The sequence below is a fragment of the Stegastes partitus genome, unplaced genomic scaffold (genome assembly GCF_000690725.1).
Source record: "Stegastes partitus isolate 25-593 unplaced genomic scaffold, Stegastes_partitus-1.0.2 Scaffold208, whole genome shotgun sequence".
In the NCBI taxonomy this organism is placed as follows: Eukaryota; Metazoa; Chordata; class Actinopteri; family Pomacentridae; genus Stegastes; species Stegastes partitus.
In genome coordinates, this window is record NW_007577939.1 from 405,095 (window position 1) to 530,814 (window position 125,720).

The 125,720-nt window shown below is 39.6% G+C and overlaps 8 protein-coding genes across 13 annotated transcripts; 5 read left to right on the forward strand and 3 right to left on the reverse strand.

The window, feature by feature from the left end:
- The first annotated feature begins 24,392 nt into the window (after positions 1–24,392).
- Positions 24,393–27,671, forward strand: sp7 (Sp7 transcription factor). The gene is made up of 2 exons (XM_008280740.1): positions 24,393–24,415; positions 26,114–27,671. The coding sequence occupies exons 1-2, from the start codon at positions 24,395–24,397 to the stop codon at positions 27,461–27,463; spliced, it is 1,371 nt and encodes a 456-aa protein (XP_008278962.1). The 5' UTR covers positions 24,393–24,394; the 3' UTR covers positions 27,464–27,671.
- Positions 27,672–36,918: 9,247 nt separating this feature from the next.
- On the forward strand, positions 36,919–44,351 carry tarbp2 (TAR (HIV) RNA binding protein 2). Its single transcript, XM_008280742.1, has 7 exons — positions 36,919–37,127; positions 38,217–38,531; positions 38,762–38,831; positions 38,971–39,088; positions 39,766–39,893; positions 41,213–41,408; positions 42,624–44,351. Exons 1-7 carry the CDS (start codon positions 37,075–37,077, stop codon positions 42,779–42,781), a joined length of 1,038 nt encoding a protein of 345 aa, XP_008278964.1. The 5' UTR covers positions 36,919–37,074; the 3' UTR covers positions 42,782–44,351.
- Positions 44,352–44,486: 135 nt separating this feature from the next.
- Positions 44,487–54,612, reverse strand: tespa1 (thymocyte expressed, positive selection associated 1). Its single transcript, XM_008280746.1, has 12 exons — positions 54,357–54,612; positions 53,184–53,365; positions 52,763–52,805; positions 51,739–51,779; positions 51,044–51,097; positions 49,453–49,492; positions 48,367–48,414; positions 48,078–48,173; positions 47,553–47,761; positions 46,210–47,417; positions 45,269–45,356; positions 44,487–44,803 (listed from the first exon to the last, which is right to left on the reverse strand). Exons 2-12 carry the CDS (start codon positions 53,320–53,322, stop codon positions 44,712–44,714), a joined length of 2,058 nt encoding a protein of 685 aa, XP_008278968.1. The 5' UTR covers positions 53,323–53,365; positions 54,357–54,612; the 3' UTR covers positions 44,487–44,711.
- sp1 (sp1 transcription factor) lies at positions 50,549–66,710 on the forward strand. Of its 3 annotated transcripts, XM_008280744.1 has the most exons (7): positions 50,549–50,559; positions 58,478–58,541; positions 59,176–59,249; positions 60,305–61,715; positions 63,265–63,406; positions 64,109–64,302; positions 64,712–66,710. In XM_008280744.1, the coding sequence occupies exons 2-7, from the start codon at positions 58,535–58,537 to the stop codon at positions 65,017–65,019; spliced, it is 2,136 nt and encodes a 711-aa protein (XP_008278966.1). In that variant the 5' UTR covers positions 50,549–50,559; positions 58,478–58,534; the 3' UTR covers positions 65,020–66,710. The 3 variants fall into 3 exon arrangements, with proteins under 3 accessions (XP_008278966.1, XP_008278965.1, XP_008278967.1); XM_008280743.1 differs by lacking the exon at positions 50,549–50,559 and having other exon boundaries at positions 58,463–58,541; XM_008280745.1 differs by lacking the exon at positions 50,549–50,559 and having other exon boundaries at positions 58,463–58,541; positions 64,112–64,302.
- Positions 66,711–66,883: 173 nt separating this feature from the next.
- On the reverse strand, positions 66,884–75,294 carry LOC103356562 (cell division cycle-associated protein 7-like). The gene is made up of 9 exons (XM_008280758.1): positions 75,289–75,294; positions 71,646–71,759; positions 70,238–70,609; positions 69,575–69,670; positions 69,291–69,443; positions 68,792–68,935; positions 67,992–68,141; positions 67,234–67,370; positions 66,884–66,929 (listed from the first exon to the last, which is right to left on the reverse strand). Exons 1-9 carry the CDS (start codon positions 75,292–75,294, stop codon positions 66,884–66,886), a joined length of 1,218 nt encoding a protein of 405 aa, XP_008278980.1.
- Positions 74,242–79,237, forward strand: prr13 (proline rich 13). Its single transcript, XM_008280747.1, has 4 exons — positions 74,242–74,347; positions 76,177–76,275; positions 76,395–76,867; positions 78,563–79,237. Exons 2-4 carry the CDS (start codon positions 76,260–76,262, stop codon positions 78,611–78,613), a joined length of 540 nt encoding a protein of 179 aa, XP_008278969.1. The 5' UTR covers positions 74,242–74,347; positions 76,177–76,259; the 3' UTR covers positions 78,614–79,237.
- Positions 79,238–79,600: 363 nt separating this feature from the next.
- Positions 79,601–91,838, forward strand: LOC103356558 (poly(rC)-binding protein 2). 4 transcript variants are annotated; one of them, XM_008280751.1, is made up of 13 exons: positions 79,601–79,832; positions 81,213–81,341; positions 81,975–81,998; positions 82,097–82,129; positions 82,276–82,392; positions 82,489–82,620; positions 82,805–82,933; positions 83,232–83,306; positions 84,088–84,129; positions 86,002–86,074; positions 86,937–86,989; positions 87,731–87,900; positions 90,514–91,838. In XM_008280751.1, exons 2-13 carry the CDS (start codon positions 81,273–81,275, stop codon positions 90,548–90,550), a joined length of 954 nt encoding a protein of 317 aa, XP_008278973.1. In that variant the 5' UTR covers positions 79,601–79,832; positions 81,213–81,272; the 3' UTR covers positions 90,551–91,838. The 4 variants fall into 4 exon arrangements, with proteins under 4 accessions (XP_008278973.1, XP_008278974.1, XP_008278971.1 ...); XM_008280749.1 differs by having other exon boundaries at positions 79,602–79,832; positions 85,975–86,074; XM_008280752.1 differs by lacking the exon at positions 90,514–91,838 and having other exon boundaries at positions 85,975–86,074; positions 87,731–87,904.
- On the reverse strand, positions 91,118–110,918 carry LOC103356557 (mitogen-activated protein kinase kinase kinase 12-like). Its single transcript, XM_008280748.1, has 14 exons — positions 110,870–110,918; positions 108,498–109,036; positions 105,799–105,982; positions 105,240–105,431; positions 104,344–104,502; positions 102,271–102,429; positions 101,979–102,087; positions 99,531–99,640; positions 99,038–99,154; positions 98,519–98,656; positions 96,784–97,495; positions 96,249–96,316; positions 94,341–94,641; positions 91,118–94,134 (listed from the first exon to the last, which is right to left on the reverse strand). Exons 2-14 carry the CDS (start codon positions 108,994–108,996, stop codon positions 94,048–94,050), a joined length of 2,835 nt encoding a protein of 944 aa, XP_008278970.1. The 5' UTR covers positions 108,997–109,036; positions 110,870–110,918; the 3' UTR covers positions 91,118–94,047.
- Positions 110,919–125,720: the final 14,802 nt, after the last annotated feature.

Here is a 125,720-nt window from a genome sequence, read left to right on the forward strand (position 1 = left end):
TTACCAATTAAAATTAGTATAGAATTATTTTCATTTGGTTGGAACATGCAAATAAGAAGACACTGCATCATGTTTTGCATTATAAGTGCCATGTTTGTCTATAATAAGGGAGTCTGGGCGTCTTGGAGTGAGCTACAAGCTACACTTTCAGATTTTTTTGTCTTTTTTTTTTTGGGGCCCATTTGTTCACTACTAATAACTACCACACAGAAACATGACGGATAAAATACAAACTGTCAGTCATCTCTTTTTACTGGGCTCTAGGTATAATTGCTGGTACATTTCTGTTTCTGACCTGAAACCAAAATGGCAGGTCTTGGTGTCAGCAGCGCTCATCGGGCTTATTATTGAAATCAATAACAGGCTTGTAAATTACAGAAGACTGCTGGGAACGAGAGAAGTAGTCGTACCACCTACACAGAATGTTTTTTTTACAGCTGTACACTATGTTCCCTCCAGTACAGACTGTAAGGGTGTTGAACTTCTGCTTATTATAACCTTTCCGCTTATCTGCATCAATACACCTTAAACATGTGATGCATCCATGTGACACCAGCGTTTTAGTTCTGCAATGTACATGCTCACATGCACAGATGTGGCCAAACGTGTTGGTGCACCCTACACCTTACTGAAACAATGCTGAGTTCCTCCTGAAAAGTGTTGAAAGCTCTTTTGTGGGGCATCCTTGCATAAATTTGGTTTGCCACTGAATGAAACAACCTGTGAAAAAAGCTGAATTATTCTACAGAGATCCTCTGAAATGGCACCGACAAAAATAATGACCGTGGATTGTAGTGATTTAGAGTTCAAGCACACTATTGTCTTCAGTTAGTCTCACAGGGGGCTTTGATCTTAGATTCACTAATTCAGCTGATTTAAATGGGTTCTCACTGAGCTGTTTGGTATCAGTGTGTGCATCACACAAGAGAAAGAAAAGTAGAGAGATTTCTAAACAGATAAGGTAGAAACAATTTGACAGGCATGTTCAGGATAAAGGGTACAGGACCATCACCAAGCAGCTAGATGTTCTAAAAACACAGTTGCTAATAACATGAGAAAATCAAAGGTCTGTGGTACCATCATCAACCTCCTTATCTCCATGGAAACAACTGCAAATATTGAGTCAGGATTCAACAGAAGTATAGTTCAACGACTGACGTTTGCAAAAATGCAAGTCACAATTCCTATGAAAGAATGTTCTTTGGACAGATAAAACAAAATTAGAGTCTTACTCACAGGTTGTGGCTCCTCCAACAGGATAACGACCCAAATCATACTTCTAAAAGCTCCAAGTATGTGTTCTGAAGTGGCCTGCAATGATCTTAATCCAAATTGAACATCTGCAGAAAAGAGCTGCAACTCACACTTAGGAGGCGCCCATCAAACTCTCAAGAAAATTGAGACTAACAACTAGTTGAGAAGTCTCAGAAAAGGTTGCTGTGATTGTCTCCAAAGAGAGTGCTACAAAATAATAGGTTAAAGGCCACAATATTTTTTTGTGGATTATTGAAAAAGACTTTGCTTAAAAAATCTAAGGCAGACTGTCTGTTCCACACACACACACACACAAAAAAAGGAATAAAACATAGTGGATGCCAGTTACTTCTGTCAGTGCGAACTACTTTCAGAGACACTTGTGGCCTTTTTAAAAAAATTTTAATAGGAAACGATCTTTTGATTTTGTGATCTCATCTTAGACGTCGCTTGTAAGGTTTTTGTTTACATTTAACTGGGATTTGAAAAAACTTCCCCTCCTGGATCTGCTTCTTTGTATGGCATTATAGTGTGTATGTTTGTGTGCAAATATGTATGTTACTGTGCATGTGAGTCTTTGTGTATTGCTTTTTGTGTTTTTTATATGGCTTTGACTGTGTATTTGTATAGTTGCTCATATTTGTGTGTCGCACATGAAGCCCAGTATTGCATTTGGGACAGTTTTATTCAACCACAAGATGGCGACATCCAGTTGCCATATTGAAAGCTTCAGGCCTCCACATCATGAAGATGGACTGTAAGGGCAGCAGACTTCGTAATAACGAAAACAAGAACAGAATTTTTACTGATAATGTCTCATATTAATTAACAGATTAACAGGCATGCTGTTTGTCACTATTGTGTTGTATTGTTGTATTTGGCAGATCACATACAATGATACATAATGTGCACAACTATTTGTGAAACAGAACAGTTCTTGTATTAATATACAATTTCCATGACTTTGAGTTCTAAGATCTGAAAAACAGAATCATCTATATGTACGTTTTTTGCAGCAACAATGTGACAGTGATGTAAAACAGCGATTAAACCCAGCTTACATTTCTGTGGCCTGCAAAAGCAGAGCCGCTACATTCCCGCCTTCTCTGACTCTTTTTTTTTTTCCCCTCATATTTCCCTCAAAGGCGCAGCATTAAATGAGTCTCATCAGTTATTACAACTTTTACAGAAAAATGGAGAAACATCATAGCTGCGTGGGGCAGGATATGGTCCTATAGCCTATGTGGTTATGAATGTAATGTATATGGGAAGTTCATTAGTGAAAGAGCCACTCAGAACAAGGATTAATGACATCAGAGCACACATTATTAAGGTTACAAGCTGTACTCCATCTTGTCCAGTTTCCTTTCCTTTCCTTTTCTTTCCTTTCCTTTCCTTTCCTTTCCTTTCCTTTCCTCACTTTAGGCTACATGGAAACATGGATGACTTCACAGTGTGGCTCGGCAGCGAGAGAGGGGAAGTCATTAGGGTATTCTGGGTTAACAAGGCGGCAAGCAGGATATGCAGACTTCAGCAGGAGCCTGCACCAGCACTGAGGGATGGCACTCATGCAGAGTAAACTTCCTCAGTCTTATGGCTTCCAATGTATCGCAGCTTTAACCACGTTGGACAGTTAGAGCATGATGTAGTGAGATCCACTTCCAGGGAAATAAACCTCTAAAAACTCCACTGATCCGCACTGTTTGTTGCACATGTGTCCATGTATTACTTATGACAGGCAATACTAAAAGCTCTAAGTCTTTGCTATAAAAGTTTTTATTCTCAAGTTGTCAAACTTGGCTTTAACAAGTTCCAATGCTTATCAAAATGCTGAGTATCAGGTTAATGCTTTCAGACAGTCAGTACTGGGTGTGTGTGCTGTTTTGAAGTGCTCGTACTTTACTTTCCATTTTAACCTGATTTATACTTCTACTCCAGAGACGTGTGCTTCACTCCACTACTTTTATTTGACAGCTATGGTCACTAATTACTTAACAGATGAACATTTCAAAACCCTATAAAGAACACATAAAATGAAATGTACTGTTATACAGCACATAGTTTGGTCAAAATTAGCTCACTTCAGCCACCTATGACATCAAAAGGTTAAGGTGCTGATTACACATGCATTGGGGTAGTTGTGGAACATACAATGCATCAGTAAGAATAATCAAATCATATTTCTTTGTTTTATGCACAGTACTATTGTTATTATGAACACTGACTAGAGCAGCTTTAAGTACCATTTTGAATGCACCACTTGGTGGTATTGCTAGTTTTACTTAGAGAAGCAAAACCAGCTACAACATAACATCTGACATCAGCTTATAAAGTTACTGTGTAAACTTAAAGTTCTTGTTGCTGTAACTTTATTATAAAATGAAGTGAGATTAGCATTTGCTTTGAGATGTCACCTGAAAAACCAAGTTTTCATTCTCCTATTAGCTCTGTTTTTGTTACCAAAAACTCCTGACGATCACATTTGTCTTTGCTGGTTTTTGATGCTGCTTTGTCTGCTGGTTGGTGGTGAGCAGATTGCATCAGTTTACCAAATGTTTTCTAAAAAAAATGCTGCTTGCTGCAAATCTACTCATGAGAGTTTATTTGAAGGCCCCAATAACAGTCTGTTAGAGCTCTTAAAGAGCTGTGGAGAGCTCCAGAGTCATGTAACATTTCTCTGTAGGATCATCAATATGATACCTTTACCATTAGCGACAGTAATCCATTGTTAAAGCAAACAGTATTGATAAATGCAGCTTTGTGAAAAGGTATAAATACTTCTTCCACCACAGAACACAAGTCTCCTAAAGGATTGGGGATCTGTATTACATCTTCTTTCCACTTGTCATACACCTCCTCCTTCTTCTCACCTTCTTCTTTGTGCACTCACTCCCACTCTGTCTCTTTTAAGGCCACTATAGACTAAACTGTGACCCAGCAGAGACTGCCTCTAATTACTTTGTACTACAGTCACTACACCCCTGTCATCGCAGAGACCTCACCATGACTGCGGAGAGAATCCTTTCACTGTGTGTGGCATCACTTCATACCGTAGATATATACATAGATTGTCACATTTTGTTCATAAATTTTGTTCATCTTGTCCAACAATTATTTTCATTGGCAAACACGGTCAACGTTTCTGCCTCTCTATGTTTGTTTCTTTCTCCACATTTCCATCCTTTCACCATTTCTCGTGTCAACCACAGTTTTTGAGTATGACTCTAAATGCCTCTTTTGGTTTATTTCTCTCACCTTCATATACAGCACATACACAAACATGTCCACCTACTGACTATAGATCATCCTTCCATAAGTCCAGCACATGTACATATGTACTATATATATATATATATGTCCTCCATTTTTTTTCCTCCATTCCTGTCAGCAGTTTTTCACCATGCTGTCTGTGTCTGACCGCTACAGGGGACACACACTCAGCGAGCAGTGGTGGTGGAAGGACCACTGCTAGACAAAACAAAGGAGCAAGGACATGTACACATACAGTTAATTTACTGCTGACAGGATATTAATAACTTTGCCTCAGAGGGCCTTTGGGTTTCTAGGTTTCCTTTCTTTATTACAGAATGCAACAGCAATGTTTAGCTAAGCATTTGACCACATCGTTTGACTTCTTCTGGTCACTGTCTTGGACTGGAAATGTGTGAAGCTGATCAGTCAGTTTTCCTTGGAACAGATGACTTGTCGGTTTTTCAAACATCCTTTAAAAGAGATGAAAAAAAAAACAACCTTGTGAACATATATAATATGTATGTGAGACTCCATGAGGGCAAAACCAGATGTTGTGTCGTACCCTCATGAACTATGTTTTTACAGTTTTATGTTCAGCTGCATGATGAACATATAAAACAAAAAATAAGAGTGAGGACAAGCTTTGTTGTGCACAAAGTAAACCTCTTTTTGCAAATTAGCTGAAGCTATTTACAATGATTACTCAAACACAACACAAAAAGGTAGTATTTATTCACCAGACAGGGTGTTTTCTTCTTTTTTTGGATGTTGCAGTAATACAGCGAAACATATACATGCAGGCTATGTTGAATTATGCCAATAAATAGTGTTTTTTAAGTGCATGTGTGTGTAGAAAGAAGACCTAGTTGGCTTCTGGCAGCCATGTAGTATAAAATGTTAGAAGTGGTCTCCCATGGTGTAATTGGCACGGACTGGGGGATAGCTTTAGCTGGCTGCCACGCCACAGACAAGCAGGCCTGCAGATAGACAAACAGAAAGTCTAATGGGCAATTTGGTGGACATGAAGAGAAAGAAAGACGGAGCGGTGAGGAGAGCATAAGAGAAGACAGGGGAGAAGAAAAGAAGAGAGGAGGAATAGGAGGGCAGGAGAAGGCCAGAAGAGGAGAGGGGAGGTCTGAGAGGGGGAATTGAAAACATATGCAGTGGTCTGACTGCTGGTCTTCCCCCCTCTGCCTCATCCAGACAACCACACAACAAAGACGGGAGATGGGCCAGAAAGGGTGTGAGGCGGAGTGCGAAGGTGATGATACATGGGCAGTGACTGGTAGTATTTTATGGAAGAAAGATGGCAGCTTGCAACAGCTAAACAAGTGCAGATGACACAGTGGGTCATTTTAGTAGTTGTGTTTTTACATTGTGTATATTTTTTTAAGTAAGCTACGTATGTGTTTGTTTATGACGGCGTAAAACCAAACCAAATCAGTAGTTCAGTAACAGCTGTGCATGTTTGGGTCTATCCTTACTGTTCAACAGGAAGACAAAACAACACTGTTTTATAACTTTGTATATATGTGCAAACTTGTCACTTTTTGGATTTTGGATTCTTGAGCTGAACCTAATTAATTTCATGAGTTGGCCAACTTACAAAATGAAGGTCTTGGCTGTTGTTTGTTGTTTTGCACACTGATGTCAGTTTCAGTGTTGTCTAAAGAAAGACATACTAGGCTGGACTGAGTTTACTGCCCCAAAAAAACAACCAGCAGTGGTGAGTCAAATGTATTTCTCTACAACAACAATATAACCGCAGCCAAGCGTGAAAATGACACATCAGATTGTGATTAGGTTTGATCACGACTCATCATTTCAGGCACACAATATGGTAAACATGCCTCTGACAGCCAGCTTTCAAGTTGCCAAATGTTAGACAACCAAGAGAACAGGGAGTGTCCCTGTTAAACTTTCAACAGAATCATATCAATATTTTAAGCTCATCCCAGCTCAGGATGGAAGTCTCTAAGCATTGAGGAGGTGAAGCAGCTCATCCTGTCACTCTACAGTATGCTATCTCATGCATTAAACTAGACAGCAGCTAATAATGTCATTTAGCTTTAAGATCAAAATCACTGCTGATTTAAAGAATGCTTAAATATTGATAAGAAATCTTAAGCCACACATTTTGACCGTAGCTAATTTATTAGTTATTTGAAATTCAAGTTCATTATAATGAATGCATTATTTTCTTAAGATCGTATAGATTGTGGTTTGAAGCACAAAAAATTAGACTGATTCCCAAAAAGCAACCTTTTGTTTTTATGTCATACAAACTTTTCTCCATGAGGCTTTTTTCTGACACGGTGACTTGGTTTACACCTACTTGAAGAACTGCTTTCATTTTGAAATGATGTTGCAGTGAACTGTGAATATTACAAATATGTATACTGTTATAAAAAAATGGGTTCTACAAATAGAGAAGGTGGTCGTTTTATAAGACCTGATCTGCTCACTTACATAGCTGCATAAATTATGTAAATCTGATTGTGTGAGAATTGAGTGGCCGTTGTAAAATGAGGATGCTTATTTGTTAAAACGCATGCATAAAAAATAACATCAATGTACCACAACTAAATTAAACTTATCATTTTTGTGAACAAGCTCCTTGGACTCACTCACAGTGTTTATTTCTTTCACCACAACCAGCAATGGTTTAGTTGCAGTAATTTAAAGGCATGTTGGACCAAACAAACCTTTAACTAACTCATATAATAATCTGTACCCCAAAATATTTGCCCCATCAGCAAATTCCAAATTTACAACAACACATCGGAACACAGTTGTGACAGTGAATTACATTTTGATGAACATATCATTAATGAACATTTTGAAATCTTGGAAAAAGTCTGTTATTGCTGATCCTTCATGGTAAACTGTGCTAGAAATTTGAATGATATGTATTCGCAAGTAAGTTTGTACCATTTTTTCAGTGGTTTTCTGTAAAGTTTACAAGTGATTGTTGAATTTTAATGACCAAACATAGTCACCATCTGGAACAGGATCAAAAAATGCTCCTTTGTACCTCTGACTTTCTGAATTCATGCAAATTATTGTGGTATTTTTTTCATGCGTCTCCACAGTCAAACACATCCCAAAAGCGGAAATTATAAATTATTCATGTATGCTTAAGTAAAATTATGCCAATGTGTGCATGTAAGCACATATGCATAAATGTGGCAGCTTGGAAGTTGCCCACCTGTGTAAAGCTTACATTTATGTGTGTTTGTGCACTTGCACAAACATGGCCAGCGTGTGTTTGAGCGCTCGCAGTGATTAAAGACGGGGTCCGCAGCAAAGAGAGTGAGAGAGTGTATGTATGAACAGCACGATGATGGTGGTGGTTAGAAAAGGAGGAGGGGGAGACAGAGGGGGAAGAGGGGGTCGGATACAGAGAGACAGACGCCAGCCTCGGTTTGGAGCTGAGCCTGAGGAGGGACTGTGGCTGACGGAGAGTGGAGGGACTGGGGAACGAGGGAGAGAGGGAGATGAGGAAAGAAGGAGAAAATTTGTGGATTGAAACGCTAAAATATAGATGAATGATAGAGGCGAGGAGGAAGCTGTGTTGGGAATGAATGGGCTGAAGGAGCAGAAAGAGGCAGCAGTGGAGGAGATGAGTTATATGAGACTACTGATGTGTAGAGAGGCTGGGGGTAGGAGGAAGGAAGTAAGGAAGGAAGGAAGGAAGGAGAAAAGGGGGATACGAGAAGGAAGGGGGTTGTATTAGCTTGCTGCTGGAGGGATGCCGGGGCTGGGGAGTGAGGAAGACGAGGAGGAGGAGGAGGAGGAGGAGGAAGAAAAGAGGGAGAGGGGGGGCTCATTAACCAGTGCGAGATTGGAGCCTCAGTGGCTTGCTCGCATTCAACCACACTCCGCCTTTGATGAGGGCTGGATCCTCAAGCTCAATCAGTCCCACATGAGTCCAACTGAGAGGGAGAAGGAGACAGAGAGGCCAGAGAGACTCTGAAAGGGAGACAGAGGGGGTGGTAGAGATGGAGAGAGAGAACCGAGGGAGGGAGAGAGGACAGGAAAAGAGAACAGGAAATAGTAGATGGTATAAAACAGGAGGAACGAGGGAGAAGTGACAGCCCAGGGGGAGAGTAAAGAGCAGTAAAGGAAGCAAACGTCAGGATATGGGTAACGGTCCACAAAGAGCCACAGAGAGCTGGTTTCCTTTTGAAAAACAAACTACTGTCCAGAATAAAATTGTTTTTATAATACAAAATTATTTGACTGGATACATGAGTCATTGTGAGGGAGGATTCATAAAAAAGAAAACATGCAGAGATGTTTGTGACTGTGCATATATTTGCATCACCTAGAACAGCACTACTGTGGACCTGATGTTTGCACATCTCTGTGTCAGATATTTTGTGTGTGTAAACTATATGCAATACAAGTTTAACTCAATGGAGTGACACTTTGGAAAACAAAATGGGCATAACAGAAGTAAATGCTGAGGGTAAACTAAATTCACAAACTGACAACACGTGGCACAGTGTAATGCACAATGTAGCCGACCACTCAGCAGAAAAGAACGGTCTGGCTGCACGTCATTATCGTTTTGCAATAAGTGGAAAAAATGCTCTGGCTCATTTGTATTTCTTTAAACCAAACACAATCATATTGGGAGAAGTGAAGCAAAGGATGCAGCGGCAGTGTTCCTGCAAAATAATAAATAGTTTTGATGGAACATTTGTATCCAGTGAAGTGAGCACTGACATTAAAATGGCTAATTTCTTGAAAAAAATAGCAAGGTTGTCTTACTACTCAAATTCTTGGTAAAACTAAAACTTTTCAGTGTGATAGGTTGCTAACCCGGAGGTTGGGATTTTAAACATAGCGTCAAACAGTTAGCGGAAAGGGAGGAGTGAAGCTGCATTAAATCTGCAGCCAGTGGTAGGCTAAAGCTGAAGTCTACATCTGTTGGGTCAGACTATGCACAATGCAACACAATGCATGACACAAATACAAAAATACTATATTCATACACAAAAAGAGGAACATGGCTGGTGTATTAAAACCTTTAGTAAAAAATTCACCCTATCATTAAGCATTAAAGCTAATTTATGTTTTGTTTTGTGTTTTTGTTTTTTTTACCTTGCTTTTTTATCTGTTAGAGACCAAATATCAATTGCAAGCTAAGCAGTCAAATCTATGACTGAGCATTTCCACTTTAAAACTGTGGTGTACAGATAACAGTCCCAAAATAATGAATTTCTACTTCTGGGATTCGTATGTATTAAACCTAAGGAGCCAAACCTGTTGACTGCAGTGAGATTTTCTGTATCATTTCTGGTTCAAACGTTTATGACTGAATTACTCCAATATTACAACTTGCCATAGTGTAGCGTAGAGTAGTTTTGTAGTGTTTGAGTGGAGAAGTAGGTGAGCTGGTGTACTTGAGTTGCTGTGTTTGGAAAGGAGGGAAGGGACAAAGTTGATTTGCACATTATAGAGGAAGCAACTGTGCAGAGGTGCATGTACACTATTTAAATGGCAAAAGGGTATTATTTTCATGGAAGAAACTTTTAAATGTGCAATTTATATAGAGATGCGTTTTTAGGCCTTAAATCAACAACTAGAGAGAGACTTTTACCTTTAAAAATAGTACATTGAGAAGGGCCACTTTTTTGTGAGCTTTCTGTTGTATCTCACAGTGTTTATCAGTGGACAAAATTTGCTCAGTTGTCATGGAGTCAGATCCGTCAGAACTCAGCTCTTAAGATAGATTATAATTTTTTTTTTTTTTGGGAGGGGCCTTTTTGCCTTTATTACATAGGACAGTCAAAAGAAAGAAAGAAAAGTGGGGGAAAGGGTTGCAGCAAAGGGCCACAAGTGGGATTTGAACCCATGGCCGCTGCATTGGAGAGTATAGCTTCTGTACATGGATCGTCAGTTCAACCAGGTGAGCTAAAGCGACGGCCCAATAAATTAGAAATTAAACACAAAAGTCTGTTCTTGACCTTCATAAGAGGTTTGATGACAAAGAGTGTTAAAAATTGTATATAAAACAAACCCAAAGTCCATCTGCTGACCACAGTGTAATATGGTAGAAAAGCTAATTGTAGTTCAGTTGGGATTGCAGGTCATGGGCCATGTATGTTTTCTCAAATTTGTCACTGTGTTTCTGAACTTGATAACGTTTTATTTTCTGTGTCAAAATGGTAAAGGGGTTTTCTTTAGAGCCACCGTCTGTGTGGTTGCTGTTGTAGGCCACTGTACCTAATGTATGTGTGTTTGCACTCCTGCAAGAAGGACGAGGAAAAGGGAGATGGAAGATATGTGTGTGCGTGCTGATCGTGTGACTGGCGTGTGGCATGACATCGCTGCTGTGGATGAATGTGGCAGCATTTAGTGGTTCTCCTGAAGCTCAGGTCTCTCTTTCTCTGTCTGTCTGTCTCTCTCTCTCTCTCTCTTTCTCTTTCCTTTCTCCTTTTCTCTCTCTCAACACCACATCAGCACCAGAGGGCCACAGGATCATTACCCCATTACTGTGTCTCTACCAGAGGCAAGATTAAACCTACCGCCCCATCTGCCCCTTTCCTTCTCCTTCCTTATATACAGCATTCTGCAGGAACCAATTAATCGCAGCAGCCATGAGGGTTGCAATTAGTAAGTGTTTAACTAAATCAAAACATGTCCCTTGTACTGCTCCACTGTTAGTTGTGCTGCCAGTGGATGTAAACATTGACTTACCTAATGAAAGGCTACGAAGCTGGTTGAATCAGTTTGTCTTGTAGAGAAAAACTGTGAAATGTGAGATAAATTAGCAAGTTAATCCCAAGTGATTTAAAATCTGTTTTATATGATGTCCTGCTTCTGTCAAGGCAACAGAGACGTAATTGCATCCATCGTCAAAAAAAACCCTGCATGATGTTATCTGGATGATAACCTAAAGGCTAAATGTAACTCTATACTCACCAGTTGAATCCCCTCTACCACTTGGCATACATATAGAACTGAGGTTACTTTATTGGTTTCCCTAATTGGTGCCAGTTTCCATTTTCATTTCCAAAAATTACAGTGGCGTAGCGTTCTGTTCGCTCCGCGTGCATCCATATCGTGCACGTGTTGGAGGGAGAAGTGGCGAGAGAGAAGTAAAAGAATGAGAGAAGACGTGGGGGAGGGTGAAAAAGAAAAACACAGATAGAGGGAAGCTGAGAGACACTGCTGCGCTCCATGTGTAAACGTATGCAGTAACTCTGTGATGACTGTTTGTGCTTTGTTCTGTTTATGTGTGTATAATGAGTCATCAGTGATTGGCCAAGTTGATGTGGTCAGCAATGGAGGCAGAGGGAACACTTTACAGTAAGTGCATCAATGGAAAAGAAACCTCTCTGGGAGGGGAAGGGGAGTTGGGGGAGAGAGACAGAGGGGAGGAGGGGTGGGGGTGAGTGCAGCAGAGGAGCACATCGTTCCTCCAATTGTAGGAGTAAATTACACAAAAATACACAAAACTCACCACAGTTGAGCACAAAAGCCACCGTGACGGAGGAGCAGGAAAAAAAACAAGAAGAATACTTTAGATTTGGATAAACACACGTGCAGGGGATGCAGGAAAAGTAAACAAGGCAAAGAAATTTTTGGCTGGGTTTAAGCTGTGGAGTTGAAATAGAGGATGGTAAAACTACGGGAAGATTCATCAAAATCAGAATGTAATGGCATCTGATTGTTGCTGGTTATTCAAACAGTAAGTCATCAGGTGATTAAGTACACTCTTAATCAAAGTTTTTCAAGTTTCTTATCTCACACACACTTACATGTACACACACATACACACACTGTGGGAGGGGCGAATAAAGGATACGCTGCCCCACTGCTACACCCACCATGACCCATTATTCAGCAGCTCTTCCCTGTAAATGTGATAATTATATGCTTCCCCATTCATAGAACAGCACAAATATACAAGCCATGCCGTCTCTGTTTATTCTCCCTGTAATTCCTCCTTTATTTCCTCCAACACTTAGTTAATTCATTATAAACCAGCCTTGTTATACCATTAAGCAGTTTCCTATTATACGGTGGCTTGTCAGGGGTAAAATCTGCTGCTTTCAGAAGCCAAAAACTAGGACATTTATGAATATTCAACTATCAGGAAATGTGAATTTTTACCAAAAAAGGTTTCTTGCTTGGATACACATATGTGCATCTGAGCTTCCATGTGCATCTTGAAGTATGTGTAGCATGCTTGTGTAAGTGTGTAGGTGCATGTGTGTGCATCCATGTGTGTCACAATGCTTGTGTATGTGTGCGTGTGCACTGGCAGGCCAATGCGCCATTGTGCAGCGGCAACCACAGGGCCTCCTTCTCCCCCAACCCGCCACAACAAAGAGCAATTAAACGCCGCTGCCTTGCCAGCTGAGGAGCCAACCGCCAGCCACACTTCCACAAACAGGCAGATCTGTTTAAAACCAAAGGGGAGAAGCAATAAAAGCCAACCTACCGAGAGCAAGCCCCTACAATCCCATTCCACTGATTCAAACCAGAGGGGGACTGGCTGGCTTCACCCTATCACTCACTATCACTGTTTAGGCCACATTACCGTCACATGTGCAAGTTTTACATGCAAAACCATGCAATGATGTGTTATGCACGCTTAGCGGACATTGATAGTGGGTGAAGAAATCAACATGATCAGCAACTGTGAAACTATCATCAGATATGCTGAAACATAGTAAAGCCAGCGTGCTAACACTGCATGCCAAAGCTTCATTCAAAGCTCCATTTTTTTCCGTATTAAAAGGCTTCAAATGTGAAAAAGCTCAGATGGACGGGGTTCTTCGGGGTTTGTTGTTGTATGTTTCTTTCAATGACAGACTACTCCTCAACAGGATGCGTATATGGAATTGTACTGTTTGTTTGACCTGCCAAAGATCCTTTTAAGGTTTAAAGCCTTTTCTTCACCACATTAAAACAGTGGAAATGGTAGCACATAGTGTACCAGATCATTTCATTCTCTCATTTTTTGGCGTCAGCCCTTGCCAGGCACCTACTACTGAATACATAATCTGTCTGTGTTTTGCATAGGCGTACTATCACCTTTTTGTTTTAACTTACTTGTTACTTATGTATTCATCTGGAGAAGCAGATCCTTTGTGTTGTGTTCTTCCTTACAATGTTCCCAGCATTCAAAATTGCACTAAAGTATAAAAGTATTATCATCAAAATGTAGAGTTAATAATAAAAATACATTACATTATTATATGTTGGATTTGCCACTCTTTAATGTTGAAGTCAGCCACGTTGGAGCTCTTTTCTATACTGTTCCTATACTGTTGTGTGGTCTAGTCTTCAAAGTAACTCATGACCATTGGTGGCAGACAAATGTGGTCTGACAAAGCGTACATTTCCCTGAAATGTAGTGGCGTAAAGCAGCACAAAGCATAGCTGTACTGTACTTACATACATTCTGCTTCTATGTTGCAACTGTACTTAGCTGTGAACAGATGGCATATTGTTCAACGTAAGCCAAAACGTAAGTGTGGCAAAGCTTTTTTATTTTTTGTCTGTAATATTTTTTATAACGAAACATCCTTTTCTTTCTTTCTTTCTTTCTTTTTTTTTGAACTTATTACAGTAAACACTAATCATGGAGACAGATACATAAATGAAACAAGTGGAATGAAATACATAATAAAAACACAAAATGCTTCCTAACACCTGTCTGTGTTTAGCAGCAAATTGATGCTTTATAGAAATATAAAGCATCAATTTCTCATACAAGATTTTATTGGACGTTTCTCTTTTTTCGCACTTTTTTTTAGTTGTCTTGTTGCTCTGTGACCCCAGCAGAGGGCAGGAGTGCAGGAACCTGCCATGAAGCAGCTGTGCAGCCTGTCCTGGCCCTGGCCTAGCCCAGCCCACTCTAGCCCGGCTCGGCCTGGGTTCAGCGTGGGCCGCATCGCGGTGTCTCTGGTCAGGCAGCCTGGAGCCCTTGGGCGCTGGCAAGGGGTGCGGGCGTCCGGGAGGGGCCCCCTCAAAAGCCATCTACGAGGGGCCACACCCACACGGCCATTACGGTGGAGGCTGTTCTGGGCTTCTCCCGAGGCCGCCCGCCTGCCATTTTTAGAGCAGCAACAGAGTAGACCACATGCTGTGGCTTCAGGCAAGTGGGGGGAAGGAAGGTTTCTTCTTTATTTTCAGTCAAAGCACCATGAGCTTTGGGAGAATTTCTACATTTGCACTCCAGTAGACTCAGTCAGTGTGGAGATATTGTTTATCTCTGTGATGAAACTGAAAAAAAACCATCAGCTTCATGATTAAAGTCTTACCCCCAATTCTTGTTCAGCAACAGTGCACTTTTCATTCAGAAGAACTAAAATTCCGTATCCCAGTACCTTTAATCCATCTGTTTTACTTGTGTGGTTTGGTTATGATTTCTTCCAATCATAAAAGAATAGATGAACTAAAAATATTAAACTTACTTCCAAGATCTTGTGAAATATGTTAAGTTTGGTTTATACAGTCCTGCACGGTCTCAGTGTTTTTCAGGAGAGCGTGTGGGTGAAGCGCTGGGTGGTCTAAAGGAGAGAAGACTTGAGCTTCCTCTTGCACACATATGGTGCGGCTTGGCCTTTTTGTTTTGATTTTAGGGGTTTTAGGTTATAAGTAAGAAAGTCCCCTTTAGGTATGACCTGCTTATTTTACCTACCTATAATGTCATTCTATTTCTGTATTATACACCCTGCCCACTCCTCTCACCGTTTCTGTGAGTACAGTTTTTTTCCAGTTTCAGCTTCTTGTCTTGAACCCCTTTTTAGTGCACAACTCTTGCCTTTCTAGCCCTGCTTTTCCTTATCTTGATCCCCCTCTCCTGTATTGATTAGTATCACCAGGAAGCCCCCACATCAGTCCCCACTCCAAAAGAGGAAACATAAGTCAAGAACACTTCACTTCTGTTCCACACAATCACTCAATAGACAGGGACATCTGATACTCTTGGTCACCCGTCTCAAACATCGAGACAAACGTACTCTTTTGACCCACTTGAAGATATTATCCCTCTCCTGCAGCGCAATATGTCTCTGATAAATAAACGATAATTCCAGTCCTCTAAACCACATCGTTATGGCACTAAGACATCAAATGTAAAGCTTTGAACGATCCTCTGTTAGGAGTAAAGGAGCTGGAGAGATGGAGGCTTTGTCTTGTGAGTGGCAGACCACAGAGCTGAAGTGGGAGAAAAAAAAAATGCTATACAGACAGAAACAATCATAGTTATAGTTACACTACAGGCCCTCACAGTGTAAAGGCTTGCATTTTGTAAGATTCATGAAGTAAAATTTGTCAAAGTACGGATTAATATCATTTTTAAGTATTTAAACATTGCCAGAGTTGTTTATTTAAACTGGAAGTGAGTATTTCAGTGGAAAATAATGACATTTTTATGTCAGAGGGAATTTATGAGCTGAGGAAAATGTAAAATATGAATTAGTAGATATGACTGATAAAAAAATAAATAAATAAAAATCACCAAAAGTGAGAAAACTTTAACAAACACAGAGTAAAATTCTGGCTATTTCAGTGCAATAAGCACATCCAGGAGGAGAGTTCATTAAATAACGGAAGTTATTTGCAGGGTGAGGGGACCAGAGTTGTCTGCTGGTGGCACACACACGACACATGGAACAGATCACACGACGCATGGAGTTGGATTTGCCCGTAGAATATAAAGAAACCCAAAAAAGAAAACCTCAATTTACTCCCTTTAAAAATCCCTTCCTTCTTTTCGGCGGGGCTCCGCCAAAGAGTAATGAGCTCCCACCCAAACCTCAGCACCAGCTGCTGTCAGGGTCTGGGGGCACTGACTAAATTATGTATAAACCAGCAATGGGGACAGAGTAAGGTGGTCGGCTGCTGTGGTGGGTGCAAGTCAGTAGCTTCTGACATGACAGCGTTCAAAGAAATCAATAAGTGTTAACATGTGAGAGAAAGAAACAGCTAATTGATCAGAGCGATCACAGCAAGAAAGAGGTTTAACTGATAACTCAGAGTTATTTCTGCCCCCTGGACTCAACCACACATGGCTTAATTAACTAAAATGAGTCTTCATGTGGTAGTGTTTTCTTATGCATCTTGGTTTGCTCACCATGCTGAATATTCTTTACAGGGGGCTGTGCTGATTTATAAACTTAATTGCTCTACATTGATTATATTTTTAATACAATAAGACATTATATGAGGGCTTTAAAAAAAAAAAGCCAATTCAAGGTTCAAGTAATTCAGAGAAAATCTCAAGTTCCGTCTTAAAGTTTTGGTATCGCTGAAACATAATTCATATATGAATCATATCACATCTGAAAGAAAAAAATCTTAATAGTTGTTTGCAAATGTCAATAAAGGTGTATGTAGGTGCATGTCATCATAAAGACAGGAAAGACACAATGATCATACAAAAGAGAATAATAGTGAGACACCATTTAAAGTTCTGTACTTGGCTGTTTATATTAAAAACTCTGAGACATAGTTGTGTGAATACTGAAAAACGTTTTAGATAGAGAGGTTAAAATCTTGCTTTTTCTTATTTGAGAAGTCAAGTCCCAAGTGCAACCTTTAAATTTTCCAGGGTTTGTTGGTAAATTGTCAGAATTACGCAACATATTTCTTTTTCAAATCTGTGGTACAACTTCAAAATTCAAGTATTGTAGCCATGAGCCAATGGAGAACTGGCTGGATGTTGTATATTCCACTTTTTAATGTTTTTTCAGGTCAAATCTTGAGGTATGAATCTTTTTCTTTCTTTCTGTAAGTCAAACTAAGTGTTAAGGGAGTCCAAGTCAAACTTAAAATTTAAACCTGTCAAATTTGCAATTGAAAAATGGTTTAATCAATTAAGCAAACAATGTGAGATTTTTTTAAATACTTATTTTGTAATTTTTTTAATATTAAATGTCATAGAAAGGCACAATATTGCCACACTATATGTTGATTACCAGACAACGGGTCGAGTTTGTTCAAAAGCGTAGTATCTTAGAAGTCCCTCTCATTTTACAAGTACGTATAAAGAGATATTGAAAGAGGCTGTCATTGCTGTCATTGCTGTCATTGCGCCATCCCGAGCAATTGCATGCATGACGCCTGTTGGGGTCATTAGGTGGCCACAGGTCTCCTCGACAGACGGTGAGATTACAGGCCAGATGTCGGCTTGTATACAGCAAGAAGGCGGTGGACTGGGATTTGTTTGGGAGTAGATGGACTTCTGTGTTTCTAGAGCTGATACTTGCATGTAATATGCTGAATGACAAACAGAATATTCAGCATGTTGCACAACATTCGTGATTCCAAAGTGGGATAATAAGCCAGTAAGAATTCTTCGTAGAGGAAAACAATTAATGTCTCCCCAGTGCCATGTGGGATTATTTCTGCCATGTGTGGTCACTGAGACATCGCAGTAATATGGGAACTAACTAGACGTTGCTGGGGGTGGGGATGTCAGACTGAAATTATGTTGTTCTTTTGGAGACAATATTCAAAGAAATAGGCAGACGGAAACATTTTGCTTCTTTTCAGTTTGCATTTGCAAAAGTTCATTTGAGAATAGGAAAAAAACCTTCATAGGGAAAGGATTACTGCTACTTTGTCCTCATTGCTGTATGAGATTGCCACCATGTCTGGTGACTGAATATGTTCTGTCCACTGCTTGAAACACAGCCTGTTGGTGGTTGAATTACTCAAAACCACCAACATGGCCCAAAGTAGAGACAGACCACTTCAGCCGGGCAGATCATTTTATTAAACGCATGTTGTTGCTTTTAATGTCTGACTCAAAAAGGCATAAGTGACTAACATCTGATGCCATAATCAGTGGCATCAACAGCAGCACAAATGAACATGAGATTCACTGGTGCATTGTATAACTCGCTACCCCGTCTCTCTCCTTCTCCCAGTCTCGCTGTCTATACGTCTCCCTCTTTCTCTCTTCTCCCCCACTTCGCCTCGTTTCCCCATTTTCCGTTGACAAGCTCTCTGAATCTTTGACCACACAGCCTGGAAAAATAGCACGGAGTCATGCTGCAAGGCAAGTCTATCCCTGACCCTGATTCCCTCTCACCACATTTCCATCAGCAGCAAAGTAAAACACATCTAATCATTTCAATTTTCCCCCTCTGTCGCAGTATTATTAACATTGTTAATTTTCTGAGGGTTGCAGCCCATAGCGGAATGTCAAGGGAAATGCATTATAGCGAGATATTCCATTGATCCACCATTATACACACTTAGTTGCTCGCTGTAATGGCCTAATGATACCAAGAGGCCAATTTAAAACCAATGTAGAAAACAGAAGGCCAGTCACCCCTAAAATAAAGATGCATAAAAACCTAATACGGGATGTCAATGTGTAGACATCATCTAACATCTGAAGAGTCCCATATTTCATACATGTTTGTACTTGCTGCTGTGCTTTTGCGTTACCACCAAGACGAATTATCTGGCAGACTCTTCACTGCTATTTCAAGAAGTATGCCTGCTGGATGAACTTGCTAGTACTGAAATGTACACAAGGAGTACTGCATGCCTAAAGTACTTAAAAGACTAATCTTGCAACCAAGTACAGTTACTATGTAGTTATATTCTACTTACTTGGCAAGAATAAAAAGGCTACACATTTATACTATCTAAATGAACTTAACCTACTAGATCTTAAATGTAACTACATTTGCAGAGGTACTTGTTGGAAATGAAGATACTGTGATTTTGAAAGGTAACGACAGAGTTTAAACTGAAATCTATGCAGAACATTCTGAGAATTACAATTTTTTCTTGTTCTCTGGCTGAATAATAAATATAAACGGCCTCAAAGTTTAAGCACTTTCAATTGGATTTTATTTTAACTGCTGTGGAGTTTTTCAGAATTTTTTTTATTAAACACTCTAAAAGCACACAAGCTGAACTTTAGTAGCAAATAAGACAATACACTTGTGTCTTGTTATTAAAATGTTCTGATAACAATGACAATACAAAGCTGAATTTTGGCACATGTTAAAATGCTCCAGTTTTTAATAGCTTAATTTTAAGAAAAAAAGCAATGTTTATTTTACTTTTCTTTTACTTTTAACACACCTTACACAACATTTTGTGAATACATAATCATATAACATTCCCCAATGAACATCAGGCAGTCTGGAAAATAATAAATAACAAGATTATAGTAGAAAGTAGCACTGGTCTCTCACAATAGATTCTAGAGTCTTCTACAGTAATCTCATTCATCTAATGCTTCCTCAGTGTCACCATTTTTGACAAAAGCAGAAACATCTCCCAGAAATCAGAAGCTTTCTTCCTAAAAATCTAGATAACCTTTTGAAGATCCAAACGCAATCTTAAGACTTTCACGTGACCAAGACTGGTTCAACTAACACTCTTCTATTACAGAGAAATGTGTATGCGGCTTGTCGTGGGCGTAGGTCAACCATTTTTCTTTCTCTGTTAGATAAATAGCAGTTGTCTAGATGAATGTACACAGTTTAGGATTCAGAGGTATCGGAGAAGAGGTGATTTGAAAGATAAATTGTACCACTGAGTTCCAAAATTCCTAAACTGTATCTCCTCACATTCCCACAAGCAGTGATATAAAGGGTCTTGATAAATATCATACGTAGAGCTTTGATCTTAAATAGTAGAGTCATATGCAATCCCCTTTTTTTTAATTACCAAAGAAGCCAAATCTGTCAAAAACACTTACTTCTGCTGTGCAAGAACCTGTGTCTAAAATGAGCAAAATTCTAGTTATATCAACAAATGTCAGATCAAATATGAACTAAACAAGAGGAAAAGTCTGTCCAAGATTTTTTTTCCATTAGCTTTTGTTGTTGACAGTTTTTTGCGCACACTTTTTGGCATCCAGAAATCAGGTTTAGTTCCACTGTCCTATTAAGGGGAGTTTATGTGACTAGGTATGCGTGATGCACCACCTCCATCTTTTCATTGGTAACAACAAATACAGAACTATGTTGTCTGAAATAGTCAAATCTATCCCCGCTCAGAACAACAGGATGCAAGCAAACACGCTGCCATCTCTTCGAGCCACTCGTCACTGGGAGGAGATTCTTGGCTTCTATGGAGCTGAGCAACCAGGAGAACCGTCGCCAATGTGAAACGGCTTGACTAGGTTTGCACGGAAAAGTTGACCACTGGTGAACATGATTGAGAGCTTCTTGCCTTTTTTTGTTGTTGTTGTTTTTTTTTTTTTAAACCAAAGTAAAGCATTTTCTGGAAAAAAGGTTATAAATTCTGCCAGCAACAATCAAAATGAAGCAAGAATTAATGCCAAGGCTTTGGAATACATTGGAATTTCTATACAAATGGGGGAAAAAATACAGGAATTAATGCATCATATTGTACTTGCACAATTACAGTATATGCGTAATCAAGTAATCAAGTACTTAATGTCTAGGATTTGCTTATTTGTAAAGCCAAAGCTAAATGAATGCAGCAGAGTCAGGTGTGGACAAGTTTCAAGCAGCCCTGTATTACAGAAAAAAAAATCCTGCCACTGATGAAAACATGAAAACATGAAAAATAATCAATTTATTCCACCATCAAGAATACTGTTTGGTCACAGTATGGTCCTATGAGTCAAACGTTGACATTTAAAATCAAATTGTCACACTTTCTGCAACAAATTTGTAATGTTTTGCATCTGAATAGCTTCTTCTGTCTTTGTCAGTGCATAGACATATTTTTTCAATAGATAAGCTGAATTAAACAAGCCAAGTTCAAAGTTATACATTTAGATCTGTCACTAACTATCACCCACAATCGTGGCTAATTGAAGCCCAAGCACTAAGACACCCTTCGGAACCCTGAGGTTTTTACACTGGGTCAATCTCTGAGGGCAATCTGCCACATTGTGACACAGAAGTACAACAATCTTGCTTGCAATGTCAACTAAAATCAACTAGAACACATAGAGGAATATAAAAATGGTTTTAAGCTGGTAATAGATTGCACTGGTTAAGGAAAAAAAACTGAACTCTGAAATCTGAACAGACCAATGATTGTTTTGTTAATTCAAAAATCTCATGCCATTTGATGCATTCAAACTGCCAGGCTAATGAACCAAAACCCATGTAATACATCTGATAGCTGTCATATGGACAATAACTATCCATATGAAACTTATAATCAACCCTCGGGGAAAACAGTCATGCCCACCCAACACCCCAAGGTTCATCCAGCTCGCAGTGCCTATACCCAAAAATCGAAACCACATAGGGCAGAAAATAGCAAAATGAGCAGAGAAAGCTTTTTGATGAGGCTGTTAAGAGCTTAACGCATTCTTTAATTATAGCTCTCACTTGCTCCCTTTTGAAGAGAACTGTAAATGGGAACACGCCAACGTTTCAGATTACTACAAGTCTTATAAAAATGAGGAAAAGCAGCCCATTGCGGGGCACTTTGCAGCAGTGTAGGAGCGTTTTTACCTCCCCTCTCATTTCACTTAAATGTAAAACATAAAGCATTAATGAACACTAAGAAGAAAAGGAACACTTCACTTAAAGGCTTTAAACCAGTAACAGGCCATGTGTCAAATGAGAGGGGAGGGAAATGCCTCAGAAAGTGTCAAAAGATTGCTACATATACCACATGTAATAATGAGGGTTTGGGCAGGATACAGTGAGACAGACAGACAGATAGATAGATAGATAGATAGATAGATAGANAGTCTGGAGCGATGGTTTCTACCGCCATACTGCCGCAACTGTTGTCCCAAAACCCCCCAACACAGTGCTGTTAAAAAGTCGGGCTACACGATCCCATGATGGATCTTATGATTTTTGTGAATGGCCGCAAGTGCTCATGGGATATGGAGTCCAGAAGAGTTGACTGTCCGAGGAGACAGATAGATAGATAGATAGATAGATAGATAGATAGATAGATAGATAGATAGATAGATAGATAGATAGATAGATAGATAGATAGATAGATAGCAGGTGTTGTCGTCTTCTGCCGTCTGTGACACGTTGTCCTCAGTTCGAGGTGAGGTTTATAGGTTTATATGACTGCGAGCACAGTCCTGTAGGAGTGTGTGACAGTGTAAACTATTGCATGTAGCGGCCTTTGTTCTTCTACTCACACCCCTTCTGGAATAAGAAAATAAAGCGATGAAGGTCAGTTGGAGAGCAGACTGCCAAATATAGCCGCTGTGTTCATGTGAGGGCCAGACTCTCCAGAACGACAAGCCCAGCTCTGACCATGCCCTGTAATTGAGGAGAAAATAAGGACAGAAATTATATGTTTATTTTTGACAACAATTTTAATCTTCTGTGCTCTCCTTCAGAAAATGACACGCCCACAAAAAGGCGCTGAGAATCCGTCTTACTCAAGGCTGAAAGTTGAAGTTTTTGACTTTTTTCAACCAATAAGTGAAACTGTAAAGTGAACACGTAAGAAACTTGAATGAATCATAATAAAAGCCAAACTGCTATTGAGATGTATCTTTATTCCATATACATCACATAGTTTCGTATGTGCATTTTGAATACCATTACTTTAAAACTTGTGAAAGAAAGCTTAACTTCTTCCGTGAATGCAGAGTCAGCTCTTTAGATCATCTAACAAGAGACTGTAAAATAGTTCTTATAATGTTTGTGTTACTCTGTTTCACCATAAAGATACATATTTAATAAATGTCCAGTATTATAAACTGAACTCGTATATACTTTCTGGTTTCTATATTTTTTAAAATGTCAGCTAATTTTTTTTTTAAATGACAGAGCTAAACTGTGGTAGGCTTGTCATATTGTAATGTTGAATGTGATAATTTTGTATTTAGAAGTTAAACAACTCTCTGCATGATGACTCCAAAGTTTAATAAGTTCATATGAATCCATATGAAATCCCTAATTTTTAACTTTTAAAAAATAAAGAAATTACTGGCATTAGCTTACGAACATAACAGCAGTTAGGGGAGGAAAAAAATACTTAAAATATTCAGATATTTTTTCTGACATTTCCCTTTACCAAAAGATAGATAATTGGATATTTGAAATATTACTTCATACTTGTATTTACTTGTCGTAAACGTCTTATTCGAGAAAATACTAAATCTCGCGAGTCTTTCTTAAATGTGCCGTTTGAATTCATTTTATTTGACGTGATAATCCCTTCTTTATTTTATTTAATGACTGGATCCTTTTCGTCTTCGCCTGCCTTTGTACTTCATTCTTTTTAACCATCACAGTTAATGTCTAAAAAGGCAGTTAACTGCATTTAAGAATATTAGAAACAGAGAGAGACGGTTGGAAACCAGAATAATAAAATCTCGGATGGAAACCACAGACTCGGCCAACTTATTTATTTATTTCTTTTAACTTAAATTGCGTGGGCCGAGGCTACATGTTCTTTTGTTATTTTTTCCTCTTAAGGGAACACAGAGCTTTAGTCGGATTTTCACTTCTTAGTTACAGTTTTCTAACTGTGACAACATTAATACACTTTAGAGTAGAAAGCAGAAAAGGCGTGCTGGTAATTCTCTGAGCTGATGTTTAATGTAGTCTTCTCGTCCAGACTCCAGTGGACTAATCCCAGTGGAAAGAAAAAATATGCCAGTGAAATTGAAATAATGTCCTGCTGGTGATTGATGAGTAACCCATTCATGCGTTTCTATTGAAAAATGATTCGACACTCTCGTTTGGGGAGGTGGGATGTCTTCTTTTTAGCCACCAATCTCCGTCCATTTTCCTCCATCTCTGGGTTTTTATTGCTTCTTAGCGAGTCTTCAAAGAGCCCAGAGCCTGTAATTAGGGGGCGGGACCCCAGAGCCTCAAAACACTTCCCCGCGTTAGAGCCCAACTTCTTCCAAAGTGTCCCGGGACTCAGAGCTGCGCTTCTCCCACTCCCCTCAGCTTCCTAAGGATTTTGTTTCTCAGGGATGGCCGCATCTATTCTGGAGGTAGGGAATGTAATTGTAAGTAGATTTTATTTTTTAATTCCTCGTTTTAACACAGCTGATGACGTGAATACTGTTGAAATTCCAGCTGGACTGTATTAAAAGATGCAATTGCAAGTTGAAGTGAAGAAACTTAGTTGAAGGTATTTTGCGCCTGATAGATAATCTGTAAATGAAAAATATTAACAACAATTAGAACGTGCATTAACAGAGAAGATGAATTTTAAAACAACTTAACTTTAACTTTCATATTTTAACTTTCTGTTCATTTTTGTCAAAGCCAGTGATTAACATTTCCTCAAAGTTTCTGTTCTCTCTACATCTGGGAGAAAAGGGAACACTATAAAGCTAATTTGTTTCACTTAAATAATTTCCTGTGGCCTTAAGAAGCTGTCAGTTGTCAGTGGTGGCGGATGCAAGAAATAAAGTATAGCGGAGACTGTAGGAGCAATAAATGAGCTTAAAGGGTGTAATGAAACATTATTACCCTGAAAACAGAGCATAAGCAACAGGATTCCAGTGAGCTTAGTGAAAGACAAGGAGATAAATAATAACTACCTTTAAATGTGGAGTCCGTCGGCATGGAAACATCAGGATTTATGTCGAAAAGTTTAGGAAGTATTTGAGAAGATTTTTGTTCATAAATAGTCAAAGTTGTAGACTCTTTTTTTTTTTTTTTTTTTAAATAGTCAAAGTTGTAGACTCTTTTTTTTTTTTTTTTTTAATGTAGCACAAGTAAGTTGAAAAAACATATTTATTAAAACTCAAGGCTTACAATAGTACCACAAGAGATAGCACTGAAAAGTACAACAAAGGCATTATAAAGTCATTATTGCATATCAAAGAAGTAATGTAAAATTCTGTAGAAACATTTTAGGTTTATAACAGTGATATTTCATTCCTTACACAATGTGTAGTAACGGCACAAAGTTTCTGATATGTTGTGCTGTGGTGTAAGTTAAAAGCCACATGGAAAGGAAAATACTAGAAAAGGAGTGATACATAAAATTGTCCTTATGTAAATTGTATTCCTCGTGGAACAGTGATGTGTTTTAGTCACACAACTTGTTCAAAAGTCTTGTTTTCTAAAAGGGCTGGTGAAGATTCTGGATGTTTACCTGAAATAACATGTCATAATCACGGTCATAAACAGAGCCAATGGTTACATCTAATTTTGTTATGAATAGAACGATGACAAGAGCATTGTGGCACAATGTACAATTAGCTTGTCTAACATCTTCAACGCCATGGTGACCACTAGAGAAAAGAAAAACATGTTTGATGAGATATCTGTGTCTGGTACATCTGGGGTACAGTTACAGTTACTAGTAACTAACGCTGAAAAACACAAACAACACAATGTATGCTTGTGGAAGTATGTAAAAAAAAAAAAAAACAGGTGGGGAAAAAAATGTGAAGCGAATATAAGAATTAAGAATAGCTCGTCGACAGTGGTTTGGGTGAAACAAAAGGGTGAGGGAATTCCTCCTTTGCTGAGCAGAGCAGAACCTTTGCAAGCATAAACATTCGCTGCTTGAAATTGCCCTGACCACTTTGAAAACAGAGAGAGCAGGAAAAGCCAGCAGTGGCAGTCAGACATAAGTTTTTTATTAGAGTTGACACTGACAGAAGCAGCAGCAGCAAGCAGCCATTTCCTGCAGACAGACAGTCTCATTTTCTCCCTCGTCTCCTCCTTCCCAGGAAGACGCACGCTATGGCTCCAGTCCTCTGGCTATGTTAACTGCTACCTGTAACAAGTTTGGCAGCACCAGCCCCGTCAGGGATTCAGCAACACCCGGTAAGACCAGCAGCACCACTCCAGTAAAGAAGCCCTACACCATGACCTCCGACCTTCAGACAGCTAAGAACGGACGGACCACAGACGGTAGTGGCCTGGCGGACTCCTACACTGGCTCCTTCACCACAGCTGGAGGAGGAGGAGGTGGCGGGCTGCTTACTCCCACTGGAAGCCCCCCTCCTTCAGCCGGAGGCTACACTACAGAATATAACCCTTTCTCCCACTCCTTCCAGACCTCTGTCTCCCAGGACCCGTCTCTTTTAGTGTCCAAGGCCCATGCTACAGCCGACTGTCTCACCAGCGTCTATACCTCGCTGGACATGACGCACCCCTATGGCTCCTGGTATAAGGCTGGCATCCATCCTGGCATAACTGCTGCTCCAGCTAATGCCACGTCCTCCTGGTGGGACGTCCACCCCAACTCCAACTGGCTGTCGGCAACGCAACCCCAGGCAGACGGAGGTCTCCAGGCCTCACTGCAGCCTGTAGCACCACAGGCTTCCCTTAGCCCACAGCTGCCCAGTTACAGCACCGACTTTACACCACTCAACCCAGCTCCTTACCCCTCTGTGGGACTGGGCTCCTCCTCTCATCTCCTGCAACCTTCCCAGCACATGCTGCCCCAGGACATGTACAAGCCCAAGCCTGTGCCAAGTGCAGGGCTGATTGAGAGTCCCATGGGCCTAAAGCCTGCAAGGGGATCAGGAGGCTACAGCGGAGGGGCTACACCCACCAGGTCTTCATGTGACTGCCCCAACTGCCAGGAGTTGGAGAGGCTGGGAGCCTCAGCTGCATCCCTGAGGAAGAAACCAGTCCACAGCTGCCACATCCCAGGCTGTGGAAAGGTCTACGGTAAGGCCTCCCACCTAAAAGCCCACCTGCGCTGGCACACCGGGGAGCGACCCTTTGTTTGCAACTGGCTGTTCTGCGGGAAGCGCTTCACCCGCTCAGATGAACTGGAGAGGCATGTGCGCACCCATACGCGGGAAAAGAAGTTCACCTGTCTACTGTGCAACAAGCGCTTCACACGCAGTGACCACCTCTCGAAGCATCAGAAGACCCACGCAGATTCTGCCATGCAGGGTAAAGTTGCAGCTGTGGAGGGAGACACAGACCCTCGAAGTGAAGAGACGGCAGAGCTCAACTCCAGTGCTGTAGCCACCAATCCTGTCGCTGATCAGATCACCAATGGGGATGAGAAGACTGGCACACCTAATGGAGTGGAGAACAGCAGTGGATTGTTGGAGATCTGACTTCATTAAGGCTTCTATCTAGTTCTATTTTGTGAGATGATGGGTTTGTTTTTTTAAATGAAAAAAAAAAATCATATTTCAAATATTTCAAAAAACACTTTGTTTTGTTTCAAGACATACAAAGGATATCAGACAATGTTTGAAACGAATGACATGATAAATGACTGAGCATGTTGCAGGTTGCAATCACTTCATTTTCTCTGGACCACACACACAGATACACAGACACACAAGCAAATATGAGCAAGCCTGTAGACATTTACCATGCAAAATTGTGCATTAATGTATGCAGACTTACACACACAAAATGTGCGCAACCAAGCCAAGATGTATGTGAATTTGCATATTCACATTTAGAAAAATGCAGAAAAATACTATAAGCAAATGTGTACGCACATTTAGTGCACACATGCATGCAAAGGTGCACACAAAAGTATGTCTGCTTAGAGACACATACAAGTAAACATGCTAATGCACATATTTTGTAGCATACACACATTTTCTGCCTTTCAAATGAGACAAACCACTGGGGAAATTTAATCTGCAAAAGCAGAAGGAAAAGAGCTCTGAAGCCACAAAAGGAAAGCAGTTTTAGAATGAGACTTATGGTTAGGATGACGGAGTTGATGGAGCATTGCATGCCTAGAGAAAAATCTGATTTACAGCTGTACTTTGATACTTATTCATTATTCTTGAAACAATCAGTGGGCAGTCTTTCTTAAAGCTTCTTGTTGCCAAAGACATTCTGATGTACAAGGTATTGCATTTCACTATTGTTTGCTGTTTGCTTCTTACTATGTCTAATTTAATTTCATATTTACATAAATAATCTAATTTATGTCTTAAATTATACACATGGAAGATTATCTTGCACCCTGCAGGAAATATAATTCCTGAAAAGGAATGCAAGACGGTTGAAGCAGGCCAAAAAGAAAATAAAATGCATTAAATTAAGATTTTTTTTTCTTATTTATTAGTTATAAGGAGAAGTTTTGGGCTATGTTTTTAAAGTTTTATTTATAGATCTTGAAGTTAAATGTGCGTGTAAACTAATTCTATATAATCTTTTAATTGTGAAGGCTTCCACACCAGGCAAAGTATTGATAAACAAGGGCTTCCTTCCTTGTTTGTACATACTATATATTGACAACAATATATAGATATTGTTAGGTGTGTTATTTTTCTACTTTTTTATGTATTTTCTATATTTTGTGTAACTTTCCACAATGAAAAGATGTCTATGTTGCTTCAGTTAACAGAAACATAAGAACTTAATTTGGTGGTTATAAATTTCCTCATTATTTTAGAAGTGAACTACTAGTAGTTGCAGAGTTGTTGTGAAACGAGTGTAAAAGATACTGTAAATAGTATTAAAGCATTAAACCTCATAAAGGTATACATGTTGTAAGATTTATGGTGTGGAATCGTGACAATTTTGGTGCTTTTAAGAGTAAAGAAATTTAAAAAGCATTCTCTTTTCTGGTGTTATTCCTGTACAACACTTACATGGATGACAGTTTGACTTTAAGATGCAAGAAATGAAAAGCAGTTGAGCATGAACTTCACTCTTACACACCCCATCCCCTTCTCCTTTCACTCACCGTCACGTTCTTTTCATATCTTACTATATTTCCACCTCACCAAGGCCAACCAAATACTTTCATTATCTTTTGCAGCACAAACAAAGCCGTTCACTGAATTGAAGTCTTAACTCCACACAATGACCCCCTTTCAGAGAGCCACTGTAGTTACACTCAGGACAATTACTCCACTCTCCAGCTTGAGAGGGGTAATTACTGAGAGCGATGCTCCAGCAGAGTCAGGAGAAAGGAGAAGAGGGGATTAGGACAGGGGAGCTGTGGTTGTATTGTTTATAGAGGGAGGCGGTCAAACATAGGACCCCAATTAAGGTAGGATGCAGGACCATAGAAGAGATGTGCAGATACAAATGCTGAGAAGACACTGGACTGACTATCAAATATGTTTGACACTCTGTCTCTTTTTCTCAGACTGTGTTGTCACTGTACACAGTATTTTCTTGGGTTTGTGCAAAGAGTTAGAGTCACAACAAGTGGCACTTGTGTGTCTTTCTGTCCACTTGCCTGTCAGGTCATTCAGGCTTTTCCAGACTAATAAAAATACTTTAGGTGGGCGGACTTCCCACTCTGCATTAAAAGAGAGATAGCCTCAGGACAAACCAAATGAGGCCTCAAACAGATGTGCTGTGCACAGTAGCAGCACCACACAAATAATTATTCAAGGAGGTAATCCTTATTTTATGTTAAAAACCATATTGGCAACAGGTGATGTGACAGGATGGCAGCAGTGACAGGCACATGGAACAGATTCAGAGTTGTTTTCAGGTGCTTTCCCATTCTGGTGTGGTACTTAACCAGTCAAAAGAAACAACAATGCTATGGGAAACAAAGCATTTGCTATTATTAGAGTAAGAATTTTCATCACAGAAGTGAAGAGGAGACCTGTACAGCTGGAACCCCCCTGAGGCCTCTGAATCTTCTGTTGTAACATTTACACTTCCCAGGCTGCATGGTTCCAATTTAGGGCTTCTAATGAGCTGTAGTTGAGGTCAATTTATATAAAACGTCCCGGGGCCGACTCTGTCATCAGGGACCAACATGTTTATGGTGGTCTGAAGTGGGCGCACGGTCGAGTCCACAACATAAAAGGCAAACAGGGGGAATGGGGTATGGGTAGGGTGTGTCAGGCCAGTGAGTGAAGGTGGGGGGGTTAAGAAGACGGTCAGTGGCTTTTAAAACCTCCACTGCTACTGGTATTTTCTGCCGTTTTTAAAATACACTGCCTCGGCAGTGGTGGTGGTGGCATACTGTAGCCTTAACTTTATTTTTACTTCTTTTATTTAGGAAGCCAGGAAACATTAAGTGTTGCTTCAAATAAGGTCGTAAAAAGAAAATATACATGCAGTGACACATAGAGGCAAAAGGGGAAGCTGGACAATCTGTTCCATATGGTTTGCCTACCAGTGCCCATTTACAAAATCAAATCACTGCAGACCTAATACAACTTAAAAAGGTTATTCCAGAGGATCCCAGACACACCTGCTTAAGCCATCACACATCCCATTTTCAATCTAACACAAAGAAAAACTTTGAAGACATTCTCTCACGCTGTATTTACTTAAGCTGTGAGACTTGATGAATTACGCAAATTTACTCTTAATGAATTACTCTAGGGAGAGGCTCCAATTCCTGCTCTTTAGAATAAAAGACCTCATCATGATGTGGTGAGCAAAATGTTAATTATCCTCTTTTCCTGCTATTATCTGGTCCTAACTGAGTAGTCGAGTAAGACAATGGACTGTGCTCTGACATAGCCACAGGCATTGGGTCCCTACTTCTCCCTACCAGTGTGTATGTGCAGGGTGGGGGTTTGTGGGAGGCATGAGACAGGACAAAAGCACAGGTGTCTGCAGGTGTGACTGGGTCTCTGTGGCATAGTTGGGGGGAAAAGGGTAAAGAATGCCCAGAGGCTCAGGACTCAGGCCGCAAGTAAAAACAAGATAAAAAAGTAAAGTGACTGGAGTGAACCACAACATGACCTGGGGAGCAGAGGAGGTCAGGCTGAATAAAACAAAGGTTAAAGAGGAAAACACAACAGATAAGAGAGGGCATGAGGTAAAAAGGTCGAGCTATCTCATAGATGTACTTTGTGTAAACTTTGCATATCACTTTTAGCCATCATTTACATGTAAGGAGAGGAAACAGCCACCTGTTAGAGAAAAGTACAAAAGGTGTGCCTCAGTGAGTAGCATATAATAAGGTAACAATGCTTTACCCAGCTGCTTCCTACCTCTCCTCAATGTACAATAGCATTGAATATTAACAATAAGTGGCCTGTATTCCTTATATCCGACTCTAATCATATGATGTTACAGCATTTCCTTCTCTAAGAACTGACTTTAAAGTTTAAAGGGAGTCCTCCCTTACTACCCAATGCACAAAATGCACCACTAAATGAGGCCATTTTGTTTATAGGAACTGTGGGAGGGTTGTGGGTGCCTCTGTGCCCCTTTAAAAAGATAATATGCTTCCCATTTAATGGCCTCCGGATGACAAATTGCTTCCAGGGGAAAATTAGGTTAAGAAAATTGCATGTGTGACACGTAAAGACATATCTTCTCTACTTAAGATGTTTGACATCCATAATTCAATTATGCACAGCAGTAGGTGCAGTTAGGATTCTTTGAAAAACCACATTTGCCCATGAGGCCTCAATAATGTACACGCTTTGGCTGTTTATCAATAATCACGTAATTCCTGTCCCGTAACATTAATGTACTAATCGTGACAAAAGATTAATTTTGCATGCAGATTTCAGATTTAAGATGACTTAACAGAATCTATAGTGAGAGCATACACTAAAGTTGGCATGATTTACTTCATTTTTTCCACAATGGAAAGTTTCTTTCATACACAAGACAAGTAGTTCTATATCTCTTGGAGACGGTTGGAAAACCACTCAGAAAATTGATGGCCCATTATAACCTAATACCCTTACAAATATCGAGAGCACCATTAAAGGGTTCTTTCCTTTCGAAAATGCTTACTATCTTGACAATATTTTGACTGACATACAGCCCAGACCATGCTTGTTTGCCTTTTTTTTATTTTTTTTAAAAGTTCAAGCCACTAAATACTTCCTTGGAGTATTTAAAGTGAGATTTAAGAGAGACTAGCACAAAGAAGGTGTGGTGGAGGTGTAAAAACACCAAACCCTCAGGAGAAAAGGTAGAGAAAACACAGTCAGAGAGACCTGCCACAAAAAGTACAGTGGTAAGTGAGAAAAAGAATGGAGCCAAATAGCAAATGAATCTGGATTTGGATCAACTGGATGAGGAAACTGAAGAAGGAAAAAACAGTCGGGGAGGAAGGAGGGAGACGAGGGAGAGAGACAGTGAGACAGACAGAAAGAGAGAGAGTCGAAATGCAGAAAGAGAACTGAGTGATTTGGGTTGGAAGCGGGAGCAGGGAGCCAGGGTTGGCAGGGTTTTGGTGGAGGAGTGTGGTGGTTCAGAAGTCCTCCAGCGCGAGGCGCCAGTGTGTCCGGCGGGGGCCCTGACCATGAGCTGCCTCACCCCCCCAGAGCCACGGCCACAAACCCCCTCTCCCCCTTCACCACCAGCACCGCCACCCATCCAACCCAAAACCCACTGGCAGGCAGCGCTTCAGTGAAGCTGCTGCTGCTGCTGCATGTTTATTTAATATTCTGAAGAAATTGAAATATCTTTGTGGGCAAACACACATACATACACAATTACATATCACTCACACACTCGCACACTCACATAGATACATGCACGCATGCATTCACACACATTACCACCACAATATATAAATAAATAAAGTCGAGTAATAACGTTCTCTTGATCTGCGGCCAAGAGCAGAGTTGGAGAAAATCTTTTTCGAATGGTGTTTTCAGAAGCGTAGAGGGAGGAGCGTGAATGTCTGACACCGCATGTTGCCTGAGCAGGCGACATGTCTCAGTGTGACTCCCACAGAGGAGAGAGAGCATTGACAAAGTGGTGGACAAACAAGCATGTGGCAGGAACAGAGAAAATGAACTAAGGCCAAATATGTACATTTGCTGGGACATTTTAAATACCAGTGTGTGGATGGTGTGCATTCCATGAAAAAATAGGAAATTCACAGGTTAAGCAATTTAGTGACTCTGAGTGTGTGGTCTGTGAAGGAGAACATGTATATGAGGTGTTTGTGAAGTGTTAAATGAACAAATGTGCATGCCAGCCTCTTTTTGTGTGTGTGTGTGTGTGTGTGTGTGTATGTGTGTGTGTGTGTGTGTGTGTGTGTGTGTGTCTGCACTCATGCATTCACACACACACACCCACACACCCACACACACACACACACACATCCATCCATAATGAGTCTCTGATCATTACAAAGCAATTCCTTCAGACAGAAATCCCTTAAACAGCCTTGGTTTTGGTCTTCATGCTATCCCCCTTCTGTCTCCTCTCTCCTCAACAGCCACCAACCACTGCTGCTGCCAAAAATAACACAGGAGCGCCACTCGAACCCGCGCCTCACCACAGCGCAGCTCAGCCGCAAGAGAGGGATCAAAACACACACAAAAAAGGAAACACATCATATTGTGGAAGGAGGGAAAAAGAGCATTCATACAGCTCCATGCTTGAAGATATCTACTGATGATTTTGGCAAGCAAAGAACCACACATACTAATGCACCAGGCCAAGACAGGGAAAAGGAAAGTGTGTTTGTGGACGTGTGTGTCTGTGTGTGCATACAATTTGGATGAAGTATATTGTAACTGCAAAGACAGCATTCATTTCTGATCTCACTCAGTCAGTGCTTTAACAAATAGCTCAATAAAAACACTTACATTATCACATTATTGATCAATAAATTAGGGCTCTCAGCTGACAAATGAAGGCCAGATGAAAAGGACAAATTAACACTGAAAGTATGAGTAATGAGTAGGAGGGGTTTGCTCTGGTCAAAGATAAATCCTGGTGATTCGATTGTAGGTTTGGGAGTTCAAATGGGAGACAGCTTTACTCATTGTCATGGCCAGTTCACTTTGTGTTGCATTTGGCACATTGCACTTATCCACATTGACACATTGATGCCAGTGGATGAAGCCATTACAATCTAAGCTCTGTTTCAGCGCTGGCCAGCGGGGGTTTACAAGCAAACCATCATGGGATTAATTGTCAAGCCACAGAAATAAAGGAAATTCATGGAAAGGTGGAAAATGTACTGAAGTATTTTATGGAAGTGCTGCTACATTAGTTGGAAAGGAGGCTCTGAGGTTGTGGGTTCAAAAGACTTAAAGTGTCTGCACGATTCATTTGGGTATTTAGCGAAGCAATAAGATCCAAACTAAATAGAAAAACTGGACCTCAATTTGATAGAGCCATCAGTCTGTAATATTATTCTATAATATATAACATATATAGTTTCATTGCCAGTTTCACTGCCATCATCTTCTGCTTGCTGAAGTTATAAATAAGTGCCATTTTCCTATCACACCACACAATAGAATTTCAAAGTTTGGTCAGGCAGAGTGCACTACATACAACTGTTGTCTTGTACGCTATGCTTTTCTTCTCTGCATTATGCTGTGTATTAGTCCCCACCACTTTGACTGCTGTTTAGACCTGGATCTTTCAGTCTTAAATTTTTGTATCTTTAATTTAATGATTATAGTTAATTGTAGCACTGAAATGTTTTCCCTTGAAAAGCAATTTCAAGTTGCCGCACAAGAAAAGTATTCGACTAATAGCCTAATTATCCATCATAGGAAGTTTAACCTCTGTAAGCTTTTTAAATGGACACCCTGCAGTACATCTGACTCCAAACTCTCTTTTTTAGCTTTAGGACACTCAGTCCATGAAACTACTGAAATTTCCCACATGTTTCACAGGTGTCTATCATGGAGATGACAGGTGCTAGACAACCCAAAAACCCAAAGCAGTACCGGCACCGGAACGAGAGGCCTGGCAGCTGGGAGGATCAGTGACCAGCTGTCGCCCTCTTCTGGATCCATTTAAGCATAGCAAATTACTCTACAAAGGGGCACATTGACATAAAACTTGTTAAGTAAAACAAATTCTAGTATAACTAAGTGCAAACAAAATGACTTACAGCTCAGCTACTGCACACAGAAAAAAATATAAATGGTAGGGCATTGAACAAAACCAAAACCTACAAAACAAGGCAGAAACAACTATAATCTACTGAAGTTTAGTAGGTGCATGTGCTTACCTATTATATTATGTCATAAAATATCTTAGCCTTAACATTTAAACTAGTCAAGTTCATATGTATTATATATATAATATTGTAGTCTTAACCTTAATATTTAAATTAGTCATGTAAATTTGCATAAATAATGATATTATAGGGTATAAATGTTTAAACTTGTAAGGTTGATTCATGATTCAAGTCTTATTCTCTCTATTGAAAAGCACTTTTGCTCAACAGCTGTTGCTTTAAGTAAAATTGTATATATATATTTATTATATGTGCTGCAAGGTGGCTTGGTGGTTAGCACCGTCGCCTCGCAGCTAAAAGATCCCCAGTTCATGTCCCAGTTAGGGTGCATGGGATCTTTCTGCATGGGATTTGTATGTTCTCCCTGTTCTCCAGCTTTCTCCCACAGTCCAAAAACTGTTGATTGGTGATTCTAAATTGTCCGGAGGTGTGAATGTGAGTGTGTTTGGTTGTCTGTCTGTAAGTGTAGCCCTGTGATAGACAGGCGACCTGTTCAGGGTGTCCACTGCCTTCGCCCTGAGTCGGCCGGGATACACTCCTTGTGATCATTGTGGTTCTAAGATGTTCACTTTTTATGTAAAAGATCTTGTCCCGTCTGTTTACAATTATAATATACATCTTTATGTTGATGACACAATTTTGTATTATTGCACTCAAGCATAAATTAGTTCTCAATGGAGATAAAATTCAGTACATCAACTTCAAAAAAATAAAATGTTATGACAATCTGGTCATCTCTACCATGAATGGTACAAATAATGAATGAAAGTTACAGTGAACAAATATTTGGGAATTTAAGTGATAAGTTAACTTTGAAATATCAAATTAGTGACTAAACTATAACAAAAATATGTTTCTTTCAAGGGAATAAATCATGTTTCCTGCAGCTTAAAAAATGCTTATTGAGGCAACTTTTGTCAGTTTAGGACCATACAATTTGTACATGCACATTTCAGCAGTGACTCTTAAGCTCTTGAACACTCTTTATCAATATGCATTAAGATTTGTCAGTGGTCATAATATTCATAGTCTATCTCCAACCTGGAGGAACACACAGAACAATCTAACGCTGGACATATTGTTTATCATTAGGACAACTCAGATTTTCAAGTTTAACTTGCTTTTTTCTCAGTTGTTCTTGTTGTAGTGGAATCCTTTGTTTTTAATCATAAATGCTCTAATTCATGTTTTTAAAAAAATCTTATTATTTGTTTGCCTTGTAACATTTTATTGTGATCCAGGTTTCATATTTGTCTGTTTGTTTGGCTCCCATACCTCAATGTACTTCAAGTTTAGATTAAAGTTGAATGAATGAATTCTTAAATTATTTAATAAATAAATGGTGCTTTGTAGTTCTCTACAAAAGTCTCCAGTCTGGTAAATTTTAAACTTTTTTTTTTTGTAGTGATGAAATAATTGTCCATTCCTAGAATGGTGCACTTTTATTTGCTCTATTTATCGCACAGACTGTACATAAAATCATATTTGTTACAGTGTTTGGGTTTGGTCCTTACCATGACTTTAACAAGTGTTGAAACCAGTCTTTATCATAGAATAGTAAATTCGGCCAACCTACAGTGTCTTTGAGCCAATCAGCAACCGAGTTTCTCGGGAAGCCTTTACGTCATATCTGTGCGCCTCATAGAATTCGCTGTAGTCTGTCGGAGCAGAGGAGGCTTCGTCTGCAGCTCTTCATATGTCGCTGCCTCATCATCTGTCTAGGAAAATAATAAATATCAGCTAATGAAAGCAAGTGTCAGTTCTGGTGGGGGGATTTGCCATCCGAAACCTACCGGTTCTGTCTGCGTGAAATAGGGAATGAACGACGAGACAGCATCGGACAGCTGGAAGAGAAACTCCGGGTGCTCCAGGTGAAGCTGCACGAAGGCTAAACTAGCATAGCACCGTGGCTAGCCAATCTGAGAATTATCTCGGTCCTTTTATTAGTTAATTTTCTTGACCACTGCTGTCACTAAGCTGCTAGTTTTAAGTCTGACTAATATCCAGTAAATTTAGTTGGTACAAGCGTGACTCAATGCACGGTGCTAACATCCAGTTGCCTCGTTATAAACTGTGTTTACGCCAAGTTTTCCAGCCACATAAGTTGATTCACCGTAACTGTGGTACCCTCACGTTACCCTGTGTTACATGGATTAATTTTGGATTAAAGGAAATCAGTTTCATTTATTCATCTTCTCCCAGTGTGCGCTAAATAGTTATTGACAGCTGCAAGTTCTCCTGTAGCTCAAATAACAACACTGAGGATAGTGTAGGAGCACTATCGAAGGCAAAACACACTCTTCTTTAAGACGAAGCACAACTTTGCACATTTAGCTTCTTTTGTAGACTGTTTTCTGTACTGATCATATGTGCTACGGTTTAAATCAGAATGCACAGACTTTCACTACATTGCACCTACTTGTCCTGCATTTTTTCTTTGTGTGTAAACTGCTTAAACTTTTTTTGTTTGTTTGAAGCATTAATTTATGAGGGCAGTTAATCAGAAATGACAATAATCCAGTTCCCAGTTATCTCTTGTGATATAGGATAGTTTTGGATGATTTTTGTTTTGGTTGTGAGATTTTCACTGCTGAGATATCTGCTGCATCCAAACAAATTAAGTCAATGGTATTTAGTTTACCTTGAATAACCGTTTACAGTAACCTTGTAGACCCTTGTTGTTGGTCTCAAATTCCATCTTTGATTCAGTTGTGTTCAATGCCCTGTCTTAAAGCGATTTACAAATTTCCTCAGATCTGGATTGCAAAATTGCTTGTTAATTTGGTTAAAGTGACTGATCCAAACAAAAGGGTAATACCATAGTTCTGATCTACAGTTCTATTAAGGTTTATTTAATGTGTCTTGTAAAGTGTAGGAATGACATGTCTCATTAAAACCCTTTGTTAATAAGTCAGCTTGAAAGTGACAGTCAGTCTCATACTTGTTTTACTTTTGTTCAGTATTGAGCAAATGCTGGCTGTGAATCCCGGAAAGACGCCCATCAGTCTGCTGCAGGAGTATGGAACGCGGATAGGCAAGACCCCAGTGTATGACCTGCTCAAGGCCGAGGGACAGGCCCACCAGCCCAACTTCACATTCCGCGTCTCCGTCGGAGAGATCAGCTGCACCGGCCAAGGACCCAGCAAGAAGGCAGCCAAGCACAAAGCAGCTGAGGCTGCTCTGAAGATGCTCAAGGGAGGCCTCGGAGGTCCCGCTGGAGTCAGTGTTGGAGTAGACGGATTTATTGGGGTTGATGTGCCTGCTGATGGAGACGGGTCGGTTTCCTGTTTTAATTTCATGTTTTTTAGAAAACTTGAGGATTCAGCTTTAGTTTTTGTTACCCACATGAATAGCTTACTAGTCTCTACAGATCTAATGGCTTATCATGAGGCAGACCGACCTGACTGTTATGGAGAATGTTTCAGTGTTGAACAAATACAAGCTAGAGGTCTGTGTGGTTTCATTATTTCCTGTTCTGCTTTCTTTTCTTTCAACTTCTGTGTAGCTCCCAGTCAGAGATGAAGACCTCAGGCAGTTCTCAGCAGTCTGAATGTAACCCTGTAGGGGCTCTGCAGGTAAATAAACAAAAATTACTACTGAGGTTTTATTTCACTCTTTGAATGTCCACTAATAAATGTTTTCATTGTTTGTGTAATTACAATATTTGTATAGCTGATTGTTTTATGCTTTTTTTCTTGTTTATTTCTCTTTCAGGAATTAGTGGTGCAGAAAGGATGGCGTTTGCCAGAGTACACAGTCACCCAGGAGTCTGGCCCAGCACATCGCAAAGAGTTTACCATGACCTGCAGAGTCGAGAGATTTGTAGAAATTGGTACACTGCTTGATGTTTCATTTTCTCAGCGCGCTCACGCGTGTGTGTGTGTGTGTGTGTGTGTGTGTGTGTTGCAGGTGGCTGACTATGGTCAAGGTCAAACCTTACATTCTATTAATCATGCTATATGCACCCAGCAGTTAAAAAATGCAGTTAAAACAGTGTCAATAGAATACATCCATCCATCCATCCATTATCTTCCACTTATCCGAGGTCGGGTCGCTGGGGCAGTTGGTGGAATAGAATAGAATACAGCTCAGTGAAAGTGAAGCTAATCGTATGTGCTGTATCTTTTCTGACTCACAACTAAGATAGCACCACAGTGGCTGCCTGAGCTTACTTCTCTCTTGGACTTGTTTCTTTTTTCCTTAATTCATTTTTTTGTCTCTGACATGAGTACATATGTATGTTTGTGTGTGTGTGTATATATATGTGTGTGTGTGTGTGTGTGTGTGTGTGTTTCTCATGTTTTCCTAGCTTTACATATATATTTTATTTCTATTGTACAGTTTAGTTCGAGTCCTATTCTGTTCCTGTTGTATCTAAGTTTGACTAAGTTAAGTGTTAACATCCCAATTTAGGCTTGTTAAATTGAGCAGTCTTTAGGTTGCTTGTGTTGTTATGTCCTACTGAATGACAATCAGTACATCGATCAATAATCTCCTCTTCTACTCCAGGAAGCGGTACATCTAAGAAACTAGCCAAGAGAAACGCTGCAGCTAAGATGTTATCACGTATCCATGATGTCCCAGTAGACCTGAGGACCAGCAATGACGCTGACACAGAAGAAGACACATTTACCATGGTGAGAAACAAACAAGTACACTTACTTTGTGCACCAGTACAATGACAAAGTTTATAAAGAGCCAAGAAAATAGTTTGGCATCATTAGAGGAAAGGATGCATGACTTCAACATCTAGTTAAATACCAGGTAGTAATAGTGATTCCCATGTTTTTGTTCCAGTTGGTTGTCCTTCAGACTGTTCTTCAGGGCTCCAGACTGTGACCAAAAGGGTTGCATATGTGACCATATGTTGAGAGATAAAATTTCATGTGGTCACATTTGTACTAGTGTACGATGATCATCAGGCTGATTTGGAGACACTCCAGCTGTCACTGGCAGCTGCTGTGTTAGCCATTGTGGTTGAAAGTCGTACTTTTTCTTCTTTACTGGCTCAGTAAGTCCCTCCCTGCCTGACATGTGAAACAATCAATTTCAATGTTACTGTGTTCCAAGTATGAAATGATTTATAGTGGATTTTTTTTTTTTTTTTTTTAAATGTGGAGAGAGTGAGAGGTCCGACTCAGACATACCTGATGATAAAGGGTGCAGGTGCAGGCAGAGATCTCAACTAAGTCAGTTAAAAAGAAAAGCATCTCACTACACTCAATCACGATGGTTAATGCAGTGCTAGGCCTGAAGCGCAAAACTAATATGAACAGAGATCACAATTTTGACCTACAATTAAATCAACACGATCAACCACCGTCCTGATGTTTGAAGTGCAGGTTGCTTTGCCAAAACTGACAGTAGGATGTGTTTTTGCAGTCTTTTCCAAAACAATTTTTGGAATCACAGCTGTCTGACGCTACTGCAGCCACCTGGTGAGCACTTACCTTAGTCTGCATGTGAAGCATTTAGGGAACATTTGAAAATAGTAGTGTCTGTCAATAAGCAGATGGTCAGCAAGTGAGGAGTTTAGCCTGACCAGTTTGTAGGACTGATAGCAAAAAAGAATGGTGACAAAATGAATATATCTTTAGATTAAAATATTTAACAATTTTTCAGTCTTGTAGTTTTGCATTGTTGTAAAGTCTGTCTTTATGTCAGTGCAAAGGGTAGGTTTTGCAATGACAACTAGTCAACTATTCATCAGCATGCAAGGTGGATTAACAGTTGTGGTGATGCTGTACCAAAATAAGGATGTGAAGGGTGGAGGGGGCGACAAAACAATGCGCTGGTGCGACCAACTGAGAAATGTGGTCACACCAGTGCTCCCAGTGAAATGTTAGTCTGGAGCCCTGTATTCTGTTCCAACTTTTATGTCTCATGAATATTGCTGTTGGATGATGATAATATCCACTAATTTCTACCAAAACGTATCTTCCCCCTGTACATACAGCACATGGGAAGCAGAGCTGAGTCAGGAAAAAGTAAAGGTTTCAGCTGTACATGGGACTCTCTGCGTAACTCCGCTGGAGAAAAGATCCTCCAGCTCCGCAGTCACCCTCTGGGTATGCCTTCTGATTCTAACTTCTGCTCTTTGCTGAGTGACCTGTCCGTGGAGCAGCGCTTCGATGTCAGTTACCTGGATCTAGGTAAGTTCACAAACAGTAGAACTCAAATCGATCTTATATTCACTTCTATAGAACACCACACTGATGCTACATTGATCAAAAGAAGTATAACATTGACAGGGTAAAGAGAAATGTGGGGTCATGGACATCACGGCCTACATTTCCAAATGTGAGATTACAGACAGTTTAGTTTTAATAGCATGCAAATGTGATAACTCAGGCCAACTTTCACTGTGCATATGATAAACCTTATTAGGGTGTGTAAGCCTCTCATTGCGCTCGGCAGAGTGTCACGGGTACATTTTGATGTCATGCCAGAAAACAAATGGCTTGCTGTGCGGTTACTATTACAGTCATCAGATGAGGAGGAAGTGATCTGCAGCTGCACGATGTCTCAGTTTTGTGGGGAACCATTTTATCTGCGGACGTCGCTTCACAGATGGACGTAATTTAAGATGACAGTTTTACATGTGGCATGTTGGGACTACATTAAAATGACTGGTTGAATTACAGATATTTATCTATTTTATTTTTTCTGTTATGTAGAATTAGAACTTGTGATGCACAACTGTCATTATTTTACATTCTACAAGGAGTATGACTCATGAAATTACAAAAAAGGCGTTATTGTAGTTTTTATATTTTTCTTGTGCTTTTTATAAATACCATATTATGTTACAGGTGCAATATATCTCATATGTGATACTCCTGCGCATATGCTGTCTACTGTTATACCCTGCTTACTTACCACTTCTTACCATGTCATGGAATGGATTGTTCATGTTCATTTTCACATTTATTTCTTTTAGTTTCTATTTACTCACTTATTGTTACAATGTGTGGGATTCTTTTGATCCAATACTTTTATCTTAAACTTAACTAGAGCAATACATTTTAAAACTTTAAAAGGAAAGGATAGGACTTTATCTGAAGTCCAGCTGGTATCTGGCTTTAACGGAATGTGAAGGATCACAGCTATAAAATCTCTAAACAGATTTATAGGAGATAATATCAGCCACTGAAATATACTGTTGTGCTCTTTAAAGGCAAACATATTTAAAGACTGAGACACATTTTTGTTTTCTTCATAGAGACTGATATTTTCAATTCTCCTTTTTATTCTCAGCTCTATAATGATGTTGGAAATATCTATTACTTTGTAAAAGTGCAACTACCAGACAAAATAATTAAGAACGGGTTTATGTTTTGTAATGATTTTGTTCGTTCTTGTTTCAGAGGAGCGCAGTCTCAGCGGCCTGTGTCAGTGTCTCGTGGAGCTGTCCACACAGCCAATCACAGTGTGCCACGGCTTTGCTCCGAATATAGATGCTGCTCGAGCCAACGCGGCCCACAATGCACTGCAGTACCTCAAAATCATGGCGGGAGGGAAATGATAGGCCTCGATGATTTCCTCCTCACAGACTCAAACTCGTCTACACAATGCCATCATAAATTTCCACTATGGACAGCGGAGGCACTTTTGTGATGAGTTTAAATAATGTGAATACCTCAAATTTGGAAATAGAGACTTTGTGTGCCCTCAAATTAACCCTGCGAGTTCCTTTTAGTCCTATTGACATGTAGTTGTTGCCAATGATAATTTAGTTACCAAAAAAACTCATAAGCCCCCCTTCTTGACATTTTGCATATTTGTCACAAGTAATTAAAAAATGTAGTTTCAGTATTTTTGCTTTTTGTCTTCATGTCATTCACTGTATTTTCCTAAATCTAAAGTTTCAAAAGTTCATCTAAATTATAAATGGTGCTTATGCAGTGACTTCCACGTCCCAAGGAACTCCAGACAAATTCAGATGCAGTTAAATAGTACAAAAGGTCAAAGGGGTTTGTAAAATTGGGTGTTGGATTTATTGGTGATTTGTTGAATTACTGTTCTCATGGTTGGATGAAAACAAAAAAACACTCTAGCCATGGTGTTGAAATGCTGAGGAACAGAGACTCTGCCGAATAAATATCAGAGGATAATTATTGTAAAGAAGGACCCTTTTACAGATGAGCAGGAAAATGTGGCTTTTGTTTTTTGTTGTATTTTGATTTGACCCCAGAAACTTAAACTGTTTGTGTCTGTGATGTTCTTACTGTTCGGCCAAGCTATCTTTGTTTAAGGTTGTGACTTCAAATTTGGTGTAAAGTTTTAGAAAGTTTTGCATGAGGCGCTTTGTCGATCAGTTTCTGACACATTTGTGACTGGCCTGATAGAGAAAGAAGTACATTGAGTTTAATGATAAAAGCCTTACTCTTGTTATTGAACATACTAAAACCTTACTTTTAACTTTCTATATCACAGACCATACAAAGCTGCCACATATTCTAATGTGGCGTTTCAATATTATTACCTCAATAATGTTTTTTGTGCTTGTTATGCTCAGTATTGTTGTTGTTTTGTTTTTTTTTGTTTTTTTTTTTTAATCATTTAACCCCCCTTTTTTCTGTTTACTTTTTTTCTCTGCCAACATGAATGTGACTCCAGTTATGACATTTAAAAACTGATGATGATTTTCCAGATTATATTCTTCGACTACCTGTTGTGTCTTGGTGTAAGGTTTCGCCACAACTGACCTCACTGTTGTTCCATATTGGTCATTGCACTCACTTAATATAAGTATTGAAAATAGAATAGAGTTTGCACTATTACAGAAAAGATCTTTTGCACAATGCAGTCTGACCACATTTCTGTACATCTACCAGCACTGGCACCAAGTTCAGAGTGCTTGACGCAACATTGACCTCATTCTCTGAAATGGCAGATCTGCATAATGTTTTTCAGATAATTTAAAAAAGGAAGTTAACCGCTGGGTTTGAATGAATGCTGACACCATTGATGTCAATGCTGACATTAAATTTGACTTTGTGGTTGGAGGAGAAAATGTTGCCCAGTTTAAAAAGATGTAAATGAAAGATAAGCTCCATGGAAAATTGTTTTCAATAAAACATTTTTTGTCAGTTTTGCTGTTGTTGTAATGAATTAAATACAGTCCTTCACATGGTAACATACAATCCACACTGTTTCTTCAAAACCTTTTGAGTTTACTTATTTGCAATATTCTGTGTTTACTAAAAGCACTTGTGAAAAACGCAAAGCTTCGCACTAAAACTTTTAATGTTGGAAAAAAGGCTTCTTTTTGAGTGTAGAGCCACTGACATCTTCGTATGTGAGTCTTAAAATACATTTGACAGTTTCATCTTTTGTAGCTGTTTCACTTAAGTCCTTGCTTCAATTCACTAGTTTTACAATGTTCTTCAGTGCAGAAAAAGGGTTCACAGATGAGAAATGCTGCTGTGCAAATTGTTCAAATGGGTTTTCTGTCATCTACTGTGTCTGTCTGATGAGGGACTGACTTCTTCATCTGCGTAGCCGCTGCTGTCGGACTGCATACTGTCACCCCGGACCACTTCACCTACAAAAGGTACAAACCCAGTCAGAGTTGGTCTACACACACTGTGCACTACTGCTCAAATGCAGCTGCAGTCTGATGTAAAGATAAGCATGAAGGCACATACAGAAACATACCTCAAGCCCTTGTCTAATGATAAATTAATTCTCACTTTATAAATTTAATTCCTCACAGATCCTCAGTACAAGACCTACAATGGCCCCAAACTAAAGTACTGTTTTGTGTGACGAAAAAGAATTCTCACAAAAAAACTTTGTGCTCAAAATCATACACAATTTGTTGTTACCTCACAACATGCTTTTAAATATAACCATTTTAACTAGTTGCATTCAGTTTTTGCTATTAACAAACAAATTTGCTGATCACACAAAATACCTTTCAGCATATTACAAGCAGCTATTTTGAAATTAGGTCCAACAAAAAATGTTCATGCTGAAGTTGTCAGTGAAAACATAAAACATACAGTACCTTTGTGTTGACTTTTCTTAGACAATGGTAAGGTTGACGTTCTTGTTGTGTCTGATTGTCCCAAATCTTCCTCTCCTGCACTATGCACCTACGGAGACAAAAATATGAAATATATATTTTATATACTGAACCTGTTGTAACTCTTTTATGATTAGGAATCAACATCAAGAATAATTATATATCATTAGAGCTGAACAATATATTGTTTTATCATCAAGATCCCCTTGTACACTAATATAATTACAAAGATGCACTATGATCACTTAAAGGGGTCCATCACAGTACACTACTTAAACCTTTTTATCACAGGTTGATTTATAATAGTTGTCCATTTTTTCTTTTCTAATCCATCTGAAAAATAAAATATTGTTATGTAGAATGATTAATTATTTCATAGGTTTTGCAAGCATGCCTACCTGCATGACAAATGACTGACAGCACAAAAATCTTTTAACCATAACTTATGAAATATTAGGAAGGTAAAAATTCTCTGACACTGTAGCAGTTTCATAAAAATGTTATGGTGCCACATCAGGCATTGTGTTGGCGGTGCTTCACTACTATGATGCAACTAGTTTATTTGACAATTACACTTAACACCACACTAAAGAGCTACATATGAGTCAGCAACCAAAACTAAACATCATCCACTGAGGAAAGAGTATTAGGCTGCTTGACTGTATGTAGGAATAGGATGATAAATTCTATCATCATGTTTCTTGACAGACTTTAACTTGGGTTGACGAGTCATTACTGAGTTAGCAAATCAACCTAAATGTTAGTTAAATAACAAACTCATTACAAATGAAGATATAGAGATTAAAATCTGGTGAAATCATGACTTTTTAATCATCATAATGGACGTAATATGTTATTTTTTCAGCATCATCTAGCTTTAGATTTCATACTACATATGCAGAACTGTTTTCAAACTACTGTACCTCTTCCAGCTCGAAGGAGTTAACCTGCTGAAGGTTACAGGAGACGTGGTTCAGGCCCTGATGTGTCACAGGATTCAGGTACTGTCTTTCCCCCTCATTAAATGACTCTGCACATGTCTGGACATGAGAGTGAAATGAAGCATGACAGGAATCTGGTGTGTTCAAAGAACACATAGATTCATCCTCTTCCCAGCCAGTCACAGTGATGCAATAATGAGTGTAGTTGCCATTGGGCTCCAGGACAGGAAGTGATGTGGATGTATCCCGCTGTGTGGCCTCTCCTGAAGAGGCAATGTCTTTGTATGAATCCTCATCAGGCGCACAGACGGTGGTTTGTGTATTTGGTTTGTGTGATCTAGAACATGATCTATCTGTGCTTTCTAAGTCAGAGGAGATATGAAGTACACTGTTTGGACTGTGTGTGTTTTGATGGCGGAAAGGCGCCTGGTGTACACTCTCAACTATCTGCGGACAGATTAGATCATATGTAGTCATGGCAACAGGCTCTAGTTCAGCTGTCCTCGAGTTCCTCTGAATCAAACGTGAGTCCAGCTCTGGCTGACATGAAAGCAACTGATGTTCTGTTTCCAACACAGTTCCTTCTGATTGCCGGGATGCTAGAGATGTCCTCACACTGTGAGTCATCCTGTCCAGATCTGTTTGTTTGACACTGTTGACACTGTTTTCAACAGCATCAACATTATCTGTTTGTTTATGGTCCTGCATTTTTTTGTGACAGATTTTATTTGCATTCTGATTCATGTCTGTATCAGTCTGCTGTGTTTGCGTGTCCTTCCCACTGTAACACGCTGTATCTGTGATCAGCTTAACATCCACAGCTGAATTACTCATATTGTGTTCCCCCAAATCCAGCTTCTTGGTAGCCCCAGTCTTGCCTTTCAGAACTATATCCACGACTTCGGGGAGGCTGTGTCTTTTCCTGGGAGAAGGCTGTGGAGAAGTGGAGTCTGACCCACGGGGGGAGCCTGTGTACAGGCACATCTTGTTTACTGTGTCCTTCAGTCTCTCCACCGGAGACCGCGGCTCGCTGCGAACATTGCTCCTGAATCGTTCAATCCTCTCCACAGGAGAAGAAAAAGTAAACTCTGGTGTGGCCAGTTTCTGGAGAGGAGTGCGGGACACATGGGAGTAGAGGGAATAGAAAGCGTTGGCCATTGCTGTGAGCACTTGCACTTGTCTGAAACGACCTGTGATAAGAATAATGAATGAAAAGATCTCAACCCAGAATTGTTTCACCTTATCACACATTAAGCTACATTATGCACTTTGCAAAGCTATGAAAGATAACCTGCAGCAGAGTGATTTAATAACTCCAGTCTTACTAGCAAGAGAGAGGCTGGGGTCTTCTTCTCTTATCCGCCGCAGCTGTGAGTCCAGGAAGAGGCGGAAATTGATGCCTTGAGCCTGAGAGGGAAACGTGAAGAAGCGAGGAGGGATGCGCACAGTAACCTGTGGCTCTTCACAGCCAAAACCCAGCTCATACAGAGTTTCCTCTGCATCCTCTGAACACAACTGCAGGACCTCTGATACACTAGTATAAGAAAGAGATAGAGTTCAGTATTCAAGACTGTACAGCCCTTTAAAGTTCAAAATGTTTTATAAAATTCTATACCAAGGGACCAATAATGACGAACGCAAACATAACCTAAAAAAGGATATAGGATGAAATACTATTGAATACAATGAAATGGGAACACACTATGTTATCCAGGTTAAACCAAGGCACAAAAAGACTAATATTAGGGGAAAAACAACAAGAAACTGCTGCTATGTAGGTCATTCAAAAGCAAAGAGGTTGGTCACAAGTTTTTGGACCTACTGAAAAATAAAGTCTTTAAAAGCCTGACCTCGATGTACTTCTCCAGGTGGAGGAGGAGAGGCAGCTAGATGCCATGCTGTGACCCAGGTTCAGTGATGGCAGCCATAGTCCCTGACGAGGGGTGCTTCAGACAAGACACATGAAAAATGTTACCTTATGCATATGTATATGAAAAATGCCTCACACTGGTTTTAGTTTGCATTTTAAAACATAGAAAAATAAAACTCTACAGAACAAGTCCAAAGCAGATAATTTGACATCAGAATTATTTTTTGATCTGTTCTCATTATGAGTTGAGGAGGAAGTTGACCACTGACCTGGTGGTGAGTTTGCGTTGTTGGTTGAGGGAAGGATGCCGTGCCAGGCTTCATGGTCAGCACAGAGCAAGAAAAAAAAAGAAGAAAAATAGCAACAGACTGTTAATTACTAGTTTAACTTCATATATTCTTTAAAACTAAAAAATGTCCCCATATAATGGCTAATTAATTTTACATTCAAGTGCTATTGACCTGTCACAGATGTTGGTATCAGTATACATGTTGTACAATATGAGCCGATATGAATTTTTTTCTATTTGGGAACATCCATTCGTCCATCCATTATCTATACACCGCTTAATCCTCGCTGGGGTGGTAGGGGGGCTGAAGTCTATCCCAGCCGACTTAGGGCAAAGGCAGGGGACACCCTGGACAGGTCACCAGTCACAATCACAGGGCCACACTTAGAGACAGACAACCAAGCACACTCACATTCACACCTACGGACAATTTAGAATCACCAATTAACCTCAACATGTTTTTGGACTGTGGGAGGAAGCCGGAGAACCCAGACAGAACCTTTTTAGGAACATGATGCAGAAAAATATATTTTAGGTAGATTAGAAATCATCACATAGTTCATCCAGCCGAGCGCTGTTGTTTACAAAACTCTGCCTGCAGCACATGTAGAAGAGACTGTATCGTAAGTGGGCAGCTGAGTCAAGCTGCGTTTTAATGGTAAGCTGCTTAGCAGTTTGTGAAACCCATTGCTGGACCCATAATTTTTCCTTTGCAATATAATTCTAGCATATGTATACATGTATAAAGATACATGTTCAATAGAGGATTTTTTTTACTCTTAAAGTTGGTATGGCATCAGCGCCAAAAATCCAGTATGTGTAGGGCTCCAGTTCACATGCTTCCTAGTTGAACTAAAATGTGAGAAATCGCTGTTTTGAATAAATTGTGTTCATGTAGGGTTAGTAGAAAATGGAGTTAAACATACAAAAGGCTGCTGTCACCACTATGACCAAAGCAACCTGGGTTCATATATTTGAACATTTACTAAATCAATCTAATCATTAGTAAAACAGTTTGTTTCTTGTTGTTTCACTGTTACTATCATAGATGACAGTTTCTACTCACCTCGCTTCAGATGGAATTCCTCCAGTACTTAACACAGAAGCTGAAATAAAGAAATCATTTCAGAATTTAAAAAACATATATTGATACACATCAGAATGCTGGTTTCATAGTCCATTTGCAAATCTGTGCCTCTATATATGTGTCTGTGTGTTTGTACTGGGGGAGTTACTCTGGTAAAATCTGGATTCATGTCACAGCTCTTCCAGGGACACACAGTCATGTTCACAGAGGATGTCATACAGCTGCTGAAGTATCTGTACCAGCTGGTTACTCAAGGATTAAGTCACATACCATGTTTACAAAAGATAAACTGATACCTAGGGTGTCATGTTAAGATTTTTTTTTTTTTATCACATAACACATGAGGAAAATTCCCTTCTACTCTTCCCTCACCCAGTGTATGCTTCCTGTGTATAGAGGCAGCCAGCTCACCTGAACCAGACTCTCTTTGAACAAAGAACATGTCTTACGTCACATGGATGCCTTATTTGTCAGTGGCTGGAATGTGTGAATGAAGTGTGAGTTTACTTTGTTAGATAGTTTCTGCTTTTGATAACTCCATGATTTGCTTGTTGAATGATTGAAGTGGTTAAGTTATGATTTCCAAAGTTGATTTGGACACTTTGGAGTGTATTTTAAGTTAGCTTTGTTTAAAAATCCATATAGTATAAAAAGGAGATACACTTGTATTCATAGGAAACACATCTCCCCTTAAAATTCTGTCATCCAAATAACCAAAAGTCAATGGCAGCATCTCTAACCAATTGCATGAGATGACTAGTCCTTGATGTAACATATAATTGCAAAAAAAAAAAAAGTTAGAAATTTGAAATCCATTTGTGATGCACTTTTAACACCAGTGCATATTTGGATTAATATTTTATGGTTATGTGTCCTTTCTTCCTACACCTCATTTTTAAAAAAATAATAGACCGGCCTTGGTTCATTTTTCCAAATAAACAGACCCTTAAGTTGATTATTCCTGGTGCCATATAATCTTTAGGATAACAGCAATTATCTTTAAAATCTACAATAAAGCTAAAACACTGCGATTATGCTAAAGGCCTTCTTTACCCTGCAGCTACATCCTAAGTTATTGCTTTGATTGTAAAATATATTGTAGAGAGATATATTAATTAACACATAGTTATTTTTTCTTTTAAACTGCTACCTTTTACAACATAATTTTAGACATGTTAACAAAAAAGAACTGTGTAGCATGTACTTCCCCTTCTCAAAAAGCATCCTCCTTGGCAGAGGTACAGTAATACTTCGCAACACTGGATGTTTTAGTGTCCTATTACAGTTGAAATGGACAAGTGGGTCAGTCTGTCTATGTCTTCATTATTACAAAATAAAATTTAAAAATTCATCCAATGTTTTTCGTAACAGACGCTTCCTGTTTCATTACTTTGTGTGTGTGTCTACTCATGCTGTGAGGGCACAAAGCTGAAGATTGGTTTTAGGTAAAGGACCAGGTTATGGAAACTGCAGTAAATAAATGTAAGTCAATGTAATGTTCTTTAAAGTGATGTAAACACTATGAAACTGTGTATGCATGTGTACATGTGTATATACAATGTGTGTTCACCATCAGCTCCGAGACTCAGGTCATCAGCAAAGTTGTTGGCTTGCAGCACAGACTCTGAAGAAAGGACACAGTCAAGGATTTACATATGTAAGTACGTGATGCTAATTTCATGTCCAGAATGTAAATTTAGGTCAATAACCAAACTAGGGATAAATTTGAGGTACTTGTACTTGACTGTAGTACCTACGTACAACTTAATACTTCTGCTCCACTGTCATTCAGAAGTAATTCTTGAATGTTCTACTCCTTTGACAGCTTTAACTTATTAAACATGATGTACTATCAGAGGTTGTACAACTCAAACGAATAGAAATATTTTAAATTAGGTCGACCTTAACTAACTACAACAGTAAAATGCTATTAATAATCTACTATATTTAATAGTGTAACAGGGGCCATTACTTAAGTACATAACATAACATACGAACCATTTCATTAACATTTTTAATGCAAGACTTTGACTTCACTGTGATTATGTACTTTTATTTTGTAGTAGTGCAGATTCAGTAAATTTCCTTCCAAAAGGGGTCAAAACAAACAAACTACATTTTTTGGACTCTGCACATTCAAGCTGATTTTACTATACTAAATTCAACAGTAAGTATGTTAAGTGCAAAAAATAAAAAAATCTAAATTGAGTTACAATAAACAATACATTGTCAATCTTGACAAGGTTTGTGTCAGTTCACACTCACCAAAACTCAGCTGACCGCTGCTGTCTTTGCTGGCATCTGACCTGTAAAGCAGCATTTCATACATAAATGCGCACATACCCAGTCTGTTGCATTTGCATGCTTCTACCAAATAAGCAATTGTGTTTGCATAAATGGTTTCATCTAGAGTTCGATAGCAGCCTGGTCACAGCACCAGCTTGTGAGATCTACTCAGTAATCAGCTTTCAAAAGGCTGGTATAGTCTTGTCGACTTCCTCTTGGAGAAATATTAACGTTATGGTCAACGCCTCTCAATGTGGTTATTTACATGTTGAGTTCTGAGAATGCATTTAACCACTAACTATTCTGTTTATTGTATGCTTATCTAGTGTTATGGGCCTTTCGATGCAGACATACTGTGTGGTGCACGTCTTTAAATACCACCAGTGCAGCTTCCTTTCTAATTACAGACATATGAGACATTAAATAATGCTATGTCCTTCCTCCAATCAGTTTCATAACAGAAGGAACTGTTATTTTATTCCAGTTATATAACTGGGTTACTCTACACCACAAGGACATTTTTAGAAAGTCCAAGGCTGAAGCTTTTTTGGGTTTTTTTTTTTGTTTTGTTTTATTGTTATGGTTGTTTATTTTGTGAAACAGCTTTAACACTGAAGACTAGACATGTCTGCATCTATATCTTGACAGTGACCGTTTTAAAATCATAACCTGCTGTGACATTGACCACTGGCAGATTTCCTAAGAACAAACTTTGCCAAATCAGCTAAAGATCAAGTCACATTACTCATTTAGTGATTTTAAAGTCAGCACCTATTTTTTCACAGTTAAACTGTAAAATGCATCATCTAAAACTGTTGTGAAAAACAGTATCTTGCTACATGTCTTCCTGGAACACCTGACTTCAGAGAGTTTCCACTCTACTCTCTGTTGTTTGCTAACCATTTTCCAGTGACTGACATATTGTCTTTCAGAGCCTTGAGAGTCAGCGCTCAAAATAATATCATCTCAGAACAATAACAAGCAGCAAAGCATGTTGACTCACCCACAACCGAGGAGCCAGTTCTCAATCTTTCCTGTGAAGCATCCTGTGGAAATTACACTTAGGTTCATGAGTAAATCCCATTAAATAAATATCTATATTCATGTTTGTCTTTTCTGACAAACATTCAAACAATAAATATTCACTTTAAACATTCTGTTGTAAAAAACAAAACAAAACAAATATGGAACTTCTAATTGCAGGGAAGCACTGTCATTTCTCTATTATATGTGCCACTATTGTGTGAAGTTGCAATGACAGAAATGACCGGTGCTAATAAACAAGGAACAAAATATCCCACTTCCTTGAAAATCATTACTGAGTCATAGGTGTCTCCAAGCTCAGTGAATTCTTTGTTACATAACTTGTACATAATGTACAGATGTGTGATAGAAATCTCCCAAAGCCCTGAATTTGCACTCACCATCAGAAAAGACGTCGTCGTCCGCTATAGAGGCTGACTGGAAGTTGCACAGCGGCCCGTCAGGTTCCTCCAGAGTGGGCCACTGTCGGCTGCTGTTGATCCAGGCTCGCCGCCTCACTGTGGAGGACGAGCTCTCCATGGCCTCAGTTCACAGACGGCCAGGGAACATGGTGGGGTCGAAGCTGTTGAAGCACAAGGACACAGTCAGGGGGAGGGAAATCCTGACAATCCAGTTTAAAATTCCCATTGATGTTTGCTTTCAAAGGCTGAAACCGCAAATATTTTTTACATTATATTATGTTTTCTGCCACTATCATTTATTATTAAAGTTGAACTTTTATTACCAAACATAACTGACAGGATGCAACAACTGAACTCTCTGGCAAGTTAAGAGAAACGTTTGAAACGGTAGACGAGAAAGACATTAATTCTGCGTGACTTGTCAGCCACAACTACTATAGTATCGCAGTCTCTTCATTTGTGCTTTTAAATTGATATTTATTCTGTCTAGAAATGCTACTAATAATGTGAGCGCCACTGGACATGAGCACATATGTGTGGATGCTGCATGAAAACATAAATACAAAGCTGGTATTAGACAAATATCAGTATACCTATAATATAAATTAAACTATACAATGAGCACAATGATAATGCATCAAGCTGAGGTTGAAGGTCAAGTCAACAGCTAAAATAAACTTTTTTTTTTCAGGATAAGAGTAAACTTGACAAAATGATAAACCATGAAGTGAGCATAAATGACAGAAAACAATATCTGTATGTTCAAATAAAGTGCATGCATCAGACTGAGCAGATCAAATAACACACACACAGATAGCAGCTTTAGAAAATGATGTGAGGTACAGTACAGTAAAAAGATCAATGCTTCACCGTTTCATTAATGCCAAATAACTTTGACATGAGCCCCATCATAGTGTAGATGCAACACTGTCATATAGAGATGAGAGATTTGTAGTTTTTACTGATTACAGAAGTCCACCATTGTAGGACATAAATAACAACCACATAAAAATATGAATAATACTTTCTTCACTCTCCTCTAAAAGTGTCCACCGGTTGTGTTTATAACTAAATCAATCAGACGTGTTCAGAGTTTCTTTTTCTAAATTCTATTTAAAGCAAACAATCCTGACAAACGAAGAGCAGCTTTACCTTCATCGACGCAGGTTTCAGTTGTGTGACAGCGGCGCTCTTTCTCTCGTTTCCTGTTGAGGCAGGTTAAAATATCTCGAACTTCATCTGCAGCTTCAGCAAACTGTCAAACTGTATCCAGCCTGCCCCGGGTTATCAACGACCAGGACGCGATTACGGCTTTTTCTGCTGATTTCCTCTAAAAGAAAAAAAGAAAAAAAGTTTCAGTCGTAGGCTGCGAATCTGCGCGGATCATCGCAGGTTAGAGAAGCTTGTAGGAAGTGACTTTGCATCTCATCTGAAATACAAAAAGTTTTACCAGCGTGGGAAGCAGCTGCGACACATCCTGCAGAACACACCAGCGAACAGGTTTCTGGAAATGTCAGAGGCAAAGGCTTGACAGCAGCTGCAGCACAAACCATCAGTCATTTGCAAGATAGGAAAAGCATCTTTGATAGCAAGTTTATTTTTTTTATTTCATTTTTTTTTTTTACATTTACAGCCATGCAATACCACAGTAGGCTATCATTTTGATTCAGAGGCATTCAATATGAAAATCCACTCTGATAAGGACAGCTGAGAATCAATTAGTGGTACTTTATAAGGCTACATTATATGATGAATCACTCTTATATGAGTGTTTGTGAGCTGTGAAGCTTTAATGACACTGAATAGTCGACTTCATTTTACTTTTATAGACCTAAATTACACTTTTGTTTGTGCACTGTAGAACATCATAAAGGAAATTAGTTTCATCCACGCATATTTTCCAGTTTACCCAAGATAAAGAGGTGAATTCCTAGTTAATTGAAAATCTCGCTGTAACCAGGAGCAGCCTCACAGGTTGTTTATACTGACTCTGGAAGCTGTAAGTTCTCTATGTTAAATAACTATAAAGTCTTAAAACTCAGAATATGTCAAATGTAGAGTAAATCCGTCTGTAACCTTTGTCTATATGACTGGGTGATTCAACTCATGGTCGTGTCTGTTTTGTCAGTTCAGTTGATTTAACTTTAAACTAAATATTCAACTGAAGTACAGTAAACTCACCTTTTAAAGACAGTGGGGGAATTTAAATTCCAAAGCTGAATTAACTTAAAATGCCTTACAGGGGCTCTAGCCACACATTTGTTGCTTTCCTTGAGCCCATCATGAATACTCCAATAAACCCCTGCGTTTGACCTCTGACCTTCTGTATTGCAGTTATAGAAGGGAATTGGAACCAGCATTCATTTATTTGCAATTAGTGAATGGTTGTAAATAAACATTCACTGTGGGGGAATGCTTTATTTGTTACTAACTTCTGCCGATTTGAAAGGACTATTCTAAATTAATAACGTGAGGATTTTATGTTTTTCATTGTTTACATAATCGACAGCCAGGAGCGGTTCTACACAGGGGCCTACAGGGGCCAGTGCCCCTGTTCAAATGTCGCTGGCCCCTGTGCTGGCCCCTCTGACTGAGTAATAAACTGATCACTTCATAACGATGACATGCACTAGCGTCGAAATCGAAACTAATGTGGCTCTATACGATGAATCAGAGTGACACACCCAAACTGTACTCCGGTGCTGTCTACTGGACATATAGGGACTCCCGGTTAATGTGCAATTGGAACATCAGCGTACTTGATGATGATACTTCCTCCGCGAGGACAGCACATGATGCAGGACTGTTTCATAGGACCAGGGGTGAGTAAAGTAAACAACAGCATCCACCCCTGCTAAGTATGGATGGTTAACATTACTTGTTAAATGAGTTGTATGTGTAACAGGTTGAGTGGTGCAGCAGTGGTTGTGGGTTCAATATATGTGTATTATTGTATTAGTAATATATAACATACGTTATATATTTTATTGTTATTATATTTATTGTTATATTTACACAAAGTTACACCTCGCAGTTGTTGTGTGGAACTCTTGCTGGAGGCTCCCTGTTATGTTACACATTTCAGTACTGGCTCCGATAACCTCATTGTTTCACTTGATGTATTTTTTGTAAAAAACACAAAAACAAAAAACAAACAAACAAAAAACACAAAAAAAAACATTTGTTTAATCTTATCATGAAGTAAATAAAAGTTTTTAGTGCTTGAATATCATTGTCGTTGTTTTTTAATGTGCCCCTGTGATTAAACACTGGCCCCACCAGTAAAATATGTCTAGAACCGCCACTGCTTTCACAACTTGCCAACTCAATAGTCATTCTCATTCATGGCAGTTTATTTACTAAGGGTTAAAAAGTGGCACCAACATTTTAATGCAACATATGCAAAAGTTTTAAATAAAGCATGAGGAAATACTTTGATGGATGTATTTGTAGGCGATGGGCTTCATGGCTTAAGCACACCCAAGGAATTTTGTGGAGCAGCCTAAAGGAAAGGAATTACATTAACACAGGTACTGATTTGCATAGGTATTTCTGTGCTGTGCAGGAGAGCAGCACGTTTGATTTAATTGCATTTATTTGAGTTTAAGTAAAGGCTAAAATGTACAAAACCTTTTGTGAGCTCATAAACATAAGCATGAATGTATTTGTGACAAATAAATGCTGCTTTTTAAAACTATGATGGATTAAGCTTTTAATCAGTATGCAAAAAGCAAATAAAAAACTGCTAAAACTGACTTCCCCTCAACACAATAAGAACAAAATGCACGTTGGATACCAAGTCATTATTACCAATTAATGCAGTGAAATGTAAATTGTAGCATCGACAGGGCCAGTCTGTTGCATGGTGGGTACTTATGACATTTTCTTTATTGGAGCATCGTTACATTGTTAAATTCATACTTTTACCCAAGCAAATGATTTTAAAAACTTCTGCTGGATAAAGTTAGATCATGGTATAGAAGGAGGCAGGTGCTATTATAAAGTGATACGCTGTCTTGTGGAGGTGTAGTGAATAAATAGAGATAAAAATCCCTATTTCTCTGACTACCTGCAGAAACATCAGTGTCTGGGTTCAGTCAGAGCTGGGTGGGCGCAGGCCTGGCTAAGGGACGGACTCCACCCTCTGTCCTGTTTACATGGGCACATGTGCAGCTTTACTGACAGCCCCCTCACAAATCCCTATAATAAAAGCCCTCCCACAAACGAGCCATTTTCTCCTCCCAGCGCGGTTGCAGCCAGTGTGTGAGTGTGATGGGGAATCTTCTCCTCCACCCGGGCTGACTCCTCCCGCCTCCTTGCTGTTTCCCGACCCACAGGGCGCCACCAGGGAGTGGCCAGTGGCCACGGAGGCAAGACTTAAAACACCCAGTCCGCCTTCCAGCTTATCCACCTCCGTGTTTAAAGTTAGAGATGAGCTTTATCAGCGCTACTCTGTTGAATGATGAGCCAATATTCCAGAAGGATAAAAGAGAATTATCGATATTTACGTCTGTTTGTTTACTCATTCAGCCTTCAAAGCGGAAAACAGATAACCCAACGTCAATCATACTCAGAGGTACAACCTACCTTGCTTGGTCCCGCCTCTTTCTCCGCCTTTGGTCCAATTACATTGGCTGGCTGATACTCGCTGATAGAAACAACCTTTTCTATTGGAGAAAAGCAGCAATCCTCCACAAGTAGCTCTCACAGGGGTGCGCTTCTTTTAAGTGATGAGGTACTGCGATAGTACAGTCACCACGTTCAAATGACATTTAAATGAAGAATTTCTAACGTGACGAAACGCCCCGCACGTCCAAACTATTAATGTGATGTTTGGACATGTAGTTATCTAGTGTGTTAGCACATTACTTTGAGACTCTAATGTCACTCTACCCAATAGTTAGGGATGTTAAGTTTGTCCAGCTAGTTATTAAATGTAAATTGAATGAAAACAATTTAATCAAATTGAAGTTTATATATATATGTGTGTGACAGATAAAATATCAACACTGTAAAACAAGTTGAATTGCTTTAGAGTCATAAGAGTTATAATCGCTTGTGAGGACTGTGAGATGCGGATGAAACAAGGCAAACGCAAGCCTTGAGTTAACAAGAATTTTCATAACTTAAGTGTAAACGTTTGAAATTAAATAATGTAAAAACTATTTCTTAGTTTTTGTTCTCCGCCAAACCGGCAGGACGCGGAGGTTCTTAAATTCAACGCACCCGCCTTTCTTCTTCAAATGGGAGGGGGGCGTCAAGTTTGTGTGAAGTTGTGAAAAGTTGTCAACCCGAAAAAAGAGCAGAGAAACTCCTCCCGTCTTCAAATTATGAGCAGTAAGTGAACTTTTTAAACTCGGTGGCATGTTGTGAACGAAGCATTAACTTTGCAGTAAGAAGTAAAGTCAAAGTACATTGTTTTAAATGTGTTCCCCGCTGTAAATACGATACTGTATTGTTATGTGGCTACCAGCAGTTTAAAAGTGACCAACTAACGTTACTTAGCCGCTAATTGCTGGTACTTGGCTAACAACATTTAGCCAACTAAGTAAAGGAAGCTAACTGGTTAACAGCAACTTTAATTATGTTCCTAATTAACATTTGCTGCTTACTTGATAATTTAACTTTACTGGATTCCTCGCTAACTGGTTATATTTACTAGAGCAACTGAAGCCATTTCGGTCACTTTAGCTAACACTTAGCGATTTTCCAACACAACTTGTTGTGGTGAGTTCATGTTAGCTTAGCTTGTAGGCTAGCTGGCCCTGGTGGCATGGATTTCCTTTATTTTCTCGTCTGAACTGCCTCACAATAACTACAGAAACATGTAGAGTTTAGTTATTTTAGTGGAGTCGACCGTGTATATACTGTTTTACCCTACTATTGTGAAAAGCCATGTTAACACAGTGTGGTAGTTTGCTGGTTTAAAACTACTTGAGGAGAAGTGATCTTACAAACTCTTCTTCCGCAGATCAGCAGCAGGGCGAAATGGCCGCTGTGGAGAGCGGTGGAGGCTTCAGTCAAAAGCGAAACACAAATTCACAAGTAGGTTAACTGGTCATTTAACTCGCGCTTTTTCAAAGTGACATGATTGTAAGCAGGAAAATATTAACTGTGCTCTCCCGCTCATACACAATGAACATGAGATGTATTTCCTATTTGTGTTATTGCTTCTGAGATACGTTTGTGTCGGAACCTGTGCGGGTTGTTGATTTTCTCCCCAGAGCACATGTCACTGGGGTGGGGAATGGGCAGGTAAATTTCGCCCACACGGGGTGTTCCCGTCAAACCCCGGCACTTCATGAGCATTTTGCTCGGCCCATTTGGCTGGCCTTGGAGGGGGTGGCTAGAGGAGTGTGTCAGTTTATAGGGCAAAATAAAGTGTGGGAGGGAGATGGGTGGGTTTGGGGGGAGGGGAAGCCGAGCCCGCCGCTGCTCTGGAAAAATGTGATCCCTCCCATACTTTCCCAACCCCCAGGACTTCTCTCTGAAGCCCACTCCCAGTGAAGTGCTAGACAGCGACTTGGTTGACCAAAAAAAGTGTATTTATTGTTCGAATTTGAGTTTTTGGCAGTGTTGCAGTATAACATATTTATATGGGTCTTCTCAGAGCTGCACATTTTGTGAAATTAAATTCCAAACTCAATCACATGATTTCTACTTTATAATATATATTCTATCAGATTCTAGATGTTTATACTTAAATGCCCTTTAGTCTTTTTCAGTCTAGGCCTCTCAACGATGATGAGCATTTCTTTTTTCTTTTTTTTTTTTTAATCATCTCCTGGTCTTATATGATCCATTTTTAGCTATGGTTGTTTTACTGTAACTCCTGTAATTGCTGCTGTGATCCTTTTACCATTTAGGTTACTTTTTAAATAATCTCACACTAACCTTTCCCGGTATCGGCAGTTTTTCTTGTAAAGCACTTTGTAATTTTGCGTGTAGAAATGCTGACATGTTCTTCCTTTGTGAATGTAAAATACAATTGTAAATTTTTGCATCTGTTGCTATTTTTTGTAGCTATACTATGTAAGACAGTAAGATATATATTTTTAGTTGTGACATTCCATTTAATCTCTTTGTACATTTTTTTCTAGGAATCACAGCAACCATCTCCTCTTGCCTTGTTGGCTGCCACATGCAGTCGAATTGACACCCCAGGAGAGAGTGATTCCCCTGCAGACCAGCAACAGCAAAACCAGCAGCATCAGCTGGACCTAAACCAGAGTGTTTTCACCTCCAGTGCCAACGGCTGGCAGGTTATCCCTCTCAGCGTTCAAGCATCCTCAGGGTCTAACACTGTCACCACCGATTCCTCAGGGGTGATGACAGGAGGAGACACCGGCAAGAGCAGACAGGTGCTGTCACCATCAGCAGCTGCTGCAAGCTCTCAGGGTCAGCAGCAGCAGCCACAGCAATATGTACTAGCTCAAGCTCCATCAGTACAGGGTCAACAGGTGCTTACCACCATATCAGGCATGATGCCCAACATTCAATACCAGGTTATTCCCCAGTTTCAGACAGTAGATGGCCAGCCATTGCACTTCGCACATGCTCAGCAGGAGTCAGCTGTACCTGCTGCCGCAGGACCAGGGCAGCAGTTTCAGATAGTGTCCTCTCCTAATGGCCAGCAGATCATAGCTGCAACCAACAGAGCTGGTGCAGCAGGAAACATCATAACCATGCCCAGTCTCCTTCAGGGAGCCATCCCCATACAAAATATAAGCTTAGGCAACAGTGTGTTACAAAACCAGCCTCAGTTTGTGGCAAATATGCCCGTCTCTATAAATGGAAACATCACTTTGTTGCCTGTCAGTGCCGGTGGTACAGGTGGAGATGCAAATGGTGGAGGAGATGCCGGGGGAAACCAACTCATACAGCAACAGCAGTCGCAACAGCCAGTGTCTTCCAATAGTGCGGCAGGTTACATGACAAGTGCATCCACTGTTACTACACAGACCTCCTCTTATGGAATTACTCAAACACATAACAGCAATGGAGCAGTGACAGGAACGTTCCAGCAGAGCACAGCATCTTCCTTGGGTGTCCCAATACAGCCAGACAACAGAGACGGGCAGCAGCCACAGCAAATCCTGATACAGCCTCAGCAGGTTATCCAAGGTGGAACACCACTCCAAACCATCCAGGCCGGTACTGTTGCGACTGCAGGCGGTCAAGTATTTGCGGCTCCAACACTTAGCCAGGAAGGGCTCCAAAATCTTCAAATTATGCCAAACACGGGGCCCATCTTCCTGCGCACTGTGGGTCCCAATGGCCAGGTGAGCTGGCAGACCATTCAGATCCAGAGTCCGACAGGAGCACAGATAACACTGGCTCCAGTGCAGTCTCTCCCGCAACTTGGCCAGACTCAGGGGGCTGCTGCTGGAGGAGTATCTGTCAACACTGTGCAGATCCCTGGCATCCAGACCATAAATCTAAACTCCCTTGGAAGCTCTGGCCTGCAGATGCATCAGCTACAAGGGGTTCCCATCACCATCACCAGTCCAGGTCAGTCAGTCCCCTCCTTTTTAGCAATAATATTCAGTGTAAAAAATGTATACATAATGTTAAGCTATTGTATTTTACATTGTATTAAACCAGTTGGTGTGTTTCAAACATTTTAAGCGGTTAGTGAAAACACAGTGACCTTATTTGTACTGAATGATTTATGTTGTGGGGCTTTATTTGCAATCATTACTTTTTAGAAATGTTCACAGATTTTGATTTTGATCAAAATAACAGACAGTAAACGTAACCTTTAATTGTGTTTATTCTTTTAAAAAAAAATAAAAAATTTTAACCTATTTTAGGCAAGCTAGATGACCAAAAAGTAAAGATCAGCTGTTGCAGTCTGTAGTATTTGTAAAGTAGTAGACTAACTGGCAGTTGGGTTGAGTAAATATTTAGTAGTGTAAAAATTTGGTTTAGCTGTTGTTTCCTCCTCCCCCTGTATTTTTGCTCTGAAATGTAAAGTATCTTGTATCTCTGGATTTGATCTCTTTTTGCTTCAGTGTGTCTGAAGTGCACTATACTGGTTCAACCAGTTTAGCTGGCCCAGTGTTTCCCCGAGCTCTTTACTGCACTGCATGCATTTGTGTTCATGCTTAGTTTTTTCTTTTCTTGGTGATTCTGCATCCCTTAGGATGATGTTCACATTACACTGTAGTTGTGGCTAGGCCACAACGTCTGTTATAGCAGGGGTGTAACTTCGCCCCTCCCACCATATAGAGAGGCCTTTATCTTGTCTAAACCCTTTTTTAGTTGTGTCAGTGGCAGTCCCTCCATGTACATCTACATGCTTGCTAGTCTACATTTTGTCAAATACAAACATTTGTGAGGACTCTGAGTCTGTTAACTGCATTATTAAACCATGTACTTCTCATTAGCTGTGTATGTAGCAGACTTTGGTTTGACTTTAGCAACACTGAACAGCTCATTTTTGTACACGTCAGTGTCAGTGATTTGAAAGAAAAATCTTCCACAAGCATAGTGAAAAACCCAGAGGGCACTGGGTAACCAGCATTTGTCTCTGTATTTATGCATTATTTAAAATGTTACTCTTGTGCAAATAGCACATTTCATTTGTACTTAAACTACAATTTTTTCTGAATACCCTGGGATGAGTATTATTTGACCCTTAAATGCACTTAAATTAAAAGTATCAGAAATAAATAGGTGCGATTCTTATTTCTTTGTGTCTTTGGAAATGATTTAAATTAGATCAGAAATTATAGATATCTCAGTTGCATGTAACATATAGTTGAGGTCAGAAAACATTTCTAGCATACAATAATGTAACTGGTTAACCCTTTGGGTGCAGCTGCTGTTAAGGAAAGCACTAATTAAGGACGATTTAACCATCTGAATGTTGTTGAATGAAGTTTCAACAGGTTCTTAAATAAAAGAAAATTGCCAACACTGTGAGGAATGGAATAGAAAATTAAGTGGCTGTAGTTTGTCCTTAACTTGTTAAATGAAATGTGTTAAACCAAAAAGATCAATCAAATCACTGTGTACAGTATCTTACACTTGAGTATTTCCTTTTCCTTCACTACAGGTGAGCAGGCGTTGCAGACAGGTGGAGAAAGTTTGGATGATAGTGCAGCTATGGATGATGAAGATGTAAGCCCACAACCTCAAGGGCGACGTAACCGCAGAGAAGCCTGTACCTGCCCCTTCTGCAAGGACGGAGAGGGACGGTATGTCGCTTAACTCTATTATTTCTGCCTTTTGGCCAAATGTTATATGCTTTATAACAAAATGCATTATTTTTATCGTCATAATCTTTTTAAGAATATGTTGTCTGAAATAAGTTTTACTGGTTATATTTACAATACAGTCATTCTGATAGTGTTATGATGAACATTATTTAAAGCTCATCGTGAGTTCTTAGTAAAATAAAGATCCTTAGTCTTGAGAGGCTTGTGTTTAATGGTCACGAAACAGAATTCAATGCTTTATTAAAGCCGCTGTCCAAAGTTACAAAAATTAAATCCAAGTTCCACTGAACTGAATTTTTTTAAAGAGAATTTCAGTGGAAGTGAGATTGTGTATACAAGTACTATTAATTCCAACAGCTGGATAAAAACAATAAATATATTCCGTGTCATTTCTATGAGAACCTGTGCCCCAACATACTCACAATACACATAAAACAAACGGTTGGTCAGAAATGAATTTACTTAAATCACAGGTTGTGTGTGTTTTATTTTACTCGGAGGCAAAACTTTGATACAGAGAAAAAAAAACTGATTGAACAATTGCGCCTCCTAGTGTTGAAATTACATTTCTACATCGCTCTCTTTGCTCTTCTATTTGTTTCAAAGGCTTTTACACTTGAATTTTCATCTCCCACTAATACCACTTTCTTTCACACTCTGGTGTGTTGTTTTTACATCAAGCAGTGACCCAACTAAAAAGAAACAGCACATCTGTCACATTTCTGGTTGTGGGAAGATTTATGGCAAGACATCCCACTTGAGGGCCCACCTTCGCTGGCACACAGGAGAACGCCCCTTTGTCTGCAGCTGGTCTTTCTGTGGGAAACGATTCACCCGTTCAGATGAGCTTCAGCGCCATAAGAGAACACACACAGGTACAAATGACAATTTTGTTTAGTAACAAAAGACATCTTAAATTCATACAGCTACTTTAGTTTGCGGTTCCTGGTGTTGTGCATACTAGCCTATGGTCATGTCTTTGCTGGGATGTAAGTTCATTAGTAACACCACTGTCCTGACTATTACAAGTCATAATGTCTGCTGTGGAATAGTGTCGGTTCAGCCAACACTGACTGTTATCACGTTGCTTAGCCCCCCTTTCGGGTTTGATTCATCTCATCTTAAAGTCTAAATTTTCTTTTTCTTTTTTTTTATTTACTGTGATACAGTGCATTAAGTCTTTATAACTGGTTGATTTTACCTTTGTAGCCAGTGGTCTGTCATGGTCTAAGGAAATACCAGATTCAACTGTTTTACTTTATTTGCTTTCTTCCCACATTTCAGGTGAGAAGCGGTTTATGTGCCCAGAGTGCCCTAAACGCTTCATGCGCAGCGATCACCTCTCAAAGCACGTCAAGACCCATTTGAACAAGAAAGTAGCAACTGTCACCACCAGCAGCACCACAATCACAACTGATACTGCTTCCCCTGCAGCAGGAACAGAAGCCGGCACTGGAGCAGTTTTGGCCAGTGACCAGCACACCATTGTCACCATGGAAACCTTATCTGCAGAGAGCATAGCTCGATTAGCCAGCAGTGGTATCAACATGATGCAGGTGGACCTTCACCAAATCAATGGCAACAGTTACTAAAAATGGTGGAGGAAAATGGCGTTGGTGGATATTGTATTTGGACATTCGGGGTTAAAAAGGGCACGTTACTGCAAACGCACAACTTCTCAAAGGCTTCCAATGAGAGGTGGTCACAGATGCAACACAACAGACACTATTGAATTTGAGAACTGAGGCTGGAATATGATCTACATCACGTATTTAGATACCTGTGGCATTTTAGGTTTAGGGGTGGGTGAGTTGGATTAAAATGTTTAACTCGAGAAGTCATCATAAAATCTTATTTTCTCTGAATAGAAATGGCACTACATTTGTCCCACATACAGATCCAATGTTACTTGATAGTAGGAGTGCAATAAAACACAGATCAGCACACTTCCTGCTGAATTTGTAGCTCATAATATTCTCCATACAAGCTTCTTTAGTGAAGAGATGGCACTGTTAAGTCAGGCTATTGCCCTCATTTCTGCGCTTTGCCACTTGCCCCTCTTCATTTCAGGCGTGTCCTGCCCCATCAGACTGGGCTGCTGTATCATCCCTGCCCTTCAGGCAAACTGTCCCACATCAGCTCAAAATGCTAAATTCCCCATTAAAAACTGAGCAACAGATATTAAATTCTCAAATTGCTGTGGTTGCAGTGTTTTGAGAGCTGGATATGTTCACAAACTAATAATCCCAGTACCTTTGATTATGCAAAATTATTTGGGGTAGTCAGTTGCCACAATACAGCTGGTAGCAACCGGTCAGAGCTACAAGTACTAATCAGTGTGAGGATATGTGTCTCAGGGCACTGAAAACCTGAGAATAACTCTTTAACCTCTTATCTAAGTACACACATTCAAGCCATCATGCTTTGATATCTTTATCATCGCAAAGCATTTTGATTTTTTTATGTATATATATATATAAATATATATATTTTTGGTAAAGGCTACAGAAATTCTTAGCATAGGCAGGATCATCTTACATGATTGCAAGAGATTGCCTTTCAGTTGTCTGAACCTCTTGTGCACAATCAATCTTAATCTTGTTACTTTTATATATATATATATATATGTAGATTAAATGTGTAAACTTAAGAGCTTCTCTGTCATAGAATAATGTATTGTCTACAGTCCAGATCTTCCATGTACTTTTTCTGTGGTATACTTATCTTCTGAGACTTTGCCTTGCAGTCACATCCATTTGTTTAAAACTATTTTTGTTAAGTCCTATCTGGTCGCAGTGAAGTATTTGGTAATAATGTCCAGACAGCATAAATATGTAAGCTCAAAACCAAAGGTTCATACTCACTTTACAAACAAAAGTAGGAAACTTTTCTTTGGTCCACAAACTTTCTAATAATTTGTACTATTGTAATGCATATGCTAAAGTTATAACTGGAAAAGATCCAGCTTGAGGCAAACCTTGGATACACTTCCTTTTGTTGTCCAAATAAATAAGTTGCAAACTGTAATGTTTTTCTGGAAAGATGTGCTTCCCATCACTGTTGAAATGTTTGTTTGTTTTTGCTTCATAACTCCTTTGAGAAACAACATTGTAACATGTAATCTGTTTAATGTTTAAAAACTCTATAGACTAAGTTCATTGGACAGCAAGTGCTCTTATTTTTTTTTTTTTTGCCCCGTTTTAAATAAGGGATTTTATATTGTGTATACGAACTACTGCGAATGCCAACAGCTGGATTAAAATAATAAAGATATTCTGTTTCATTTCTTTGAGAACCTGTGCCCCAACACACTCACAATACACATAAAACAATCAGTTGGTCAGAAAGTAATTTGTTTAAAATCACAGGTTGTGTGTTTTATTAAACTACAAACAGTTAAAACATTAATACGAAGAAAATAAAACAGTTTGACCAATTGCTCCTCCAGTGTTGAAATCACATCTCTCCATTGCTCTCTTCACTCTTCAATTTGTTACGAAGGCTGTAGGAGGAGAAAAGAGTTGGAGAGGTTTTGTCAGGTCCAATAAACACATTTTCTGGTCATTCAGTAGGTGGGTTTAGCAGCATAACAACTGACTTCTGATGGAAGGCATTGGGTCCAAACCCTTAATTAATGAAATGTTACCCAGCCTCAAATCCACCACTATTGACCTCACCGTGGCCCCTTCCAGGTCTCCAAATACACATGGTTTCCATTGTAATCAAGGCATTGTTTCAAATGTATTTGTTACCACTACATAAGAACATCTTCATTTATCAAATAGTCTTATGGTGTTCTACCCCACCTGCTAAGGTATGAGTGGACGTCAGAGAAGCCGTGGTACTGAGCCAAGGGGAACAGGATCCCGGTTGGGCAGCGGCCCTCACGCTGACGGCAGAAGCTGCAGTTGCAAATGCCTCGACAGGGAGGGCACTTCCACTCCTGAGGAGAAAACCAAAATCCAAACCAACTGGTATCACAAGAAGTCAAAACATATGATTAGCTGCTGCTCCTCAACTGAAAGTTCACTTAACTAAAAGCAAGAAAAAGTTTTGTCTTCCACTAATTTTAATGTCAAGTTACAATCTCGTAAGTACAGCAGAAAAATATCAGCACTGCATTTTCATGCAATTTAGGGTGTATTCTTAAAATTCAACTCTCACACAAAGAGAAGATGTACTGAGTCTTGGGCTTAATTTAACTTGATCATAGTCATCCCATGTTCTCATCTGACCTTTACTCATAATTTACATCTTTATCTTCTGCCCCCTTGATACTGACTTGCATGGGCACCATTTTCAGTGTGACAATAAGGTCATCCATGCTTTTAAGGCATATCTGAAGTTTTAAGATGTGACCATCTCCAGCGAAGGGGCGGTGAAGCTTTAACATCAGTGGACCACAAGAAGAATAATACCAGAACATCTTTCTCCAGTGATGCTTTCTGGTGAGGCAGACAACTTTTGGAAGTACCCTTGTAGCTTTGTTACCCAACAGTGTGTACAATGTTATTTTTCTGCACCTGCACAGGTGTAGAGTGTGTTGGTGTATCAGGAGACTGACCGGATCAAGCAGCGCTTTCCTTACATCCTCCCCATATCGGTTCCTCAGGCATGGCCCACAGAACTGACCCTGAATCCCACGGCAGTCTTCACTGCGACAGCATGTCTTTGTGTCAACAGTTTTCTGACGGCACTGATGACACGTGGAGCCCTGAAAATACACAGAAACATCAGCTATAGCTAAACTGGCCTTATATTGTATAACTTTTCCTGCCAAACTGCCCCATAGTATTATTCAGTTACACAGAGGTTGATCCAGATTGCTAGACTCTAGTGGTAGAGAGCCATCTGGTGGCAACTTAATGACTCAGCGCTTTCCTCAGAAGAAAAAATGTGGTTTGGCCTGTACTGTGCAGTCTGTTCAGTGTGACCAAATTCTTAAGGCACTTTATTCCACCACTTCCTGCTAACTTTAACATGCCCAGCAGAGGCTACATGAAGGAGGTGAAAATAGCAAGTCTTCACTCACAAAAAGTGATCTAGAGGTGAATGGTGGTTGTCTAAAGTATCACGTCCCATGACGACAAACAAGTTTGCCAGGGCGGTCTGATTGATTTGTATATATCATTATATCGGTCCACAATGTAGGCGGAAAAAAAAGAACAAGAATGCTTATTTAAACCAGGTGAACATGCATAGACCCATGGATATGATGGCATTATCCATAAACATCACAAGTTAACACCGGGTGTTTGATTTTTTTAATGTTCCGTAGGCTAATTAACCTGATACTGGCACAACCCATTGAATCGATTGTGTAATTTATTGAAAAATAAAACAGGTTTCCAACTGTGAACTCACTGTGGCACTGTTATATGTTTTGTCAGTCATATTGTCTGCAACCAGCTGAAGCTCATCTTCTGTGATGTCTTCCACTGGACGAATAATATGAGGCTTGATCTGATTAGGTCGTGGGGTGCTACGACGCCGTGGAGCTCGACGTACCTGAAACAGATGATGAAAACAGAGAAAAATTATATTCTGTAAAGTTTCAAGTTTTATACAGGCAATAACAAGACAACACACGTATGTGGAGCCTAATATCATAAATTACACACAGTTACAATAATCTCAGTTTCTCTAAATGTTTGCAAACTGTTTTTTTCAATACCAGACACCAGGCAAACTTGTTTCACAAGAACCCACATTCCTCATAAAAGTAACATGAATCAAATCAATTTTGATGACTGAGCTCTACTTTAAACATAAAGCTATAATAATGCACAGCTTAAAATAAACTGAGCAGAAATTCTTTATGTAAGGGGATAACTAAAACAAAAATACAGTCCACATCTCTGACCTCCAGCAGCTCGTCCTCCAAGCTGAGCTCCACTTCAGCCTCCTGTTCAGCAGAAGGATCCTCACTTGCCGCCATCGACCGGGTCTGTCTGCGGGTCGTCCTCTCGGGGTTCCTCCTGGGTTCCCCTCCAGTCGCACGAGACCGAGGTGGACACTGTAGGTAAGATTGGAATAAGTAAAGTTCACAAGGAAATACAAATATTCATATCTCTGCTTAATTTTCAAGAGAAAGAAGAAGCTTTGTTAGGTGAATTAGCTGGAGTTCTTATTTTTCATCATACTCACGGAGCTTTTCTCTTTTGCCTTCTGTTTGCCTACTTGTTTTTTCAGAAACCCTGCACCTCCAGGCATTTTCTGCAGGTCTGCCATCAGCTGAGCCAGCTGTTAGAAGAGTGAAGAAATTAAAGACATGGCAGATAAACATCGTAAGTTGCTGTAGGACAAATGTGCATGTTTTTTCAGCATTAATTGCCTCAAGTTTTGTTGGGTCTCTGCACCTGAAGAATTGTCTTTTGTCTGTCTGCAGCTCTGCACAGCCAAACATAACTTTACGTCCAGCTTGCACAATGTGACTGGCTGTTCAGAATGATTTAAAGTATAGACACCACCAGGAAAACTTATTGGGCTTGTGAGAATTCCAAGTAACCCCATATCAAAGGCTAAAGTGCAAATGATGTCATGAGTCATTTGGGTTAAAGTCAAACTCAAGTGAGAAGATTTTTTGGATATTTTAAAGTCAAATCTAAACCTATAATATTCATACCTTGAGTCAGTGTCACGTGTCTCAAATCAACACGCCTAACCTTTGTTGCCTAATTCTCACAAAAGCAAACCAAGTGTGTAAAATAACATATACTTTTGTGGAGCCAACTTGAATTTTGTTAGGGACCCTGTGGATGTTTTTCCAAATACTCCTGCTCCATACATGGGTTTATGTTTCTGATTTACCATTGCTTTGTTGTCCTTGATGTTCTGCTCTCTCTTGGCCAGGAAAGTATCCGACACATCTTCTGCTGAAACAGGCCGACACTCCTGAAATGGAGGCAGCCGAGCCACTGCTGTCTCCTCATCCTCAAATTTCACTTGTCTCTCCTTCTTTTTCCTTCTGGTCTCCCTTGGCCTCTTCATCCCTCTTTTTTTTGTCCTGTTCTTATCCTCCTCTGCTTCCTCATCATCAGTGGAGTGCTGGGTTGAGGGAGCGGAGCGCAGAGCCACCCTCAGTCTGAAGGGCTGAGCAGCAGCAGATGGTTTAGATGTAGCTTCCAGCTCCTTGAGGGAAATGTCAGGTTGAGCTTCATCTTCATTTCTAACATTTGAATTCTGATGGACATAAATGTGGATGGTTTCTCAGTTGACTAGTAACACAACTCATATCATAGTTTTGACAGCGGAACTGATTTGTTTTTGCAAAAAAAAAAAACTCTTTTTGCAGCAACAAGAAAAAGCAGCTGCACTAGAGTGAAAATGACTAACAATTAAATACAGGATAATGCTTGAATGATTTGACTGCACAGCAGCACCAAACTAAAGGCCAATCACAATTACAGTATCGTTGAAAGTACATTTGCTAAAGCACTGTACTGAAGTACAACGTTAAAGTACTGTCCATTTTATGCCACTTCAGAATTCCACTTCAATGCATTTCAGAGGTAAATACTGTACTTTTAGCTCCACTATATTTATCTAACAGCTTTAGTTACTTTAAAGATGAAAATCTTACACAATTGATAATAAAACAAGCAATATATTGTTAAAGATTAAAGCAGTTATTTCCAAGCTTTCTGGCTTCCAAATAGTGTACAGTTGCTGGATTTTTACTTTTAAGTCTATGTTACATATCTCACCACAAAATAAAGAATAAAGGAAAAGTCCAAACACTGCTAACAGATTTGTGTATTGCAGCTTTGTTTGTTTTTTTTCTTACTTCTCTCACTAATTATATCAACACCCCTCAGGTTTATCTGCTGTCCCTGTGTGTGTGTGTGTGTGTGTGTGTGTGTGTGTATACTGCACATAAAGTAATTCAAACTATATTATATGCAACTGCAGCAGCTTTAACATGCTGCTCACACACTCATGCTTCAGTATTGTTGTGTTAAACACATTATTCTATCAGTCAGAGATACCAGACCAGTAGTTTTACTTTAATACTTTAGCTAATACTTAGTCATTATAACTTAAGGAGGATTTTTCCATGCAGGACGTTTACTTGTAATCGTGTTTTTATACTGCTGTATGGGTACTTTTGCTAAAGTGAAATATAATAGCATATATAATAGTTGTTCCACCACTGAGTGAATACTTTTCCCCTTTTAATGTTGTATCTGTCGATGTAAAAATAGCTAAATAAACGCACCTTAATGTTGATATCAGTGTCAGAAAAGCCGTAAAAAGTCACATCATTTTCAGAGTCTTCTGCAAAAACATCAGCTAGCTCCTTTGTCAGGAAGTTCAATCCAACAACCGCCGTCTGAACACAAGAAGACCAAGTAAATAAAAGTATCCTCAAAACATTATAGGCACCTGATGTACAAATTTATCCAAACAAGTGAATAATATTAAGTTACTTTACCATTTTGTTCGTGACTAACGTGGACTGTTGACCAACTAGCTTCCAAAGTGAGACTGTCCCACGCGCAGGTACACGTCCAATTAACGTGATTGAATATGGGTGCGCGTGTTTTGTCGTTTCGGGCGGCACGCATACACAGCGTTAACCGGAGACTGGACACTTTTTAAACTCCACTGTCAAGGAGTCAATTGAAACCGTAAATGGTCAGACTAAGACACAAACAGCTGTCAGTAGAATAAGATTAAAAATGTATAACAGGAAGACGTCCAACCTCACAAGTCACTTTGATCAATACAAACTTGTTGCTTATGCATAAAATCAACTATATACTCAAATGTTACATGTGTTGGCAAAGCACACACACAAATAAAAGAGTCTGTTGTCTTAATACCTGAAATTTAACTGACAGATTTTTTTTTTAAAAAATGCCCCCACTTTCATTATCTTGGAAAAATGGAGTTACCAGTTCTAAAATGATCACTCTCAGAGGCTTAAAACGGGATTCAGTATTTTGCCATTGTGTTCCTGCCAAACAACAAAAACCTATGAGACTGACATTGCTAACATTGACTGACAGATAGAGAGCCCAGCGATTTAAATGCCACAGTTAGCTTTGTGCAAGATATCCCTAATTCATGCAGTTATGTGGCCTATGTTCCCATGTATTGTTATTCTTCCTGTATGTTCATACCTCTTTCACTTAATTTGCCAAAGGCCTTTTACAACTGCTTGGCAGACAATACCAGCGATCCATGTTGGCCATGAACGTTTTTCCTGTTAGCTGGAAACATAAATTTACCACAGGGAAAGCCAGTTATGGGCTGCCACTAATGAGGCATGCTGGGATAGTCCACTTCCTGGGCACTGAGAGGAAGCCAGATAATAGCAGTTGGCACATTGTCCTGCAATTTGATGAATACGGGAGTGGCAGCAATTCGTTAAAGAAATATATGCTGAGCATTTTTCCATTTTTTTAGAGATCTAAAGCTTTTCAATGGAAACTGGTAGAAAACAGACCAGGAAAAGGGGTCAAGGTCAAGACACAAAAAAAGATAATGTTAGATGGATTGAGACAGGAGTTAACTCTAAAAGGAAACTGAATACAAACTGGGAAATGTAACTCCCACAAGTTCAAATCAAAACTGAAATATCACCAAAGTTTATTGCATTTAACTGCTGTAAGCTACTGAGAAAAATATTTATAAATTAAATGAACCCCATTGAAATGTTCAGTTTCAGGAGTTAATTTTCCAGTTTCAAGATGTTAAGTTTAAAAAATACTTTGAAATTGAAGTGTCCATTATTGGATAAATGGGGGGGGGGGGGGTTGTATTTGGTTCCTTCCCATCGCTGCCAACCGTTTGCTCAGAGGAAGTACAAAGGCTACTTTGGATTGTTCGGTTCACTGTTTAAATTTAGAAGATCTATACCTTCCTTTGTTAAGTGCTGTGTAGTCACGTGTTGTAAACTGTGCCTATATAAATAAAATTGAATTGAATTGAATAGAATATATATATGTATGTGTGTGTGTGTGTGTGTAACATCATTATAATATAATTAATAGTGAAGCATCAGTGTATCTGCACCATGTTGCTGTTGAAGCTGCTGCTGGTGAAGTTGAACCTACTTCGTATGTAGTTTTACATACAGGGACACCAGATGAACTTGAGGGTTTGTGTGAGTAAAGAAGAAAAGACAAAGTTCTGATACACACAGTTGCTTGCAGTTCTGGAGCTGTTTTCTCATCTTTCATTTTGGTGAGATGTTGGATCATTTGAACATTTACTGAAACTATCTGAGAAAAACAAATCACTCTTTAGTGGAGATGTTAACAACTGAAACTTGACCTGACTACACAGTGATTTTTACAAGTCATAAGCCAAAAACCAGAAATGTTTGAGAACAATGGTTTAGTCTATTACAATCATTTGTATTTTAAATATGTGGTACTATTTTCCATTGTGAAAAATATTCATCTTAAAAGTAGCTAAAGCTGTCTGATTATTGAAGCAGAGCTGACGTTGCAATATTTCCCTCTTACATGCGTGGAGTAGAAGGAGAAAGAAGCTTGATTTTTTTTTCAATATTTTATTAGTTATAATTGTAACTATAGATAAAGTCAAACTGCTTACCTAACAGTTGATGTGTGATGTAATGGTTAGTTATGAGCAACCATGTGCTATGATTCATGGGTGTTTAATAATAGGCTAAATTCAAGTCAGGTGTATATGTGTCACTCCCTTTCACTGACAACGTTCGGGAGTAAACACGATGGTAAGTGTCTTTTGTGCTACAGAAACTAGTAGATCAACTTGTGATCCGGACCTGCTGGACATTTGCCATGACGTAAACACGCGCGTGTCCTTTAACAGTGGGCGTGGCTTCCTGCTGCGTTTTCTTGCAGCTTCCGAGCAACTCGATGCGGAAGACAAACACGAAGCTCTGAATCCTTCACAAACTTCACTGGGGCGACTCAAGTCTACAAGGTAAACCTTTGACGTACACTTATTAGAAGTTGCTAGTGTGGGACAGAACAGCCTGAAAGTACATCAAATACATGACTAAGACCTGTGTTTTCACCTCTGTCCCACTTTAAAGTGTTGCTAAATGACTGGCAGTTGGAGTAGACTTCTCTCGGTCTGTGATAAATGTGTTTCTGTGACTGACTGTATTTCAAGGTTTTTTTTTTGCTTTTTGTTTTTTAAATATATAGTTTTTGTAGGGTTAAAAAAAACCTAAACATAAAAAACAAGCAGCAACGGACCTCTGAGTTGCAGTTTATTACGTTCACCTTGAAAAACCTTACCATTACAACCAGCCTGCAATAAATCCTACTTTTGTGGTCATTATATTGTCCACAAGTGTTTTATTCAACTTTCAATTTAACAAACAACCACTATGAAGGATGTAGGTTGTTGGGCTATGTTACACTGAGAGGTGTGTTTAATATGTAGTAAAAGTTTAAACAAAAACTAAATATTAGATCCTGCTTGAAGGCAGAATATTGCAGGGATAATAAACTGCATTGGTTTTAGCTAGGGTTAGGGCTGCAAGGTGGAATGGTGGTTAGCATCGCTGCCTCGCAGCAAGAAGGTCGCCGGTTCGCGTCCAGGTGAGGACACCCAGGATCGTGTGTGGAGTTTGCATGTTCTCCCCGTGCCAGTTCTCTCCGGGTTCTCCAGCTTCCTCCATGTTGAGCTGATGATTCTAAATTGTCCGTAGGTGTGTATGGTTGGCTGTTTCTAAGCGTAGCCCTGTGGTAGACTGACGACCTGTCCAGGGTGTCCCCTGCCTTCACCCTAAGTCAGCTGGGATAGACTCCAGTCCCCTCACGACCCTAGTGCGGATTAAGCGGTGTATAGATGATGGATGGACGAATGGATGTTCCTAATAGGTGGTTTCAGCGAGGTGTGCCTAATAAACTTACCGCCATGTGTATGTATCTATATATTGCATGATATTCTTCAGTCAGTCTAAAACACAATACAAACATGTGAAGTCAGAAAACACATTGCAACCAAAGTTGGCCTGATGTATAGCAGCCCTAAAGTTGGATGTCTCATTTCCAACATCCATTAATGCCAACTGCAAATTTTGTTCTGAGATGCAGGCATTTGCTCAAATAAAAGAGTTTTTGTGTTTTGATCTGTGTCCTTGACAAATAAAGAAAGTGGGAGAAGTTTTCATTAAATTTTAATTGTAGAAAACCTTTTGCACTGAATGCTGTATTTGGACATTTTGTTCAACAGTCAAGTTTCTTAAGAAAGACTGATACTGGTGAGGGCTGCAAGGTGGAGCAGTTGGTAGCACTGTTGCCTCGCAGCAAGAAGGTCGCCGGTTCACGTCCCGGTGGGGGCACCGGAATCTTTCTGCGTGGAGTTTGCATGTTCTCCCCGTGCAGCGTGGGTTCTCTCCAGGTTCTCCGGCTTCCTCCCACACAGTCCAAAAACATGTTGAGGTTAATTGGTGATTGTAAATTGTCCGTAGGTGTGAATGTGAGTGTGCTTGGTTGTCTGTCTCTAAGTGTAGCCCTGTGATAGACTGGTTACCTGTCCAGGTGAACCTGCCTTCACTCTAAGTCAGCTGGGATAGGCTCCAGCCCCCCGTGACCCTAGTGAGGATTAAGCGGTGTATAGATAATGGATGATACTGGTGATACATGCTGAAGGTACTTCAATTCAATAACCACAGAATTGCATTTCTTGGGGAAAATAAGGACTCCTTATGGGTGTTCATAAAATTTATTTTAAACTTGTCATGCAATTTCATCTCATCACACGTTTATACTGCATTAACATTCTCCCTGTTTTCCCAGGATTTTGTCTGAGACCTGAAATCTTTTTGCTGATCAGGTCAATATATATATATATATATATATATATACATATATACACAACCATGTGGCCAAATCAAGGTGAGACATCAAACATAATCGGCACATAATTACAATATATTTATGACTTGTTTTATACCTGTTTTATATATAGGTGTTCTGAAGCATAAGGTGTATATGTGTGCTGTTATTTGTATCAGGTCCTCCTCCACCAGTGGGCCCACCCAACCCTGCCTACCCTCCTGGCTACAATCCAGCATATCCTGCTGCCCCTCCACCAGGAGCCTTCCCCCAGCCTCCGCACCCAGGATACCCAGCTGGTCAATTCCCCACCGGTATGAACCCGGCCATGGGACCACATGTACCTCCAGGAGCGATGCCTTATGGGACTCCTGGTCTTCATCCTTATCCTATGGCTCCAGGCGGTTGTCCAGTGGTCCCTCCTGGAGGTGTTTACCCAGGTCCATACCCACACTCTCCAAAAGGGGGTAAACATAAAGGCCATCACAAAGGTCATCATCATGGAGGGGTAAATCCCATCACTGGAGCTTTAGCTGGAGGAGTGGCAGGGATGGGAGTGGGGATGCTTGGACACAAAAGCCACAAAAAGTTGAAAAAGAAGATGAAGAAAGCACATAAGGGGCACAAGCATGGGCACCACAAACATGGCAAGGTGAGACTGGGTTTAAGTTAAAACTGTATATAGGAGTTGTTTAAAATAGCTGCTGCTGCAGGGGAAATAATATTGCCGAAGCTAGATAAAAAGATAAAACCTGAATGAACACTCACACCTCTCTGCCTCAGGCCTTTATCTTGAGGTCAGTCAGTGCTGGACATATACACACATTATCACCAAGCAGTAGTAATGCAGTCATGACTCAGTAAATGCAGAGTGCAGCAATAAAGATGCACAGTACTGTTGGAAATCAATATTGTTTACATGATACTTAAGGATGAATGTAGATTATCATTAAGATAATTTATTCTGCTGTATGATATCAAAGCTTGTCATCAGACTGTATTCTCAAACATCAAGATGGTTTGTATGAAAACAAAATGGTACTTGTGAAAAGTAGCGTTAATTGTTCTCTCTGGCCTTTGTGGTAAATATAGTGCTGCAATGACAGAATTCTTTGTTAGATAAACAGCTAATTGTTTGGTAAATAGGATGTAAGAAAATCTTGAAAAATGACAATCACAAGTTCCTGAGGTCTATGGTGATTTTTAAAATGTGTCTTTTGTCTGAAAAACTGAACAAAACTGACTTTACTATCATATGGAACTGTGGCAAACAATATTTGTTTTTATTTAAGAGGATAGAACCAGCAGAGTTTTGCTATTTTTTTTCCCTTGGAAAAAACAAACGATAAAACAAAAAAACAACTACCGGTACTAATGACTTCATCTGTAAATCAATCAATTAGAATGATTTTTTTCTTTCAATCATCTAATCACTCAGTTGTTTGAGCTCTACTTAAATATCTCTACCCTGAGTAAGCATTTATAAAACAGAAATGTCAGACTTTTCAAGCCTTGGTAAGTTTATCATATAAACACTGTGTAGCATCAATTGTAAAATGCAGCACTGCTGCAAATGGTAGCCAACTTAATTAACTTGTGAAGTGGCTCTTGTATGTCTGTCATACATCTTGAGGACTTCAGAAGATTCAGTTCAGTCTGTGGCTTTTAGTAACTTAACACACAGCTATAATTTAATTTTCTAGTTTACATGGTTGCTATGACTACAGCGAGTGTGCTGTACTGTCAGGTTATCAGTTACCGTGTTGACTTTAAAAATGATGAAGGGCATTTTAAATGTAAACAGTGGAATATAAAACATTAGATTAGCACCTCGAGTAAAGCTTAATATATCCAGTATAATGACATGCAGGCTACAGAATACAAACATGTTGTCATTCTAATATTATATAAAGTAGTTGACATCAGAATCATCTTTAAAACTCCTGATATAGTGACATTTGAAGGCAGCTAGGGGGTTTAGATGAGACCCATAACTTGATTTGGAAGCCAAAATACAGCTGTACAAGAAGGGTGTATGAATAAAAACATAGCATAATTGAATGTAATCAAGCAACAATTATTTCTTTAAAATAAAAGTGTATTTGTGGCCTGGGAGGACAATGGCACTATAGACTGCAGAACATTTGCCGTCACTGGGCCTTGAAAGTAGCTGTATAATAAAAATATTCCTCGATTTGACTCATATGACCTCACATACTTCCTGAATTATGGAAGGTTGTTGTCAGTATATCAATGACAATTTCACTTAAAAATATGCATTCATGAAATGTAACTTAAACATATTTTTAAAAAACTATTAACACGTATGTGATCTTTTTCTTCACAGTCCTCCAGCAGCAGCAGTAGCAGCAGCAGCAGCAGCAGCGACTCAGACTGAGGCCACAAGTTCAACATACACAGAAACGCTGCTTTCCAGACTTGCAACATTACCATTAACTACTAACGCACAAAAGTAATTTCCTTTCACTTTTAATATGATTTCTGCTGAATTACAGTATTTATCATATCTTGCATGATCTCTATGACACTATCTTTACACAGGCTGTTGCTGTGAACATCACCACAACATTAATCTGTATTGGCATCCCAGCATTACTTAAAATGGATCTATTTTTTGGGAGTTGGTGGTTTTATCAGATATTCTGCAGTTAGGGTTTCTCTATTATTATTAATTGTCTTTAATAGTAGGATACATGCAATTTAAAGAGAGACTGCAGCCTTACATGGATGTACAACTACTGTGTCTTGTGAACTAATAAAACAATATACTGTATATAAAATGTTTTGCTTTTTATAGAGGAATTAACCTAAAAGTGGAGAATGAAAGGGAAATGAGTGTTCATACTTTGCCTTAAAGATGATTTTTGTCTAATTTGATCACTACTGTACATGACTGCAAATAAAAAAAAACACTATTCTGCATTCCTTTGTATCTGGATTAAATGCAATTTTATGTAAACTGTTCACTTAATCCTTTTCAATAAATGGATCTAAACTAGAAGTGTTTGCGTGACATCCCCTCGACAGTAAATAAATGTATAAATTAAGTTGCAATAAACGTAACGCCCGCTAGTGGCATTTAAAACAAGTATTTTATTGACGTTTCTAAATATAGTTTATTAAAAACACTGGAGAATCCTAAATAAATCATAAACCTGACTGTCAGTTAATGTTTACAATCGAAACGTGGGCTCTTGGCTCGTTCCAATAGCAGACTTTTCCCGCTGTGACTTTTGAAACTAATGTAACAATGTTTGTGTTGTGCGCAATAAGTCTTCTTTTTATTGGTATCCTTTCATGTAACCTGCCATGTTGTAGCATCGTGTCCTGCAGATGTGCCGCTGTACCGGACGCGCCGACAGGGAACCTTCGGGTCACTCTCGGGGTGGGGGTTTGTGATGGGTGAGAGGGGAAAGTTCAGAGGTTATAATTTTGTTGTCTTTGTGTAAAGGAGTGGAGCTCGATCTCACATCACTCTTCCCTCTTCCCCGAGTCCTTTCTAAACTCTCCCCCGGGTTTCTACCCTCCCGAACCTCTCCCCTTCTACCCTTACAACCCCAACCCTCCCCCCGATCACTTACCAGCGCACGAATCAGGTGAGTTTTATTTCGATGTTCGCTGTTTTTTTTCTTTTTTTAAACATTTGTTGTTATGATTAGAAGTAGCGGAAAGAAATCGCGCCCAGCAGCTAGCCGCAGCTGGTCCAGCGTGCTAACAGGCCGCATGATGATGAGCACGCAGTCTCCGTACGGAATGATTTGGTTAGCTTAGCTAGCCACGGGAAGTTTATTTTTTATGTCACTTAAAAGAAACTACTGTCTTCTGTTTAGCGCGTATATTTGGTTAAAGTAAGACCTAACTACCTTACCACGAAGGCTACAGAAAATTACTCAGCTGTTTGTAACGTTGACGATTTAAGCTAACCAGCTAGCTTTGCTAAGTAGCGCACGCATGCTCCATTCATTTTCCCAGCTCGGTGAGGAACCGAAATGCTAACTGGCTAACAGACTTACAACTAGCTTTAATAGTTAAATGGTCGCACTCCAAACTAAACAACACCGCCAAAGTAAGCTATTAAGTATCTTCTTTTCATACCGAACACATTGGAGCATGTGTTTCACTGAATATGTGTTTGACTGGTAATGAGGCGGTAATTGCCCACACATTTGTTGATAAACTTGATTCACAGCTAATGATGAAGGCATCGTTAGCATACAAGCCATATGTTTTTCAGTCCGCATTCAGATGGATTCAACGTTAATTCACTTGTCGAGAGACGGATAACTTGGGCTGGAGCAGCAGTCAGATGTTTGAAAATAAATGCACCTCACTAGCAGCATGTTGTTGGAACAGTTAAATAAGCTCTTAGCATTTTTTCTGGTCCATGGTAGTACGCACCAGTATTAATAAGCTTTAGCATAAACTGTGACCCAATGCATCATATGCTCTTAACAGTGATTAGGTTTATATGTGCTATTGAAGGCTTACTTGTCTTTTGGTAAATCGATTTTAATCTTTAGATATGTACAGATTTGTCTTTCACTCTTATACATTCAGCCAAAGGATATACAAGTCTGTTTTGACTGACCATAATGTGTTTGGTTGGTAAGATAATTGCTTAACGAATAGTGTAAATGGGACTCAGAGGCCTTTAATACTTTGTATTGTTCTGGCTAGTGTCGGTGGCCTGGTAGTAAAGCAATACCTGCATCCTGCAAGAGCATAGAAGATGTAGAGAAGCTTTAAATGATATATTAGCCAATGCTAGAATGTAAATACAATGAATTGTGCTATAAACTGTGACCTAATGCTGTGGAGAGACATTAAGAATTCACCCTATTTACTATGTGTTAAGACAGCATTAACACGCTGCATCAGTCCGTATGTTGTATTTCCTTAATTTTCTGAGTCACTATTCAGTCCTACCACAATATCTTACTAGGTGTATAATGGATGCTTTTGTCTCTGCCCCTTAGATCCATCTCTGTGACCAAAGACTCCAGTTCTGTACTGACGACTTAGTTGCAGTTGCAGTTATGGACTCCGGTGTGATTGAAGGCGGGCTCAATGTCACCCTCACCATTAGGCTGCTCATGCATGGCAAGGTGAGGTCACCCATCAGCTGCTTATGTCAGCATCCTCATAATGTATGACGTTTTATTTATGGAAATGAAGTCCCCCTGGGACGTATAAAGGGCAGGGACTTGGATGGGATGAGTAGGGGTATTGCCTTGATGATGGGATCCTGTTTCTCAAAGCAAAGTGGAATGGTGTTTTCACAAATGACTCTGTAGGCACTCTCACATAAGAGACTGCGTTGGCCTCATCTCTAATGAGTTACCACATTGAATATATTGTGTTTAAACATGAATATGTGCAGAGAGGGACACATTCACCCTGCACTGGATATTCTTTAGAAACCTACAGATACTGTGTGATTGCTTCCAGGGTGTCATTGTAGTCAACAGCACCATCATGAGTCTGTGTGGGAGACAGAAAGAAAAACTGCCTGCATTAGAGAGTGGAGTAATTAGTGTTGGATCAGCCTGCAATCAGTTTAAAGACCACCACTTAAAATATTCCCAGTGATGTTTGACCTGTTTTGATCAAATCAATGGGAACCTCCTTGTTGTGATTGATAACCACTAATAACCATAAAAATTGTGGATGAGCAAAATGGCAGACTTTTAAAAAATCATTAATCAAGCTAAAGCAATTTTATCTTTTTCTTATTTTAGGAGGTCGGTAGCATTATTGGGAAGGTAAGCTTCTGTTTAATATGTTTAAAATTTAGGTTGTAATTCTTTGAAGGTTTGTCTGTTGTAAATACTAATAAATGTGATGATCTCTATGCTAATAGAAAGGTGAATCTGTGAAGAAGATGAGAGAAGAGGTGAGTCTGTTATAGCCATTTTTGTAATGTTGATACTGCACAAGAGTATGTAATGGGCCACAGTTGGTAGATTTGCTCAGTTTGTCGTTCCATCAGAAGGCCTCAGAATGCCTCTTTTGATTCCTTGGTTTTCTCTGTGCCTGTAGAGTGGGGCTCGAATCAACATTTCTGAGGGCAATTGTCCTGAGAGAATCATTACTTTGGCAGGTCCAACCACTGCCATCTTTAAAGCATTCTCCATGATCATTGAAAAGTTGGAAGAGGTGGGTTTCAGTTTATGCTGACTAATGGATTTGCAGTTCAGCAGTGACCAGCCTGAACATGAACTAAATTAACTTAAGTCTTTGTATTTTTGCCAGGATATAAGCAGTTCAATGACAAACAGCACAGCTACCAGCAAGCCCCCAGTGACCCTACGCATTGTGGTGCCTGCCAGCCAGTGTGGGTCCCTCATTGGGAAAGGTGGCTGCAAGATCAAGGAAATTCGAGAGGTATGCGTAGTGAACAGCATGTAATGTAAAAAGCAATAACAAAAAAACAAAACAATGTGAACTGTATAACTTTCAACTTTAGTTGATTCTCAAACTTCTAACCTAAATCAGTTATAAAAGAACAATATTGATATGAAACCGTTCTTGATTTCTTATCTAATTTCCCTCCATTTGTTCGTTCCAGTCAACCGGTGCTCAGGTACAAGTGGCAGGAGACATGCTCCCCAATTCCACGGAGCGGGCCATCACCATTGCTGGCACTCCCCAGTCAATAATTGAGTGTGTAAAGCAGATCTGTGTGGTCATGCTTGAGGTAAGTGGAAAGCAGTAAATGAGAATCAGACAGCCAATGAAGTGGCAGTTGTTGACCTGTATCCTAATGATGTGAGATTTGGTGATGTCTGAGCTTTTGGCTGCTGTGTGTTAGGTTCAGACAGGGGATCTCTTTAGGTGACTGATATATTGTATTGATATTGTTTAAAAACATTATAGTAAATATACCAACTACTATACTGAAGATATCCTTTGTCTTTCACACTACCTATGAAAGGCAGAACTGCTCTGCTAATATGATAACATGGGTATTCACACATACTTTCTCTCCCGTACAGTCTCCCCCTAAGGGGGTCACTATCCCCTACCGACCCAAGCCTTCAGGATCACCTGTCATCTTTGCAGGCGGACAGGTACATATGACACTTCAGAGTGATGCAAGATTTGTTTTGGGGTCCATTTGTTATCAGATTGTCAAGTGTCATTTTGGATTTGTATCACTATGAGATGCATATTTGATGATGCATCTTATATACTTGGAAATCTTGATACATCATGAAAGGCAACTTAACTCAAAATAAGATAATAAAAGACGGTCTGAATACTGGATTATGACTGGGGAGGATCCCTATCATCTGTTTGAATACATAGCATATGTGGAAGGTATTTCACTTCAGAAAACTGTTGAAACAAGCGCTGCCTGTGCTAATTGTTTGAAACCACTTCAGTACTGTGATCAGAAAAGATTTGGCCTAGGGGCACTTTTTTAAAGGGCCTTGTCTTTGTATGATTCCCCAGAGTTTCATTGTTTCACACAATCATTTTCAAAAGTGAGGTGGCCTATTTTCCACTAATGTTGGTCTGAACCAAAACGCTTCCTGGTGCTTGTTGACCTAACATTGTTATATCTTACTAAATACTTTTTTTTTTTTTAATTCTTTGAAGGAAAAATAATCTCTTTCTCTGGTTTTTCCACTATAATGTCTCTAAGGATTTCTCTTTTCCCAGAAATGTGGAGACTTTGGACAAGACATACTTGTTGATATTCTTTGATAGCGTTAGTTCAGATAAGGCTTTGGTCTGTTGGAGCCTTGAAGAGTTTCTTGTTTATCAAGAGTGATGTAGCTGGAAACGGAAGTCACCCAACAACATCAGCTATGAGGCCTATGAAAGCTTTGTTTTCATTTGTTTCAGGCATATGCCGTACAAGGACAGCACGCGATTCCACAGCCAGATGTAAGTTCAGTAGATATTTTTACATGACCCCCACCATTCCCACCCATAATTACAACTGTCTTCTCCCAAATTGTGTAGCCGCCCACCTGCCCACACCACGTTTCGTCTGTAACTGTAGCTAAACTTGCCCCTGATTTTTTTCCCTTTTTTTTGCTGCCTTTTGACCTACTCATCAGACTTTTTTAGTGAGCAGCACTTTTACAATACGCCATATTTGTATAGTTCATGCGTTGACTGGCTGTCAGTTATTAATTAAGCTGACATTTGTTGTTTGTGTTTGTCCAGATTCTCCACTGTTCCATGAATAATAATCTGTTCCTGCTGCTCACTCTTTTCTGTTTTCCCTTTTGTGCTGTCTTGTCTCACATGTCTTGTTCATTAGTCTGTCCTAGATAAACATATTGTTCTCTTTTTTCCCCCTTTCATTACTATTTTGTTCTCTGGCCACTTGTCGCTTGATTCAATTAATCTTTCTCTCTCTTTTTTTTTAATGAGTTCCATTAGGAGCACTGGATGTGATAGACTGTAAATTATTAGTCAGTTAATATTTGTAGAGCAGGAAAGTGTCAGTCAGAGACAAAATATATAATGGTACCATTTATAGTTCAGTTTCAAAATAGTTTTATTTTTCTAAAGCCCTTAAGCAGCTTGATTATATTCATGTAATTGGTGTGTCATTGCTTACAACAGATTTTGTGTATTAAAACCAAACTGTCTTTATAACAGTGATGCATAAACACAAAGTCTCTTCCTTAACCCTCTGAATCCCAAAAACCTGTCGGCGAGTTTGAAAGGAATGTCTTTAAAAAATTATCAAAAGTTGCATCGATCAGAGCTAGAAATTATGAAAAAAAGCAACTTAAAATCGGAACATTTCTTTGAATACATTTCATTATACATGTGTTATTTGAAAAATGTGTCAAAATTATATTGTTCTAATTAGAGTCAAAAAAATCTGCATTCCTAGGCACTCCATGAAGCTACTAAGGAGTAAGCTGAAACTAACAGTCACATGACAAAAATTCAAGGACTTTCGGCTGATTTGGGCTGAACTGCAGGCTGTGTTTACTCAGAGCAGATAAGAGAATGTGAAAACAAATTAAAAATGCAAGTTGTAAAACTGATAATGCACAGTTACTATTTTTTCCACTTGTGGTAACATCTGTGGACACTTGAAAATTGTTGCGCATATTGATTCCGAAATTCAAGTATCATTTTTCATAGGACATTATAACTGTGTCCCACTGTACAGAAGACATTTTGGAGTTCTGTCTGCTTCTAGCAATGGTGACTATGTTTCCATAAATATACAGGACTTATATGACAGTGAAAAATGATCCCACAGTAGGTGAAAATTTAACAGGAGCAAAAATAAATGCCTAGGAACTGCTTGGGGTTTTGAGGGTTGTGTTAATTTCCAGCTATAGTGGTGATTCTGGTAAAATGTGATTCTAAGTTGAGACTGTCAGTTTATGTTCAGGTCTTGTGTTGGTGTTGGTAAGGAAATCACCTGCATATTGAGACCCCCCTTCCCTTGTGTATTGTGACTTTGCCCTGACCCCGAAGACTGCAAGAAAGCTTTACCAAGAGATGCAGCCTGGAGGAATACCTATGGGGTACCCCACATAGACAAGTCATAAAACACACTGATTATCAGACACCAGTGATCCATGTAGAGCTTTGTGAAAGGTTAAGAGAAGAATCGAGTGACGTGTGTGAAACCTTTTTTTGGAGGTTCTACGTGTACCTGTCTGTACTGACTGTGATTTTTGTTCTGTTCTTCCCTCTTCCTGTGTTTCCCCATTTCCTCCATTTCTCTCCCTGCCTCCTCTCTCACTCTCACAGTCTTCCTCTGCTGCTATCTCTCCACAGCTCACCAAGCTTCACCAGCTGGCTATGCAGCAGAGCCCCTTCCCCATTGCACCAAGCAACCAGGGATTCACTGGTATGCAAGACAATAAGGCCCACTGGCTGTCAATGCAACGTTTTACCTGGTCACACTCAAAATTCCCATGTTTTTAGTTTTTTTTGGACCAAACACACAAAATCACAGAAAACAGAGGGGAGAAAACAACCCATTGACACAGCATGTACTGCAAACTGGAGGTAGTTAACAACTGAAGGATGAACGTTTACTCCTGGCGATAGTGATCACACACACACTCAGTTCAAAAAGGACATAAAATCTCCAATACCTGTAGAAAATATGTGGGCTTTCTCAAATTCATTTTTTTTTTTTCCTGAAACAATGTGTGTTTTTTTTAGTGTGGAAAAGAGTGTGTGAATAACCACACACATATTTGAAACATTTTGTCTTTTAATGTACACTGAATGGCCAGAAAATGGAAACCCCTGCATGTTTTTCTGTGCTGGACTGCATTTTATTGAGAGCTGCATTTAATATATTTGCATATATAAATGCCCATTTTTATTTATTTATTTATTTTTAGAATATTAGAAACACTGCACATAATGAAATGCAGTATGTTTTTAGCAGATATGAAAAAGTACATATTACCTTTTGTGGTGAAACAACTGCATGCTGGCTTGGAGTTGGTGAAACACTATAAACATGCGTATATTGTGTGTGTGATATGTGTATATATATATATATATATATATATGTATATATATATAAATCATACGACGTGATAATTTGACCTGATCACAAATCTTATCTGCAGCTTAAAAATATTGACACTTTCCTGTTTGTGTTTGAGGTCTATTCATACCAGTAACTTTGCTTTTGAAGGAGTAATTGTTAGTTTTCATGCTCATTTAAGGCGTTTTGTGATTTTCTCTGTCAGGGATAGATGCCTCTGCTCAGACCAGTTCCCATGAGATGACCATTCCAAATGATGTAAGTCTTTCAAGGAGTCTGTTTTTATCAAAGTTTAGACATGTTAACTCATACACTTAGCCTATTAGTAGTATGTTAAAGGGGAACTCCATGGATTTGCACAGGAAAATCTGTTCAGCTTTCACAGAGTACTGCTATATATGTGAAAAAAGGCCAATGTAGCCTTTCCTGGCTCCAGAGTGAGCTGTGTGAATTATGATTGCTGCAAGTGATGTCACTTAAAGCAGTATCAGTTGACTTTGAAGACTACAAGAGTGAAAGTAGGGGGGCGAGGAATCTTGGGGTGAGGAGTTGTAAAGCAGTACGCTTACCAGACCTCTGTAGCCTGCTCATCACTGCTGGAGGCTCTAGTAGCTGCTACAAGAAGGAAGAATCCGTGGGATTGGGAGAAAAAAAAGTATCTTTGCTTATGCTGAACAGATCTTTTTATTTTTATTTTCACCATCACCATCCTGAAACTGACAGTATTACATGAGCCCAATACTAAATCTGTGGAGTTCTCTTTTTATTTTACTTATAGATACAACTTTATTGATCCATTTGGTAAACACCTCAGGGAAATTGTTGAAACTTATGCTGATTGACAAGGACATACATGACCTGGGGAAAAAAAGCACAAATTAGTGCATGACCCCTTTGTGTGCTTAATGTGATTGATTATTTATGAGTTGTACATGTTTGTTACATTCATGTCTGTTGAGGATTTCAATCTGTTAACTTTCCTGCTCTGCTCCACCACAGCTTATTGGGTGCATCATCGGCCGCCAGGGAGCCAAGATCAACGAGATCAGGCAAATGTCGGGCGCCCAGATCAAGATTGCAAATCCAGTGGATGGATCGACCGACCGCCAGGTCACCATCACAGGCTCACCTGCCAGCATCAGTCTGGCGGAGTACCTCATCAACGCCAGGTGAGATGATCAAGAAAAGTGCATTAACTCCAAACAGATGATTGATTTAGTCAGTGGCTTCAGACAATCAGAACTGTTATATTTAGTTTCAATTTAAGCCAAATTATTTGTGTGCGTAAGGTAAAATATTTGATGTACCTGACGTCATGCAAATGAATACCTCATCTACCTGCTGCATCAACGTTTATAGTTTGCATTTGTGTGCAGATCCAAAGGATTAAGTTAATGTGGTTATTGAACCTGTCACGCTGGTGTTTGCTAGCTCTGTGTCAGTCTGCGCTTGTGTTGATTCCCTGTTTCTGCCCTTTTACGCCCACATCAATCCATCGCTACAGATGTGATTCTTTTTTTATTCTCTTTGATTTTGAATCTATACGTTAACTTCTAATGAAGCTTGTTGTCTTCTGTTTTGGTCACATCGCTTAGTGATTCCCCCCCCCACATCCCACCCCCATCCCTCCTCCTGCCCCTAACCCCTGCCCACCCATTGCTCACCAGCCTGCCCTGTGATCCATCCCGACTGTGTTGTCCCTCTCTCCTTGTCTCTCTTTCTACAGTGTAGAGTCCTCTAAACCTCCTCCCTCCTCCTCCTCCTTGAACCCTGAACAGACCAGCCTGTGCCCTCCCTCCACCTCTACTACTACTACTACTACCACTACTACTACTACTACTACCACCACCTCCTCTGCTGCTACCTCCTCCTTCTCTTCTTCCTCCTCCTCCTCTTCCTCCTGTGTGGTGCCCCCCACAGCCTCCATCCCTCTATCCTTGTTGGCTCCAGGGCCGCCTCCTCCCTCCTCTTCCTCCTCCTCTTCCTCCTCCACTGATTCCCTGCTCCCCAGCTCTCCTGCCTGTGTGTCAAGTCTCCTCAGTCTCAAGCCCCTCCCTCTCCTGGCCCTCCATGTTGTCAGCGGGGCCAGTAACCCCGCTCACCCAATTCCCACTGAGCCCAAAATCGCCCCAGAGCTGGGCTCCAAGTCTAAAAGGCGAAGGCTCTCCCCTTACTAATGAAGGAAACATAAGTCATCTACTACTGAAGTACTGACAATGCTCTTTGTTGTCTGTACCTGCACTTGCTTTTGTATCTGGCTGTGCCATGCCACGCTTACTACAGAAAACAGCCCCTTGTTATAAAGCCAGAAAGATGGTTGATGCCATATTTATAAAATAGATATCTGTAGCTTGATTTCACCTGTCTCCTAAAGAAATGACATGTTGAGTGCATTATATTTTTAAATGACTTTGACTTAGCATGGGCAGGGATTATTTCACTGATTTCCCGAAGCATTTCTCTCTTTGTGTAAGCTCTGCTCAGGTAGCGGCTCTCCTTAAGATGTCACATTGTATTTATGGGAGTAGTTTTCTTCTAGTGAATTTTAAGTGACTGTTGTTAGTTATCATATTGGAGTGTATCATGATGACTTTTTTGTTTTTATTTGCTTATGTAAAAAATAGTTGTAATTTTAATTCAAAGTAAATCTGCCCTCAGGTATGAAAACCACCAAATCACACATTAGGTCATGTAAATTAAAAATACAAAAACATCCATGTGCTTCAGCTTTACATGGCTTCATTAACAAACCATTAAAGGAATAACCAGACGTATTGCAAAGTATGTGTATTCGCCTTCTTGGAAAGAGCTAAATGAGAAGATCTCATATCTGCCTGTTTAATATGAAGCTACAGCCAGCAGCTCCTTAGCTTAGCTTTCCCTAAACGTTGGAAATGGGGGCAGCTAGCCTGGCTCAGTTCATTGATAACCAAAATCTGCATACCAGTTGCCAGGCAACCAGCACAGACAGCAGGAAGTTAGTTCTCCCTGCTAAGAAATATTCTACCACATGGTTTCCCATAGTACATTGTGATTTTTTTTCTTTAAACATTTTTTTGGTACAACTTAAAGTATCAACATATCTCTTATCTTTGGATTAGAGCTGCCATGACTATTTATTTACAGAAATTTAATTGCTTGGGTCTTTAACAATAATAAAATATATATATATATATAGACAAATATTCACTGATGAAACTTTATGGTATATCTAACTAGACATTAGCAGGCATCACATTGGGCTTTAGGACTTTATAAATGGCACTTTTTATTATTGTGTAACATTTTATACTCAAAACAGTTTATCAAGAAAAGCCTCGGCAGATCGATAAATTAGAATACTTGATGATAAATTAAGCTAATTGTTACTTGCACCCGGCGTAGGAGAGAGCGATGCTTGCTGTTTCCTCCTGTTTGCGTTGTTGTCACAAAGCTGAGCTTCATAGTTCCCTATAAACATGAGTGTAGTTTGGATCTTCTCATCTAACTCTTGACTATTTCTTTAACAGAGCTCCATTGCCACACTAATAAATATCAGTTTAAGATCTGACTTTGAACATTTATTGTTTACAACTGGAGCACCCAAACTGGACATCTGTTTGTTTCTATATGAGAGCATAATTTTTCTGGTTTATACATCCAGATGATCTCGGCATAGAGAATTTTATTCTAATGATGTAATGTACAGTAAATGATATTGTTGTTTATCTTGTCTGTCTGATTGCATGCCTTACTCTCTCTCCCTCCCTGCTCTCTGGGTGTCTCTCTGTCTGTTTCTCCAGGCTTTCCTCTGAGGCCACAGGACTGGCAGCCAACTGATAAGACACTGCATCTGCACTAAATCTCACTTTTATATCATCGGCTACCATAAAGCAGTCAATGCAACTATCCAACTTAAGAGTTTATATATTATACCGCCTCTTCCTCATTTGAAATCATGTCAACTGCCACTGATTTGATCCGCTGAGCTCATTATTTATTTTTTTCGTTTTGGTTTTAGTCAAAAGAAGCAAACAATTAGGTTTTTAATTCCCTTTTTGGAATCAAGTTGGAGGTTTTAATGATTTGTGATTAGAATTTGTTTTTTTCCCCCCTTTTTCTTTTTTTGACGGGTCTCTCGCTCTCTTCCCTTTTCTTTCTTTGCCATCACAGAGGTGTAGAGTTGGAAAACTCTGAATAGGCATATAGATTTAGTTCTGTACAGTCGTTTTTTTTCTTTAAAAAGGAAAAGACAAAAAAAGGCAAAAAAAAAGTATCAAAAATAAGAATAGAGTGACTGTTTTATTCTGTGTTTATATATGCCCCCCCACCCTTTTTTTTTTCTCTCCCTCTTTCTCTCTCTCCCAGTTCCACCAGTCAGTCCATTTCATGTCCACACTTCCTTGCTTTTAGTATATACAACATCCTCCCCCTTTGTCACCTTTTCAATTAAAGTGCTTGTAACATGGATTACACTTGTGTCACTGACGAGAATACGTAGCTGTACATGCACTGTCACCGGATTATATTTGGTTATGATGACAAATGTTCTAACACTCAGATGAATTTATTCAGATAATTTAAGATGTGTTTTATTACGCATGTCACTTTTTCCTTCCCTCTACATGTCATTCCTGTTTTCCCCTTCTCCCAGTTCTGAGATCATGTGTCGATATTTTGCTGGGATGGGAGGTTTTTGGGGTTTGGGCTCGGCTCAAGGGATTGGAAGTAGAGGGTTGTCCTCGCTTTTTTTGTAAAGACTGATATATACTAAAAAAAAAAGAAAAGAAAAAAAAAGTTGGAATATTTGTTTTAAATGGAGGAAATATTTTTTTTTAACTACCAAAGGGGGATTAACTCCTGGACACTGACTGATCTGTCTATTAAATGTGATGAGGCTGAGAACTGAAATCTTTGATGCTCTGGAACTAGACAAAGAAAGGGTTGTGAGTTAACACTAGTTTCCTGCTCTTTGCTTTGCTCAAGTCAGAATTTATTTTATTTTTTATTTGCAGGAAAGTTTAAAAAAAACAAAAAACTTTTGTGCACGTTTTTTGAGACTGTAGACCTGGGTGCCACAACATTGTTTAAAAAAATAAAGAAATAAAGATGTGAAATGCTCAAACCACAAAACTATCTTGAGAATTTTGTCACCGTCTCAGATGTATTGAAGACACAAGTTGAGATTTTACAAGTTCGATTTTATTTTAAATTGTTTCTTAAATATATTTATTGTACAGTTACAATAATGCAGTATAAAAAGCAAACATTTCAGTCCATATGGGGTCGTTTCATTCAGCTTCATGGGAAACACAAGTACCTCCTTGATCGAGACACTAGAGGGCAGTAGTTTTGCTTTTTGGCAACATTTTATCCTGCTGGAGGATTTCTAGCTTTAAATCTTGGGGACACAATCAGTTTAAAAATGCTCTACAAATGTAAACTTTAAAACATAATTCCTGATTTAAAAAGCAAAACAAGCTGCCATTTCTAGCTTATTGAGTGTGACCTGATCAGTCAGAGATGATTGGAACAGGATGTAATGTGCTGTTGTACAGTCAGATTGAAGCACATGCGCATTAAGAAGGCCTCTCAAGCGACATAAATGCATCGACACCAGAATTTTATGTACCACATAGTTTGTTATGAAGGAGCCCTTGCTCGTACGTGAAAAATGACCACCAGATGGCCAAGATTTTAGCTGGTGAGGACAATGTTAGCGTAAGTTTATGCAAAGTAAAGAATGATGTTATGAACTTGTAAAGCTTCACTGAGTTCAGGTTGAATAGGTAAAAATGGCCAAATCATAATGACAAAGGCCAGATTTTTAAGCATACACTGATTTTACAAGTTGGATAATCTTCCAAGTTGAGGTCCAAAATTTTTAGGTTTTTACATTGAGAAAGCCAAAGATGAATTTTTTTTTTTGTAATATTTTTGCCAGAAAAAATTCAGTGACTGCTCTGTGATCTAATTCACTAAAACAAAGCTAGAATCCACAATGTAGACTCAAAGGGGTGTTTGCAAAAGGGGACATGTAGGTTTCATTTCCTAAAATGATCTAAACTCACCACATCAGGCGATGCTTTGTGTCCCTGCCATACACATGCCTTCAGTCATTAAACTGCAGTATTTAAATGTCTGCCTGCAGTCTTTCTGTTGTTGCACTTCCTCTATGGATGGATCTAATATTTCATTTTGATTTGAGTCACCAGCAGTAACAGTGCTTTCTTGATGATATATACACCCCCAAATTCTCAGAGGGATTTTCAAATTGGTATTGCGTTTTAATACAGTAAAACACTGCGAAGTAAAAAAAAAACAAAAACAAAAAAAAGCCCGTCTGCCCCAAATGAACCCAACTATGGAACCATAGCAGACATTTTGCTTGTTCTTTGTTCACATGTTGCTTCTCTCTTTTTTTTGTTTTATCTGTGTTTTGATGCTCAGACATGAACAGCAGCTACAGTACATTCTACTACCATAAACTTCTTGAGGTTCAAATAGAATAGTGCCACCTAATTAGAAACATCAGCACCTTAAATTATACAATCTCCCTTTTTAAAAATTTGTTCATTTTACAACATCACATATTTACATTAATATTAAAACACAGGAGTAGAAAATGGAAACGGAATTCATGACGCAAATATAAAGTTGTTTTTTGTTTTTTTTTAAACAAATGAGATGTAAACATTGTTTTAAAAATGAATTCATTGTAAAATAATAATAAATTAAATAGTGCATAACGTTTTGACAGGAAATGTATTATGACACAACAACTACGGGGAAATCGGTACATTTTATAAATTAAGTGCAAGGAGCAACATCAGTGGCTGTTCCAGACAGTTAAAACTTTCAAATGTTACAGAAGCCCTGAAGGAAGTTCATGTTTTCATATGACACCATATGAAATAACATAACACATACTTTCATGATGGAGATAAAAATTAAGAAATGAATGTGGATGGTGATGAGAAATGTTACTGGACAGTCTGGTTTTTGGCCTCTATGACTGAGGCTCTGTTGCTGAGGTGTCTTTCGATGTGTTTTTGCAAAGCTGATCTTGCTATGGAGAGAACACACAGGGGGCCGTGGCTCTGTCAGCTCAGCGAGTGCCACAATTCAGTTTCACATCCCTGTGATGTATTTGTCTGAAAATAAATGGGATTTTCTGTCTTCCCAGGAAATCAGGTTTTTGAAAACATTGGTCTTTATTTCCTGCCTCTCCGCAGTGTCCCTGATCATGACTTGGGGTTTTCTAAGGTCTGTAAAAGTGAAAGAGGTATTGAAAGGCCAGATCTGTGGGTGTTTGAGTGGGTTCAGTTGTAAGGTTTTCACCAGCTGGTTGGAGGTTGGCTGGGCTCTGCACTGCATGAATGATCCAGCTCTGCACTGTCACAGTCCGAGTCATCATACAGGCCCTGGTTTTGAGGAAAAGCATGAATTACCAGAGTTAGAGAACAGCTTATTGAATGGCATATGTACTATTTGCTTGCCATGTCATGTATCTTAGAATCAAACAGAAGTAGATATTTGATTGTATTGTTAGCGATAGTGGCACGTCTCTACACTATATATTTATGCAGCATATTTATATTTATGCATCCACTGTTTATTTGTTGCCTACCTCATAATTATGGTCATTTGAAGCGAGCTGCGTTTTGACTTGTTGCAGAATAGCTTCCTTTTCAGACAGCCCATCAGAGCCTAGTTGGGTTGGGTCAGACGGGTCGGCAGGAATCTCTGAGCCCTGAGACAGCAGGTCATCGCTCTTGTCGTCCAGACGCTCATCGGTGTTGGTGCTGACCACGTCAGGTGTGCCGCTGTGGGAGTGGTCAGTAGTATTTCCCTCCTCACCGTCCGAGACAGATAAATTCTCTGAGCTAAAGGTCGACAGGGACTGGCATTTGGTGATGCTCACAGGTCGCCTGATTGTGCGTAGAATAGGAGAGAGTAGGTGTATTCATGAGATTTTATAAGTAAGACACTAAAAATAACGTGTGGAAAAAGAAGGCTGAAACATGACATGGACACTGAGGCACAGCAATCTAATCTGAATACTTCAGAATAAAATCAAATATTGAAAATATGACACTAAGGAAATGTATGTAACATCAAAAGATTTTGAGTTTGAGTTTCACATATAATCTTTTTTTTCTCTCTCTTTAAACACCTCAAAACATTTCTAATGCAAAAATAAATGCATTACACGTATTCAGCATTTACAGTTGGTCCAAGTGGTGTACAGTGTGTATTCTACAATGTTCAGTGTTGTTTCTTTAGTCTAAGTTTTTGTTGTTACTGTTTTTTAATCAAAGGTGGTATTGACAAGGTTGGAAGGCAATTTGGGACAAACTGCTGGTGCTTCAATCAGGACTCAACATCATTGTTTTTTTTACCCGTCACAAAGTGGAGCACTTGTCAAAGAAACTGTGTCAAACACACTTTTCATGGGTTCATTGTTTCTCAATTTTTCAACTATACTTCAAAGAAAAAAATAAAAATGTAATCAATTAATTCTTTACCATGTAACTATAATGTAATTGCACATTGTCTCAAATGCATTATAGTTACTTACTTTTTTTATATTTGGAATATGTAATGGAGACTACATGTAATCCGTTGCTACTCAACCCTGACTCTTAGAATAAAACTTTGAAGAATGCTGATTTCTTGTGTTGTCATTAATAAGGAATGAAGATGCAGTGCAGGTGTTTTTTAAGTTATTGTGCCTGATTAACTCTCTGCTCAGGCTGAAAATGGATGCAGCTGTCCTGAGGAATGCATGAGGTGAGAGAGGAAAGTGGAAGACATGTCAGTGTATGTGCGCCCACACAATCCAGAGGCTGAATCAGATAAACTGGTTGTGTGTGGACTTTAAAATATAATTCTGGATTTGTGTTGGGCAGATCAGCATTTAACGGTCTTGTGTGGATGTGGAAGTGAAATTGTAAATACAATTAGTGTAAAAGTGCCTTTTAAACCCCTAAAAGCCTGTCTCTGAGTGTTAAAGTTGCATATTTAGTAGTGTTTTCAGTGAAAATAATCCCCTCAAGAATTAAAATGGCTGAGACATAACTTTACATTGTTGGTTCCTGTAGAATTTGAAGATCTATGAAGTTCCTGCCTCTTTCTCCTTCCACCTCCCTCCACTTATTGCTGCTTGAGCAAACCATCTCACCTCAAACACTGTAATATTAATCTACACTATTAAATGGTAAGCTGTCATATTGTAGGACTTGCGCTAGACACCTTTGACCTGATTCTGAAGAAGCAAAATGTAACACAAAGTCCCATCCTGCAAGTGGAAAAGGTTGATTCTTTAGGTTTGTTACGTACGAAACCCTGAAGGTCTAAATCTGTCTTTTTGAGAATGACATTGGTACGCTACAGTGTCAAAGTGGGAATGCTCAGCCATGGCATTAACTGCTTAGTTCACTTACGATGTGTCTTTCCGCATTTAACAACATGATGTTGAATATTATTATGCTAAAAAAACTTTTAAATGAAAACATTTGATTTATTTAATTCTTACCGTCTCCTTGGCAGCTCCACTTCACTGTCCACTTCTCCTTCCTCTTCTTCTGACGACACTCCACGTCTCTGTGGAAGAAATTAAAAGTAGTTATGTTTCAGCGTATAATAGTTTGACTTATACCTGCCAAGATTCCTGAGATTCAGAAGTTTGAAGTTTTGGAACGTCCTTTGCTACATACACATATTTACCACTGGGAACACTGAGCATGGCATCTGTAAAAGTCACTTTTACCTCATAGGGGGAAGGTGTTAATATTCAGCAGGTTAAAGACCAAGAGGTTTTGACTTCTGGACTTGATCAGTAAAACAACGATATCATTATCTGGAAACATTTTGGATCTTGTTTGTACTGGTGTCGATTTGTGAATTTGAACCCACTTGTTATCAAATGTAGCAACAAATGAAATCAAAGTGGCTTGATTTCCCCAAAGCATCTCCCTGCTAATTAATCTTTGCTCCCTTTTAACTTTAAAGTCAAAGTGATTTTGTGAAACTGGGTCACATGAGAACAGTGAGCGCTGTTGGCGCCTCACCTGACTGCGGGTGACTGCTGCCCTGTAGAGCAGTGCTGCAGGTGTGAGGCGTTGACTCCTGGGTGAGCGAGTGATCACTGCCCCGTCCTCCTTCTCCTCGCCCTCGTGGGGGACACGAGGGTTCCCGAGAACAGACGCCCTTCCTGCTGCTGCTCCTCTGCCACACGGTGAGTCAGGACTGCTAGAGAACGGAATAGATGCTGCGTCTTCACTGGGTGTGTCGCTGCGTGGAGGTGTTTCTGCTAGGTCATCAGCCCCTACGCCCACGTCGGGCCCCTCATCTGGCCCTCCAGTCCTTCTGCTCTCTCCCAGCCCAGCTGAGGCGCTCTGACTGCCCGCTCTGTCGAGTCCCTGCCTCAACTGCCCCTTCCTCCGGCCTTCAGCCTCCAGGGTGGTTGAAATGAGGTCGGGGCTGGACGAGGACATTTTCTTGAGCAGCAGGTCATGCTGCAGGCCCCTGAGGGCTGCACTGGGGTCTAGATGGTGTTTGCTGCTGGGGACGGATGAGGTGGCATTGACCATTGCTAAAGATGAAGACAGAGTGGCTTTCAGCTGAGCCAGGTCCCCACTGCTGCCTTTGCCAGCCTTCCTGTAGCGAGGTTTTCCTCGGCGTGAGCGGCCAGGGGAGGTTGAGCCCTTGTTGGGAATTGTGACCTGGGTCACAGATGAGTCCAGCTTAGGGAGGATGACCTCTGACTTTAGTAAGTCTGGCCTGGGAGGGTAAGAGACAGACTTAAGAATAATATATATTTTTTAAATTGTTTGACATGCATTAATTGTTTGATAACTTAATAATTTATCACTTAAATTTCTTCACCATAAAAGCTACAGTAGTGGAGTATTGATATTCTGTATTTTGGTACTGGTCCAGGTTTCTTACTGTCTTTTTTTTCTTTTTTCTTTTAAAAGATAAATAATCTACTTCTGTAGCTGGGAAATGCGATTTGTACTCAAACAAGAGTAACTGGAGTATTTGTTTAAGCTGTAGGTTTCATTTATTGATTACTTACAGCAGCAGGAACAGATTTAAGCTGAACTACCCTTCCCTTACATGTGAAGAAGAGACATGTCTCCTAGTGCAATAGTGTCTCAGTGCTGTTTCTCTGATTGTTTCTGCACAACAGTGGAGGTCGATGACATCGGAATGCACATTGTCAGAAATTATAATTAGGGAACATTTCCAAGCGGGCCATTTTCTCTATGTATTACATACATGTATTACAATATGCTAAAATATTCAAGCATAAAAGTTAAATATAATGATGGCAATTATTTAGGAGCATGAAAACCACATTATTAAAGCAGACTGATGACAAATGCATATAAGAAAAGGCCATATGGGTCAGGTAGATCTTATGACTGATGTTCAGTATGTGAAGTATGAAAAGAAGCTTTGATGAGGATGTTCTGTGTGAACTGTATGTGATGCACTGAAAACAAAGCTTGTACAGGAACAAAAGCCTGGAAAGCTGATCACACAATGTGATGATACAGCTCAAGACAGCAGGAGAGAATCATGTCACAATCAAACTTTGGGGACACCTATGACACACACTGGACATGGTACAGAATCATATTTAAGTTAATGTTGTCTGACAACTTGAGTTGACCTTGAAACCAGCTCAGTTTCTTGTAGGCTACTCTGTGTGGTGTACAATTAATCTGCAGGTGGAGTCAACTGTCCATCCACATATAAATGCTGTAAATGTGAATAACTTCTTCCTTGCCCTCTCACCTCTTGCTGTGTGAGGAAAGTTTCTGAGGTACGTTGCGTTTCTTCATGAGTTTCTCCATCGAGTTGGAAGAGGCTGACTGTCTGGAGCTGTGATGCTTGAAACAGCCTGGGTACTTCTTGTCCAGCGACTGCTCCCTCCTGATGTTTAAACACAAAGCCGATACTCGTTTAATGGCTGTCAATTGATTCTCAGCATGGCATAAGAGAGCACTTTGTTACATGCAATAGCCCTGTATGACTACATGTAATGGCCATTCACTTCACATTTCAGATGAACCTTTCCATGCTCTTTCATTACAAATACACTACTTAACCAGTGTTGATGGATAAAAACCTATTAGCTCAGGACAACTGAGAAGCTAAAGCTTTACTTTGCTGATTTTACAGTGGGACTAATTTTGACATGAGCACAATATAGTAACCGAGGTCTCCTATGGCACTATATTGTGTTTCAAACTTTATCATCTGCTAATTTACAATAGAATGTCAAAAAAAAAATTTAAAAATCCATTTTCATACTTAAGCAACTCTTTCTCTTTGATCTCCAGCTGTAGCATGATGGCATTGAGTTCCATGTAGAGATTGTTGGCTCTCTCCAGTTTCCTCTCATAGTGCTCCCGGATGTCCAGCGCATGTCTGTGTGGAGAGGAAGGATGTAAATATGCAGATACATTTCTCTACTTCAACTGCTATCATGATATTATCACGGATTGTAGAAGAAATTCAGCTATAATTGAAAAGAATTATTTATCTACCATACCAACTGTAGATAAATAATAGTTCAGCTTCGCTGTAGTAAGGACAGCTACAGAAAGCCCTGCTGCACCCTGCCATTATGCTGTACAATGATTCCCCTGTGCAAGGAGACACTTATTTTATCATATTCTAAATTATTTTTTAAATGCAATTCATTTTAAATTTTTTTTGTGCCCATATAACTATCTTGCATTAAATTTAGTCTAGTATAAATTGTGGGTATTTGATGTTGGAGTTTATTTTCTGTATATCTAACCTGAGTTCTTCTCTGCGTCGTTTGATCAGTTCCTCATCCAGCCTATGAAGACACGTCCCCTCAGACTTGATCTTCTCAAAGTGGTGCCTCACCTCGTCTCTCCATTCCGCCTGGCAGCACACAGAAAACTCATCCATCAGAACAATTGTACAACAATACAACTTGTGCTCATCTCACAATTTTAAAGATGAAAATGTCTTGGTCTTAAAAAGGGTTCATATAGTTTTAAAATGCAAATGGTTTCCTCTTTTTTATTATAATATTACTATTACCACTGCATTATCTCAAGCCATAATGCAGAATAATTTGCACAGTTTCTAAAACAATAAACATATAAAACATATTTTAGAAAATGTAACTATAGCTACAACTACTTATGGAATGCATACGCATGTGTATCACTAAAAAATAGCAAAAGCTGTCTGCAGAGTCGGTATGATCACCAGAGTGATTGAGAAACTGGCAGCCTATTCTAAAAGACAACACCAAAAAAAATAGATCATTTGGGGACCGTCATATCTGCGGAGATACAACAGGACACCAAACAGGAACCTGCTTCACCAAATATTCTGAATGTAATATTTCAGCAGCTTTTTCCAGTCACATTTTCTAAGCCCTTGTGTTAATCTAATTTGTACACCTGGAAAATGCAGCCATTCCTGTGTGTACCACTGAGATAATTAAGTAAGACTCAAGCTCATTTGCCTAATATTACAATCCAATGATATCAGTACTGAGAGTTCATTGCACCTTAATCGTTTAATAAGAAGCTCTCTATTTGCTGAGCAACTAAGGCTTTTTTCTATCATTTAAACAAAACCTATTAAGCTGTCAGATGATAATCAATACACACAGAGAAAAACTAAACATGAACTGACATGACATGAACACGAATGAATAAATAAATAAATACATACATAAATAAATAAATTTAAAAAACGCAGCGTGGGCATTTTCTCGTACACAGAAGAGCATGGCAGCTGTTATCTGATACCTGTCATATGAAAGGACAAAGGAAGGCAGATTTATGAGAGTGTGCATGCACATGCATGTGTATGTGACTCTTGTGTGTATATCTATCTATCTGGGCATGAGAGACGCTCTTCTTATTAAGCTAATGGACTCTGTGCACACTCTTCTGTGTCTCCAGTCCCCTCTTTCTCCTCTCTCTTTGGTCTCTGCTCCCTACCATTAAAGCAATCAATACACTCCAGCAGCAAATACTTCTTTCTAACGTCACAAGAAAAATCCATTATGGGGCAGAGAGGAGAGAAGGTGGGGAGGGTTGCGGGGGGGGGGTAAAGGATCAAGGATAAATGGAAAGAGGGAAAGAGGTTTACAGTTTGCATCATGAGACAGAACTGGAGGGGGGGAGCACTGCTGCTAAAATGAAATAAAATCCTATTTATTTTGTGTGTTTGTGTGCACAAGTGTGTCTCATGATTATATATGCTTGAGTTGTAAATGGATTTATGGTCCTGCATGGCTGAGCAGAGACACATCTTCCACTCAATTACTACTTTTCTAAATTTCCTGACCTTCATCTGCTTGGCTGCTTGTGGAAGTCTGACACATTTGTCATGTTCTTCCATCCCCCAGCCAGCCACAGGTAGACGCACAGCCTCCTTCTCAGTCACACTTTTCATGTAATGGAGGTAGAGAAAGGTTCTTTTTCTTTGACCACAAATCAGCACTCACATGTCACAACGAACAAAGACTGAGGCACCAACAACAATATGTTGTGATTGAAAGGACAGTTATTATTAGTGAGCTCCCCAGAGGCCTGGACCTCAGTGCAGCTGCACACTCTGCACTGCTAGTAGTTACTGCAGCAGGCTGGAAACAAATGGAAGTGGCTTGACTATTAGTGATGCTGGCTGTTGCTGCTGAGAGACATACAAAGCTATGTGTTATGTGTATTTCATCCAGTGTTCATCTATTTGTTCATTTGACAAGGGAGACAGTAAGTTGAGAAATGACGGCTCTTACTTATATTATCCTACAATTACATATAAACAGTGTTTTTGTGACTTTACTTTCATTTTTTCCTATCTCCTCTGTAACATCTAAATTGACACTGCTAAATAATGTCAAATTAAATTAGGGTCATCCCCGTGGCTGGCTTCACATGTTTTAAGACACATCTTAAAACAATACTGAAATACCCATATGTACATTCAGGAGGTTATTGGTTCTTCTTGTTCAAGACGTGCCTTCTTAAAATAATTAATCATCTGAGCAGTCTTTGTTGTATTCAGGTGAAGCTAAAATGATGCATCAGAAGTCCGAGATTGATCAGATGAGTATCTTCCAAAGTTACTGTGATTGCAGTACATTTTTTGTTATATTATTATTTGTTATATTTCCTCCTCTGCAGCTCACTGTCTGCAGAAAAACACTGAGATAGACCACCCATTTGATCTGTTCAGAATGATAAAGGAACCTCACCTGAGACTGAAAGTAAGTTTCTTGTGGGGTAGATAATATATCTGCAGAGGCGATGTCCAGATGCAGGAGGATCTGTCGAAATGAGGGTCTGTTTCTGGGTTTGCAGTTCCTGTAAAGAGATTAAATAAATGTTTTTCTTAGCTCCCTTTTTTTTTCTTTAAATATCTGGTTTTCTATTTTCTCCTCCCTTTCCATGGATAACTTTTACCATCTCTCCATTCTTAAAGCATTTAACTTCACCATATTCTTTAAAAGATTCCTGTTATTTCCTTCTCCCCTCCCGCCTGCTCACCAGCATTGCCTCAGGAGCAGTTTGAAGCTGTCTGGACAGCTATCAGGTACAGGCAGCTGCAGACTGTTGTTGCCGACTCCCCAGATAATAGCAGAGGAGTCCACATCCTTGTAGGGCACCTCTCCTGTCAACATCTCCCACAGCACAACACCAAAAGACCTGCGGAGAAATGTGGCACATTTTCTTTCAGACACAGATAAAAATAAGAAGTGGCCAGATGAATGGCAGCACAACTGAAATGCCACACTTTTACCTTTCGGCAAAGAAATCTGGCTTTTTGAAATTGCTGCATCTGTTACATCTAATGGGTACTTTTTTGTAAAAAAAAAAAAAAAGAAGAAGAAGAAGTTATTATGCTAATGTCATATGAGGAGTCTTTGGTAGCTTAGCCGAAGCATTTTCAAGTTTATTTAATCAGCTGGATATGAAAAAAATTAATAATTTTCTGGTAAAAGCACGAATAACCTACACTTTTAAGTGCATTTGCTGGAAGTTTTACTAACATTGTATGTTTCACTAATATTACTGACATTTGGTCACTTTGTCCTGATCAATAACGCACAACTCTACAAAACACAGCAGGTTGTGAAAAAGTATTCTGATTTTATTCCAGCATAGATCAGTGTTTCATTGGTGGGCTTCATCTGCTATGTATACCAACAAGACAGCAGGCTCCTGGGGAAGGTAACTAAGAAAAGTCTGTTGCTCTTGACTCCTTGTGTTGCCATGGTGACCATGTACAGTATCCAAGGTGTCAATAACATCATATGTAGCACTGAGGGTATGTTATCTTTACATGTGTATTTTTAGAGTGCCTGTGTCCTTATGATTCGTGATATTCACATATAAGAAAAAAGGACTTGAGTTCAAGCAACTACACATATTTTCCCTTGGCTTAAAGTTTTCTTCTAAAGAAGAGACAGATTTCAATTAATGGGTTTCGATACAGCATATAATTTAGTAACACAACTCAAGATTTATAAAATGATTTAACAACACTCCACATTTTTCTGGAGATTTTCATATTCTAATAACCTGTTTAACTGTAAACTACATTGTATAATTCATCCTACATCCACCCAACCGGTCGAGGCAGATGGCCGTCCCTCCCTGAGCCTGGTTCTGTCGGAGGTTTTTTTTCCCCCTGTGGGGGTTTTCGGTTCCTTCCCACTGTTGTGGACTGCTTTGGGACTGCTGAAGCTTATAGGGAATCCAGATGTTTTGGATTGTTGGGTGTTTCTGTTTCTGCCTTTGTGAAGCGCTATGAGATGACTTGTTGTTGTAAATATGCGCTATACAAATAAAATTGAATTGAATTGAATTGAATAAGAAAACAGCAAATTAAAATCCACTAAAATTACAAAATGTCCAAATTTTACTAATGTCATAGAAACCTGTGTATTTCAATATAGTTCCAACAAAAGAAAGCAAGATGTATGTCATATATGTCGGTAAGAAACAAATTTGAATACTACTACTCCAATGCTTTGGGTTGTTTTTTTTTGTTGTTTTTTTTGTGGTATGGAATACTATCAAATGATTTACATAAATTTAAACAAAGCAGTATAGTACAAACCCAAGCTTTGCTTTCTTTCTACATCAAAAGCTTTTTAATCTTATTTTCACTTCTCTGCTAATGCACCACTGGCTCTGGGCCAAACTGTCCGTAGGCTTGGAAGGTTATTCCAGCCTCTCCTGAGCACTGCAGCATCTGGCAAATCAATTATTAAATTAACCAGCGTTCCTTTCAGGACGGAGAGCAAGACTGATGGAGGGATGTAGCATAGAAGAAAGAGAGAGGCACAGAATGTAGTGGGGGGGGGGGGGCTCAACATAGGGCAACCCATCAGACATGGCAGAGACCCTATAGAATTTCATGTAATGAGATATTGTACATAATACTGAATAGATTTTCTGGGAACACGATCCTTCGCTCTGTACTGTAGTACTGTCGTAGACTGCCACTAATGAGATTCTGTGTGGATTCAGTGACAGATAAAACAAATCATGAGGGAAAATTTCCGAAGTTCACCAGTGCAAGAGGACAGTTTAAGAAAGGATTATGACACCTACCATATATCCACTTTCTCTGAGACGGGTTCATTGCGTATGACCTCGGGAGCCATCCAGGCTACAGTCCCTGCAAAGGACATCTTGGTGCTCTTGTCACTGAGCTCCTTGGATGTGCCGAAATCAGAGATCTTCACTGCGTCATCATAGGTGATCAGCATGCTGCAACGAAACGTTAGGTTTGTCAAGTTTATATCTATCTGCTGTGAGTTTTAAAATGGCAAAATTAATGGAAGTCTGTGATTCCCCTCCATCCCCGCTTCCCCTTGTTTTCTCATGTTTAGAGAACAACGTGCATGATCTTGAACATACAAAGGACATGATGTGCAGAATCAGTCCTAGCCACTTTGTTCAGACAGGCAAGACTGCTCAAAAAATCCTGATTTTTTTTCTGTCAATGCACCACACAAAATGGAAACATATTTGATTAGAAATGCTGACTTCTCCTTTAATTAAGCTGTAGAGGGTTTAATTGGTTAGTCAGTAACATGACGCATTAGCACTTTAAGCTTTGTTAAAATGTGACTAGTGTCATGACCCGCTAAAGCCTGGGAATTTAAAAAATTAGCCCATTCATTATAGTTTTAACATTTGGCAACTCATATGTTTCTAAAGCAGCATTTCCAGAATACTGTGGCATAACAAGTGCAGCCTATACAGTTTTTACAAGGCACTGCAAATTATGTGTAAATAACAAATTCACATGATGTGAGATTTGTCTCTTCACTGTGTTTATATTTCGTATGTCAACGCAGCTGGTTCTTGTGGCTCAGAACCACCTATGCTGCACGTATGTACTGTAACGCTGTATTGACCTTTTTACTCTGACATTACCCTTTACATTTGAATCACAGAGCTGTAATTAAACAGAGAATATTAACCAATTCTGCAAAACTCACTTGGGTGACTTGAGGTCTCTGTGGATGATCTTGTGGAGGTGGAGATAGTTCATCCCTCCAGCAATACCCATGGCCCAGTCCATGAGGAGGGAAGGAGTGATCTTCCGGCCTGCTCTCAGCACCTCATACAGCTGTCCTTGGGCACAGTACTCCATGATGATGCAGTAGCATGGAGCCTGGGTACATATACCTCTGAAAGAGTAAAGAAGTATGGAGAATATGTTAAGTGTTGTTACAATGCCTTTAATGAAAACTTGGAACTAAAATAGTTTTGCTTTTGTTACAATGTCATTTGAAGGTCCTACATGAGTTTGGAAAATGTTACAACCATCTTTACGCATCTTAATCAAAATCTATCAGAAAATAAATGCCAACTTGTTCCACTCAAGGATCTTAGTTCCTGCCAAGCTCCCTCATAGAACGTATAAGGCTTTCACTCATATGGCAAAGATTCAAAAACACACTTTCCTATTGGAAATTATTCATACCATACATTTAATATTAGAGACATCCTCAGCATTCTTATTATTCAGTAAGCAAACTGATCCTTTCTGCTCACTTGAAGGTGATGATGTTGGGGTGTTTGAGCTTCCGCAGGTGCTTGATATCTGTCTCTTTGATGTTACGCACTTTCTTCACGGCTACTTCTTGCCCGTGCAGTCTGCCGAGGAAGACAGCGCCCTGAGCTCCGCTGCCCACCCACTGCAGGTCCGATATCTCCTCAAATGGGACCTCCCACGCCTCTGTAGGGAGAAAAGCATGAAGGCAAATCGCTTGGTAAGTTTATCTGTGTAGTAACATGCCAATTGTGGATACATAAAAGAGGAATATTTGCACTATACTCTACAGATCAGTTTACAACTTGAGGATTAAATATGCTGCAAAATCATGTTTGAAGAACAGCTGGTGAAACAAAACACCTACTGTTGGCTGACAGATCTCCAATGTGCAACAGAACAGGCCCCTTATGCTCTTTTCACAGTAAGTCTATTTCATTTAGTCTTTCGTTTGAATTAGCAGGGGGGTTCTATGGAGAGCAAATCAGTCAATTTGTCAATTTGATCCAGACTTAAATATCTAAACAATTACTGACTGAGTTGTTATTAGATCTGGAAAGATATTAATGGTCCCCATGGGATGAACAGGAAGGACTTTGGTGATCTCTTGAGTTTTTGGCTTATGACCACAAACCAGCAATACGAATGGCATTTCTATCAGCCTCAGCATCTTCTTGAGTAGCACAGTTGTTATGAGGCTTTCTAGGATGATAAACACAGTGAATAGGATATCTGGTAAACATTAGCACAGTGATTTTGCTCAAAGCACTGTTGTACCTGAATCTCGTAATGACTTTTGAGGTTAAAGACTATCTTAAAATAGAAAACTAAGCAGAAAACGCCACAAAATACCACCACGCCTATATGTAAAACTAAAGCTAGTAGCTGGGAAGGGTCCAGTATCACCACTGGTGGTATCATAAAGCAACGAAAGGTTAACCCCGTGGCAGTAAAACCTCCTGAAAGTCTCAACACAAAACCCTTGTTGATATCTTGTTTTGCAGTTGAACCTCACCTCAACCTAAGACTGAGGTGTGCAGGCAGACAGACAGGGAGCTCTAATCTCCTGTGGGTAATTCTCCCTCAGCCTCCTAAATCCTGCTTAGTGCCATTGTGGGGCTGACGCAAAACAGGGGTCCGACGCTCAGGAAGGGGGTTGGAAGAGGGAGGGGATTTTGAGAGCCTAATGTGGATGTACGGTGAATAGAGGACGTGGAGGGGTAGTATTGGTGGTGGTTACTGTGTGCGTGTAACGAGAAGAGATGGGAGGGGGATTCCCCACGGGTCAGCAGGGGTCCATGTGGCTGAAGACAGACTGTTAATACAGAGAAAATATACAGCACACTCTGCTGCTGTTCTCAATCCGAGCAGAGAAGAGTCAGACACATTTATCATATTAATAAGGATGATATGAATGATTAATGCTCTCCAGTGATTGATTGAGGAGCTCTGTCTCTAATGAGCCCCTCAAATTTTCCACAATAAAGACATAAAGGCCACATCTGATATGCCACCATGTCTGCTTTATTTGATTTGAAAAAACTGAGGAAATTTAGCACAGCACCAGACATCCCACAGTCCTTCAGAATCAATGAAGGACCAGCAATTTTTTTTCTCTTTTCTATTGAGGTACATTGTTCCTTCTAGTCAAAGCTTAAGAATAGGGCATTGTTGAATGGAAGGCTGGCACTCTGTTGCAAAAGCCCTATTTATTTCACTTTCATAATATCCGTTTTGCTCTCATCAGTGTGTGTGTGACTCCCTGTGATGGCGCATAGAGGAGGGGAGCAGTGAGGTGCAGATGGGCTGGGAGTGATAACAGCACAGGATGAAAAGGAGAGGAAGGGAGACAATGAGGGATGGAAGGAGGAGGAGGAGGAGGGGAGTAGAGGGGAGATGTGGAAGTCAAACGGGTGATAAAATATCAGAAGGCAGTAAAGACCAGGAGAGGTATGAAACTGCCACCTTCAAGCCTGATGTCTGATGCTGTATTTATTTTATCAAGTTTGTATCTGGCATCTATCTGATTTTATGTGTTCGTGTCAGTGCAAGATATTAAGTGTTTCTATATGTGGATGTGTGTCTTCATCCTCTGGGTGCACACTCACATATGTGTGCGTGTGTGTCAGGTTTGCGTTAATAGAGATGAGAGGCACAGGGTCAGAGCGTGGCCATGCATAATTCATGAAGCAGATTTGGCAGAGGAGTCTCAGGGGAGCCCTGCGCTATTGTAGTGGCTGCAGACATAAACAACACAGCGTCACAGGGAGCTAGTTTCATTGGGGGGGTGGTAGTGGGAGGTGGGCACAAGCAGGCGCATGGATGGTGAGTGTGTGTGTGTGTGTGTGTGTGTGTGTGCGTGTGTGTGTGTATGTGTGAGTGGGGGGGGGGTATCAGGGGAACATAAGCCCTCTGCAGCTTTGATAGAGTCTCCTTCTCTGGCTGCAGCTCGTTCATGTCAAGGAAAGTGTTTGTTTACAACGAGGCCTTTGTGGAAGTCATTTTTCTCCCAACTGTTTAATGTAATTAAAGTGGGGGATAAGATCATTTAATTAACATATCAAAGCTTCACGCTGGAATTAAATGGCAGCTAGTGGTTGCTTTTTATTGGAAAAATAAAAGCAACCATTGAATGCAGTGTCTATATAGATGTGTTCGTCTGTGCACTTGATACTTAAATGAGTGTGGCTGCTAGACTTACCGTCCAGGTCGTGCTTGTGCTCTGTGGAATAAGCTTTTCCAATCATAGTCCAGACAGGCCGCAGACACCCAAACAACCCCTCGAGAAACCCTCCTCCCCCTCCTGTGGACTGGCACTGTAACCTGGCGTCATCCGCCTGGCTCCTGACTACGCTGCCGTCCGCTTCCTGCCCCTCTCCTTCCGTCCGTCCAGGATTCCCATCGTGCTCGTGGAGCTTCAGGACGCTGTTGGCAAAATGCTCCTGTTGTTCCTCGCCGGGCGTCTGGTTGTGTCCGGCAGTCTGCCCCTCGCCTCCTCCTCCTCCGCCCCCCGGCTCCACTGCACCTCCCGTGTCTATGGAGAGGACGTTGCGAAGGACGCACTGGGTTGGGGTCAGGTCCATTTCTGGGGTGCAGGGCGTTTCGGCATCGAGGCGGCGAAAGGACGGGGGATCGGAGAGTGGTGTGTTGAAGCCGGAGAGAGAGGGTGAAGGGGCACGAGGTTCATGGATGAGCGCCATGAGGGGCTGCGGTCATCAGAAAGACTGGAGAACTAGGAGTCTGGATGAGACCAAACAGAGAAATGAAAGTTAAAGGTTGCATAAACTAATAATGAGCTTGTTGGCGAGTGTTTAGGACTATTATCAGTAATAACCTACATATAAATATCATAAGTGGCAGAGAAACTTGAAGTTACTGCTTTGTACCCCAAAAGACTCAAGTCTAACCCAAGCAGCTCTGAATGCAGGAAGACAAGGCATACCCCCAGCATCACAGAAGTCTATATTTTCTACCTATTTTCTATTCTTACGGGAATAAAACCACATGGATTCCTGTTTTAAAGCAGACTTTATGAGAACAGGCCAAATAAAAATGATGTAATTCCTCATCAGCCTTCAAGATAATTATCACTGCACAAGATTTCACACAATCCATAACATGAGACATTTGTCACAACACAGAACAAATCTATTTTTTAAGCTGACAGATACAGGTGAAGATAAGAGTTATCATTCTTCATGCTGGTTAAAGCAGTGACAATACCTGATGGGTTATGATGCATGTCTCAAAGTATTAAATATAAGAATGTGAGCCATGAGTCAGGATGCGTGGATGAGGGACAAAAGAGCATCCTGTCTGGACCATAAATCTGAGAAAACCTCACGTCAGCACTAGCTTTGATTAAGTGCAGCAAATGATGTGAGGACCCCCCTTAGACTAAATATCCTTCGGTGCCACAATATTTAAGAGTACCTAAATTAAGTCATTTCCTTGCATGTTTCAGAATGTAACATGTAATATTGCATTACTTTTGGTTGAGCACATTCACGATTAACTAAACTAGGCCGAATGGTGCCACAGCTGGTTATTTACATCCTACTCGAGCAACATCACGGGTGTATTAAAATGAATGAGATCACACAACAGCTGCAGAACAACGAGAGAATTCTGCAGGCGTCTTCAAAGCTCTACATTTCTCCAAGGACAGCAGTATGTGCACGCTCAGCGGAGAATGAAAATGCATTATTTCTTGTCAGAGCCTTTTGAAGTGATCCATTCTTTCTCCTCCATCTCCGACAAGAAAGACTAAGAGGTGACAGGTTTTACGCACTCAGTAAAACGATACAAATCAAACTCCTTCACAGTACAAGCATCATCATGCTGTTAAACAGTATATGAGACAAAACATACTTGTGTTTCCTTGGAGTGAACACTAAACTTGGGTTTTCAAGATCATTCAGCCATAGTGAGGTGCACGTTTGCCAGTTTGAAGGTCAATTTGAGTGAAATGACAATAATTGTATCGATATTTATCAACCATCCTTATGTGATTGACTCTGCCACCTAAAGTAATGTATCTGGCATCTGGTGTATGAGTTATCAGCCCACTATCATATATATACTCTAGCTGCATATAACCATGTATAGATGAACCATACAGACACAACCATAAAGTCTGCAGGAAAAAAAAAATCATCCTCATTATAATTTTCTGCACAGAGAGAAACCCAACCACTGAGACACAGCTGGTGTACACATCATTCACATCCGACTGATCCCGTCTCCTAATAGTCCTGCTCGGCTTCTCACTTTATTTATTTCGAGGTATCAGCTGTGGGAGCTGCAGGAGCAGGCTACGCTCGGTTACAGGCCAGTGCTTCGTGGATGTATCAGAGGCGCATCATCGCCTCTCCCTGCACCTCCTGCAGTTACCAGATCCGGTGCATCAGTGGAGCATCACTGACAACGCCGAAGTTACAGTCAAACACACGATGGCAGTTTACATTAGATTAAATAAACGACAGGCTGCGTAATGTTGAGCCAAAAACGGCTGCCTTTTTCTCTTGTCTACCTGCTGTTTTTCACCACCACTGTCAATCCAACGACTCCTACCTTAGTGCCGACAGCTGGAGTCCATCGCTGTTAATTGCATTCCGCTTTGGTTTAAGATGTATTCTAACAGCAACCAGCTAATGATTCCTCTTCTTTGGATTTTCCAGCATCCACAATCTCCCTCCTCCTTCTCTGCATCCAGCGATCAGTGCTCCGTGGAAGTGTGCGTCTCTCCTGCGTTAATTCCGCTGAACAGTAAACACATCTATCGCTACACTCCCTTGATTCGCTTGTTTTCCTGCTCCTCCTTTTCCATTCCCCCTCTGAGGACCCAATCTGCGCACACTCAGGAATTTATACGACCATATCTCACCTATAGTAAACACGAGCGATGAGAAGGGGGGAAAGACTGGTGGGAGGGAGGCGCTGTGGATGTCCGCCTATCGGAGGAGAAATGCGCCGTGACGCGCGGAGTCCGGTGAGACACGGGACAACCGCAGGTACACGGGCTTGTGTGTGAGTTAGGACGGGGAGGAGGAGGTTCAGCCGGTATGTGAGGTGATCAAAATGATGTCATTCCCAAAGCATGCAGCATTTGACTGGACAGCACTGTGTAAATCCCTTCAAACCCTATTAACGCCCTCTGTACTGCTGTAATTGGTGCATAATCTGCGAGCTCCGTCTGCCACCGAGGGGACATGAAGGAAGGACGGCAGGATTTTTGCATTATTATCATCATCTCCAATCTCTACTGACCCATTTCTCTAAGATGCAGAGTGGGACAGTGCATGAAGGACCTAAATGGGACTTTCCCCAGGCGTGATGTGTTTCCCTCAGCGACTTTAATTAACCTGAATGAAATAAAATATCACACTCATTTAAACAACTGTCATTTTAAAACACAAATCTTGCTTGAATTTGATGATCCCAATACCTGCAACACTGCCCAGATATCATCTTCAAAGCCTCCTGTTTACAAGTTATTCTTCAAGGTCTTTCCAAGGCCTGGCATCCTACAATGAATTCATTAACGATATTGTGATTGTGTTGTACATGAAACTTACGAAATGAGTCTTAAAAACTACATCCAGGATGCAACATATGAATATTAAGGAAAACTAGTCTACAAAATGTCCAGAAATGCATTATTTCAGACCTTTTCCTGACTAATACTGGAGAAATCAGATGAAATATAGTCGATGTAACACATCTCACCTTATTTTTCTTGCTTTTTATGACAAAGTTGGCAACTTTATATTCATTAAATTTTAACATTTGTCACACTTGAGTAATTCAGGGGTTTGTCAAGCCATTTCATGGGAATTTAACATTAAATAATCACAGAAATCCTCTATCCAACACAAAAGGGACTCACTTTCTCTCAGCTCACATTGCTCACACATTCAAGTCAAGGAAATCCTGCATGTTGAGTAGGTGAACTCTGCAGGGCAACGGGGAGTTCATGAAATCAGCGTAAACAGTGAAGAATCTTCAACTAGTGTCAAACCATTTGGCTTGGCACAGAGGAGCACAAGTTTGTGAAACAGCTGGGGGATCCCATGTCTGAGCTTTGTATTTACTAAGTGGTTGTCGCTACATGACCCTTTTTGAGTGCTAAATCCAAATCCAAGCCCTTATCTCCCAGATTAAATCCGTGTTGGGCTTAAACCCATAACGATGACCTCATCATGCTGCTTGTAGACAGCGGGGGGAAACCCTAACTACTACACAGACAAACCATGACAGACAGACAGACAGACACACACACACACACAAGCAGTGGAAACCAACCGCCAACCCCTCCACTTTCTCCTGTTTACTGTGCTTCATTAATTCATGATGAAAAAAGATCTTGGCATTCGGTTGAGACCCATACCTCCAGTGCAGTTAGAATTAGGAAAAACTGATTTATTCATCTTTTGAGTCATTCTCTGCCTTCTGCTTCAATGTAAAGAGGAGAAAAATAAGACTACCAAAAGCAAAAAAAAAAAAGAAATCTTTCTTTTTCTTGAGTACAGTTCATAAGGCAGTTTGTAGTAAAGATGGAGACTGAGACCAAGTGTTTGGGTTTTTTTTTATTTTATTTTTTTTAAATCTGCATTTTGATCAACAAATGGAATTTGAGAGCAACAGCAAAAAAACAGTGGACCTGTTTTTGCACAAGTAATCTAACATATTCTAAAAAGAAACTAACAAAAAAACCATCCCAGTAGGACACTATCAGACTGAGGTATAATTTGTGGGACTTCGAAATATTTACTTGCCTTATTTTCAAAAGTGGCTTAGATGCTTGCATTTTAATTTCACAATTTAATGGAATATTATCTTTATATCTTTATCTAGTCTTTATATCAGACAACCACACCTAAAAAATGTGGTATATGAATGTTTCATGTAAGGGTTTTAAATCATATGAAAAAGAAATAGTGTGGCTGTAAAAAAAATAAAAAATAAATCAGTTGCCTTCATCATTCTTGCTATTTCATGCCGTCCCCATCTCCAATTCCTCTCCTTACTCTGTCTTAAGGCAGTCTGAATGGAGAAGCACATGTTCTTTTCTATTTCTATCTTTTTCTTAAAACTTTCCTCATGATTTATTTATCATAGCTTGTAGTTGTAGGACGGCTCTTCTTCAGGGATGTTCAGGCCTCTAAGGATGAGTACGGCTGCCTGTGATGTCCACCAACAGATTCTGCCTCTGTTGTGGTTACTCCATCAGAAATAAGCACAGAATGAATGCCGCAGGGTATCCTTCCTTATCAGACAAAAAACCTCCAATCTACAAGGTGGCAGCTCCTCAGAAATATATTCAGTGGGACTCCCATTTACTTTGAAAATACTGCACCATAGATTTTGCATGAGGTATTTGCCTTTTCTTGTGTCACATTACATATCCAGTTCAGATTCTTTGACTTTAAGAGAAAAATAACAAAAATCAAGCTATTAAATTGAGTGACTGTTCAACAAACACACTGTGGCATCCATCCAAAGAGCTGATGTAAAATGCTGCATTGTTTGGCAATATGCATCATGATCCGTAGGAGGGAATTAACAGAAGCCTGCAGTGGAGAATGTCGAGAGGAATGTCATGCGTGTGCATGTGCGTACACATTCCTCTGACTTGGGGTGTACAGTATGTTGTATGAGACCCAGTGCCAAGTGGACACAGATTGTCCCAGTCCGCTCAGGGGGAAGGTGGTAGAGTAGAGGTGTGTGAGTGTGTGTGTGGTTGGATGGAGACTAGAGAATGAGGGGGAGGGCAGCTTCTGGCTCTTTGGAGAGCCTATTTATGGATCCTCATCGAGAGCCCCTCATGTTACTCATTGTCACTTCCACTCACACACAGCTGAATAGGTGGCCAATCATCAAATCCACTCAACTCTATTCCTAAAGGGAACGTGAACAAAAGAAGCAAACATAATTGGCACTCTGCTTCATCGTAATATTGACTGAAAACCAACAACAAAATAGCAGATATTCTTTCAGCTTTCTGATAAAGGAGGAAGGTAAAAGTGTGATTCTGCATTTGTGTGCCTATGTGTCAATACGCATTATGGAGCCATGTCTTCCTGTCTGTCGGGGGAAACTGATATTGGCCAGTATTGTCATCAATCAGGATGCCACTGCTGTGTGTTTCATCCATATCGTCCACTGATGGGATTCATTAAATTGGCGCCAACCCCTATTGGAGGGCGGGTGAGGGATGATGTTGTGGGTGGGGGATTCTCCATTTCAACAAGATGATCTCACCTCTTGTCTGCAGCTCAGGAAGAAGACTTTTCATTCATAAAGTTCATCCATTCACACGTGCGCGTGCTTAGATGCAAGCAATGTGCACGCAAACAAACACCCATACAACCAACATGTCTCCCAGCGGGATGCTGAGGAGACAGTTCTGCCGATGAGGCAATGTTCAGGTGAGATCACTGCCGGATGCCAAGGCTACTCTTTGCAAAGCAGATCTCTATCAAGGATGAGTGTTGCATTGCTTCCCTCATTTGACCTTGCCTGCATTATAGTACCACATACTTAGAAAGAAAACAAAGAAATCCATCTGATAAAAGATACAATTACACATCCAGTAGACATGAAACAACATTATTTTGACCAACGTATTAATCTAAGTCAAATACTTACTCCACTTTTTGCTCTCTTTTTTTTGTCTCTACCAACTCAGGAGGGAAAATCTAGCTCTTTCAATGCCCCACTATGTTTACCAGCTAGTCACTAACTGTGTCTATCTGCTGTTTGACACCATGCATATAGTATACAGTGAGTTTAAAACAGTCACCTGCTGAATTCTATTGGGAGAGTGTAACAAAACATTGAAGGTGCAGCCAGAAAACCACAACAGAGACCTGAAACCCACGATAAAGTGGCTTAGAATTTAGGGGAGCTGAAGTTTAGGTGATAATTCTCTGGTGGTTGATCACTATGAGTGACATTGTTATTGTAACAGCTGGATACGGTTAACATGTTGAATATGTTAGCAAAAACATCCAGCAGACATGGAGCACAATTAGAATTTCTTTAGTCATGCATCAGACTAACTGATTAATCTTAGTAAAACTTTTACTCTCTTTGTTTTGTTTTTTTTGTTCTTTGTTTTTAATGATCTCCTGTGTGAAATATCTGGCTCTTAAGCAGCTAAATGCTTCACTATGTTCACCAGCTAATTGCTAACTTTATCTGTCTGCTTTTTAATGCCGGTCAAACAGTGTACACATTAGAGCTGCAAAATATACAGTTTCAGCATCAACATTACAACATGCATAACACTCAAATCAATGCAAACATATAATTTTATATAGAAACAAAACTCACACAGTTCTTACTTTTCATGACTGATCTACAAGACAAGTCTGTCTGACAGAACAAAATTTTCTCAGATTTAAGTTTTCTTGGACACACCGAGTTTTCTTTTAACTATGTTAAAAAGAGACAGAGTTTGTTGAGATGCAGGTTCCATGTGTGCACAGCAAAATGAGCAAAGATCAGGAGGGCAAGATGACTAATTTGTTTAACCATTTAAATCAGCACCACAAAGCTCTGAGTGATGAGTGCAAAGTCAGATCTGAATGCCACCATAAGCAAAATAACAATTTCATATTTGCCAGTGTTACACCATATGAGAAAGGTTCAAATTTTTTTTAGATTATTATTCATTTTCAATTCAGAAACACTCCCCTACAAAATCACCCAAATTAGTGTAGAATGTTTATTCTTTTCAAACGGTGTTATATAAGTCATCGGATGAAGATTCCTATATTTTTTACAGAACCACCAAATTTCCCAATGTCAGTTTTTTACAGTGTTGTGCAGCTCGTGTATAGAGTATTCAAAACACAAACCCACTGATTGTTGTGATGAAAAATGATGCTATCAAGAATGGTAACAGCGAAACAAAACAGCTAAGTAGCATGAAGTTAAAACTCGCTATGGAGCTAAGGGGAAATTGTGAGTCATGGAGTTAATCATGATAAACCTCTTCCATTCACTTATTGTCATTTTCATATAAACAAATTGAAGGAATATTATAGTGTCTTTAAGCTCAATGGACCAGTCTCTTGTCCATAGTTACAAAAAGTGTCCCAGACAAATGAGGAAACATATTGACTCATTCTGTCATGTTCTTAAATATGCTAATCCACCATTTAGATCAAGCATCGCTTTGATCTTTGAGGGAGATTAGAGTTGCGTCTGATTTTCCTTTGAAACCTCTGAGAAGCGAGGAGGCAGCCAGGCAGCCTGCTGCTGAGAGCCTCTGGCAGCGGCCCAGTCGTGAGAGGGTTAATAACAATAAAGGGGAGGTTGGAGAAGCCTTCCTGAAAGTCACATGGTCTGTGCCGGGAAGAGGGGGGGCAGAAGATTGGAGGGAGGGTGTTGGAGACGAAAGGGGGGAGGAGACTGGAGCATGTTGCCGTAGAAACAGAATCCTCAGTTGGCCAGTGTGAAGTCAGAGGCGTAATATTAGGCAGTGACTGCAGTTAGATGCTGCTGGTGGTGTGAGGTGGGTGGATGGGAGGGAAGGGGGAGTGGGGGTGACTCACACTGGCGGAGGACACACTCTGCATTCTAATGGATCGACACACGTGTGGTTGTGCTCACACATATGTACTGTCCTCACACACACACCTTCACTGGCTTCATCGCACTCAGTCCTCCATCTCTTTTCATCTTAGAATCTCTCCACTAACTCTGTATACCATGGATCAGCACTATCCCGCACCACTCTACTTCTGAGCATATAATTAATTCATTATGTCAATGGAAAATCCATTAGCCTACGTTTTGGTGGCTTCACTCGCATTCGTTGATAAAGGGCATCTATTAGAGGGAACCAACTGCTTAGACAGGCTAGTAAACTATAGCCATGTAATTGGTGACGGTATAATTGCATAGCACACGTAGCAATTAAAGCGATAATATGTGTAAACCATGCTCAAGATTATCATTGGATTAACTACACTTCCCAAATACCCTTGAGTGTAGCCGTTCACCAGCTGTTGCAGGGGAAGTGTTCATAATTATGTTGATGATTTTTAATGCTGTTTTTTTGGACGCCTTCTCTTTTTGGCTGCAGGGGAAGCCGTTTGTATCTCATTAAATGTATTGTGAGGAAGTAGTTCAGGATAATGAACTGTTTCTCTCAGGGTGCAGGACAAAAAACAATAAGCAGTAATATTAAACAGATATTTTCTCGAATACAAAATTCAAAATCCTGATAAGTGAGCTTGATGGGATTGACAAGATATGAGAAGTGCAATTGCAAACACAAGTCATTCACACAGCCAGCATAACTTGAGTGCCCAAAATGTATAACTGTAATTTTGTTTATGGATTTACCTAATTCAAGCAATTAATCTAATATTAGTATTTTATTCATAGTCTCTATGAAAATAAATCTAAATGGTGCGGCAGAAGAGACTGGAATAATGTGGCTTCATTAGAGAGATAATTTCATTGGCATGAATTATTAATATTTGAAGGGTTATTTAGATGCAAACAAGTTTCTCACGTCTGTTTTTCTTTTCTTTTTTTTTTTTTACACTGTAAGGGAAATAATATGTAAAATAAATCAAATTTCCCTCTAATTAATTTGGTTGTGACAAATGAATCTACTGCTTAAGCTCAAGCAATGGTTTAAACACAATTATAAAACATGATTATCAAGAAATACTGTATAAATGTTTTCTACCAAAACAACACCCCATTTCTGTTTTTCTGTTCAATATTTGACAACCACAGCCAGGACAACATATTTTCTGGCGCTCACACCAGCCACTGCAGTGTTGTAGCTCGGAGGGACGTGACGTACACTTGCCCCATAGCAAGTAATGGACTTTTGATTGAACGGTGCTGTGCTCTTCCTTTTAAGGAAAGCCAGGGCAGATTCATTTCCCATCATTGCTGCGTGTAAAGCTGGAAGCAGCAGGGAAAATCACAGGCACTGTGACGTTTTCTCGGCCACCACCCACATCTGTATCTCCTGGTTTGGGGTGAGCCAATGGGGAACAGGCTGGCCATCTACTACAGTGCTGGCTGGTCAGCAGTGTAAGGGGCTGGCTGAAGTACATTATTCTCAGGCTTGTTTATTTCAGTTTGCTTGTGACCATGACTCATTTAATTTTTGGGAAGAGGTAATGCTGTACCCCCTCAAGCAAAACCAAAAACTGGATTTCCCCTGCTTGTTTTTGTTTCAGCTTTTTCTCTTGAATGTCTCTTGAAATTAAGTCAATTTATGCCAGTGGTTCCTTGGTGTTTTCTGTTTGTGACATCCCTAAAAATTAAAACAAATAAATCTTTAAATATTTCGTTGTGACACCTCATGTCAGTTTATGGTCTAAGTGGTGACATGATTAGTCGTGCAACTCGTAAGCTATTTTTACCTTCTCGGAATGTTTGATTTGAAGGATTCTTACACACCTGAAGAGACCTTTAAGATTAATTTCACAAAGAAATGAGCAAACAAACAAAAGCACTCTCCCTACATTTTGTGTCACGAAACAGTAAAGTACTTTCTAATGTATTAATTAAAATGTTAATCAATATTCTAATTTATATATTTACATTCATATAAGCCAAACATTACATAAGGGGCTTCCTTGAACATTATTCTGCTTTTCTGTAAGTAGTTTATGGTTAGTTTATTTCTACTGATGCAATAATTGTAATATGAATTCCTTGCACAATTTGTTTGTACATATCATACAATCATAGTGATGAGTCAAAGTCTAAAGTTAAGACATTTTCTTTTGCTTCTAAATCACTGCAATCGTCTTGTGACCCCTCAAATTTATTCCTGACCTTTCCTCTGTCACTCTTTTTATGTGTTTGTAAATGTTAGGCAGCTACATGTCCAGAAATGTCCTGTCCAAGTAGATAACTTGTTAAAAAGGGTAATGATCCTGCATTTGCATAATATATCCAGCATAATAAGAGGTAGTCTAGTTATATCATTTCCCAAATTTGTATTCTGAAGGAATAGCACCAATTATACAGAGTTATGCTAATTACCTACTTGATCGAATCACATATTAGATGTATGAAGTGTCATTAATTCAGCTAAAGTAAAGAGGCCAATTACATTCTGCTATAGCACTATGATGGAGGTGGTGTCACACTGAGAATGTGAAGATGTAAATGAAAGGAGGAAAAAGACTATTGTTGCCTCAAAAACAAGAAGCCAACACAAACGAAGCATTCATTGTGCAGAAGCCAGTTGAGCCAGTTAGTTTCAGTGCAGTGCGCTGTCCATGGTGCTGATCAGTGGAACGTTCAAAATGTACTGAATGTATTTACTCATTTAAGCTGTGAACATTAATAGTAATAATAGGATAAACTGGGGGAAGACGCCCCGTTTAGGAAAAATGTCAATTCTCTGTTAAAGTATACATTTTTTGAATATCAATATTGTATATAGACAAGAAGTATCCTTAAGTATGAATACATTTAGAGGGTCATAAAATCATACCAGACTACAGCTTTGGTATTATAAAACTAAATGTGATATCTAAGAATGGGGCATCTTCCCCCCACGACCCTACGAAAGATGCCCCCTACAGGTAGAAGAAGTCTCTGCAGGGAATCTTATGTCACAAGTCAATTTACGCAAATCAAACTTGCTACTTGCAGAGAATTAACTATATTTTCAAATTTTGATGCTGCAGCATGAATATTAAATAACACATATAGAAACTGTTTTATATTTTTCTTTTTAAACAGTTTAAATATTGCCAAATAATTTTACAATTGAGAGGAGACAAGTTATAACTTTACTATCATTGATATTTAAATTAATTACAAATGAAATACAAATAATGTCAGATAAATTGGGATGTTTAGCAAATGGTACGAAAGAAGTAATGCTAGCTAGGTACTGCTACAGCAGGCTAAGATAGAATAACAGTATTACCTGAACATAAATTCAACTGGTTACCATTTTAGAGAGATAATACCACATTTCTACTTCTGGTTGTCTATTATGCTGCTTTATTAGATAAAAGTGTACATCATTTATCACAAATCTAGCATTAGCAAGGCTAGAGTTGTCCATGGGAGTTTTCTTTTTGTTGTTTTATGTCTAACTAATGGATAGACCTCCACATGACTCATCTTAACAGTAAAGAAAGTTTTGTATATTTTTCACACAGGGGCCTATTTTGTACTATAAGAAAATTACATTATCTACCTCAAACATCAGTGTTTTTGGATTTTCTCAGACCAGTAAAACCATTTCAATACTAATTTAAAGATAAGGAAGTTTACAATCATCCAAGAAAAGATTTGAAATGTAAGTTGACTGTATCAAATGGTGAGGAGGGTAAATATGATTGGGGGGCTTCTAACTCCACTTTACAATGGAGGAAATTTAGGTAAAAATTAGTTCAACTTGTTTACATTTTCAGTCTATTTTTTCCTGACCTAAACGAGCCATTTATAACAAAATCTGTAATAAAGTAGATCTGTCTTTATGGTGTATGGTGTTTCATTTTTCAGCAGGTTTTCTTGGAAAAGGTAGCTTTTGAGGTGTAACACAAACCGAAGAAACGTTTAAAAGTTCTTACAGCAGTGTCCTGTGGCCTCAAGACATTTAAAAACCCAAACCTTTTTGGAGAAAAAAAAATACATACAAATGATTGTTTTTCAGAATCAAATGTGATTTTCTGGTTAAAACAAGACGTGGATGGACGGCGGGCCTCGACTTCTGAAGGTCTTTTGCAAGAGAAACCCCACACCCTGTCCTCTCTGGAAAATGGACTCCCCCCACTCCAAATCAATGCTTATCGATTTCATTACGCTAAAATAAAGACTTGTCAGTGTGCCTGCTGAACTGGTGATATGCAGCTGGGTTGACTGTCTGACACACAGCGCCACCTGGTCGCTGTAAACTAAACCAACACCACAGCAAATACCATCCGACTAGGTGACATGATAAAATGCTGAAGCTTGAATGACTCGCCATTGTCACGAAATAAAGACAGAAATCACATCTCCACAGCGACGCACAGCCACTGTTCTTGCCGGTGTGATATGTGCACGTAACACCAGTTAGTAAATATGATATTATCAGAGGATGAATCATGCGCTGCAGGAATTCAGACCATAATTCACATTGAAAACCTACCTTTTGCAAGCTCGTTGTTGTTAAAAAACAGGATGTGTCGTGTCCTCTGGTGTGTCGGCTTGAAAATAAGGAGAGTACAGTTGTTTAATCCACACAGGAAAGCCCTGAAACCGTCGTACCTCTGCTCAGCCCGGCTACTACAAGGGTCCCATCTGGCTAATAAGCTTGTCAATAAACCTTGAAGGTAATAACGCGAGAACGAGATTTGGGAGTGGGAGCTGGTCTTCCTTAATGATCCCACTTCTATTCCAGTGCAGTTCACGTCTGCCTCTAAAATTGCGTTAATTTACAATAAGTAAAAACCGAACAGTAGTTAAACACATAAATCCAAACATATGCTGAACTAAATCACTCCAGAGCAGTAAGTAAAGCCTCGTCTATAATTTGTATATTAATTGTGTGTGTTTATTTTTATTAGGACAAAAACAAATGAGTATCAGGCAATACCAAATACTAAATCTAGGAACATTTCAGAGGACATTTTAAGTGTGTCAATACAGCTTTTACCGTTTGATATGTCCTACTATATTTAGCCAGAGGAAAAGTAACAAGTGTGCTTCAGCACTTCTGTACTTGTGCATTGGCACACTTTACTACAGAATTTCTGAAGAACACTGTTACCTGGGAGAGAGTCTTTTTTTTTTTTTTTAAGTTTAACCCAACAGATATGGAGCCACAAAACACTCCATGGCTTATAGATATTGGTCTGGGACATGCAAGAACATCTATCAAGGCTTTGTTAATGTCTTTAGTAACAGTTATGGTAATTTGCCTTAGAGCTACTGTTAGATATGTCCTACTGATAGAGCACATAATAATATTATACACACAGTTAAAACTAGGAGTTCACATTCCCTGTATAACAAGACACATAACCTTTTTTTTTCCCACTATTTAACATTAAATGTGACAAAATGTTTCCTGCTTTAGGTAAGTTAGGATTCCCAAAATGATATATAAAACACCAGAAGAATGACAGAGAGAATTCTTTCAAGGTTTTTTTTTATTACTTTCTTCAAAGTCAGAAGTTTACATACATTTCCCTAGTATTTGGGAGCATTGCCTTTAAACTGACTTGGGTCAAACATTTTTGGTATCCTTCCACAAGCTTCTCACGATAGTTTGCTGGGATTCTGGCCCATTCCTCCTGACAAAACTGGTGTAATGGAGTAAAGTTTGTAAATTGTCTTGCTCTACACGCCTTTTCAGCTTTGCCCACAAATTTTCTATGGGATTGAGATCAGGGCTTTGGGATGGCCACACCAAAACATTGACTATGTTGTCCTTGAGACACTTTGTAACTAATTTGGCACCATGCCTAGGGTCACTGTTCATTTGGAAGACCCATTTGCACACAAACTTTACCTTCCTGGCTGATGTCTTGAGATGTTGCTTCAATATTTCCACATAATGTTCTTTCCTCGTGATGCCACCTATTTTGTGAAGTGCGTCAGTCCTTCCTGCAGCAAAACACCCCCACAACATGATGCTGCCACCCCCATGCTTCACATTTCGGAGGGTGTTCTCAGGCTTGCAAGTTTCCCCCCTTTTCCTCCAAATGTAACAATGGTCATTATGGCCAAACAGTTCAGTTTTAGTTTCATCAGACCACAGGACATGTCTCCAAAAATTAAGGTCTTTGTCCCTGTGTGCATTTGCAAACTGTAATCTGGCTTTTTTTATGTGATGCTTTTAGAGTAATGTCTTCTTCCACGCTGAGTAGCCTTTCAGCCCATGTCAGTACAGGACTCTTTTTACTGTGGATAATGACACTCTTATACCAGCCTCAGCAGCATCTTCACAAGGTCTTTTACTTTTGTTCTGGGGTCGCACCAAAACGCTTTATCTCTGGGACACAGAATCCGTCTCTTTCCTGAGCTGTATGATGGCTGGACATTTCCATGGTGTTTATTCTTGCGTATAATTGTTTGTATAGATTAATGTGGAACCTTCAGGCATCTGGACATTGTACCCATGGATGAACCAGACTTGTGGAGGGCCACAATTCTCTTCCTGATATCTTTCCCATGTTGTCATAAAAGGAAGCAGAGTGTTTGAGTTGTGCCTTAAAATACATCCACAGGTGTTCCTCCAATTAACTCAAATGTTGTCAATTAACCTATCAAAAGCTTCCAAAGCCATGACATCATCATCTGGGCTTTCCCAAATAGTTTGAAGGCATAGTAATGTTAGTGTATGTAAACTTGTGACTTTGAAGAAAGTAATAAAAAATTCTCTGAAAAAAAAAAAATTTCTCTCTCATTATTCTGGCATTTAGCAAATAGAAATAACTTTGGTAATCCTAACTGTACGAAAAACCAAAAGTTTAGTCTGATTTTATGTCAGACAGTGAGGATAAAAAGGTTATGTGTCTTTTTATAGAACGTGTGTAAACTTCTGGTTTCAACTGTAACTGCCAACCACTACCCCACCATACCACCCATCGTAATAAAATACTATAACTACCTAAACAAATTCATACACACGTGGACAAAATTGTTGGTACCCCTCAGTAAATGAAAGAAAAACCCACAATGGTCACAGAAACAACTTGAATCTGACAAAAGTAATAATAAATAAAAATTCTACGAAAATGAACCAATGAAAATCAGACATTTCCTTTGAACCGTGATTTAACAGAATTATTTAAAAAAATAAACTCATGAAACAGGCCTGGACAAAAATCATGGTACCCCCAGAAAAGACTGAAAATAACAGCACTCACCTTTTTCTCATCAATATAAAAATTGAAATAGAAAAACCAAAAAGTATCAAATTTCACGTCTCCTACAGTTAGTTATCTTACAATAATATATATATATATAGGCATATTTGAGTTGAGCTATATAAAGGTGTCGGTGTATCTGTGATAATTTGATGAAATTTGTGATTTAAAAAAAGAGTTTGACTGTTTTGTTCTTTATAGTGAGGAGGCGTTCGTGGATGATGCCGGGGACCCCACAGTCTTTGACCCAGAACCTCCTCCGGCAGCACAGCAGCAGCAGGCCGGTCAGATGATCCACCTGACACCCAGGTCTGAGCCATGCAGTCCGGCCGACCCTGACCAGCATGTCCCTCCTGAGGCCCCTGAAGAACTGACTCCAGCTGCCCAGATTTCCTCTGATTCTGAGATAACTTCAGCAACTACAAACCACTACTACTCGACTAATAATGTCACAGCAGAGAAATCACAATTCTTCATTTGTCAGAAGACACGGCACCACAGACAAACACACACAACCATTTATAGCACTTTACACTTTCTGTTTCAGTCGGCTCAATTTCTCCATCCGCTCCTCCTTTCTTCTTCTGTGGTTCTTCAGCAGGAAATTCAGGGTCCTGATGGTCAGCCAGGATACCATCAGGTCCTGAAGCTGGCCCAGGTCCTGGTGGAGGCATGGAGCCTTCAGGGAGCCCCTGAAGGCAGGGTGGACAGACTCATCAAACAGTGCTGGGGAGCCCGAGGCTGATCTGACCAACTGTGGAGGAGTGGAGAGACAACATGAGTAGGACACAAGATCAGGACAAGGGGGACTGAAAGAAGAGGCTTTTTATTTATTTTATACATGAAATCGTTTATTTTGTAATGTTGCATTTGACCTTTTTTATATATATTAATAAATAAGAAACTTTATTTGCAGATTTAATGTTTCTGTTGGTTTATTTGATGACATCTGAACTCCACATGTGAGTGCATCTCAGGAAAAAAACAACATAACATGAAGATCATCAGATCCATCAGCTGAAGCACAGAATCATCACATGTTCTACAGGACTGACAAGAAAACCAGGTTCTCAGGTTCTTGTTCAGGTTACGGCAGTAATAAATCAAGAACAGAGCACAAAATAAAACAATATTACACATGAATTCATCTATTTAATAATGAATTACAAATATGAAGTATAAAACAAAATGTCCATGTTTAATTCCTGACACAGAATACTACTACTACTACTACTACTACTACTACTATTACTACTACTACTAATAATAATAATAATAGAATAATAGTTAGAAGAAGCTGTTGTTCAGTGAGATGCAGAACAACTTCAGAGCTTCTGGTTCTGAATGTGATGCTGCACACCCTCCTGAAAGGAAACAGTCCGTTAGCAGCGTTACGTACATCAGCACACACGTATCCTATTACACACAGATTATATATATGTATACTAACTTGGCAAATATGAATGCTTTGTGTGTTGACAAACCCCTTTGAATTTAGTGTTTTTAGGAGAAGCCTTATAATGGCTTAATTTTGTGTGTTTTTAATCTTAATTTAACAT

Bases quoted from the DNA above. Each gene is read 5' to 3' on its own strand.
- LOC103356557 (XM_008280748.1), bottom strand. From the start codon at position 108,996: ATGGCGCTCATCCATGAACCTCGTGCCCCTTCACCCTCTCTCTCCGGC. The intron at 104,503-105,239 runs GTGAGTTTTGCA...GTTTCGTTGCAG, and splicing joins AGAGACCTCAAGTCACCCAA to CATGCTGATCACCTATGATG. The intron at 102,088-102,270 runs GTGAGCAGGCGG...ATCTCTTTACAG, and splicing joins CTGCTCCTGAGGCAATGCTG to GAACTGCAAACCCAGAAACA.
- LOC103356558 (XM_008280749.1), top strand. From the start codon at position 81,273: ATGGACTCCGGTGTGATTGAAGGCGGGCTCAATGTCACCCTCACCATT. The intron at 81,342-81,974 runs GTGAGGTCACCC...TTCTTATTTTAG, and splicing joins GGCTGCTCATGCATGGCAAG to GAGGTCGGTAGCATTATTGG. The intron at 84,130-85,974 runs GTAAGTTCAGTA...TCACTCTCACAG, and splicing joins ACGCGATTCCACAGCCAGAT to TCTTCCTCTGCTGCTATCTC.
- LOC103356562 (XM_008280758.1), bottom strand. The intron at 69,671-70,237 runs GTAAATCAGAAA...CTCTTCTAACAG, and splicing joins TCAAGGACAACAAAGCAATG to CTGGCTCAGCTGATGGCAGA. The intron at 69,444-69,574 runs GTGAGTATGATG...TCTTACCTACAG, and splicing joins AGGCAAAAGAGAAAAGCTCC to TGTCCACCTCGGTCTCGTGC.
- tespa1 (XM_008280746.1), bottom strand. From the start codon at position 53,322: ATGGAGAGCTCGTCCTCCACAGTGAGGCGGCGAGCCTGGATCAACAGC. The intron at 52,806-53,183 runs GTGAGTGCAAAT...TAATTTCCACAG, and splicing joins CGACGACGTCTTTTCTGATG to GATGCTTCACAGGAAAGATT. The intron at 47,418-47,552 runs GTAAGACTGGAG...TTCTTATCACAG, and splicing joins CCCCAGCCTCTCTCTTGCTA to GTCGTTTCAGACAAGTGCAA.
- prr13 (XM_008280747.1), top strand. The intron at 76,868-78,562 runs GTGAGACTGGGT...TTTTCTTCACAG, and splicing joins GGCACCACAAACATGGCAAG to TCCTCCAGCAGCAGCAGTAG.
- sp1 (XM_008280744.1), top strand. The intron at 63,407-64,108 runs GTATGTCGCTTA...TTTTACATCAAG, and splicing joins TGCAAGGACGGAGAGGGACG to CAGTGACCCAACTAAAAAGA. The intron at 64,303-64,711 runs GTACAAATGACA...CCCACATTTCAG, and splicing joins CCATAAGAGAACACACACAG to GTGAGAAGCGGTTTATGTGC.
- tarbp2 (XM_008280742.1), top strand. From the start codon at position 37,075: ATGAACGACGAGACAGCATCGGACAGCTGGAAGAGAAACTCCGGGTGC. The intron at 39,894-41,212 runs GTGAGAAACAAA...CTGTACATACAG, and splicing joins AAGAAGACACATTTACCATG to CACATGGGAAGCAGAGCTGA. The intron at 41,409-42,623 runs GTAAGTTCACAA...TTCTTGTTTCAG, and splicing joins TGTCAGTTACCTGGATCTAG to AGGAGCGCAGTCTCAGCGGC.
- sp7 (XM_008280740.1), top strand. From the start codon at position 24,395: ATGGCCGCATCTATTCTGGAG. The intron at 24,416-26,113 runs GTAGGGAATGTA...CCTCCTTCCCAG, and splicing joins TGGCCGCATCTATTCTGGAG to GAAGACGCACGCTATGGCTC.